The sequence below is a fragment of the Ovis canadensis genome, chromosome 14 (genome assembly GCF_042477335.2).
Source record: "Ovis canadensis isolate MfBH-ARS-UI-01 breed Bighorn chromosome 14, ARS-UI_OviCan_v2, whole genome shotgun sequence".
Classification (NCBI taxonomy): Eukaryota; Metazoa; Chordata; class Mammalia; order Artiodactyla; family Bovidae; genus Ovis; species Ovis canadensis.
Window position 1 is genome coordinate 15,390,307 of NC_091258.1, and position 121,896 is coordinate 15,512,202.

Consider the following 121,896-nt stretch of genomic DNA (forward strand, 5'->3'; position numbering starts at 1 on the left):
GGGCTTCCGCCGAGGGCCTGGAGCTGAGGGTACAGGGGACTGTCATCAACTAGTTTAGGGGAAGCAGAGCCATGAGGAACAATGGCCATTGTCTGGCGCTCTCCTGGAGGACGGCTGGAAAAGGGCGAAGTATTAGAAACTGGCAGCACTTCCTTGATCTGGATGCCTCCCCAGCTCAAGCTGACTCTGCATCCTCCTGTCCTCTCGGCCGGCTGGAGCCACACCAGCAGCAGCACCCCCATCGCACCACCGCGAGAAGACCAAACGGTCCTGCTCCCCTGCTTACCCAGGTGCGAGCTCCCAGCGTCCCCAGATCCTGCGCTGCCCCTAACGGAACTGTGGGGCACTGAGAACTTTTCCACCTCCCCATCCGCTCCTTAAACCAAGGAAGTCCCTGTTTGGGGCTGAAAGTGCATTTCCCTAAGAAACCTCTTTCACTCTACATACACAGGCACACAGGTGAGAACCATTCATCCTGATGGTATAGTCTAGCAACTTCCAGATGAAATTTCCCCTCCATCTGGTAAGTCCTCTTTATCTCAGAGATGACGACGGTGCAGAATAGGGATGCTGGACAAATAATGGCAGGTGCTCCAAAGAGCAGCCTGATTCTGGAACGACTGTGGAAGACACCACAGGCAGGACTGTGCAGCCTAGGGGCTCCCCCAAACTGTGACTGTGGCAGAATTCTCAGTGTCCGGCCCAGATCCCCGAGCTGGGGTGTACACTTGTCCTCCAGCCTTAGGGTGTTGGCTATTAACTGCTCACCCCTACACCCTCTTCCCGGCCTCGGCCGGCCACTATTGCTTTATCTGGAGGTGTCTGGAAAGGTCGGCACCAGCCCCAGAGGCCCTCCGTGGCCACTGGCTGCTCAGCTCTGTGGGAGTGTAGCCGCCTGGCTCCCTTGCCTCTGGGTGTGTGTGGGAGGGCACCTCTGTGACACATTGCACAGTCTAAAGTTCCCTGGGCCCAGGCTGAGATGACACTCCATCAGAGCCCGTGTCTCTCCTTGGCTCACCCCCTGCCCAAGCCTCCATCCCTCATCACCTTATGAATTTCTTCTGAGACCTTTCTCTGCGTAAATCTCCTGCACAACAATCACCCTTTCAAATCCTGCTTCTGGAAAGCTCATCCAATAATACTGTCCTGCCCCATACCGGTCTTAGAGACAGATATGTAAGAAATAAGTTCCACGGTCAAATAAGTGGGAGTAAATGCAAATTCTATTCCCTTTCTAAAGGACTAAAATGCATAGTAAAGGTTCAGAGAGATCTTGCAATAAAGAAACCTGCTTAATTCTGTTAGTACTTACTTTCACACATCCAAGCCAGTCAGATTAAGACTAAGTAGATTGGGAGTGAGAAAGGGATATTAGGAAGAATCATTTGATCAAGAATATTCTAAGACTAAGTCTACTCTGAGGCTGGCTTTGGGGTTTGGGTTCAGTTCAGTTGGAGATTAGAGAGAGGATTTGTTCTGTGTAACCATGGGGAAGCTCCCAGAACAGTAGTCACCCAAGCCCAAGCTTAGACAAGATAAGACTAGGGCCAGCTCGAACCCCAGGGCCTAGGTGTAGAAGCGTCACCCCTCTTGCCCAGCTGGCCTGACTGCTGACTCCGAGCCATGACTCCTGTCCCTCGCTCTATACAAGGGCCGCGTGGGATGACCACCTCCCCTCCTTTCACTGCCAACTGGGAAGAGTACTGTTTGACAAAGGAAAACGTCCGGCTTTTTATCTTAACTGAAGATGTTCCAAAGCGAAATTCTGTCTGGAGATTGGTTTGCCAAAGTTCATCTTTTCTCTTCTCCAAGAGGGTGTGAGGGAAATTATTCTCTATCAACAACATGGGTTGGCAGGTCCACAGTGATGAGGAAAACACGAGATCAATGTGAGCCCAGCAGAACTGGAAGATCAGATGATCACGAAAGGTGCGGGGGAGGCCAGACGGAGCCGATCTCCTCCACTGACTGTCCCTGTCCCTGCCTCAGGCAACGCTGGGATGTGCTGGAGCCAGTGCGTGACCCTGAGCCGTCACAGTCCTCTTTCAAGGCCCTTCGTGTCCTTTCCACTCTGGGCGCTTCCATCTGATTGGAGGAAGTGCATTGCCTGGAGAATGTAGGGTCCAGCTGGAGGAGTGGTGATCCCAAGTGCTGAAGGCCCTCCTTCCAAGGGGCTCAAGGCTTCCCAGAGCATCTGAGTGAGGTAGCTGGCTTTTCCGCCCAACCTCGAAGGCTACCATGAAAACTTCTAACCACTGAACCTCCAACTTGCTAATAAAAAGCCAACACACATTGAAAAGAGGAATCTGAAATGCCTGATGATCTGAGTATATAGTTCCACTTAAGATGATAAAATCACAGATGAAACCTGCTTGAACAAGCCAGTTTAAACTTAATCAATAGTTGAAATGTCTCCAGATATTAAAAAGCCACAGAAACCAGTGGCTTGGATATAGGTCTGGAAAGAAGTAAAATAGGGATTTCCATGGTGGTTCATTGTCTAAGACTCCACTTTCCAATGCAGGGGACTTGGGTTTGATCCCTGGTTGGGGAACTAAGATCCCATATGCCTGCTGAGCCCACACACTCTGGAGCCTGCGTGTCACAACTAGAGAGCCCATGCACTGCAACAAAGACCCAGCGTAGCCAAAATTTAAAAAAAAAGAAACAGAAATAAACCTGATCAGAATACCAGCCTGTGGTCACTGGTGTACTAACACAGTGAGCTTGAGTAGAACCAGAGCCTGAGTTTTGTAGACACTGAGTGATTAATTGCCTACAGTAGCCCTTGCAAAAGCCTGAGACCAGGAAGGTGGGCGTACGGGCGGAAATATCTGTGGTGTGCTCGTGGAAGGCTGTGTGCTTCTGAGTGGACTTGTGGTACAGGCACAAGGCTGCACACTTGAGGGGACTCAGGTGTGACCAGAGTGCCACAGGTACGACCTGATGCAACCGAATAAATAAAGCCACGTGAGTGCAAAGGGCCATCCAGTGTGGAGCCTGAGTCCGTGCGGGTGTCTGAGGAGAACGGTGATGTGGACAAGGAAGGCTCCAAGAGGACCTGTGCGGTGCCTACAGGGCTGTGTGTGCTCAGGACAGCAGGGGGCACGAAAGCAGACAGCCGTCTGTCCCCAGGACTTCCCTGGGGGTCTAAGCGCTGACTCTGCACTTCCACTGCAGGGGCACGGGGGTTTGATCTTTGGCTGGAAAACCAAGATCCCACATGCCTGGAGGCACAAAGAAAGCCGTTTGTTCCCAAGACAATATGCGGTGTGGACAGAGATGTGCCAACACGCGTCCCTGTGTGATACGGGCATAAAAGATGGTATGTCCCTGAGGAGACTTTCTGTGTGGACAGGAAGCCACTTGTACCTTGGAGACTTGTGATGTGGACACAGAGGCTGTGTGTGTCTGAGGAAACTTGTAGTGAGACAAAAAAAGGCTGTGTGTATGAGAGTACTAGTGCTGCAGACAGCAGGACACAGAAGGTGGTGTGCACCCAGCTGGAGCTGCAGTGTACGCACAGGGCACTCTGAGTACCTGAGGAGACCTCTGGTGTGCTCACAGAAAGCTGTTTGCATCCAGCAGACTTTAGTTTTGGGCAAAGTAGGCTGGCATACTGCATTCCATAGGGCTGCAAAGAGTCAGACACAACTGAGCAACTGACTTGGGTACCTCAGAATAGCACGAACACAGCAAGCTGTCTATACCCAAAACGACTTCTGTGTTGGACAAGAAGGCTGTGTGTGTACAGGAGGCAAGGAGGTAGAGTTTCTAAGCATCTGAGGTGACTTGTGGCGTCAACACAGAAGGTTCTGGATACCTGAGACTGTGATATCCATGCTGTGTAACACAGTAAGCTGTGTGAGCCCCAGGGGACTTGTACACCATGCAAGGCTGTGCGTGCCCAAAGGGACAAGTGGTGAGGAGGCCAAAGCTGTGAGGGGCTTATGGTGCTGACGGAGAAGGCTGTGTATGCCCAAGGGGTCTAGTGGTATATACAGGTCTAATAAAAATAATACAGATAATAACAAATGTTGTGAGAAGGTGAAGAACCATTATCTGCTGGCAGGAAAGTAAACCAGTGTAGCCACTTTGGAAAACAGGCTGACAGTTCTTCACAATGTTAAACATGAAGTCACCAGACGACTCACATACTCAGGGAAAATGAAAACATATGTCCACAGAAAAACATCCACCTAAAGGAAATCAGTCCTGAATGCTCAGTGGAAGGACTGATGCTGAAGCTGAAGCTCCAATACTTTGGCCACCTGATGAGAAGAACTGACTCATTCGAAAAGACCCTGATGCTGGGAAAGATTGAAGGCAGGAGGAGAAGGGGAAGACAGAGGATGAGATGGTTGGATGGCCTCACCAACGCGATGGACATGAGTTTGAGCAAGCTCCGGGAGTTGGTGATGGACAGGGAGGCCTGGCGTGCTGCAGTCCATGGGGTCGCAAAGAGTAGGACACGACTGAGTGACTAAACTGAACTGAAATATTCACAGAAGCATCACCCATGATAACCCAAAGCAGAAACAACCCAAATGTCCATCAGCTGATGAATGGATGAATGAAACGCGGTATACCCATATTTGAAACATTATTCAGCCATAAAAAGAAACGGGATTCAGATATGTCCTACAACACAGACAAACCTTGAAAATGTCATGTTAAGTGAAAGAGGCCAATCACAAAAGACTACATGGATCCTATTATACCGAGTGAAGTAAGTCAGAAAGAGGAACACCAATACAGTATACTAATGCACATATATGGAATTTAGAAAGACAGTAACGACAACCCTGTATGCAAGACAGCAGAAGAGACACAGATGTAAAGAACAGACTTTTGGACTCTGTGGGAGAAGGCGAGGGTGGGGTGACTTGAGATAACAGCACTCATGCATATTACCATATGTACAACAGATGACCAGTGCAAGTTAGATGCATGAAGCAAGGCAGTCAAAGCCAGCGCTCTGGGACAACCCAGAGGGATGGGGTGGGGAGGGAGGCGGGAAGAGGGTTCAGGACGGGGGAAACACAGTTATACCCCTGGCTGATTCATGTCGATGTATGGCAGAACCCGCAGCCGTGAAGTAATTAGCCTCCAAGTAAAATTAATTTAGGAAAAAAAAACCCACGACTACATGAAATATATATGAAATGCTCATAATGGGTTAGTCTATAAAGACAGAAGGGCTTCCCTAATACCTCAGCTGGTAAAGAGGCCGCTGCAACGGGTTGGGAAGATCCCCCGGAGAAGGGAAAGGCTACCCATCCCAGTATTCTAGCCTGGAGAATTCCATGGACTATACAGTCCATGGGGTCGCAAAGAGTTGGACACGACTGAGCGACTCTCACTTACCTGCTTAACTTATAAAGACAGAGAGTAAACTGGTGGTTACCAGAAGCGGGGAAACTGGGTGGGTATCTGGAGTCTATTTGTTTCCAAGGGCTGCCATGATAATTACTGCAAACCTGAAGGCTCAAAACAACAGAAATGTACTCTCTTCCGGCTCAGGAGGCCAGAAGTCCAAAACCAAGTGTCGGCAAGTTCTGTCCCCTGTGGGGACTCTGCGGGAAAATCCTTCCACGCTGCTCTCCCGGCTTCTGGCCGCTGCTGGGGGCGCACGGGCGCTCCGGCTTGCGGGGCTCTGTGCCTCAGCTCTGCCCCCAGCTTCACACTGCCGCCTCTCTGCGTCTCTGCGTGATCCTTTTCTCTCTCTTATAAAGACTCATCACTGGCTTTAAAATCCCTAATCCAGAATGATCGTATCTTACAATCCTTACTTTAATGACATCCACAAAGACCCTCATTCCAAATAAAGTCACTTTTTGAGATTCTAAATGGACATATCTTTGTGGCCACAATTCAACCCACACCTGGGGTGCTGGCAATGGGGTACAGGGTTCCTTTGGGAAAAAAAACTAAATGTATGGATATGACAGTTGGACCATAAAGAAAGTTGAGCACTGAAGAATTGATGCTTTTGAACTGTGGTGTTGGAGAAGACTCTTGAGAATCCCTGGGACTACAAGGAGATCCAACCAGTTAGTCCTAAAAGAAATCAGTCCCGAATAAGGACTGATGCTCAAACTGAAGCTCCAATACTTTGGCCCCTGATGTGAAGAACTGACTCATTGGAAAAGACCCTGATGCTGGGAAAGACTAAAGGCAGGAGGAGAAGGGGACGACAGAGGATGAGATAGTTGGATGGCATCACTGACTCAGTGGACAGGGAAACCTGGCATGCTGCGGTCCATGAGGTCACAAAGAGACACAACTGGGCGACTGGACTAAAACACTGAATTCTAAAACTGATTGCGGCGATGGCTGCGCGACTTTAGGAGCACGCTGTAAGCCACTGTATACTTTAAATGGGTGCACTGTGTGGTGTGTCACTTCTGTCTCAGTGACGTGATTATTTTGAAACAAGAGTCACAGAAACTCCCAAGTGGTTGGGACTCTGCACTTTCACTGCCAAGGGCCTGGGTTCACACAGTCGTTGCAGAACAACCGAAAAAAGCGTCAGAGTATGTTAATGCGCCTGCTATTACTCAACTATAAGAAATAAATATGTTTCTCCATAGATCCATGAATGATTCAAACAAACAAAGCATTGCCTTACTCCACACATCTCTAGCACAGTAAGGCTCCTGAAAAATAGAGCTGAATATCCTACTCAAAAAGGGTTTTTGAAAGAGAAAATTGGTTGGTTAGCAATGTCATTTCAAAATCCCCTGGAACTCAAAAGATTATCACAGTAGCAGCTGAGTATGAGTTCCCAATCAAACTGAGTATTAAATCAGTGTAAATTTGTACTGTACTTTTAGAAAGCATTGTTTAGATGTCCTTGAAAGGAGAAAACTTTTCCAGCAATGTTTATCTGCGACTCACTACATGACATAAATACTACGCACATGAGGCCAGATACTGAGATTAAGGTTCAGATATCAGACTATCCCTTACCTTGTCCCAGCCCTTTTCTGCAAAGCCAGGACTTGTCTGGCTGTTGGGTTTTCATAGAGCAGAGCTGTAGGATACTGTCTTCCATGCTTCAAGAATGGAAACAAAAGTTCTGAAGACAGGAGAGCCCACAGAAAGTCTGCACCCTTGAAACTTGCTGATGTCTGAAGAGACTGAGGACCACCTCGGACGCCACTCCGCCTTGACAGCCTCCCTGACACCTTGGGCACAGCTCTCCTTCCTGTGTCCTCCAGTGATACTTGATACATTCCTCTCTGCATAGCCTGCTTCAGGATAAATCATCAATGAATTGGTTAAGTGTAAACCTAATAAAGTATGTTTCAGAGAAAATTATGCGCTGCTGCTGCTGCTGCTAAGTCGCTTCAGTCGTGTCCGACTCTGTGCGACCCCATAGACGGCAGCCCGCCAGGCTCCCCTGTCCCTGGGATTCTCCAGGCAAGAATACTGGAGTGGGTTGCCATTTCCTTCTCCAATGCATGAAAGTGAAAAGGAAAATTATGTGGAGGCCACCAAAGAAAACTTAAATTGTATAGCAGTCATACTGAAAAGATAAGGAGAAACAGGTGACATTAATTTTAATAATATATTTTATTTAACCTAATATGCTTATGAACTGTGGTGTTGGAGAAGACTCTTGAGAGTCCCTTGGACAGCAAGGAGATCAAAGAGTCCATCCTAAAGGAGATCAGTTCTGAATATTCATTGGAAGGACTGTTTCTGAAGCTCCAATACTTTGGCCACCTGATGCAAAGAGCTGACTCATTAGAAAAGACCCTGATGCTGGGAAAGATTGAGAGCGGGAGAAGGGGACGACAGAGGATGAGATGGCTGGATGGCATTACTGACACAACGGACATGAGTATGAGCAAGCTCTGGGAGATGGTGAAGGACAGGGAAGCCTGGTGTGCTGCAGTCAGTCCATGGGGTCGCAAAGAGTCGGACACAACTGAGCGACTGAATAACAGCAACAACAATATATCCCAAATATTATCAAGACAATATGCCATCACCATAGAAAACTTTAATGAGGTTTTCTGTTTGTTTTTTTGGCTTGGCCATTCGCTATGCAGGATCTTAGTTCTCTGACCAGGGGTTGAACCTGCACCTCCCGCAGTGAAACTGCTGAGTTTTTAACCACTTGACTGCCAGGGAATTCCCCCAAACAGCTATTTAACACAAACAAAGGCTGTAAGAAAGGTCTGTTTGAGGAAGAGCTCACCGGACGCATAAGTTTGGGAAAGAGAACTGTGCAGTGTGAGAAGATAAAGCCAGAGATGTGGGTGGGATCCTGATAGTCACACAAAGTCCAAGAAGTCATGGCAGGGAGTCTGGAGTGTGTTCAAAGGGCAGAAGTACAGCGGATTCTGTGACTCTGTCTCTCCCTTTGGCCTTCTTTGTCTCTCTCAAGTAGATAAAGTGAGTAGCACGCAGAGTCCTGAGGGGGCCTCTTGTCTCTCGGGGACCCCTAACTGACACAGTATGAACAGAGTGTAGAACCAAGCTAAGACAATCCAGCTAGGTTTGGGTCAACAAATAATTAATCAAGGAAAGAACAACTTCTTTGAATGCATAAGTTCAGTTCAGTCACTCAGTCGTGTCTGACTCTTTTTGACCCCATGAACCACAGCATACCAGGCTTCCCTGTCCATCACCAACTCCCGGAGCCCACCCAAACCCATGCCCATTGAGTCGGTAATGCCATCCAACCATCTCATCCTCTGTTGTCCCCTTCTCTTCCTGCCCTCAATCTTTCCCAGCATCAGAGTCCTTTCAAATGACTCAGCTCTTCACATCATGTGACCAAAGTATTGGAGTTTCATAAGAGTAATATACAATCAACTGTTTTGATGTGTTGCTATAAAGGTGAACGTTTATATAAAATTTCAACAATTTTCCTGCACTCTAGCTTACAGAGCTCATTTATCCAATTGCATTTTGTGTGAAGTCTAATGTCTACTTGGATGCCTTCTGGAGTATTATGGTGCTGATTAATGAGACTTAATTTTATAAAATACCTCTTGATGACAGCTTGAACCAAATCCTTTCCAGTGCTTTCCTAATGTCTCTTGGCGACTTGTGAAAGGTGAAGAAGCCACACTAATCCTTGCTCTCAATCAAAGTTGCAGGAAACTGGGACAAGATAATTTCCTGCAAGCAGGTCACCATGTGAGCTGAGTAACTGGTGGCCTGGAGGGGCTCAGGGCTGCTGTGTCTGAAAAGCAGCTGTTGAGGAGACTTACAGTGGAATTCACAGGGACCTTCAGAGGAGGCTGCAGATCTAAGCAGAGGGATTTTCTTTCCTAACGATACTTTTAAGAATTTTTAAAAGATTGTTTCAATTAAAATTTTTTCAGTTTTCTTGAAAAAATTCAGAATGACAATTAAAAAAAATTTTTTTAATTTAATTTTCAAGAATGACAGTTATCTCATGCCTTATCTTTGTCAGTTTCCACTTTACAGCATGTACATCTGGCAAGTTACAAAAAGAATTTAAATGGAAAACTATTCCTTCCCACCTCCCTTTCTGTGATTCTTATCCTCATTCCCACTTTTACTCTATCCTTCTTAAGATATGTTGACAGCTTATGGGATTTCATTTATTCACTCAACAAACAGTTAGTAAAGCACTACTCTTATTCTTTGGTTATACGAAACTGTCTGTGTTAGTCATGATTCTTGGTTACAGGCAGCAGAAATCAACTCAACACACAGGAAAAGAATATTCTGGAAGAAGCAGATGGGAGGGAGGAAACCTAGGTATGGGAAATGGACAGGAAATAAGGCAGTGGTGGAGGGCCAGCAAGCAGGAAGACACAACCATTTTCAGCAGAAACCACTGTTCAGGTGCCACCACCACTGAGGACCACTGTCACCATGAACAAGGCCTAACCATCTCACCCTATTTGTGTTGTTAGTTCAAGATTCTGCGTTCCAGGTGGGAGAAGTGATTGGCCAAGCAGGTCCCGTGTCCACGCTCTAGTATCTGGAGAAAAGGAAAGAGTGTTTCTGGTCCTTTTATGCTTTCACAGGGAAGGTAAACTCCACAAAGGCAGCACGAGGGAGAGCTCAATAATAGGAAGGAATGCGGCAGCCGAAAGCAACTACACGCTTCAGTACAGAAGGCACTGACTTTGTCCTTAAGAAGCCCTTAGTCTTGAAGGAAAGACACACAACAAACAGATGAAACCCAACACAGAATAATAAACACAGAGACATGATCAAGAAAAAGTACAGTGCCAAGGCTCGGAGCACAAACTGCAGACAGGTGGTTACATTTTGCTTCTGCGGGGTGTAAGCTGCATGACCTTGAAAAGGTGTTTAACCTCCTGTTGCCTCGTCACTTGCAAAGAAAAGTTAATATTAGTAATCGCTTCAGAGGACTGCTATTAAATAAAGCATGCAAAGCAATCAGCATAGTGCCTGGTACACAGTAACACTTCCGTACATGTTAGCAATGATTATTACTATAAAGGGCAGCTGGGACTCTATTAGAATTGGCAGAAAGTCCATCATTCACTCATATAGAATGCCAAACTATCGGCTCTATCCATTCCAGAAAATGGATTCATTTTAATTTTGTCGTTGGGAGCAGATAGGTAACTTTGCCTAAAACAGGGACATAAATTGTAATCATATCTTTTCATCTTTTCCCCAGTTCCTCATTTAATAGACAGCAAAATGGGTTGGGTAGGGTGGAGACAACTCGTAATATTTGCGTCAGATTCTTGAAAGGTTTAGTAACTTCAGAAACAAAGTTGGGGGCCTCCACACTGGAAGGAAGGTATGCAAAAAGAGCTTTTAACAATGATTATGTTGAGGGAGGAACTGGAACTGCATACACACACCTGAACACGGAACCAGAGGAACCAGAGATCAAATGGCCAACATCTGTTGGATCATCGAAAAAGCAAGAGAATACCAGAAAAACGCCTACTTCTGCTATATTGATTATGCCAAAGCCTTTGACTATGTAGATCACAACAAACTGTGGAAAATTCTTTAAGAGATAGGAATACCAGAACACCTTACCTGCCTCCTGAGAAATCTGTATGCAGGTCAAGAAGCAAGAGTTAGAAAGACATGGAACAACAGACTGGCTCCAAATTGGGCAAAGAGTGCGTCAGGGCAAGGAGTACGTATTGTCACCCTGCTTAATTAACTTACATGCAGAGTACATCATGAGAACTGCAGGGCTGGATGAAGCACAAGCTGAAATTAAGATTGCCAGGAGAAATATCAATAACCTCAGATATGCAGATGACACCACCCTTATGGCAGAAAGTGAAGAGGAACTGAAGAGCCTCTTGATGAAAGTGAAAGAGAAGAGTGAAAAAGCTGGCTTAAAATTCAACATTCAAAAAACTATGATCCTGGCATCCAATCCCATCATTTCATGGCAAACACATGGGGAAACAATGGAAACACTGACAGACTTTTATTTTCTTGGGCTCTAAAATCACTGTAGATGGTAACTGCAGCCATGAAATTAAAAGATACTTGCTCCTTGGAAGAAAAGCTATGACCAACTTAGACAGCATATTAAAAAGCACAGACATTCCTTTGGCAACAAAGGTCCATCCAGTCAAAGCTATGGTTTTTCCAGTAGTCATGTATGGATGTGAGAGTTGGACTATAAAGAAAGCTGAGCATCAAAGAATTGATGCCTTTAAACTGTGGTGTTGGAGAAAACTCTTGAGAGTCCCTTGGACTGCAAGGAGATCCAACCAGTCCATCCTAAAGGAAATCAGTCCTGAATATTCATTGGAAGGAATGATGCTGAAGCTGAAACTACAATTCTTTGGCCACCTGAGGCAAAGAACTGACTCACTGGAAAAAGACTCAGATGCTGGGAAAGATTGAAAGCAGGAGAAGGGGACGACAGAGGATGAGATGGTTGGATGGCATCATCGACTTGGTGGATACGAATTTGAGCAAGCTCCGGGAGTTGGTGATGGACACGGAAGCCTGGCGTGCTGCAGTCCATGGTGTCACAAAGAGTTGGACACGACGGAGTGACGGAACTGAACTGACCTGAATGTGGATGTCCAAAGAGGCTGGCTGAAGTTTCAAAAATATTACCACCTTTCCCTGGCTTTCCACCCACTGTCCTGCCATTAACTAATGTTTTGGGATTAAGTAATGAGTGTTTCTCCTGATGGTTCTGCAGCCTTGTCATTTGATCTCTGCCAAGTCAGAAATTTTGCACCTCTTGGTTTCATTCTCCAAAGCAGTGCTGTCCACTAGAACTTTCTGTGAGGATGGAAATATTCTCTATCTGTCTAACATGTGGCCTCTAATCAGTGAGCATCTGAATGATGGCTAGTATGACTGAGATACCAAATGTTTAATTTTGATTATTTTTAAAGCGATATAGACGATGTGGCTAACAGCTACCACACGGCATGCGTCAACTTGACTGGGCTAAGAGACGCCTGGAGAACTGGTAGAGTATGATTTCTGGGTGTGTCTTTGTAAGAAGGTTAATGGACGAGATCAGCAGTTGAATCAGCATACTGAGTATAAGAGATCATCCATACCAACATGCTGCTGCTGCTACACCTAAGTCGCTTCAGTCGTGTCCGACTCTGTGCGACCCCATAGACAGCAGGCTCCTCTGTCCCTGGGATTCTCCAGGCAAGAACACTGGAGTGAGTTGCCATTTCCTTCACCGACATGAGTGACCAGCAAACAGAACAAAACAAGCAGAGCAAGGGTAAGTGACAGCACTGCCTTTAGGGTTTTAGAGCAAGACCCTGACATCCTCCACTTCTAACTACCCTCCGTTAGAGAAAGAGCTCTTGGCTGCTACTGGGACTTCGGGCAGCCTGAACGCTTGACTGTGGGTCACCAAGTTACCACGTGATTGAGTAGGCCATCATAAAATGGAGGTTATTAATATCTGAGCCCCCATGCCACAATGACGGGTGTGCATAGCAACACTCCCATCATCAAATGTAAGTGATACATAAATCACCTGGCCTAAACAGGTCCTGAAGGCACAAGTACGTAGGTTACATGACAAAGTGGCCCAAATGGCTGTGGTCCCCATCGCTGCTACACCGGCTTGTCTCTCCCAGCCTGTGCTTCATCGTTTCATGGGGAGTCCCCTATGATCAACTGGCAGAGAAAGTACAGACTCAGACCTGGCTTATAGATGGTCCTGTAGATATGTCCACCACCTACAAGTGGACAGTTGCAACACTGTAGCCCCTCTCTGGGACACCCCTGAAAGATGATGGTGAAGGCGAATCCTCCCAGGGGTCAGAACGTCCTGCAGTGTGCCTGGCTGTACATTCAGCCGGGAAGGACAAATGGCCATATTGCAATCCGATACCAACTCATGGACTGCAGCCAATGGTTGGGCTGGATGGTCAAGGACCTAGAAGGAACATGATTGGAAAACTGAGGACAAAGAAATTTAGGGAAAGAGGTATATAGATAGGCCTCTCTGAATGGGCAAAAAGTGTGAAAATATTTGTGTCTCACATGAATTCTCACCAGAGAATGAACTCAGCCAAGGGGAATTTTAATAATCAAGTGAATGGGTTGACCTTTTCTGTGGATACCAGTCAGTCTCTTTACCCTGCTACTCTCGTCATCACTCAGGAGACTCATAAGCAAAGTGGCCACAGTGGTAGGGACAGAGGCTTGTGCACAGGCTTGGGAACATGGGCTTCCGTTCACTGAGCGTGACCTGGCTATGGCCAGTAACTGTCCAGTCTGCCGGAAGCAGAGACTATACTGAGCCCTTGAGATGGAACCATTCTCTGGGGTGCTCAGTCATCTGTTTGGTGGCAGGCTGACCACACTGGACTGTTTCCATCATGGAAGAGGCAGCATCGTGTATTTATCCCAATACAGGGAGACCTCAGAGATACTGTGGGTTTGGTTCCAAACCTCTGCAGCAAGGTGAATATCACAAAAAGTGAGTCGCATGAATTGTTTGGTTTTCCAGTGCAAATAAAAGTCTGTCCACACTATACTATAGTCTTTTAAGTGTGTAACAGCGTTATGCTTTTTAAAAAATATGCATTAGATCCTTTTGTAGTTCATGAGCGTGATGATTGGGTGTTCACGCTGCTGTGTGACATGTGCCTCCCCGCAAACCTTGTTACGACACCGGCACATTACCCGTCTGACGTGAAAAAAAATAAAAAAAATAAAAAATAAAAAATATGCATTAAATGCCTTAATTTTAAAATTAAATGCCTTAATTTAAAAATACCTTATTGCTAAAAAATGCTGTGCATCATCTGACAACACAGGGTTGCTGCAATCTTCAATTTGTAAGAAACCAGTATCTGCAAATCACAACCGAGTGAAGTGCAATAAGACGAGGTGTGCTTATAGATCCTCTAGATACGGATTTGCCTTTCCTGAAGCCACTGCTTCTGTCCATGGACAGAGGATGGTTCCTCCATCACCACAGTACTCTACATGCGCTTCTGATCAAGAACCTCACTTTACAGTAAAAGAAGTCCAGCACTGGGCCCATGTTCACGGAATTTATTAGTCTTATCATGTCTCCACCATCTTGACGCACCTGACTGACAGAACGGTGGCGTGGCCTTTTGAAGAGTCAGTCACAACACATACCAGGTAGCAATACATTGCAGGACTGGGGCAAGGTTCTCCAGAAGGCTAAGCACTTACTACATGCCTGGGATTGTGCCAGACCTGAGATGTGGAGGCAGAAAAAAGCAGACCTTTTCCTGGGGGAGCTTATGGTCTAGGGAGAGAGGCAACTGCAAAATGGGTGGGGCTCCAGTGGGAGGGAACGAAGCGCAGGGAGAGAGGGGTGGAAAGCACCGATCCTGGGGAGCCCGGTACACACATCCATCAGGGTCTTTCTTCTTTTGACTTCAGAAAGCCAGTTTTCCCCCCAGACATTCTTCATTTAAGAACTAAGAAAACTGTCTCCAGGGTTCAGTTTCATTCCTTCATTCTTAGGGTCACCACACATAACCTTACATATTCTTTTAGAACAAAAACGGAAAAGTGAAAGTGTTAGTCACTCAGTTGTGTCCAACTCTTTGCGACCCTGTGGACTACAGCCCGCCAGGCTTCTCTGTCCATGGAATTCTTTAGGCGAGAAAACTGGAGTTGGCTGCTATTTCCATCTCTAGGGGACCTTCACAACTCAGGGATCGAACCTGGGTCTCCCGCATTGCAGGCAAATTCTTTACTGTCTGAGCCACCAGGGAAGCCCAAAAAAATCTTTGTTAGGTTACTCTTGAAAAATATATTTGGCCACCTCTGCCCAGTTCATCCATGCTTCCCACTGAAGGTGGTTAAATATACAAACTTCCAAAAGTTTATACTTTTTAAGGTGGTAAGAGGAGCAACCCCACGTCCAAGGAGTGGTGGCTGCACGGGCACAGGAGGGCCGAGAGGAGCTACTCTACGTTCAAGGTCAGGAGGGGTGGCTGTGAGGAGATACCCCTCATCCAAAGTAAGGAGCAGTGGCTGCGCTTTGCTGGAGCAGCCCTGAAGAGATGCCCGACGTCCAAGGTAAGAGAAACCCAAGTAAGATGGTAGGTGTTGCGAGAGGCATCAGAGGGCAGACACACAAACCATAATCACAGAAAACTAGTCAGTCTGCTCACATGGCACAGCCCTGTCTAACTCAGTGAAACTAAGCCATGCCCTGTGGGGCCACCCAAGACTGGTGGGTCATGGGGGAGAGGTCTGACAGAATGTGGTCCACTGGAGAAGGGAATGGCAAGCCACTTCAGTATTCTTGCCTTGAGAACCCCATGAACAGTATGAAAAGGCAAAATGATAGGATACCAAAAGAGGAACTCCCCAGGTCAGTAGGTGCCCAATATGCTACTGGAGATCACTGGAGAGATAACTCCAGAAAGAAGGAAGGGATGAAGTCAAAGCAAAAACAATATCCAGCTGCGGATGTGACTGGTGATAGGAGCAAGGTCCGATGCTGTAAAGAGCAATATGGCATAGGAACCTGGAATGTTAGGTCCATGAATCAAGGCAAATTGGAAGTAGTCAAACAGGAGATGGCAAGAGTGAACACTGACATTCAAGGAATCAGCGAACTAAGATGGACTGGAATGGGTGAATTTAACTCAGATGACCATTATATCTACTACTGCAGACAGGAATCCCTCAGAAGAAATGGAGTAGCCATCATGGTCAACAAGAGTCTGAAATGCAGTACTTGGATGCAGTCTTAAAAACGACAGAATGATCTCTGTTCACTTTCAAGGCAAACCATTCAATATCATGGTGATCCAAGTCTATGCCCCAACCAGTAACGCTGAAGAAGCTGAAGTTGAGTGGTTCTATGAAGACCTACAAAACCTTTTAGAACTAACACCCAAGTAAGATGTCCTTTTCATTACAGGGGACTGGAATGCAAGAGTAGGAAGTCAAGAAACACCTGGGGTAACAGGCAAATTTGGCCTTGGAATATGGAATGAAGCAGGGCAAAGGCTAATAGAGTTTTGCCAAGAGAACACACTGGTCATAGCAAACACCCTCTTCCAACAACACAAGAGAAGACTCTACCCATGGACATTACCAGATGGTCCACACCAAAATCAGACTGATTATATTCTTTGCAGCCAAAGATGAAGAAGCTCTATACAGTCAGCAAAAACAAGACCGGGAGCTTGTTTTTGGCTCAGATCATGAACTCCTTATCATCAAATTCAGACTTAAATTGAAGAAAGTAGGGAAAACCACTAGACCATTCAGGTATGACCTAAATCAAACTCCTTAATGGCACCCCACTCCAGTACTCTTGCCTGGAAAATCCCATGGACTGAGGAGCCTGGTAGGCTGCAGTCCATGGGGTCGCTAAAAGTCAGACACAACGGAGCGATTTCACTTTCACTTTTCACTTTCATGCATTGGAGAAGGAAACGGCAACCCACTGCAGTGTTCTTGCCTGGAGAATCCCAGGGACGGGGGAGCCTGGTGGGCTGCTGTCTCTGGGGTCGCACAGAGTCGGACACGACTGAAGTGATTTAGCAGTAGCAGTATGATTATACAGTGGAAGTGAGAAATAGATTTAAGGGACTAGATCTGATACATAGAGTGACGGATGAACTATGGACAGAGGTTCGTGACATTGTATAGGAGACAGGGATCAAGACCATCCCCATGGAAAAGAAAGGCAAAAAAGCAAAATGGCTCTCTGAGGAGGCCTTACAAATAGCTGGGAAAAGCAAAGGATAAAAGGAAAGATATACGCATCTGAATGCAGAGTTCCAAAGAATAGAAGGAGAGATAAGAAAGCCTTCCTCAGCGATCAATGCAAAGAAATAGAGGAAAACAACAGAATGGGAAAGACTAGAGATCTCTTCAAGAAAACTAGAGACACCAAGGGAACATTTCATGCAAAGACGGAATCGATAAAGGACAGAAATGGTATGGACCTAACAGAAGCAGAAGATATTAAGAAGAGATGGCAAGAATACACAGAAGAACTGTACAAAAAGATTGCATGACCCAGATAATCATGATAGTGTGATCACTCACCTAGAGCCAGACATCCTGGAATGTGAAGTCAAGTGGGCCTTAGAAAGCATCACTACGAACAAAGCTAGTGGAGGTGATGGAATTCCAGTTGAGCTACTTCAAATCCTGAAAGATGATGCTGTGAAAGTGCTGCACTCAATATGCCAGCAAATTTGGAAAACTCAGCAGTGGCCACAGGACTGCAAAAGGTCAGTTTTCATTCCAATCCCAAAGAAACGTAATGCCAAAGAATGCTCAAATTACCGCACAATTGCACTCATCTGACACGCTAGTAAAGTAATGCTCAAAATTCTCCAGCCAGGTTTCAGCAATATATGACCCAAGAACTCCCTGATGTTCAAGCTGGTTTTAGAAAAGGCAGAGGAACCAGAGATCAAATTGCCAACATCCGCTGGATCATCGAAAAAATAAGAGAGTTCCAGAAAAAACATCTATTTCTGCTTTATTGACTATGCCAAAGCCTTTGACTGTGTGGATCATAAGAAACTGTGGAAAATTCTGAAAGAGATGGGAATACCAGACCACCTGACCTGCCTCTTGAGAAACCTACATGCAGGTCAGGAAGCAACAGTTAAAATTGGACATGGAACAACAGACTGGTTCCAAATAGGAAAAGGAGTACGTCAAGGCTATATATTGTCACCCTGCTTATTTAACTTAAATGCAGAATACATCATGAGAAACGCTGGGCTGGAAGAAGCACAAGCTGGAATCAAGATTGCTGGGAGAAATATCAATCGCCTCAGATATGCAGATGACACCACCCTTATGGCAGAAAGTGAAGAGGAACGAAAAAGCTTCCTGATGAAAGTGAAAGAGGAGAGTGAAAAAGTTGGCAGCTCAACATTCAGAAAACGAAGATCATGGCATCTTGTCCCATCACTTCATGGGAAATAGATGGGGAAACAGTGGAAACAGTGTCAGATTTTATTTTTGGGGGCTCCAAAATCACTATAGATGGTGATTGCAGCCATGAAAATAAAGGACACATACTCTTTGGAAGAAAAGTTATGACCAACCTAGATAGCATATTCAAAAGCTGAGACATTACTTTGCCAACAAAGGTCTGTCTAGTCAAGGCTATGGTTTTTCCAGTGGTCATGTATGGATGTGAGAGTTGGACTGTAAAGAAAGCTGAGCACTGAGGAATTGATGCTTCTGAACTGTGGTGTGGAGAAGACCCTTGAGAGTCCCTTGGACTGCAAGGAGATCCAACCAGTCCATCCTAAAGGAGATCAGTCCTGGGTGTTCTTTGGAAGGACTGATGCTAAAGCTGAAACTCCAATACTTTGGCCACCTCATGTGAAGAGTTGACTCATTGGAAAAGACTCTGATGCTGGGAGGGATTGGGGGCAGGAGGAGAAGGGGACGACAAAGGATGAGATGGCTGGATGGCATCACCAACTCAATGGACATGAGTTTGGGAGAACTCTGGGAGTTGGTGATGGACAAGGAGGCCTGGCGTGCTGCGATTCACGGGGTCGCAGAGAGTCGGACACGACTGAGCGACTGAACTGAACTGAAGGTGGTCAAAAGGTGCAAACTTCTAGTTACAAGATAAATAGGTCCTGAGAATAAAAGGGACAGTACGGTGACTATAGTTAACAATACTGCATTGTGTATTGAAAGTTGCTAAAAAAGTAGATCTGAAAGTTCTCATCACAAGAAAAAAATGTAACTATGTGAGGTGATGGAGGTTAGTTAAACTTATTACAGTAATCATTTCACAGTTTAGCATATATCAAATCATTATGCTGTATACTCAAAACCAAAATAACATTATATATGCTAGTGGTAAAGAACTCAACTGTCAGTGCAGGAGACAAGAGATGTGGGTTTGATCCCTGGTTGGGGAAGATTCCCTGGAGGAGGGTATGGCAACCCACTGCAAGATTCCTGCCTGGAGAGGCCCATGAACGGAAGAGCCTGGTAGGCTACAGTCCATAGGGTCACAAAAGTCAGACATGATTGAAGCCACTTAGAATGCAGGCATGTCAATTAGACCTCAATTTTAGAATTTGAAAAAAAAAAAGAAAACTAGATCATTAATATTTACCCTTCCATTGAACAAGATTGTATGTCACTTACAAAGTCTGGTGGCAAAGTCATGCAGTGAGTATAAAGCAACCAAATATTTACCCTTTAAAATAAATTAGAGAAAAGCAGAGATACAATTAAAGACAAATTTCCTACTAATGAAATGTTAACCTTATTAATAATAACCTTGTTAATTATCTATTTCATATTATAGGAATTACACTAATAATAATATTAACAATGTTGTTAATCATCAACAATAAACACTCAATAAATGCACCCACTTAGAACCTGGATACTGAACCCAGACATTGATCAGCCTTGTCTTGTTTTCTGAGATCTTGACAATTTGTGTAATTTAAAAGAAGGCAGCCTTTAGAAGAAGACAGCCTTTTCCTACAAAGACTCTTTTCTGAATTTATTCTTTTTGAAAAGCATTTCTAGTTAGAACTATCAGAATCCACCAGAACTGACCCATATTATGCCGCACAAGAGTGTTTTGCTTGCTCACAGAGAGGCAATAGTCCAGCATTTGTCCTTAATTGCATTCAAAGATTATAATTTCGTTTACTTTATGGCTTCTCATAGCTGTTGTTGTCATTCAGTTGCTAAGTCATGTCTGACACTTTACACTTCTATGGACGGCAGCACACCAGGCTCCACTGTCCTTCACTCTCCCGGAGTTTGCCCAAATTCATGTCCATTGAGTCAGGGAAGCTACCTAACTATCTCATCCTCTGCCACCCCCTTCTCCTTCTGTCCTCAATCTTTCCCAGCACCAGGGTCTTTTCCAATGAGTTGCTCTTCACATCAGGTGGCCCAAAGTACTGGAGCTTCAGCATGAGTCCTTCCAGTGAATATTCAGGGTTGATTTCCTTTAGGATTGACTGGTTTGATCACCTTGCTGTCCAGGGGACTGTCAAGAGTCTTCTTCAGCACCACAATTTGAAAGCATCAATTCTTCGGCACTTAGCCTTCTTTATGGTTCAACTCTCACATCCAACTCATACATGATTACAGGAAAAACCATAGCTTTGACAATATGGGCTGCTGTTAGCAAAGTGATACGGCTGCTTTTTAATATGGGTCTGGGTTTGTCATAGCTTTCCTTCCAATGAGCAAGCATCTTTTAATTCCATCGCAGCACTCACCATCTGCAGTGATTTTGGAGCCCAAGAAAATAAAATCTGTCACTGCTTCCAGTTTTTCCACTTCTGTTTGCCATGAAGTGATGGGACCAGATGCCATGATCTTAGTTTTTTGAATGTTGAGTTTTAAGCCAGCTTTTTCCCTCCCCTCTTTCACCCTTATCAAAAGTTCTCATAGTCGATTTATTTAAACCTTCTTACATTTAGATAAATAAGTGACTTTAAAAGTACTGGAACATTTGTAAGAGTTATACAGACCTAGAGAAAGAATCGTGAAGATTTATTCCACCCAAGAAAGTAAACCTTGAGTAACTACCATCATTTTTCTAAGACATCCAGAGTCACTTTCACCGTATAAGTACCAACTGCTTAGCTGCACAACCAGTGATCCTGGCTAAAGCTCTAACTTTTGAAAACTTTTCCTTGTTTCAACGTCCTTGGTCATTAATTCCTCCTTTTAAGAGCTGGTCAGGCTATAGTCAAATAGGGTCATTCACCTTCTGTGGCGTTTGGGGCTCTTATGCCCTCTTGGCCTTGCTTCAGTGACCTCATCCTTTATTTTCTGGGTCAGGGAAAAAACTTGCAACAGTGCTTTTAATTTTACTTATTTTTAAAAACATTTATCTTAACATAGTACAAATTTATTATCATGTAAATCTGGAGGTCAGAAGTCCAAGAATGGGTCTTTGTGGCTAAAAATCAAAGTTTTGGCAGAGCTCTATTTATTCTGCAGACTCTAGGGGAGCATCTGTTTCCTTGCCTTTTCCAGCTTCTAGCGGCTGCCTGCCTATCTTGGCTTGTAGTCCCTTCCTCCGTCTGGAAAGCATATCACTCCAACATCTGATTGCAGCTTCACACCTCTTCTCTGTGCTGACCCTACTGCCTCTCTAAGGATTCCTGTGTTTACCTTGGGCTCAACTGGTTAATCCAGAATAATCTATCTAAGATCCTTGATTTAATAACATCTGCAAGTCTCTTTTATCATGGACCATAGACTGAATGTCTGTGTCCCTTCCCCAAATTCATAGGTTGAAATTCCCAATGGGATGGTATTAGGTGATGGGAGTTAAGAAGGTGATTAGGTGATAAGGATGGAAGATTAGGATGTGTATATCTTGGGCGGAGGGTGGGGGCATAATTCAGCCTAACGGTAAGATATTATACTGTACGTTGCCTATAATAATGCTTTACAAATGAATGTGTTGTTGTTTTTGAGTCACTAAGTTTGCAACTATAGGTTGTTAGGTTGGACTCTTTGCAACCCCATGGATGGTAGCCCTCTGTCCATGGGATTTCCCAACCAAGGATACTGGAGTGGGTTGCCATTTCCTTCTCCAGGGGATCTTTCCAACCCAGGGATTAAACCCATGTCTCCTGAATTGGCAGGCAGATTCTTTACCACTGAACTGCCAGGGAAGCCCTTAAAAATGAGTAGAAAATGGAATTTTAGTTCTGGTCTTGATTTTATTAGGTGAGAATTTGTTGCCCAATATGGCATTCAAGTAGCCAGAGCTAACCAACCATGGGAACCTCTGAGGGTTTTCAAAATCCCTCCAGGGTTGAGATGTGTAACTATCACTTGATAGAGCTGGAGACACTGGTTGCTTATGACCTCTCTGCCCTATGAACTAGCCAAGGTATGGCTGGTTTCATACTTTGGGATATTTCCAACTATACTCTCAAGATTACACAACACTCCTCATGACAAAGTCTTAAAAAAAAGAACAGAGTCCATGAGGAAGAGGATGCTTTTACAATCATAAAGATTTAAAAACCCTTTTAAAGTCACCCCTATGAAAATAATAAGTGCCCCAAGCTGAAATGCCTTAATGTAGATTCAATCTCCCATTCTGCCCTTTATTTATTTATTTGTTTATTTTGGCTGTGTGGCTTGTGAGATCTTAGGTCCCTCACTGGAGATCAAACTGAGGCCCTGGCAGTCCTACCCCTGGATGGCCAGGGAATTCCCTTTCATTCTGCCTTCAAATAAGTATATTGAATTTTTAAAGCTAGTTAATATAGAATTAGGTAAGTATATAAAATTATTTTACACTTAGGATTCTCCAGAACAGACTACTGTTTCAAATGCAATAGAAACTGCAAATGTTTCTACAAAACAAGGACAAGTCAGCAACAGAAATGAGGTAGGTGAGCGGAGAGACAGTAGTAATCTCCATCTTTAGATTGGAAATTTGTTGCTTAATAGTGAGGGGAATAATACAGGTTACTTTAAACAATATCTTTACCTGAATGTCTCAAAGCCACCCAATATCCAAGGTCAGTGGATGTCCGCATTTTATATATCTGAGTGAACAATGCCTAAAAAGAGATTTTCTGGGTTCAAGGTATGCAGATGTCACAATCAATTTGTTGTACCACCACTCTTTGTAAATGAGCTCATGTGTTTTCAGTGATCTTTTACCCACAGACATGAAGAAATGGAAGAATAAAAGGTGAGCGGGGGGCAAGAGAGAGTCCGAGACAATTAAGATGAACAGCCAACAACGGCATCCAGGTCACAGAGTGCCTACGCCTGACCTAGTAATGGTGGAAAAGCAGTCCTGAATTACAGTCCTGTCCTCGCAGCTGAAAACTTGAAACAAGTTTCACAAGAAACAAGATGTTTCACAAGCAACATCTGCTTAATTCCTCAGTGGTGGGGACATTCCTGGTGGTCCAGTGACTAACACTCCCGCTCCCAACGCAGGGGACCCAGGTTTGACCCCAGTCAGGAAACTAGATCCCACATGCGGCAAGTAAGAGTTCACGTGCTACAACTCAAGAACCCACCTGTTGCAATGAGGATCGAAGATCCCCAGTGCTCCAACTAAGACTTGGCACAGCCCAATAAATGAATTAATCAGTTAAAAAAAATTCCCAGCGGTTATTTCTTTACCTGAAAAATATCAGTAAGAATGAGATAGATACTTGACCTCGGGACACTTTTCACATTTCATCTGGAGTTCTAAGGTTGACCTGTTAACAAACAAACCATGAAATGGGTGCTGATGAGTGGATATAGAAGCAAAAAAGTGCAGAATCCAATGAGTTCTTAATAGGCAGCAGGAAAGTTGGCTACAGCTCATGTGGGGAGGATGAGAAGTGTTGCCAAATTCCATCTACCTCCATCAGAAAGTAAAGATTCGCGAGGATAAAATTTGATAGATGACCAAGAATGTATGATGCTCTGGATTAACAAATTTATAATTAGCTGCAATTTGAAGATGTGGACTTGAGAGCCAGACACAGGCCTGGGCTTGGCCATTTGGGGTTTGGTGGATTCAAGTTCCCACCCTTGGAAGTTCTGGCTGCCTTTCCTGGCCGGTTGCCCTGAACTACTCTAAGCTGTGGCAGGAAGCTGGCAATGCTTACTCAGATCCCCTTAAGTGGTAAGTGAGTCTGCATGTCTAGAAAGCCATAAGTAATAAACATATAGATGGTGAGAAAGAGTTTTAATACAAAGTGTGTCAAATCTAGTGTGAAAAGCTGTATAACTTTGTGCTTCTTTTTAGAAGCTTTATTCAGTTTTCAGTGCTTTCAACCATTTCAGATAAACTGATATACTAGACAATTTAAAATCTAATTTTAATTGTGATCCTTAGGAAGATTTAACTAATTTAAGCGTGCTGTCAACATTCAAATGCTGAAGAGTTCTGATTTTCTAAAGGTATATGTTTGATTTTTAACATCTAGAAATGCTTTAAAACTCTTACCTTAGTGAATATTTTGATTTATTGGATTTGTAACTTATCTAAATCTTTAGCAAGATTTTATTGTTAGATTTGTAAGGGTCTCTCATAGATGCTTGCAAAATTCTGCCTGAAGGAAAAAGCTTAACTTTCCTACATAAACTGTACAGAAGAGTAAGTTCTTTACAGAATAATACCAGCTTATCAATGCAGAAGGAATAATAGCCCTGGAATAAATATTCTGCAAGCCCTAATAAATTATTCTGGGCAATGATCATTAGCTGCCAAAAGCCATCAGGTAAAAAGCTGAGGGGCTATCTTAACAAGGGATGCATCCAACCACCTATGGTGAGAAATAGTTTTAATATAAACGGTAACATAAATATAGACCCCTGTGTCATTTCTCACACCACAAAAAAGAGAAACAACCAGATCTTACGTGTCTCCTGATAGAAGTACCCAACACTAAATTGAATGTATTCTTGCCAAAAACCCAAGCATAAATGTGGTAACTCTAGATTATGATTGTCAAACTTAGCAAAAAAAATTACAAGATGATAAAATATTGCACAAGTGAGCACTTTCATACTAAAAAATATTGTTTAGTTAAGGGTAAAGCGTCTACCTGAAATGCAGGAGACCCGGGATCGATCCCTGGGTCAGGAAGATCCCTTGGAGAAGGAAATGGCAACCCCCTCCAGTATTCTTGCCTGGAGAATCCCATGGATGGAAGAGCCTGGTAAGCTACAGTCCACAGGGTTGCACAGAGTCCGACACGACTGAGCGACTTCACTTTCCTGTATTTTATCTGGAAACTCGACTCTAAATCTAACTACCAGAATGAATAGAATGAATACAATCGGCAAAATCTAGGATGTAGAAAACTCTCTAGGACATATTTCCTTCTACAGATAATTTGCAAAGAGACAATACTTCATTTGATGACTGGAAGGAAAAACAATTTGTTCTCCCACAGAAAAATCGCAAGGATGAAAAAGGGAGGAAACCTACGGATACTATCAGATTAAGAGGCTTAAGAGACATGGAAATAATTTGAATGATTTGAATAAACATCTGTGACAAAATTTAGGAAATTTGAAAAGTAACTGAATATTTAGGAATCAGTGTTAAAAGTTTTAAGTACTATGGCTAGCTTACACAAGAGAATTTTTATCTTTTAAAGATACATACTGAAGTGTTATTGATGAAACAATATGATGTCTGAGATTGGCATCAAAACAATCCTGTGGCAAGGTGGGAGGGGTAGGTTGTCAAGAATAGAGATAAAAACGGGATCGGTGGGCGTTGACAATTGTGAAAGCTGGTGAGGAGTATGTGAGAGTTCATTATGCTATCCTACCTTTGTGAATATTTGAAAAATTTTAAAATTTTTAAAAGGGAGGGATTTAAGAAAAACTGAGGCATGAACACGTAACAAATAGAAGATTAATTATGATCCAATAAAATATAAATTTGCATGCCTTCACAATAACATGTTGCAGTGTAGGTTCATTTTTTTAAATAAATGCATCACTCTGGCGGGGGACGCTGGTAATGGAGGAGACTACGTGTGTGTGGCGAAGGAGGCACATGGGAACTTTCTGTACGTCCCACTCAACTATGCTGTGAGCTGGAGACTAATAAGAGTCTCTTTTTAAAAAAGTGAGGCTCCCTTTGATTATCACCGCCAGTCTTGGTCTCCCTGCTGTTTCAAGGTAACCACAGTTATTGGCTTGACGTATGTCCTTCCAGAAAGTTCGCTATACATTTATAGATATATACACGTAACACAGAAAATGCATAGCATCATAATGTGTTTTTGTTTGTCTTGTGTTCCTTTCTTGCTGTCATCTGATGATTATATGACCCTTGATTAAAGGTTAAGGGATCATTATGGAAAACATTTTGCTCTGTGGCCCTTTTATATACCATTAGTTACAAAAAAAAAAAAAACTCTTGAGAATAAGAAAAGCTACCAACTTTCTAAGGATTTGATTGAGTAGATAAAAATTGGTTACTTTGAAAGTGGCATTAGGAACTTCCTTGCAAGTCCAGTGGTTAAGATTCCACACTTCCAATGCAGGGGACATAGGTACAACCTCTTGTCAAGGAACTAAGATTCCATATGCTGCACAGTGTACCCAAGAAAAGGATGCGGGCAGGGGTTGGGGGGTGGCGGGGCAGGGGGCAGGCATCAGTCTGACAAAATTTATTATAATTGTGAGTAAGACAGAGGAAAACAGTTCCTTACAGCCAAAGGTTGGTCTGACTCGACTGAGGTCTTGTTGTTCTCTTGGTGAACACAGACAATGTCACATTAACACTGGACAGGGCCACTCTGTGACCACATAGAGCAAGACGGAAACAAAATCACCCAGGAATCGTGTCTGAACACAGATAAAACCTGAACACCACTCAAGCCCCCAAATACCAATCATGACCCTCTCCCAGCCAATATGAGTGATGGCTGCTTCTTTACCAAGTATCGCCTCACTCTGGCCTCTCCTCCCTCTCATTGAGTTTTATTAATGTATCAAATCATAGAATTACCCTTTTGCTTTTGACAGGAACAAAACATCCAACCAAGAGCTAACCTCCACTTCCATGAACTCACATCAAACTCACCTAACCCAAGTGCAAATCCTGTAAGAGGGTCCTTGGAGCAGCCTCTCACCAAGACACCCCAGGACCCAGGGTGAGAAGTCTCCCTCTCTGCAACAGAAACTAATCCCAACGTGTTCACCTACAAGTGTGGTTTTGATGATCTTCAGCTGAACGGTATAGATAGGGGTTTTCTTTAAAACTTTAAACCCAGATATAAGAGAAATAAGCTGTTGCTGTTTAGCACTAAGTCATGTCTGACTCTTTGGGACCCCAAGCGATCCCCATAGCCCGCCAGGCTCCTCTGTCCATGGGGTTTCCCAGGCAGGAATACTGCAGTAGGTCACCATGCTCTTCTCTATAGGATCTTCCCAACCCAAGGACTGAACCTGAGCCCCTGCACTGGCAGGTGGATTCTTCACCACTGAGCCCCCAGAGAAGCCCCAGGACAAATAAATACCAGGAATGTAATGTACAACATGAAAAAGAGTAGGGCCCAGCTGAGCAACTGAACTAAACTGAAGGTTATATATGTAAGTTAGGAGAGTAAATCCTGAGTTCTCATTACAAGAAAAAATATTTTTTCCTATTATTTGATTTTGTATCTAAATGAGATGATACTCAACTTACTGTGATGATAATTTCATGATGTATGTAAGTCAAATCATAAGGCTGGTCACCTTAAACATATAGAGTGCTGTATGTCAATTATATCTCAGTGTAAAACTAGAAAGAAAAAAAAACAACAACCTTTAAAAACAATGAATCCTGGGACTTCCATGGTGGTCCAGTGGCTAAGACTCCGCACTTCCAATGCAGGGGCATGGGTTCAGTCCCTGGTCGGGGACCGAGTCCTACATGCCACAACTAAAGAACCTGTATGCTGCAACTAAGGTCTGAAAGAAAGAGTCGCTCCATTGTGTCCCACTCTGCAATCCCATGGGCTGTAACCCACCAGGCTCCTCTGTCCATGGGATTCTCCAGGCAAGAATAGTGGAGTAGGTTGCCATTTCCTACTCCAGGGAATCTTCCCAACCCATGGTTTGAACCCAAGTCTCCTGCATTGCAGGCAGATTCTTTACCGTCTGAGCCACCAAGGAAGTCCAACTAAGGTGGTGCAGCCAAATAAATAGAAATAAATATTTTTTAAAAAAGAATCACAACTTAAAGACATTTCGTTATTTTTAAAAAATAAAAACAACAGATCCTGCCCCCAAATACATACTCATAGGTCAACTCTCATTAATGACTGCTTCCCACAGTGAGTGGATTTAGTGGTTGCCCCTCCAATCTCCACTTCTCCTTGCTTTTGGTAACCACTACTAATCGCTCTTTTAGGTAAATGCCCCCACTCAGCTTAGGTGGTGCAGCAGTAAAGAATCTGCCTGCCGATGTAGGAGATTCAAGAGATGTGGGTTTGATCCCTGGGTTGGGAAAATCCCCTGGAGAAGGAAATGGCAACCCACTCCAGTATTCTTGCCTAGAGGATCCCATGGACAGAGGAGCCTGGTGGGCTACAGTCCACGGGGTCAGAAAGAGTCAGGCACGAGTGAGCGAGCACGCACGCCCCAGCTTACCTGCTCAACCCCTATCCCCATCTTCTCTTGGGGCCAGGGAGCCTGCGGGGCTGCTGCCAAGCACCTCCCCAAGGCTGGAGGCCCGGGTCCTCACTACACCCCACAGCCCGAAGGCAGAGGGTCTGGGGTGGGAAATGGAATTGTAGTCCACAATTTTAAATGTGTGTATGTGCTTTTTTGGGTTTGTTTTTACAAAATTAGAATACTGCCATAAATATAAGCTCTTGATCATGTCTTTTATACTTAATATATTATCATTATTGGCTCCAAATTGCTCCAAACTTCTTGAATTCAAATTTCAGCTAGCCTGCTTGAGATCAAATCTCTCCTTCCTCTTACTCTTTATAATTGTCTTTCAAGACTATTTGGGAAGAAGAGTCAAGTTTTCTTCAGCAGCATGATCATTTTAAGAACTGTAACGTACGTGATGCCAAAACTCTCTAGGGAAGGACTTTCAAAATCTGAATTTAGTTGTCCCTACCTATTAACAGCACTTCCCTGGTGCCTCAGAGGTTAAAGCGTCTGCCTCCAATGCGGGAGACCTAGGTTCAATCCCTGGGTGGGGAAGATCCCCTGGAGAAGGAAATGGCAACCCACTCGAGTATTCTTGCCTGGAGAATCCCATGGACGGAGGAGCCTGGTGGGCTACAGTCCACGGGGTCACAAAGAGTCGGACACGACCTATTAACAAAGTTATTAACCTTTAAGTTAATTACTTCAGGCCAATTACTGGGAACAAACTTGATATAGCATCTGAATCATGAAACACACCCATAGAATTTACCTAGTAATAAATCTGCTCAATAGAACGCATGCAATGCACACGCCTGTTCTTTGGGTGTGTACCTTTCTGAGCCGTGTAAACATTTTCCCCCAGATATAGCGATTTTGTTTAAAACAAAATTGAGGAACTAGAGTCGTTTGCTCCCGGCTGTCTCCAATACCCAAAATTCTTCTCAGTCAAGCATGGAGCTGCCAACAAAAACTTATCTTCTTATATTTAAAAAAGTTGCTTGTTTTGTTTTTGACAGGGAAGCTTTATAATATTTAACTTGTTTTCTGGTACATTAAAAAGTCAAAGTAACATACAAAAATCAAATAGTCCAAAAAACTAAAAAGTAAAATATTTTTCATTCCAAGCCACTCCGGGCCTATTCTCCAGAGAACATTCTTTCTAATAGTGTATCCTTCCAGATGGGAGGAAAGGACAGTTAAGTGACTTTGGGACAGACATATACACACTGCTATATTTAAAATGGATAGCCAATAAGGACGTACTGCATAGAACATGGAACTCTGTCCAATTATGTGGCAGCTTGCATGGGAGGGGAGTTTGGGAGAGAGTGCTGCTGCTGCTGCTAAGTTGCTTCAGTTCAGCTCAGTTCAGTTCAGTCGCTCAGTCGTGTCTGACTCTTTGCGACCCCATGAATCACAGCATGCCTGGCCTCCTTGTCCATCACCAACTCCCAGAGTTCACTCAGATTCACGTCCATCGAGTCACTGATGCCATCCAGCCATCTCATCCTCTGTCGTCCCCTTCGCCTCCTGCCCCCAATCCTTGCAGCATCAGTCTTTTCCAATGAGTCAACTCTTCGCATGAGGTGGCCAAAGTACTGGAGCTTCAGCTTTAGCATCATTCCTTCCAAAGAACACCCAGGGCTCATCTTTAGAATGGACTGGTTGGATCTCCTTGCAGTCCAAGGGAAGGGACTCTCAAGAGTCTTCTCCAACAACAAGGTTCAAAAGCATCAATTCTGCGGCACTCAGTTTTCTTCACAGTCCAACTCTCACATCCATACATGACCACAGGAAAAACCATAGCCTTGACTAGACGGACCTTTGTTGGCAAGGGAATGTCTCTGCTTTTGAATATGCTATCTAGGTTGGTCATAACTTTCCTCCCAAGGAGTAAGCATCTTTTAATTTCATGGCTGCAAACACCATCTGCAGTGATTTTGGAGCCCCAAAAAATAAAGTCTGACACTATTTCCCCATCTATTTCCCATGAAGTGATGGGACCAGATGCCATGATCTTCGTTATCTGAATGTTGAGCTTTAAGCCAACTTTTTCACTCTCCTCTTTCACTTTCATCATGAAGCTTTTTCGTTCCTCATCACTTTCTGTCATAAGGGCGGTGTCATCTGCATATCTGAGGTGATTGATATTTCTCCCAGCAATCTTGATTCCAGCCTGTGTTTCCTCCAGCCCAGCGTTTCTCATGATGTACTCTGCATTTAAGTTAAATAAGCAGGGTGACAATATACAGCCTTGACATACTCCTTTTCCTATTTGCAACCAGTCTGTTGTTCCATGTCCAATGCTAACTGTTGCTTCCTGACCTGCATACAGATTTCTCAAGAGGCAGATCAGTTGGTCTGGTATTCCCATCTCTTTCAGAATTTTCCACAGTTTCTTGTGATCCACACAGTCAAAGGCTTTGGCATAGTCAATAAAGCAGAAATAGATGGTTTTCTGGAATTCTCTTGTTTTTTCCATGATCCAGCGGATGTTGGCAATTTGATCTCTGGTTCCTCTGCCTTTTCTAAAACCAGCTTGAACATCAGGAAGTTCATCACCAGATCAATACTGAAATCAGATTGATTATATTCTTGGCAGCCAAAGATGGAGAAGATCTATACAGTCAGCAAAAACAACAAGACCAGGAGCTGACTGTGGCTCAGATCATGAACTCCTTATTGCCAAATTCAGACTTAAACTGAAGAAAGTAGGGAAAATCACTAGACCATTCAGCTATGATCTAAATCAATTCCTTATGACTATACAGTGGAAGTGAGAAATAGATATAAGGGCCTAGTTCTAATAGACAGAGTGCCTGATGAACTATGGAATGAGGTTCGTGACATTATACAGGAGACAGGGATCAAGACCATCCCCAAGAAAAAGAGATGCAAAAAAGAAAAATGGCTGTTTGAGGAGGACTTACAAATAGCTGTGAAAAGAAAGAACCAAAAGGCAAAGGAGGAAAGGAAAGATATACCCATTTTTCCAGTGGTGGCATAACATTACACTGTATGAACACATCACAATTTAATCAGTCCCCTATTGATGAGTATTTAGGTTGTCTAATTCCTTTCCACTATAATAAATAACATGAAAATAAATATTCTCATACAAGCATTTTCATGCATTTGTGTAACTGTATCTGTGGAATAAATTTCTAAAAATGACATTGAGTCTAAGGGTTGGAGAGTAAACAGTTTGAAAGCTACTGACAAATTGTTTTCTAATAAGGCTGCACCAATTACCACTCCCATTCATGTTATATAATCCTTCATGCTCTCTCACATGCTAGCCAACATTGGTTTTTTTTCCAACTTTTTTATCTTTGCCAGTCTGATAGGTGGAAAAATATTTTGTGTGTGTGTGTGTATGCCAGTCCACCATGAGTGCGTGGTTCTGCCATTTCTGAACACAGTGACTCAATTAAATAAAATCAAGGTAGTAACAGGGATGGATGCTATTTCAAAAATTTATCCTTATTTCTAAGAGTGATTAATTGGCTTTGTAGCCTACCCTGGAAAGATTAATTATTAATATATACTGAGACTATATATTAAACAGTGCTTGGGAGTTCCTTCCGGACTACTCTTTTATTTTTCAATGTGTTTATTTTTTATTTTACTTTTTGGCCATGCCACATAGCTTGCAGGATATTAGTTCCCCAACCAGGGATTGAACCCGCCCCTCAGCAAGGAGCCCTAACTGCTGGGCCACTTATCTTCTGATGACTCTTTGATCTTAAAATGTCAAACTAAGAATTGAGGGAACTATCAAGGTTACTTAAGAAATTAACTCAATTACTTAGCAATGTCAGCACATGTCGTTTGAAATCACGACAATGATGACAATGCGGATTGTATGTGCACGTAAAACAGGCAGTCTTAAGAAGAGGCTGGTAGAAAAGGGAGTACAGTACATCTTCCAACTGTGTCTTGCGTCTTATGAATAGTTTCGGAGGAAAGTTATTACTCCTGCTGAGAGAAATTTAAAGTTCCTTACTGAAATCATTTAAATAACTTTTATTTTAGATCATCATAATTTTTTTTTTCTTTTTTGTGGCTGCAAAGCACGTGGGATCTTACTTCCCTGACTAGGGATTGAACCCATATCTCCCGCACTGGAACTGTGGAGTCTTAACGAGTGGATGACCAGGGAAGTCCCTAATAACCTCTCTGTTGTAGAAGAGACTTAGAAAAAAACTGCAGAGTCGCCACGGATGGCTCCCATACAGCCCCACAGCTCCCCTGCTTGTTAGCGCCGCACAGTAACACGGTACTCTGTCACTGACGTATTGACTGACACATTAACTAAAATCCATACTTGACTCAGATCGTCATAGTTTTTCCCCAATGTCCTTTTCCTGTTTCAGGCTCATACCCAGAATCCCAAGTTACAGTTATATTTAGTCATCATACCTCCCCGGGCTTCTCTGGGCTGTGACAGGTTTTCAGGTTCCTTGTTTTTGATGACCTTGACAATTTTGAGGAGTCCAGGCCAGGTATTTCATAGGATGTTCCTGAGCTGGCATCTGTCTGACGTTTTTCTCATAAATGAGACCGGGGTTGTGGATTAGGGAGAGGACGGCCATACAGGTAAAATGCCTCACATTATCGTATCACACTGTCAACATGACTCAGCGCTGTCACTGCTGACCTTGATCATCGGAGTGAAAATACATTTATTACCTTTTTGTCTTGGCATAAACAAGGCTACAGAATATAACGAATGGAGTCCTGAGGGTTTCAAAGTAAAGTGTGGCGGGGAGGCTGATTATCAGGGAGCCAGGGGTTCCCCGGTGGCTCAGATAGTAATGAATCCGCCTGCAACGTGAGAGACCTGGGTTCGATCCCTGGGTTGGAAGATCCCCTGGAGGAGGGAATGGCTACGCACTCCAGTATTCTCGCCTGTAGAATCCCCAGGGACAGAGAAGCCCGGTGGTCTACAGTCCATAGGGTTCCCAACAGTCGGACACAACCGAGTGACTGGGCACACACAGCACAGGAGTCCCCTGATTCCTCAGGAGACCCTGCCAGGGGGCAGAAAGAGCTCTGTGCCAGAATGTGTGAACTCTGAAGCAATGCTGGAAATTTAGAGACACGCTGTTCAAAGTAACCCCACTGGGGTAAGTACTGCTACTCACGGTTCACGAGGAAGAAGCCGAGGCGCGGTGCCAAGGATACACGCAAGCTGAGACGCAGTCCACACAGTCTGGCCACAGCGCCCAGGCTCTTACCACTGTGTGTCGTCTCATTTTGACTTGGATTTCCCAGATTACAAGTGAGACACTAAGGCATCTTTCCTTTGGTATATGGCTACTGGACCCCAGGACCTCACTGGGGACAGGTGATACAAAGGAGAAGCCATGAGGAACAGATTCCAGGTGAGACCTCAGAGTCGGAGCTGGTAGAGGTCTGGAAGGATGGCATCCCAAGCCCAGGGCGGGGGGCCCGCTGGAGCCAGCACCTGGGATCATCTCAGGGTGTAATTTAAGCGTGACCCTAGGCAAGGATCACCAGCTTCAGCAAACAAAAATATAAGATCCCCACTTAAATGTGAACCTCAGATGAACAACCTGTATGTTCCAAGTGAAGTTCAAATTCACCTGGGCATCTGTATTTTAACACTCCCCCTGGCTGCACGGCCCCCAAGCCCAATTTCCAGCCCTCTTAGATTCACTGATCACTTCCAGTTGTGGTAGAGTCAGCTGTGACTGAATCAAAACCCCTTACACTGTGACTCTACTGCCATAGGAAGATACATGGAAGCTCTAGAAGGCGGAGGGGTTCAAGAAAAAATAATTGAGAGAGGAGACAATTCTTTGTGTAAGGGAACAGCCCAATGTGCTTCATGTGCAAAATGTCTTTCTAGAGAATTTCACTGCAATTGTCTTCATAAAGCAAATCATAACACTCATTTGCGTCACGTATTTCCGTTACGAGCCTCTTCTGTTAAGGAGAGGGTGGGATGAGTTGAGAGAGCAGCATTGAAACATGCGAAATTAGATAGCCAGTGGAGATTTGCTGCTTGACGCAGGGAGCTCAAATAAGGTGCTCTGTGACAATCTAGAGGGGTGGGATGAGGTGGGAAGGAGGGAAGGGAAGGGAAGGGACATGGGTATACTTATGGCTGATTCATGTTGATGTGTGGCAGAAACCAACATAATATTGTAAAGCAATTATTCTCCAATTAAAAATAAATATCTATTTTTAAAGCTGCAGTGGGAACACAGGTCTTGAGAGTCACAGCTGCCATTCCCACCACTCCAAATTTCCAACCCAGGAAACCCTCATTACAATAAGCATAGTGCACACTACATGTTAAGATCATGAAACAGAAGCAATCACGTCTCATGAACAACTGTGCTTCTACAGAAAGTAGCACGGTGTCTGAACCGAACGGATACTTGTGAAGTGGATGGATGGAAAAACAGAATCAGTCCTGCAAAAAAACTTGTCATTTAAATATTAACGTATTGAGACGTAGTAAACGTTTGCCAACCCAAAGTTGGTCTTTGAGTGAAAGGACACAATGAGGCAGGTAGGGAGAGAGCCATGATGTGTGAGAAACATTCATAGTCGAGGAGGTGATGTGCAGGACTTCAAATAGCTGTTCTTTTCCAATGGCGTAAGTCTGTTCAGTCTCTGGGTCGATGAATCTAGATGAATGGAGACCTTTCTTTCACAACTGGAGAAATGGCGGCTCAGAGGGTAAAGCATCTGCCTGCAATGCAGGAGACCCGGGTTCGATCCCTGGGCCAGGAAGATCCCCTGGAGAAGGAAATGGCAATCTACTCCAGTACTCTTGCCTGGAAAATCCCATGGACAGACAAGCCTAGTAGACTACAGTCCATGGGATCGCAAAGAGTCGGACCGACTGAGCGACTTCACTTCACTTGGTTTAACCTTTATCCACAAACTCATGGGAAGTCTTAGGAAGCTATCAGATTCACCAAATATGGGCCTCTGCTGCCACCTAGTGTTAATTTCTCAGCTTTAAAAAGGTAAAAACAGGAAGCTCTGTTAACTCAAAAAATTTCAGGATTTCCAACTCTATCAAAGCCTTTTGTGGGTAAAAAAAGAGACAGTATATCCTCTATTTGTATTGCAAAAATATTTAAACTCTGTTGCAACTAATGTGTCCAAACTGTTTACAGAAGGAAAACCATTTGATAATGATACAGATTGGCCCAAGCCCCTTAAAGCCAGCAATCTTTTGCTGGGGACTGTTTTTTGGATACCGATATTAGATCCCTTTTCTCCCTTTCTTTCATTTCTGAACTGTATTAGGAAAAGAAGAAGGGAAAAAAAAAACCGAGACAGTTTTGGGGTGCTCCCATCAACGATTCTCTCTAAATTAAGATAGTGGCAGAAGACAGTGATATCTGGCCCCAGGCCTTTAAACTAGGGTTTGTCTCAGTTGGACACAGAAGTATTTAGCAGGGAGGGTGAGTTGGTGGCAGCCAATCTTTCAGTCTTCTGAAAGCACAGAGTGTGTGCGCTTTCCTGCGCGGGAATCCACAGCCAAGAGACCAAAGAGCTGCGCTCAGTGAGGGAAGAGACATCATTTCTGTCTAGCTGTCTTCTCATCCTTTATACTGTATCTGGGCAGCCAAGTAAGGGGAGCACCGAGAGGCTGTCATGTAGGACTCCTCTGGTGGTCCAGTAGCTAAGACCTCACGCTCCCGTGTAAGGGACTGGGATTTCATCTCCGGTCAGGGAACTAGATCCCACATGTTGCAACTAAGCCCCAGTACAGCCAAACAAATGAATAAGTCTTTTTAAAAAATAATTAAAAAGGGAGAGATTGTTAAAAGTTACATTAAGTTAGTGTTAGAAGCTCAGTCGTGTTTGACTCTCTGCGACCCCATGGACTATAGCCTGTCAGGTTCCTGGATCGACAAGAATACTGGAATGGGCTGCCATTTCCTTCTCCCAGGATGTTACTCTAAGAACACACCAGGCACACCAGCACACCAGGCTTCCCTGTCTATCACCAACTCCCGGAGCTTACTCAAACTCATGTTCAATGAGTCGGTGATGCCATCTGACCATCTCATCCTCTGTCGTCCCCTTCTCCTGCCTTCAATCCTTTAGGATGGGCTGGCTGGATCTCCTTGCAGTCCAAGGGACTCTCAAGAATCTTCTCCAACACCACAGTTCAAAAGCATGAATTTTTCAGTGCTCAGCTTTCTTTATAGTCCAACTCTCACATCCATACATGACTACTGCAAAAACCATAGCCTTAACAAGATGGACCCTTGTTGGCAAAGTAATGTCTCTGCTTTTTAATATGCTGTCTAGGTTGCTTATAACTTTCCTTCCAAGGAGTAAGCATCTTTAGTTGTATTTCAAAGTGATGGTCGACTTCACATCCATCATCTATTCTTGAAAGTTTTAAGTGCTTTTCAATCACAAGTCTTATTGGAAAATACTTATAACCACCATAAGGGAAAGGGTCAAAGGACTAAAACTGGAATGAGAAACTATATTCTGACATTAGTTTGAGAAGAGGGGCGACAGGAAAAGATTGTTCTCTGCAAATGACATGATTCCACTGAGGAACATGATAGAACTTTTATCTTCATACAAATTAGCCAAATTACTGCAAATCCCATGGTACCATTACAGCAGCATTGATACAAACAAGTATCAGTGAACAGAAGAGAGTGAACAGGTTCGGATCTTCTCAGCCTCCATGTACCTACTGCACCTAGCTATCCAGCCCACTCTGCAGAGTGGCTGACATCTTACCTCGACTCCGAGCCCGGGGTAAACCCCTGCTTTCACTGCACAGGATCCAGGCTTTGCTTACGTCATGGTCTTTCATATCCAGTAACAGAGAGATGACCTTTACATAAGCCTCATCTAAAAGTGTTCTGAAAATGGTTTGAACAAAACCCTCAGTAAGAAATGAATTTATACTGTGATCCTTTATACACATGTGCAAATGCGTATGTATACACTTGTAACCAAGTTACACAAAACAATGTTTACCCTAACTGGTACTTTCTGATGTCTCTTCTACTTTCACTTTTTTAAAACTGTGGTTTTTATCCACTACATTGATTTCACCATCTATTAATGAGTCCTGACCTGTAGTTACAGTGATGTACAAGACTGTCATATTTTGAGACATGGAGTTATATTTCTTAAGGTAATCATCTGGAATTGTAAAATGCTAAGAAATAAATATAAATTTCAGTAGCAGTATCGAAAAGCATTTCTCTTTCCTGAAGTGAAAGTCACTTAGTCGTGTCCGACTCTTTGCTACCCCATGGACTATACAGTTAATGGAATTCTCCAGGCCAGAAGGAGTGGGTAGCCTTTCCCTTCGCTAGGAGATCTTCCCAACCCAGGGATCGAACCCAGGTCTCCCACACTGCAGGAGGATTCTTTACCAGCTGAGACGCAAGGGAAGCCCAAGAATACTAGAGTGGGTAGCCTATCCCTTCTCCAGCGGATCTTGCCCACCCAGGAATCGAACCGGGGTCTCTTCCACTGCAGGCAGTTTCTTTACCAACTGAGCTATCAGCACTGAGAACGTTCTGAAGAACTGGTGGATGCAGATAAACACGGGTCGAAGCCTGTGGAGCAGCCCAAAAGGAGAATGAAGGCATTTATGGAAACTCGGCCAACCTGCACAGTGGCGACAGGAACCTCTTACAGCAATGCTGCCATGTAATCTGAGTTTGCTCTTGCTAGAAGAAATGATTTTAAAAAACCAAACTCCTCAAGTTGGGAAGAACCTTAAATGTCAAGTTCTATTTTCTCCTCCTGGACGACAGAAGCAAGTCAGCGTTCCTATGAAAATCTGAGCATTGACTTTGGTCCTATCCCAAAGAGTTAATTTCAATTAGAAGTAGAATTAAAAAAAGATTCACTAAAATATCACCTCTTTTTTTCCCCAGATGATTACTAGAATTTTATTAGCCAAGGGAAAGCAGCTGGAAGAGAAACAGCAAACAAAAAAAAATACATCTTAAGGATCCTTAAGTACATATTTATAATTTAAGTATCGTATTTTAAAAGGCCGTAGTCCATCAGTTCATTAAATGCACCAACTTATGTCACAGGTCCATTTGTCAACTGAAGTAACGTCCACTGTCCTTTGGCTCAACAGACTGTCCTTTACATCCGACCCTGATCTCTGTGATTGGCATCAGAAAGGATGCTGTCGGTGGCTTGAGGTCAACATCTGAGAGGTAAACACAGCTCTGGAGGCAGGTGTTTCCACCCGCCCGAGTCCTCTTCCACCGACATCCATGCCAGCAACAAACAGCCAAGAGCTGAGAAGGCAAAGGCTCAGGAACAGCCCACACCATGTCAATCTTTGAGGGGAATGCACCCCAGTCCAGCTGGAGGTGGGCTCTGGAGCCTTGCTTCTGGCAGACAGCCTATCAGCCAGCACCGATGGGCCCTCTAGGACTTCCCACAACGCCCGAGGGCTGTGAGTCAGAAAGTGCTTTCAAGCAGGCAGTGGCACCCACAGCCGGTGGGACACACCTCCTGGGTCCGAAACCACTCCATCATGTGGCTGGTGTGCCCCCCGTGTCCACAGGCCAGGCAGAAGTTGGACGACCCTCGCACAGCCACGTGGCAGATGGCACACTGGAACGTGAAGCCTTTGCAGATGGCACACTGCGTGCCCCGGACCTCACTCCGGCAGTGGCTGCAGTACACGCCAAACTCTGGAGAAGGGTGGAGGTGGCCAAAAAAGAGACACGGTGAGTTTAGCTCTGCACACGAGAACTGGGCATTGTGAGCAATAAAGATGCATTCATTTGGAGGGCTCTGTAGGATCTTATTAAGCCACTGCTGTTCAGTTTTTTTAAATGGCAGAACCCCTGATGGCCTCTCTTATTTCCCTTCCCTAAGGAAATAGAAGCCTTTCACTGGGGCTCCTTTCATCTCAACACCCACAGATATTTGTATCTCCCTCTTCTTTCACCCCTTACAGCAGAGGAAGGGTCCTGGGTTCTTCCTTCTATCAGAACCAGCTCTTCTGCTTCAGATCAACAGGCAGTCATAAAAATGGACCAATAGAGACACTAAGTACACGGTAATTAAGGGAAATATCTCATGGTAGTTCCCAGTTAAGGTAAATCCTGAGATAAACCGGTTTGAAAATCTTGATTAAAAATAGCTATGTTTTCTTAAGCATAACGTAAAAAAATTTTTATTGTAGTTGTTTTACATGTTGTTAGTTTCAGGTGCACAGCAAAGTGATTCAGTTACACACAGATCCATACTCTTCCTGACTCTTTTCTCATATGGGTTATCAGAATATTGAGTAGAGTTCCCTGTGCCATACAGAAGCTCATATTTGTTATCTACCTTATATACAGTAGTGTATGTATATTAATCTCAAGCTCCTGATTTATCCCTCATCCCCATGCTTCCCCTTTGATAACCATAAGTTTGTTTCAATAACTGTGAGTTTGTTTCTGCTTGGTAAATAAGTTCATTTGCATCATTTTTTAAAAATTATGTTCTACATATGAGTGATATTATATGATATGTGTCTTTCTCTTGTCTGACTTACTTCATTTAGTATGATAATCTCTAGGTCCATCCATGATGATACAAAGGTATTATTTCATTCTTTTTATGGCTGAGTAATATTCCAGTGTACACACACACACACACACACCCCATCTTCTTTATCCATTCATCTGTCGATGGACACTTAGGTTGCTCCCATGTCCTGGTTACTGTAAACAGCACTGCTAAGAACACTGGGGTGTTTGCATCTTTTCAAATTAGGATTTTCTCCAGATATATGCCCAGGAATGGGACTGTTGAATCTTATACTAGTTCTATTTTTAGTCTTTTAAGAAACCTCCATATTGTTCCCCACAGCAGCTGCATCAATTTACTTTCTCACCAGCCGTGTAAGAGGGCTCCCTTTTCTCTACACCGTCTCCAACATTTATCATTTTCATGATGGCCATTCTGACTGATGCGAGGTGATACCTCACTGTGGTTTTGATTTGCATTTCTCTAATAATCAGCAATGTTGAGCATCTTTTCATGTGCTTTCTGGCAATCTGTATGTCTCCTTTGGAGAAATATCTATTCAGATCCTCTGTCCATTATTTGATTGGGTTATTAGTTTTTTTAAATGTTGAGCTACAGGAACTCTTTGTAGATTTTGGAGGTTAATCCTTTGTTGGTTGCTTTGTTTGCAAATATTTTCTCCCATTCTGTGGGCTACTTTTTCATTTTATTTACAGTTTCCTGTGCTGTACAAAAGCTTTTAAGTTTAATTAGGTCCTATTTGCTTATTTTTGTTTTCATTACTCTAGGATGTGGATCCAAAAAGATATTGCTACAATCTATGTCTAGAGTGTTATGCCAATGTTTTCCTCTAAAGACTTTTATAGCATCCAGTCTCACATTTAGGTTAAAATCCACTCGAGTTTATTTTTGTGTATGCTGTTACAGAATGTTTTAACTTCATTCTTTTACAGGTAGCTGTCCAGTTTACCCAGCACTACTTATTGAAGAGGCTGTCTTTTCTCCACTGTATATTCTTGCCTTCTTTGCCATAGATTAATTGGCCATGGGCACATGGGTTTATTGCTGAGTTTTCTAATCTATTACATTGATCTATATTTCTATTTTTGCGCCAGAATAAAATACCTAGGAATAAACCTACCCAAGGAGACAAAAGACCTGTTCTCTGAAAACTATAAGACACTCATGAAAGAAATCAAAGATCACACAGATGGAAAGATACAGCATATTCTTGGATTGGAAGAATCAATATTGTCAAAATGACAATACTACCCAAGGCAATCTACACTTTCAATTCAATCCCAATCAAATTACCAATGACATTTTTCACAGAACTAGAACAAAAAATTGTTTAATTTATATGCAAACACAAAAGACCCTGAATAGCCAAAGCAATCCTGAGAAAGAAAAAACAGAACTGGAGGCATCAGACACCCTGATTTGTAATCAAAGGAGTATGGATTAGAGACTTCCTGAACAACTTCAACCCCAAACCAGACTTTAAAGTCTTTCGTCCAGCCCAAGGAACCCAGCACAACCTTTCGAACAGGAGATGTCAAAAGGTCTAGCTGATTGATGACCTGGCACATCAGTCACATATCCCTGTGATTTATTTATTTACCTGAAAACTAACTTAAAAGACAAATTGCAGGAGGCCATCACTGATCTTTCTCCTTTTTCAGAGCCTGTAGATGCTCTGAAAAATATTATAGATGACCCAAACAGCATTTTGTGTCTGTACTTCTTCATGTACATGTACCAAGATAATCCATATTAAAATAATCCTTTTATTCAACATTTAAATCTATGTATTATTTTGGTTTGCCTTTATTTAACTGAAACTATATTCACACGACTTAAAGAATCAAATTATTCTATACATTGTATTATCAAAACCAGCATTCCCACACCCATCACTCCCTAGAGGAAATTCTTCTAACCCATTTAACTATTTCTTCAGTTTTCATCTCCCTATCTCTACACATGTTTATAAAATTATTTCTTTTTTAAAAAATTTATTTATTTTCAATTGAAGGATAATTGCTTTACAATATTGTGTTGGTTGCTGCCATACATCAACAGGAATCAGCCACAGGTATACATATGTCCCTTCCCCAGTTATTTCTTAATTGTCATATTTAAGCACTGTCTACTGACCTTCCCCCAGCGGAAGTTCTTTCACTCCCCAATTGCCCCAACCAGACTCACGGACACCTTGTTCCTCTCCTTCCCCACGCAGCTCTATTATGATTTGGTTGGATTAATATTGCTTTTACATTATTTCTCTAGGCAAGTATTCATCAAGCCAAACCACATACCATGATGACTTCCTTTCTTTCTTGCACATCTTGGTTTTCCTAGAGTTAGTCTTGTTTTTTCATTTGCTTATTGACAATTTATCTGCAAACACCTGAGTCTTTTAGAAATACACTGACTACGGAAATACACTAGGTGTTTTTCTCAGGGGCAGCACTCTGAAGCTCCAGCCTGGACTGGCGCGTCTCCAGGTCTGTCAGGCACATCTCCCTTCATCACCGTCCTGACACCCTGGTTTCCTGGCTTCGCACCTATTCCTCCGCCTTAGACAGGCTGAAGGTTTGCTCTGACCCTTAAAGGGCGAGCTGGGTACAGAACTCTAGGTTAGATGCTAAGGGATTCTACGAGGATCGTTTTTCGAGCCCAGGGAAGGCACTGCTGCACTGTTGTTGTGCAGCTCCAGGATCTTCAGCGGCTTCACTGCTCCCACGAAGCGTGATGCTATTCGTATCCCTATCCTTTGCAGGCGACTCATCTTCTCTCTCTGGATACTTCTAAGATCTACTCTAAATCCCCAGGTCCTTCTTCATTCATATACTAGCTACGTAGCAGCCCCTTTATTGGGAAATATGTCCACCTTTTCTAGACAGTGAACTTCCAGTTTTCTGCTGAGGGAGGGGAAGGGTGAAAACTGCTGTGCAAAATAGAAGTGGGAACCTGGGGACCCTAAAGGCCATCATTCAAGGCTCCTATTTCTGACCTCACCTTCCTGCTACTTGCAGAAGTTCTGGGTACTTGAATTCCTGAAACATCCGGGGGTTCTGCCATGTGTATTGGGCTTCCCTGGTGGCTCAGACGGTAGAGAACCTGCCGGCAATGCAGGAGACCTGAGTTTGATCCTTAGGTCAGGAAGATCCCCTGGAGAAGGAAATGGCGACCTATTCCAGTATTCTTGCCTGGAGAATTCCATGGACAGAGGAGCCTGACAAGCTACAGTCCATGGGATTAGTTACATGGGGTTATCGATGTGTGTTACTGTTTTTCTGCCTGCCAGTTCAGCGTTCAGCTCCCTCTCTGTAAAATCAGCTACCACTAACTATCTGTAACCCAGGTCCCAAATTTTATTGCCAATATTACTTTTCCTTGCACAGCTGTGTCTTTTCATAAAAGCTCTATGTAGACACTTCAGCAGGGTCTGGGGGCCAAAGGAAATCAAACTGTTCAGTCTATTCTTTATATCTCTCTTTTGTATCACTCTTTAGAAAATATCTCTTAACTTCTTTCATATCATAGTCTTGCTTTCCCTCAAAACACACTAGTATCTCATTCAAAGTCTGTTTCTGGTTCTTTCTCCAAGACTCAAGCTCCAACTACTGGTTTCTCTCAAGGCCCAGAATCAGTGGGCTCTCTTATTTGAGAATCCATTCCACCCCACAGTTCCCAGGTAAATGCACTCAGTGCTTACAGCATGAATACCATCAACGTGCTAAATATTCCCACATTCCTAGTTTTAGCCCTAAACTCTCCTTTAAGTTCCAGACTCATATCCAACTGTCTACATCATTTCTACAGTTTGAACTTCAACATTTCCTACTATTCCAAACTGAGTTTTCAATTTTCTTTCAATCTTTTCTAATCTTAGAATATGGCATCGCCATTTCCAGTTCAAGCTGGAAACTTAGGATCATTTAAGCTTTGTCTCTTCCTCAAGCCCACATCCAACTTGTTAGTAAGACATACTGATATTGAGTCTACCCCTGAAATGCATTTTTACTTCATCCACCTCTCTCCACCTCCACTGATAACACCTGAGACCAGGCCGTCCTTCTCGCTCTGACCACCTGAACAGTCTTCCAATGCCCTGTCCGCCCCTACTTCCGCCCTCCTCCCATCCTTTCTTCCTATAACAGCCAACGAAACCCTCTTGCAGTGGAAACTGGAGCTTACCTCTTCTTCCAGCTGTCCGCTGCTGGGTGGAGCTATGCTCCCTCCCTGTTAGTTTGGCCTCACTTCTCCTTTTTTTTGGCCGCACCACACAGCTTGCAAGATTTTAGTTCCCTGACCAGGGATTGAACCCAGACCCACAAGAGTGAAAGCAGGGTCCTGACCACGGGACTGTTAGAGAGTCGTATCACTTACTTCTTAATGTCCTTTGAAACTCATCACTGGGCTTGGAATACAGTCCAAGCTCTTTACCGTGACTTTCAAGCCCCTGACTCTCCTGTGGTCGTTTCACAGCACTCTCCTCGCTCACTGTGCTCCAGCACACTGGTCTTCCTTCGCTTGTTCAAAATAACAGCTATTTCCGCTGTGGGGCTGCTCCTGGGTGGGGTGCCCTTCATGAGACTCTCCTGCTGCACAGGCGGCTCCGTCCTGTCCTGCAGACCTCGGCTCCTCAGAGAGCTTTCCCAAGGCAGCTCAAAATGTCTGCTAAAATTCTCCCTCCCTGCTCCCCTGACCCAACACCCTTTTCGCTTGCTCATAAATACTGATCACAGCTTGTCATTATTTTTCTCCCTTACTGGCCTAGGAGTTGCCACAAAGGACGAGTGTGCTGGCGCCGCGACTAAGAGGAGTCTGATAAACGTCAGCTGAATAACTGAATAAATGTCCCTACTGCCAACCTACATCTGAGGATTGGGCAGACAACTTCTTCCTTTACAGTGAAAATGTAACTGTCTCATGAAACGCCAGGGTTTTCAACAACTTAAAATAGACTCAAAGTACTTCAGAAATTTCCACTTATAAATGAGACACTGGAACTTCCAAGGATTACGTTATGGACACGTTAAATGACAGAACCTTTCAGAGAGTGATGAGAACAGAAAGAAATTCATATCTACCAATGCCTTTGTGAGGATCAGGAGGACAGGAGACAAACTTCAGCACTTCAGCTCGTTTCTCCCTCAGACCCCAACGGTAGAGGATTTCTCCATAGCATTTCTTAAAGTCATCGAATTGCTGGGTATTAGCGGGGTCCAGAAGCCTGGATCAAATTCAGAACACCTCTGTCAGTTCCTTTACGAGAAACAAGTTCGATGCCAAATGGCACTTAATATTCCTCTCTTAGGGTTTCCCTGGTGGCTCAGATGGTAAAGAATCCGCCTGCAGTGCGGGAGACCTGGGTTCGATCCCTGGGTTGGGATTATTCCCTGGAGAAGGGCATGGCAACCCACTCCAGTATTCTTGCCTGCCTGGAAAAACCCCATGGACAGAGCAGTCTGGTGGGCTACAGTCCGTGGGGTCGCAGAGCGTCGGGCACAACTGAGTGACTCAGCACAGCATAGACCTTTCCTAAAAGCAAGAGTCCCAGTGTGGGAAGAATCTAAGCATCACAGAGCTACAGCTCCTGGCTCGGAAGGTCATTACCTTTTATTTTTATCATGCTGATCACGCTCTCGCTCACGAGGATCACTGTAGGTCAGACTCCCAAAGCGGATTTCTTCTGGTGAGGACTCTCCCCAAGGTGAAGATATGTGTTCTGTTTCTCTTCCCACTGAAGAAAATCAAATGGGAAGGGAAGATGGAAATCAGAGAAGGCATGGGAAATAACCTGAAAACTCTCATGATGCACTGTGTCCCATTTACTTCCTGGAAGGAAAATAAGCTAAGCTGAAGATTCTGAGAAGTCCTAGAACTAAACAGAACACTTTCCTATCCTTACCTTTCTGTCTAGGTATTTACTATTAACGTTAACTTGATAATTAGGCACACACACAATGATTAAGCAAATTATAAGAGTGATATAGATTATTAGGCAGGCATTACTTATTTTAAAAAACTCTTTAAATGGCATGAGAAAATGCTCATGAGAAAATAAAAAATAGAACATAAAATCACAAATGTAGAAAGATCTGCCCCCCTCCCCCGCCCCCAACACACACACACACACACAGACTGGAAGGAAATGTCCTGGAATGTTAACAGATCTTATTTATTTCTAGGTGGGGAAATCAACCATTAGTATTTTCTCCACCAACATCTGTTTTCTTCACTGGGCAAACAGTACTTCTGTAATCAACAAAATTAAAATCATTTTTAAAAAGAAATTTTAAAAATCCAGAAAACACATATACATCTACTGGTTAAATAGACCTTTACGTCCAGGTGGGACTGGGCTCAGCGTCACTTCTCCATCCTGAAGGAGGTTCGTGGATAGGGCGGTAACAGGAAGTGGCAGGCGATGGGGAAGGGACTTATGCAGCACAAAGGATAAGGGTTGGGGCTGGCGATGGACGATGGGAAGGCCCACTGCCAGTTTCTCAAGGTCATAGGATGGGAAGTAACCAAGCAAGGCAGAGAGACAGCAGAAACCAGCATGCTCAGACACAAAAGCCCATGTCTCAGCCCTTGCTGACTGTGGTATCTCCACCATACTCAATTTAAAGGTCAATGAGGGGACTTCCCTGGCAGTCCAGGGGTTAGACTTGGCACTTTCACTGCTAGGGCCTGGGTTCAATCCCTGGTTGGGAGACTGAGACCCTGTAAGGTGCACAGTACAGCCAAAAATTAAAAAGTAAATAAATACATAAAGGCAATGAGAAACAAGGGAAAACATGAAGAATATTCATCAGCTGAAGATCACATATTAAATCACACACCACATTGAAAGTATAAAACCTCAGCATGGGCTAAGGCAGTTCCGTACTGACCTATGTTCCAGCCACCAGTGTTGAACCCCGGGTCGGACAAGCTCGAGCAGGAACCTGAGGATGTAAAGCTGGGCTGCAATGAAAGCGGGAACAGCGTGAGAGCGCCACTTCCCATGACGGCTCACCTTTGCAAAAAGCCAGATTCAGACCAGGAAACCCCCAGCTTACGTAGCGACTGTGGGACACCACAAGGTTAGCTGAGCGGCTGGGAAAAGGTCCGAAAGGGTTTGGTATCCCCTGCGGTCGAGACTGGGCTTCGAACACGCTGCAGAGCATGGCCAACGTCTGCACGTCCCGGAGCCGGCAGTAATGAGCCAGTCTGGAGAGAAAGGGGCACGACAGAAGTCGTAAGAAGGCACGGGGGAATGATGCCTGTCGCAACTGCGGCAGGTTGTTCCCATCGGGGAAGGAAGGGAGAGCTGTTTTAAAAACTAACTTTATTGAAGTGTAGTTGATTTACGACATTGTGTTAATTTCTACTATACTGAAAAGTGCTTCAGTTATATATAAATTCTTTTTCATATGCTTTTCCATTATAGTTTATATAAATGGATAAACAACAAGGTCCTTACTGTATAGCACAGTGAACTATATTCAGTATCCTATGATAAACCATAAAAGAAGAGAGAATTCTTGATTCTGCCTCAAAGCCCCCATCAGGAACAAGAACTTTCTACAGATCCAGCAGCTTGATCGACTTGTTTTGGAATAACACATATCAGAGTATCACACATGACCTAGATAACCCATCTGAAAGCTCCTGGTAGGCATCCAGGCCTGGGCTCAGACTTGAATGAAGTTTCTCCAAGAATCAGGGAGACTCAACGCACATCTGAGTGAGGCCTCCCCAACTCCAAGGAGGCATCACACTGCTCTCTGGGGGTTTCCCAGTCCTCCATTCATATAACCTAAGGCTACATGAAAGTGCTCAGAGAAACGGGGAGCAGGTCAGACTCCAGAGGTGGCATTATGAGTCTGAGCTATTAAATAAGAACAACAGGGAACAATTTTATTACCTCTTCGGTCCTCACTTCCCCTTTGCTCCTTTCAGGACCCAGAAGGTAAGGTAGAGATCCTAGGAACTTGGCCTTTGCAATGGAATAGTACTGATACTTTCCTAACAAGCAAAGACTAATAGTTTTAAGGTGTTTTCACACTTTCTCATGAGCCTCCTAGGAAGTGGGTAGAAAACCATCATTATCCTGTGTTACCACGAGGCACTTGAAGAGTGAGCAAGCATCCCAGATCTCGCCTCAAGTAGGTAAAGCGAACCTCCACCTGAAGGCAGGAGCGCTTCTCCATCTCTCTTCAGGACCTGGGCCTCCCTGTCGTGGAGGCTCCAGTGATTTTTCCTGGCTGTAAATAATTTTGCACGTTGTATTTCCTGTTAGTCATACGTTAGTGCAGTAAATCAAACTCAGTATTTTCATAAACTGTCTAGTAGGGTGAACACATTGTGGCCTTCGGAAAACACAAAGCCAACAAGCAATTCTCTAACCTGCTCTCAGGGGCGAGGTTCTACAGTACCTCGACCAACTTTCTACCTCAGGAGCTCTGTGTTCAGACAGATACAACTTCTGGGACAAAGCATAACTCTCTCAAGGATATCTGAGTCTAAAATCCTCGTTAAAAATGACAAATATTGTATAGTTCCTCCTGTTCTAAGAAATCAGTTCTGCAAAGAAGTTACTGCAACTTTAAAAGGAAAGGTCTCGCTTCCTCTTCTCATGCCTCAGGGCTTTGTACTTTAGACAATAACACTGAGAACGTTTACAGACCTAAAAGGGACACCATTCATTTTCCTCACTTTTAGCTCTCAAAACCTACAGGGACTCCAGCAGTTGTCGCCCAAATGGATGTCGAGCCCAGGGTGTTTCCAAATCTGGGTCAGACTTCGGACCAAGGCAAAGATCCGTAGCTACTGCGGCCAGCGACCAAACCTGGACAGATCAAAGAGAAACAGCCACACTCAGACTGGGGCGCAGAGGGCCAGGAACCAGGAAAGAACCGCCCCCCCTACCACCACCTCCATACACAGCCTAAAGCCTCGCTACTCTGGGGGCGGCCAAAGCTGGGAGCTTATTGAAATGCAGAGATTGAGGCTATGCTCCAGACCTACTGAATCAGAATTTGCATTTCTGCAAGATTCTCAGGGGACTTGTATCCCCATCTGAAAAAGCTAGCCTTGAAAACTTTTATGAAGCAGGCTTCAGAGAAAGACACTATACAGTAACTTCCATGGGTTGCCTGTTTAACCAATGACTCACGTGTCTTTTTCTGCTGCTTCATTAGTGAATTGGCAGGGGAAAAAAAAATGCATTCCATATCACACTGAAGATCTGTCCTTTCTCCAAATAATGGAAAACTTTTCATTATGAAAGTTTCAGTATACTCTCTGAAGCTACAGAAAAATAGGCCAAGACCCAGCTTTCTTTTTGTTGACATCAAATGTGAGGAATATCTCCAAATCTGAAATCTCACAGGGCTTGGACTCATCAAGCAGAAACTAAAATCCATAAGGTGTCTATTAAATCTAAGATTTAGCACACCCTAAATACAAATACATTACACCATCAACAGAGCCCCCATCCCCTCCATGCCTAAAAAATGGAATATATTTTTGGAAAAATTTTCTTAGTATTATATGCCCACTAACTGGAAAACACTATTAGACTCTGGTAGAAACTTGAAAGGAAAAAGATACAGACATTCAATCAGGAGTTTAAAACAGAAGAAAAAAAATAAGCAAATGAAAACACTGAAAAACAGGAACAGAAACACATCAGATATGTTAAAAAAAAAAAATCAACTAAATTGTGTGGCTCCAATAACACCCATGAGTATTGGTTCAAATGAAAAACATTCATTTTTACGATCAATGGCCCAGCTGGATGGTTGCTGGAAGAAGTTCAGAGGTTTCTGGAATAAGAAAGGACTTTTACTATTCTGGCTGACAACTTGGGCCCATTATTTCCTCATTTATAATACATGTTTCCTAAGTGCCTTCAACGGATATAGTGGATACTTAGGGTTATTTCTGCAAATCTTTCTTGCAAAGCAGGTGACACACCATCTTCAACACGTGAATAAAGAATAAAAAAAGCTCTCCAAGCATCAGCACTGATGTCGTTCCCAGCCCATGAAGCAAGACCACACCACAGTGATGACTGGAACTGCAAGAACAGCAGCAGTCATTTGCCAATTATGGATGTTTGCATTTATGAGATACAGGTATGGAAATTGTACATAAATTACCTTATTGAGTTCTCATAAGGACCTCAGAAGCAGAAGTATTGTTCCTATTTTACAGTTGAGGAAATGAAGTTCAAAATGATTAGGCAGCTGCCTAGGATCACACAACACGAAAGGTAAAGAGCCCAGATGTGAATCCAGGTGTCTGAGCCCCGGGAAAGAGTCTTTCCACTTCACTCCCCTTGGACTAGCCTGACCTTCCAAATCAACTCTGCCATAAAAGTACTGAAAATTTAAAAGAAAAAGAGAAAAAAAACCCAAAACACTGTAGGAAGTAATTTTTCCTCAGAGAATGTCTTTCTAGAATGTAGACCAATCTTCTCATCAACCCTATGAGGTAATTATTCTTGCGGGTCTCATTTTACAAATACACACAGTGGCTTAGAGAATCTGAAATACTTTGCCCAGGGTTACACCTCGAGGGAGCAGAGCTGGGCTGACACTTCCTGTTAGAAATTCCCCACTAGTTCCAGTACTTTGTTCTGCCTTCTCAATGTTTGTAGAATTTTAGGTGGCTCAGTTCTTAAAGAAAAACATTAAATTCATGACTGTAAGTTTTACTTAAAAGGGTCTGAAGCAGAGACTTGATGGTGTTTAGTAGGAGATAAAGGAAATCTTAAGAGATTTTTCAATCAGATAAAAATCAAGGGAAAGGGTCTTCCATGGCAGTTTGGTGGTTAAGACTCTGCCTTTCAATGCAGGGGGTACTGATTCCATCCTGGTTGTGGAGCTAAGACCCCACATGCCTTGGGGCCAAAAAGCAAAACATAAAACAGAAACAATATTGTAACAAATCCAATGAAGATTTAAAAAATGGTCCACATAAAAAAAAAAGTACTGAAAGGAAAAAAAAACCTTGAAAAAAAAAATCAAGGGAAGGCCTTAGTCCCGGGTCATTTGGAAGGTTACAAGGGAAAAACTAAGCAGACAGGACAACAGCTAGCAGTGTCCACTGCTCAATCTAGTCTGCACACTGGAGAATAAAGGGTGGAACAGAACGCGAACTAGTGGCTGGAAAGGGCTGGATGGAGGAGTGAGCCCTCACAGCGTAATGGAAACGTTCCGAAACTGCTCGTGGCGATGACTGCGAAAAGCTGTGAACAGGCTGAGGCCACTGAATGGTGCATCTTAAATGAGGGAGCTGCAGGGTCTCTAGACTACAGTCTCAATAAAACTATTTAAAAAAATAATGACACTGAGAATTCCCTTGCGGTCCAGCGGTTAGGACTCCGTACTTTCTGTGCTGAGGGCCTGGGTTCGATCCCTGGCGGGAAACTAAGATCACAAGTTGTGCAATGTGGCCAAAAAAAGAAAGGAAAACCAACAACAACAAAAAAGCCCACCAACATAGGTACAACATGCTTAATGCACTAATGTGTTCCTGCAGAAATGAAGCAAATTTAAATTTTATACTATAACCTCATATTTTGGGACTGAACATATCTCCATCTTAAGGACTGCCTTTATAAACCTTGTATGAAATGATGCACTTTTAAAAGTAAAAACGAAACAGAACTGAGGGTGCAAATGGCAAAGATTAAGATATCCAAATTTATTAACTATCACTATGCACTAAAAAAGAGTTGTTATAAAAATACTTAGTAAATGCTTTAAAATTTTCTCAACTAAGCACTAGTAAGAGAAATATCCAAGGAATTTAGAAAGTTGCAATAGCCCTAGAGTTTGGCAAAGAAAATGGGAAAAAATTTACAAAATAAGAGGCACACCTTAAAATGTCACTAAACCACAACCATAAAGTGAATAGAAATTGCTCCAAAAGAAAAATCCAGAATTCCAACAAAAGGGATGGGAAATACCTGGACAAGATCCTTCCTTCCAACAAGCAAGGCAGAAGCAGCATTCTTCTGACAAGTTTCTTGAATATCATTCACATTCAGTCTGAAATGTAAAAGGAATAAAAAAGCCGCTTTCTAACTGACTTCTAAATCAACTATTTCCGGCTTAACAAATAAACTAAAAACTGTCTCTTTAGGTTGTCACTCAAAATGTTTTATTTGTATTGGCCTTAAGCTCCTTTTCTACATAATATGCAGTAAAAGCTTACCTTACCCAACATCACAGCTGATTTTACACTGAGAGTTCAGGCCTGGGGAAGGTGAAATCGCTCACCTCTCTGAAGTCAGGAAAAGAGGCCAGACTCAAAGACCAATTTGCCAGCCAGCTTTCCTGGGGAGTTCCCTAGGCTTAAGGGTTGAATAAAACTTGATTTAAATGTGTGTAATAACAACTGTAGTTTATAACACAAGGGGTAATGTGCTCTGTACAAACAACAAAAGAAATATTTTCTGTTATGCATTCAAGTTCTGGAAGAAGGGGAACCACAGGCCAGCAGCCTCTGTGTGCTTGTCACTCACCTCCCACCTCCCTTCAACCAAAGTGGCTCTGCTATTAAATGTTTTACATACTGAGTGCAGGAGGCAGAATTCTAAGACTGTACCCAAGATTGCTGTCTGTGCCTTGTATAAAGCAGATCTCTCATCTCTTTAAATAGGGGTGAGACCAGTAAATACTGATGGGATATCACTCCCATAACTGTTAAAAGGGAGATTCTCCTGGATGGGCCTGACCTAAACAAACGAGACCTTAGAAGGAAGCTGAAGCATCAGTGAGACACTCTTGCTGGTCTCTGAGAAGATGAAATTCCCTGAATTCTTTGGCTGCAAGGAACTGAATTCTGCTAACAACCTCCATGGGTTTGGAAGAGGACCCTGAGCACTGGCTAAAACTGCCACCCGGCAACTTTGTGACTTTAGTCTGGGGAGATCAGAGAAAGGACCAAGGTAAGCCAAGCCCAGACTCCTGGCCCAGGGGAACTGTGAGATAATGCATGTTACTTAAATACTAGGTCTGTGGTAATTTTGCTATCCAGCAGAAGAAAGCTAATGCACTGGACTTCTCCTAAAACTGCTCTTGAAGAAAAGATTCCAATACCTCAAAAAATAAATAGGGAGCTCCCTGGCAGCCTAAGGTTAGGATTCTGGGCTTTCACTGCAGTGGCCTGGGTTCAATCCCTGGTCAGAGAACCGAGATCCCACAAGCCACAGAGCAGCCAAAAACTAAAACGAACAACTCTGATACTCATGTCTAAGTGAGCAGCACTGCACAGTTGAAACTCTGAACTTACATGTACAGTTCTCCCAATGACTTGTGAACTGGAAGAAGGCAAGCAATATCCTGAATGATCACTTTCCCAGCAGCCTTGATTGGTCGGTTGCCAGAGTCCGATCCTTCACGCTTACTTTTCCATCTCCTTGATTTCTGGGGGAGATGACAAGATATAACTAATGGGACTTTGATGAATGGAAATCTACACTTGCAGAGCACATCATTGCTGGGTCATTGGCAATTTGCAGAGACTTTGCATTACATCATGCCCACAATTAAATGAATCAGCATCTGTAGGAAATAAAAAGGATGACAAAGGGCATTGAGCTCATGGTCCAAAATCCTAACAGTAAAATAAGCACCTACTGCAATGCTATATACATTCTGCAGGTGCTCAAAAATAAATACCTTGAAGCCAAAATTTAAAAAAGAAAGAAAGAACAGCAGGTAAATACGTTAGTATAAGACCACAAAAATGTGGGAGAAGAGCAACTTTTAAGGTTGGGTGCAGTCCTAGGTTCAAAATTCTTGCTTTAAATTAATCAAAGTGTATTTTTTTCCCCCTTTTCAGATAGCTTTAATCAAGCTTGTTGAAATTTAATTCAGACACAGCAGTGTAGGATTTGCAAACCTTCGTCTATGGGAGGTAGACACAGAAACTTAGTGGTTCAAGGAGAACTGCCCTGTTTTTCCTAGCAGATCTGAGTTATTTCTAAAAGCGATCATTTAGAATGTCAAAAATACCTGAGCAGAGGGACCTGGGTAATGAACATGGAAGATCAGGAGCAATTATCCTATTTCCCCAGAGCCTTCCCTACAAAGGCCTGCAGAGAAGTCTGTGTGTGGGAAACGAGAGATGTCTTAGAGAATGAGAATTATGAGAGTGTAGCCCCATCTGGTATCTTCAAAATGACGACCAGCCAAGGGAACAATATTCTATTTTCTTTTATTTCCAGAAGTTAGAAAGGGGGTCAACTAAGTGATTCAACTCAGGAGGGAAGTGACATATTTATTAACGAAGGAGGCAAAAGGAGCTCATGAAAGGGCCTGGTTATATCACCAGGGCAAGGCTTACTGGTCTTATTGCCACATGCCCCCAGCGCGTTTCTGTTTTGCGGTGAATGCAGGCTCTGGTCACTCTCTCTCCGCTCACTTGGTAACTCTGGCCTCAGGACAAGCTCTGGGGTTCCAATCTCACAAGTTTAATCAACAGACAATGAAAAGGTGAGAGTGCAGAGTGTCACCTGGAAAGGTGCAATTTAAAAATCTCTGATTTTTCTAAATGTCCATGAACTCTCGGGCACGTAGGTTAGAGATTACTTAGATGACTCACAGATAAATTCCTTTTCCACCAGTGACTTTGATACAATCCCTCTCCCATAAATCAGTCATGCTCTATACTCAGGCATTTCTAACCACTGATGTCCCATCTAACCCCTAAAGTTGCCCAGTGCATGTAATTTCCTATAGGATCAGTAAGTGGCATGGAACCGGCTAAATCTAGGAAACCTGGAGTCAGTGCACGACAGGTAAAAGCTGACGTTTGGCTGAAGTATCTGAACTCTTCATAGTACTTTGTAAACATATATGCTATCAGTTTGGATACATATATATAAACATATATGCTATCAGCCTCAACCCATTTGGTTTTGGAAGCAGTTCAGTTATTAATGCTATGTGTCCATGCACAAGTCACTATTCTGCAATACAAGAAGCTACAACTATTATTAGCAGGGAGCCCTTCAATTCTTTGTTGGCCCAGCTTGTTTTCTAAAGAATCCTGATGTGGGTGCAAATAAGGGGCGACTGTGCTAATGACCAAAGAGCTTGTCAGGATGGGCTGGAGCCAGGGAGCATTCACTGACTCAAGAGCATGCAGTCACGAGTGCCCTGAGCACTAGGGCTGGTTTTCGGGAGGGATGCTCGATGTCCACCAACCCAGCAGTGACAGGACAAAACAACAAGGTTAACTAGAACGGGTAGGGCGTAAGTCCACAAACTCACTTCACTGTGACTTTTTTCCAGGTTTCTGGGAGTTTAAAAATCCCAAGAAATGACACACCCACAAGATCCCACATAATCAGTTATCTCCAGTGAGATTTAGGGGACTGGATTTTAAGGAAGAAAAAAAACAAAAAATATTTACACTGAACAGTTTCATCTGGAGCCAAATAGGATCCATCTAATTGGGTCTTCTGGGTTGGTCGAAAGGCTTTCCAAGCACTGACTCTGGCTCCTTATTACAAAGAGCAAAGAAGAAGCCCTTCAACAACTGAGAATTCCATGCCAGCTCCATTTAACTGAATAGTGGAAGTCAACGGAGGATTCATGAGGGATGGGGTCTGCAGCGTTCAGACCACACTGAAACAGCCACAGTTTCTTCACTTTTTAAGCAAACCTAATGAAAGCATAGAAATAATTAAGGTCCATGTGCCCAGAGTGATTCACTTGCAAATAGACTCGTTCATGTAAGAATGTTTTCTTAACAAAGAATTAATTTCAGAATGTCAAAATATTTGAGCAGAGGGACCTGAGTGATGGACATGGAAGAAGACCACAAGCAACTGTCCTGTTTCCCCAGAGCCTTCCCTACAACGGACACACAGGACCCGGTACCTGGGAAATGAGAGAGTCCCGGGCTTGACCAATGAGGACCTGAGCTTACTCAAGGCTGCACTCCTAGAGCTGAGATTTGAACACAGGTGTCAGGCTGCTAAGCCCATACTTGTTAACTATTTTTAAAACTATGATTTTAAAACGGGGGGAATTAAGTCCTAAGCTACCTGTTAATACATAAACAGTTTTGGTCCATATAAAAATAGATCCATTTCTGCATATAAGGAGATCAATAACTGATTCTAGTGAGGCCTGTTCAACATACCGTCGTCTAATTATGCACGAGTAAAGACACTTCTCTGCCACGCACTGGGTTGAGCTCTGCAGAGTCAGAGCAGTGTGCTAGAGACGGGCAGAGGCAAACTGCTCCTGAGGCTATCAGGCTTCACACACCAGGCTCAGACAAAGTTGCTGTGTTCCAGGCTGGGCTCACAAGCCTGTACCTCAAACTGTTTAATTTCCTTTTGGGATTTGTTAGGATTGGACGCATCCAGAGAGAAGAAAACTCAGGGTCCAAAGAGATGCTTCAGGGCTCTTCTCCCATTTGCAGTCTTGGATAAAATAGGTAGAAACAGGTCCATGTGAGTCATCAATTAGTCTTTGATGAAAATGCAGAGACAGTGGTCTGGGCAACTTTCTGCAACTACCCATAACTGAATTACAAAAATCACAGTCTGTATTTCCTGGGACTTCCTTATCAATTTCTTGAGAGGCTTCCAGGTGCTTCTCTGTTTGATCTATACTAATGCACAGGGAATGCTTTACATAAGATGCCTTTGAGCCTATAATAGAAGGAGAGTCCCCAACACAGGATCACCCTAATGACAGCTGCCACCGAGAATCAAACTACAGAGACAATAAAGGGACAGCTCTTTCTGTTCATTTAATCCAGCAAAAATAACCAGAAAACATTATTGAAAAATCTTTAAAGGGGAGGTGTCACAAACTTTTTTTGTTTTAATTTTGGGTGGGGTTGATGGTTTTTAAATATGAGCTATCTCCCATTAAGGCTACGAGGCCACTCAGTAATCCTGTCTTGGGCCAGTTATTCTAGGGATTCAAATCCAACAAGGCTGCTTAAATGAAGATGCAGCAGATCTCAAATCAGGTGTCAGGGCCTAGGTCCCTGTTGCTCCCTAACAAGCATGGACAGTGTTTCAGGGTGTTCCCTCCAGCGCTTTGGCAACAAAAGTGGTTCATATCTTATCCACGCCTCCCCATGACTTCTTTGCCCTAGTATCTTGCTGGTGAGTTTAGGATAATCTATCTGGTCTGAGACCCCATCAGGTGATGGCAACCATGATACACTGGGATGAGGTGTGGCTGACCTTTCCAGGTGAGATAAGGGTACTGGGCCCCAAAGCCCCCTAAACCTCCTGCATTGCTCCAGTCCCACTCTGATGGGCTTAAATGTAGATACTTTTCTGTGCAGTAAAATCGGTCCCTCTGGGAGGCAAAGGACTCTGCACTTCTCTTCGGTCATCTCAATGCCCCATCAATAGAAAACACCCCTTCCCCACAGATTTCATGAGCAGGAATCAAGGGAGGAGAGACAAAGCAAGACAGACAAGTTATCACACAATGAGACCGGGATGCTCCTCTGAACAGACCAAGAAGGTGTTCATGGAATTAGAGGAAAGAGGACAGCGAGGACTAGGGTGGGGAGAGGGGGCGAGGAGGGAGGCACTGGTGCAGGGAGCACTGAATGACAACCAACAGCCAGCTTGCGACTGAACCACCAGTGTTACTGCTACAATCGGAGGCAACACTGACGCCAATAAATGGGTTAGATGTAAAACAGCCCAAGAATAAGCCACCAACTGCTTCGCAGCAACCCCGTCAACAGCGCATAATAATCAGCAGAGAGGGACGTGAGTCAAAACGAGTTCCTATTTAAATAGTGGGAGCAGGGACTCCTGGAAAATCAGTGGAAACACAGCAGTCGGGATGGTAGGACAGGCTCTCTGAGGAAAGGTGGCCAGAGAGGCGGCTCCACCTCCAAGGTACTGGGCAGGGTACTGGGCACTTGCTAATCAGGGTTCCTGATTTCAACTGGCTTTTATATGAAAAGGCTACAATCCCCCTATAAGGAAATTTACACGAAAGCCTCAAGACTGCTGCCCTGCACAGCCTGAGGTCACTATGGCACGACTGAAACATGAAGCGGGTGGGAGAGGAAGACAGAAGAGGAGAGAGTCAGCGAGAGGAAAGGAAAAGAAGATGTCCATTGCAGAAGTGCTACTTTCAATGCAAAATGCTGATGGCAAGGAAACAAATTCGTTCCAGGAAATTCCCGAAGGATTGAAATCTAGCTTCAGCGTCACGCCAAGGAAGCAGGTGGGCACTTCCCTCTTTGAACTCGATAAGCAAGACGATAAAAACAGAGACAGAATGGCAGAAGCCTCTCACATCTTCCTCTGCTGCCCCGCCATGCCAAACGTGGGCTTTTGAAAGCTCTATGGAATTATACAAATACTCCAAGTGAAATCAGGTGAACTAAAGGCTTATCATCAGGGTTCTTTCCAAGAAATCTAGCATTTAGCTTTATTTTCAAAGAAGTCTATTCACAATCTTTAGTGATATCAGTATTCAACTATTTGAAACTGATAGAACCAGGAGCAGTCCCTGGGGCCTGACTCCTAAGAGTGAGTAATTGATTATGCTGGTCCTAAAGACCAGCCAGCCTGTCATTTCAGGTTCCTCAAAGCCAGGCAGGTGGCATTTTATTCTTGGGCCTTTGGGCAGAGACAAGATTAGTTAAGAAGAGCATTTGACAGCGCACAGTACCGGGAAGTCGTTAATTGCTTGTATGGACCAACGTCGCCGGGCAGAGCGAGGAGACATCTGTGCGTGAAAACGTTACACCCAGGAGGAGGGAAGAAAAACACCGAGAAAGTTAAAAGGGAAAAAATATAGAATAAAATGAAAGCTTCCCACACATCTGATGGATTCAAAGGTACCATAATATACTGCAAATTCCGGCTGGGAACAACTGGAAAACCTGAACCTTAGCACAGCAGTACTTGAAGCCCTCAACCACCCCCCAACCCATCACACTTCACACACAGCTTCAATGTCATCGTCCTTTAGTCCGAAACATGTTTCAAGATATCAGGAGGCTGATGTCCACACAGCTCTGACAGAGGAACTACAATGGAGACCTGTGGTTCTCCTAAAAGAATCAAGATCGTAAGAAACAGGTGGAGAACTCTGCTTCCCCTTCAAGAGCACATGTATGCGCGAGAAGATTCTCGTTCCTAAACAGGAAGAAGTTCCTCAACAGACTCAACACTGAACTGGTTTTGGTGTGGCTGGGGCCCGCCGGGGAGACTGGAGTTTCAGTCTTGGGACTCCAGGACCATCCTCAGAGGGGTGCCACGAGGAAGCGAGAGCCTGTGGGAAAGGAAGGCTCCTGCTAACAACTCAAGCATCAGGGAGAAACTGGGAGCACACAACACTGTTTCAGGAAATCAGAAATTATTCTATTAACCAGGACCTCCTCAGTTGTTTACCTTAAAGCTATTTTAGTGACATCAACTGAAGCAAATGTAGGAGGCTGCAAATTTTTTTGAATGTTTACAGGGCAATGCCTAATGTTTATCTTAGGTTCTGGACCTTCTGATTTACTCTAAGAATAAACAGTAATTCATCAGCTATTAATAGATGGTCCAGTTACCAAATGAAAGGTAGTATCTCTCTGTGCTTACTAACTTCTTATGAAATTTAATGTGTCCTATTTTTTAAACTTCTCTCACATTTAAAAAAAATTTTAAGAGTGAACACTGGAATTCCATCTGGAGAACCTCTGGGTGATAAAACAAGAGGACCTAAGTAGGGAAGGTTAAAAACACACAAAAATAAGTGAAATGAATACTAGTCCCCAACAGCTTTAAGAGATTTTTTTTTTCCTTCAGTCTCCAAAATACTCTATAATTCCTTCAATGCTTTACTTTAATGCATTATATTCCTTTCTTTTATTCTTACTCATTTAAAGTTCTTGGGTGTAGAGATCTAAACAAGAATAAAAGTATGTATGAGATAAAATTTGGGCTAAAAATGAAGACAAGCACAGAGAAATTTAGTAAACTGGGATAATTTCCAGGACGAAAGTAATAAAAGTGATATGATTTGACATTTGAAACTAGACACTGAGAATCATAAAATACTCCTTGACAGATAAAACCATTATTGTTCTCTGTGAGGACGATAAGATGGTCTATGCATGATACTGTGGCATATTTAATACCTTTAATGCCTCCCCTATGCCCCATGTAAATAGGATGGATGTGAACAAGCTTCAAAGGAGAATTTATGAATTTATTTCAGATTCATCACAAAACAACTGCCTGACCAGTTATTACTAACTGATTTTAACTTACTAAGTGGAACCGCATGAAACCTTTTCTTAAGGTCAAAAATGTTTAAATATCAGCAACTTCCTAATAATTACTATATGTCATCCACTAAAATGTGCCTTCCTCCCCCAGGGCTTCTAGAGTTCCCAGAATAGTCCGTTTCTTGGCCTGTATGATTGTTAATTCACTGAAATATATACCAATGATTTGCAAACTTTCTGTACATGTTCTACATCAATACAGTAGTTTCATATGAAATTATAATAAAACTATTTCTCCCTATTTCATTTGGCCACTGTCTGAAATATAATTCAGAGACCACTTACTACGTCATCCTAGAGGACTACAATGGCCCATTTTCTAGGGAGAAGTAGCACACTGGGAATCACCCCAATCTGAAATGTCCCAATCCAGATCCTGTCTGATAAGAGGTGATTCATTATCTACGGGCCTTTATTCCCGCTTCATGATTACAGCTTTTGTCGTAAAAGAGGCCAGACCATCAAAAACATATATGTAGGCTTTACAAATGCTTCTGCATTAGGGGAGGCCCCTTCTTGGAACTGGAGTTATCTTGATGAAACACCTTTACATACTATCTCGGGTCGAAAGTGCTGGTCCATCTGCGCTGCCCAGTTTGAACCCGAGCATGAGTAGTGCATGGTGTGATTTGAAAGGGAATTCAGAACTGCCTTTTTGACCAAAAGATCTCCTCAACCTGGCTCTGACGCTAAAGAAAATTCCCACACTTATCCAATTGTGAGTTTGGCTATTACATCAATGATAAAATGCCTTAGTTCCAATCTATTTATTAAAGCATCTCACCAGTTACCTGCTAGCTTGCAGAAAAAGAAAAAAAATTTCTTTGAACAAAGCACCTGGGAAGATAAACGTGCTCTAAGAAGGTCCGTGAACAGTTGTGGGGGCTGGGTTGTGGGGGGAGGGTGGAGAACTCCATCAGCGATGCAAAGAAAGGGGACTATGCAGTTGGCCAGAGAGGCAACAAAAAATCATTTTCCCTATTCGACTGAAGGTTTTGCCCAATTCTAGTAATGTCCTAAGGCATCAGTTCCTGCCACTCATTTGTCACATACAACCCTAAGACCTGACCAAGTGAGAGACAGCCAACTATCTTGCAAACCAAGAAGGTGAGACACTACATTGCAATTGAAGTGAAGACACCTCTAACACTTGCTGGAAATTAGGGTTTTATTCTAAATAATTCAAAAAACATAAATTTTAATTCTAGTCAATCTATCATTTCTCAATTAGCAGGAGAGAACAACAAAGTATTACTAAAGACTGAGTTTGTGAGTAACTCAGTGGTAACCAATTAATACATCATGTCACCTAAAAGCTGGTTTAAGCCAGACTCAACCTAACAACACAGAAGTCCCCAGAGTCATTCCCACGCTCTGCTGACATTCTCTACACTCTCGTCACCAAAGGTTTCTGACAGCTTAACAGCTACTTTAGGGACGATGAGTTCCTTAAGAAGTCAGGAACAAAAAGAGACAGTTCCAGGTGATTTTTGTATAAAGTGGTCCATTCAAATGGGTACTTCAGCGCAGACATACTACAAGTATAAAATCTCTTAGAGGTCAACTTTAACACTTCCCACAACTATGAAGTTCCAAATATATTAGGATACCAGGCCTACTGAAGCATCCCAAAATTTGCTAACAAACATCAGAATACCCAAAAAGACCTGAAGCTACGACATTCTGAGAGGATGGGAATCAACTTCATGAACGGGGATCACAAAGGCAAGGTTAAAGGGAGGGAAGAATATGGATTATAACAACCAGTCACCCAATTTCCCACACCCATACAATTTACAGTAGCTAAAACCAACTCAAAGGAAGAAAGCAATGGTCCTTCTCTAACACACTAAGTATGAAAGGGAAAGACTATAGGGGGATCACTAATTTATTAATAGGTGGTGCGCATGGTAGGAAGGGAGGCCAAGAACAAGAGTCTAGGGACGGGATAAGTCTCCAAGGCCACGGCTCAGCCACTTACCCGCTCCTTGTAGTAGAAGGAGCTGATGGAGACCTGCTCCTTCTCATTGCGTGTGGGGCTCCCACTGTACAGACGGAGGTTCCCAGGGGCCTCTGTGCGGATCTTCATGGGTGCAATCAAGCCAGTGTGATAGGCAGACAAGGCCGAGAGAGATCTGCAGTTGAAAAGGCAAGGTTATCCGTACTGGCTTCTTCAATCTTTTCATGGTTCTAAGTGATACCACTCTTAGCACTTGATGACATCAGAAGGAAAAGATGGATATAACAGGGTGGGGATGATAGAAACTCCAAAAAGGAGCCAAATAGCAATTTTAGAACTGAAAAATGCTTTATCTGCAGAAGCAGAGAATGTTTCTATGACTATATGCACAGAAAAGTCCAAGAAATCTGTAAATTACTTAAACTAGTAAGTGTATTTAAATACAAGGTCAATCTACAATAATCTATAGTATTTCTTTATATCAAATATTTGGAAAATAAACATTTTTAAAATTTTGATGCATTTACAATAGCATCAAAACACATTAAATGCCTAGGGACACACTTAAAGATGTAGATTGAAAATAAAACTATTGCTGAGAGAAATTAAATAAGACTGAAAACAAGATAGAAATACATTGTGTTAACAAACCACAAGATTTCATGTTGTTAAAATGTTGATTTTCTCCAAATTAATCTACAGAATTAACGCAATTTCAAGCAGAACATGAGCAGATTCTTTTTTGTAGAAACCAGTAACCTGATTCCTATTTTTATAGAAATTATACAATCCTATACAAGAATAATAAAGTTAGGGGACCTAAGTACCAGATTTGAAGACTTACTATACAAACCTACATCGACAGGGTAGTGTTGGCATAAGGAGAAACCAACAAATCAAAGAGAAAATACAGTCCAGAAATAGATTCAAAACATATGGTCAATTGATTTTCAACAAACGTATCAATGTAAACTTGACAAAAGCAAAAGGTCTTCCATAAATGGTGCTCTATATATGTATAAAACAACTATCTACCTCTACTGAAGACAAAAAAAACCCCTTTGACTCCCTCCCACCTCACATCATACACAAAAATTAATTCGAGATTAACTACAGACCTTAAATAAGGAATTTAAATCTATAAATTTTTAAGAGGGAACACACAATATTTCTATGACCTTGGGGTAGGCAGACATTTTTTTTTAGACAAGACACAGAAGCACCAACCCTAACACTTAAAGAGCGATAAACAACAGCAGTAAAATTAAACGCTGCTAATACATGAAAATCATTAAAGAGGGAGAAAGACAAGTCACAGATTAGGAGAAAATCAATATATATATACCCAGCAAAGGATTTGCAATCAGAATGGATAAAGAACTACCACAAACAGATGATAAAAAACATAATCTAAAATAACTAGACAAAATACCAGAACAGGCACATCACAAAAGAAGACAACCAAGTGGTCAACTCGCACACGGAAGTTGTTCACCATCACTATTTTGGCTTCCCAGGTGTTCGGTGGTAAAGAATCTGCCTCCAATGCAGGAGAAATGGGTTTGATTCCTGGGTTGGGAAGATCCCCTGGAGAAGGAAATGGCAACCCACTCTAGTATTCTTGCCTAGAAAATCCCATGGACAGAGGAGCCTGGTGGGCTACAGTCCATAGCGTCGTAAAGCATCAGACACAGCTTGGCAGCTAAACAACAACAACGAACCATTATGTTAGTGAAATGCAAGTCCATGTGCCCGATGCACAGGGAGGTCAAGCAACATCAAAATGTCGGAGTCTGGAACAGAGAAAGATTTGCTGAGGGTCCTGCAAGGAGATGGATGGCTGGTCCCTTAAAAGCCCCAAACTCCCCGAGAGTTCTCAGCAAAACCCTTTTACAGGAAAAGTGAGGGAGGGGAGGGGTCAGTTGGGGCAAACTTCTTGGTGTTAGATCCTGTGTTCTTGAGGTCAGGTAACAACATTCCTGTAAATCTCAACTGCTGCTGCTGCTGCTGCTAAGTCGCTTTAGTCGTGTCCGATTCTGTGCAACCCCACAGATGGCAGCCCACCAGGCTCCCCCGTCCCTGGGATTCTCCAGGCAAGAACACTGGAGTGGGTTGCCATTTCCTTCTCCAATGCAGGAAAGTGAAAAGTGAAAGTGAAGTCGCTCAGTGGTGTCTGACTCTTAGGGACCTCATGGACTGCAGCCCACCAGGCTCCTCTGTCCATGGGATTTTCCAGGCAAGAGGACTGGAGTGGGGTGCCATGCCTTCTCCTAGACAAACATTATTCTCTGTTCCGACAAGAAAGGTCACAGTCTCTCGGCAAAACTTTCACTCTCTGAGGTCCAGGTCCTGGCTAAGAGGAGGTATATTCAGTCGGTGGCTCCCTCAGGGCCAGGTCCCCAGCTGTCATTGCTGAGGGAGTCTGGTGCCCAGGACCCAACCGGCCCTCAGGCTCCTCAGGCCGCCCAAATGGTGGGAACCAGGTTACGCGGACTGTGGCTGACATTAGGTCCCAGAGGCAGGAATGGCGGAGAGGTTCACTGCCACCTCAAGGCCTGGGCCAGAGGCCAGTGGGTGAGCCGAAGGGCTCTGGGGAGAAGACTCGGATCTGCCTCTTACGTCACTTGGCCCGATGACCACCACTCCGCTGACTATAGGCTGAATGAACCAACTGATAGTCGCTCACTAACAGTTGGTCACTTGGGGCAGGGGCCCACTGTGCCCCAACCAATGGCTGAGCAGGACCACCAACGGTCACTCACGGACAGTTGGTCACTCGGGGGAGGGGCCCACTGCACACCAACCAATGGCTGAGCAGGACCACCAACGGTCACTCACGGACAGTTGGTTGCTTGGGGAGAGGCCCACTGTGCACCAACCAATGGCTGAGCAGGACCACCAACGGTCACTCACGGACAGTTGGTTGCTTGGGGAGAGGCCCACTGTGCACCAACCAATGGCTGAGCAGGACCACCAACGGTCACTCACGGACAGTTGGTTGCTTGGGGAGAGGCCCACTGTGCACCAACCAATGGCTGAGCAGGACCACCAACGGTCACTCACGGACAGTTGGTTGCTTGGGGAGAGGCCCACTGCGCACCAACCAATGGCTGAGCAGGACCACCAATGGTCACTCACGGACAGTTGGTTGCTTGGGGAGAGGCCCAATAAGGTACCAACCGACGAATGAGCAGCACGACTGCTCAGGGCCCACAGGAACCTTCACAAGGTAACCTAGGAGGGGGTTACAGCTTGCACCAAGGCAGCATATTAAGAACTGCCACTCTACTACGATGAGTCATTATCATGGAAACACAAGTTAAAGGTACAATGAGACACTACTGCACACCACCACAATGGCTAAAGTTGAAAAGGCTGAAAACACCAAGTTTGGGAGAGGATGTGAAGAGCCAGAATCCTGAAACACTGCTTGAAGAGTATAAAATGGCACAACACTGCCATTTGGCAATTAAACAGGCACGTATCCTACAACCTAGAGATCTACTTCTTGGATAGAGAAATTATTACACATGGACATTAAAAGACCTGTATGTGTAGGTCTACATACAATAAAAATAAAAACTGGAAATAATCCAAATGTCCATCAACAGAAGTATAAATAAATTATACTACTGTCATACAATGGGACTACTGATACACACAATAATGTGGAAATCAATTTTAAAAACATTAAGTTGAGCAAGAGAAGCCAGACATAAAGTACTATATGCTGCATGATTCTACACAGATGAAGTTCACACACAGGCAAAACTAAACTTCACTGATGGAAGCAGAAGAGGCGCTTCCTCTAGGTAAAGGGACGAGGGAACTTTTGGGGAGAGGTGAGGGCAATGCTGTATATTGATCTAGATGCTGGTCATCAAGGCACAGACTTCACATTTGTGTACCCTAAATTATACCTCAGCAAAAAACTGTCAGTAGGAAAAAACATTCTAATTGGAACATTTTCCTGCTGACCCAAAGTTCAGATACAGATATTTGTGGTTTCCCTTTAAGAGTAGGTGATTGTTTTCTAGTCCAACCTTTGGAATAATGAACCTGGTGTCATGAAGGGGCTTCTCTGGCATTTAACTCCCAGTTCTTGTGGGGCCAGTTTCTCATCTGCCTGAGTTACTGCAGAGACAGGCAAACTCCCAAGACAGCAGTAGCATCTGCTCATGAACTTTCTTTCTTGTTAGCTTAGCTATTTATTATTAAGTTTGCTAATTATATCATATACAATATAACCAGGTGTTTGTAGCAAGAGTGTTTCCAAGTTATTCTGGCCATCAGACTGCAGAACCAAAAGACTTAGGCATAATATTTAAGTTAAGAAACCACTAGTATGGGGGTGGTTGTAAATGTATGGGGTCAGGGGTATGTGTTCTCTACATTCAACTTTGCTATGAACCTAAAACTGCTCTAAAAGATAAAGTGTATTAATTAAGAAAAAAATTTACAATATGATACAGTCATTCAGCTCTGAAGTATATATGTAAGAAAAATGAAAAAATACATATCCACACAAATATCTGTACAGAATGTTCATAGCAGCATTATTTGTAATGGTCAAACAGTGGAAACAATGCCAATGTCTGCTGACTGGTCTGAATGAATAAAAAAATATGGTATATACACATGTGATGGAATATTATTTGGCAATAAAAAGAAATAACTGTACAGGCTATAACATGTATGACCCTTACAAATATACTAAGTGAAAAGAGTCAGTAAAAAAGGAACACACATATAATGCCATATACATGAACTGTCCAGAATTAGGCAAATTTATAGAGAGAAAGTAGGTAAGTGTTTGCCCAGGGCTAAAGGAATGGGGGACTTGGGAACTAGGGTGACCCCCTAAGGAATTCAAAGTTTCTTTCTGGTATAATTACAAGGTTACAGATTGATTTTAGGGATGGCTGGCTGCACATCCACTGCACATGTGTGGTAATGTTAAGAATGATCAGTTGGTGTTGAAAGAAAAATGTGAGTGTTAGTTGCTCAGTCATGTACAATTCTTTGCGACCCAATGGACTATATCCACCAGGCTTCTCCGTCCACAGAATTCTCCAGGCAAGAATACTGGAGTGAGTAACCACTCACTCCCTTCTTCAGGGGATCTTCCCAACCCAGGGATTGACCCAGATCTCCTGCATTGCAGGCAGATTCTTTACCATCTGAGCCACCAGACGGTACACCTTACCCTATTAGTGTTATGGGACTATAAATAATCTCTTTTGCTATTTTTCTAGTTTTATTTAACGTTCAGATAATACTTTAGCACATTAAGGGGGGACAGCACATTAAAACAGCACTTGCCTTGTTTTGACAAACACACTTTTATCAAGCAATTCCTCCCAGTAGTAACTTAATAGTAGAAATCTCAGCTTAGGTGCAGTTTAATGAACCTTAATCTTTTGGGAATAAATTTTATAATGAGCACTTGCTCATAACTAACACAAACTGTCCAAAAGCAAATTCCCACATGTCTGCTCACTTCTGGCCCATGAATGTAGCTTATGCCTGCATCTCCCACTCACCTTGGAGTAGGCTCAGTAGGAGAGACTGCTCGGTGCATCGTCATGGGCCTTGTGAAATACACCAGATACCCTGTCAAAGGAGACATCACACATGCACATCAAGGTCACTGAGCTGATCGTGGGAAATCTTAAGACGGTACTGGTTAATCTTTTTTCTACTTCAACACACCTGAAGGATAAGACACAGTATTTTAAGTTGCAGGGGCTCATGACTGCAGCCGTACTTAAGACAAAGATCAGAATCTCCAGGATCGGGACTTTCCTAGTGGTCCAGTGGTTAGAATCTGCCTTCCAATGCAGGGGATGTGGGTGGTTGGGGACCTAAGATCCCACAGGCCTTGGGGCAACTAAGCCCAAGCACCACAGCCAGAGCACCAGTGCGCTGCAACGAAACCCAGTGCAGCGCCCCCTAAAAGAATCTCTAGGATCCAGGAGAGACAAGGATGTATGTGGTTTGGAAAAGTTTTCACAGGTGTTTTGTATTTCCTACATACATTCTCAATATTCTGAGTCAAGACTCAAATTCACACTTATCAGAATGAAAAAAGTTAAGACCATAATTCTGCTAAACATTCTTAGAATATGTCTGTAAATGCCAATCCAGCTCAGATAACACTATGATGGAAATCTTTTGAGTTCTCAGGAAATTAAGAAAAATTTTCTGATGGAAATTTTTATAGAGACATTCTTTGTCTCAAATCTAGAATCAGAGAACCAAAAAAAACCTACCTGCCCCACAGAACCTGGCCCCCGATGTTCTGGGAAAGGGAATATTGGCATCCTGGTAGGACCCGTAGGCGGTGGTCACCCGGGCGAATGTTGGTAGGGGCGGCGTGACGGAGTTCGGGAGTGCGAAGGGGTTGCTGGAAGCACTGTCTTCTTGGTTCTGAAATTTTAAAGTCAAAGAGACTAAAACCCATAATCGGTCTTCAAGATGAATTACAAAATAGGATGCATTATTACATGATCAGGGAGCCCAGGACTTTAGGAAGGAGAAAGGAAACAAAAGCCCCAGGCAGAGATAGGCAACAAGGATCCCACCACAAAAGACTCCAGGCAGGAGACGAGCTGGCGCAGGCAGGGCTCCAAACAGCTCTGGTTGCGTTTCACTTTTTGCAGGGAAGTGTCTTTCAGGATCTAGAAAAGGCACAAAACACAGTCAAGAAGAGCAACAAACTTCCTCCTGATTTGCTTTTATTGTGAGAAGCGCTGGAAGCAGTGACGATGCTCGGTGACCAGAGTGTGGCTGTGTCCGAGGCTGCCAACACAACATGCTGCTTTCCACCTGTCCAAGAGGCTCAGAGAGAAGACTCCTTTGTGAATGCTCTTCCAGAAGCCCTTTCCTTTGCCAGGGCACGCACACACGCTGGCTTTGAGATGGCACATTTCTTGTATTAGAATGACCATTCTTCCTTAACAGTGAATTCTACTCCTTGGTTCTCCCCCAGCCCTCCCATGGAGGATTTCTCATTCCTCCATGAGAAATCTCAGTACCACTTGGAAGTAACATCCTCCAGTCTGAACTGAAAACGGCTCAAAGTGATACATACACGACAGAGGGAATAGATTCCATCTTCTTTGTTTCATTTCAGCTGCACTTGCAGCTGTGGGATTTAGTTCCCCAACCAGGGACTGAACCCAGGCCCTTGGCAGTGATAGCATGGAGTCCTAACCATTTGATTGCCAACGAATTCCCAGATGTCACTTTAGTGAAAACTGGAAAGTACCTTTTTTTTGATCCTTTAAAAATATAAAATCTGACATTTTAAAGTACATGCTATAGGTATCAGAGAAGGCAATGGCAACCCACTCCAGTACTCTTGCCTGGAAAATCCCATGGACAGAGGAGCCTGGTAGGCTGCAGTCCATGGGGTCTCAAAGAGTCAGACACGACTGAGTGACTTTGCTTTCACTTTTCACTTTCATGCACTGGAGAAGGCAATGGCAACCCACTCCAGTATTCTTGCCTGGAGAATCCCAGGGACGGGGGAGCCTGGTGGGCTGCCGTCTATGGTATCGCACAGAAGTGGACACGACTAAAGCGACTTAGCAGCAGCAGCTATGGGTATAAACTGGCATACACATACTGAAGACAGGCATGCCAATTGGACCTGGGCTGTCTAACACGGAAGTCATTACCCACATGGGGCTACTAAGCACATGAAGTGTGCTCGGCCAGTCTGGACCAAGATGTGTCGTAAACATAAAACTTACACCAAAAGCTGCAGGCTTAGGATAAGAAAGGGAAAAAAAGAGAAAGCTATCTCAATAATGTTTATATTGCTTACATGTTGATATGATAACACTTTGGATATTCTAGATTAAATAAAAATATTACTGAAATTAATCTACCTATTACTTTTTTTTAGGATGGCTACTAGAAAATTGAAAATTCCATGCAGTCTACATTTCATTTCTATTGGATACCACTGAACTAGACCTTTAAAGCACTTCCTTATCCTATCATTTTTATACCAATAGAAAAATCTCTTTTTTATATGTTCAAATGAGGCAACAAAATGTTCAGATTACCAGGACAAGATGTCAAATACCACAAAACCTGAGTAATTAGCATTTCAGAGACTCTTACGAAGCTTAAAGTTTCCTGGTTACCTATCATACCCCAAGAAGATGGAACAATCAAGTGAGTCTAATACAAACTAGGCAAAAATGAACAGCAATCAGGTCAAGCTGGTGCCATTAGGACATTTTCACTGATTTCCCATATGATGCCGCTCAGATGGAAGAAGGCATATCATCCTAGCTTGAGGGCCATTTTTATGAGGATTCCGCCTGATCGGCTCTGTGTGAACTGACATATCAAGTTTCCGAACCTATCCAGGTCAAGAGGAAACGCCAGGCTGTTAGGGGAAGCCCACCCTGGCCAGGCACCGTAGTAACCACTTGCATGAGCTGCTTTATGACAGGAGGCCCTGAGAAGGAGCACAGAAGAAATAAGCCACCAGCAACCGGAAGAGTGCGGGAAAGGTCAAAAGGAGACACCAGGTGTCCGACCACCTCCCAGAATCCTTCTCGCTGCATCCGTCTTGGCTGAACAAGGCAGGCACCACCAGGAAGGCTCTGAGCCAGAATGGCTGGCTAAAGACAATCCGGAAACCCATCACCATAAAACCAAGACTGCAAGTCATGTAGCAGAGCAGTTCTCCTGGGTTCCCTTACCCTCCTGCTCTCCTCCCGGGCGCCCTTCCGAATAAAATCTCTTGCTTTGTCAGCGCGTGTCTCCTCAGACAATTCATTTCCAAGTGCTAGACAAGAGCCCAGTTTCAGGCCCTGGAAGGGGTGCCCCCTACTGCAACAAGACTATTCCCCTTCATTCAGGCACCACAGTCATAACATACACCCCACCTAACTTGTCCCAACTTGTCCAGCAAGCCAGCCTCACTCTTAAGTGACAACATCTCTTCTTATGGAACAGATTTTTTTAATGACCTTAAGTATTTTTTTTTTCTGATTAGAAATTATCTTGTAGCTTCAGAATATATTTTGCCTATAGTTTCCAAATAAATGAAGTTGTACTGTATTAAGCTGGGATCTCATAGCTTTAATGAGATCTGTGAGCAGATTATATGCAATTACAGAACTGCCTATTATTTACATGCACTATTTCTGAAGTTACATGCAACATCTGTGCCAGTTTTTCTGCAAAAGGGTCTATGATTTCCATTAGACTTTCAAAGGGGGGTAGGTCCCTGACCCAAAGAGATTAAGAAACAACACTCGGGATTTTCTACACAAAAAGAATACAACTGTTAAAACTCATATGAGGAAGGACAGATGACGTCCAAATCTTAACAGCGGTGTTTTCATTCAGCTTTACTACTCAACTCAGACCCTGAGGGCGCCAGGGAGAGCCTGCACACACAGAGGCCCACCTTGAGCAGCTTCGCTTTCATGGTGGACGTGATGGTGGTGGGGTTGATGAACTGGAAGGAGGGGGCGGCGTGGTTTGGGTACTGCGCGGGGAACTTCACCAGCATCTTGACGCGGTGGCTGCTGCAGTGCGCCGACACTGTGCAGCTCCTGTCTGCTGCGTCCATCTGCGGGGGGCCGATCAAGAGCTGCTTTAGAGAGGAACCGCAAGGGGTCTTCAGAGGCAGACAGGCGCGAATAAGGTAGCAGAATGCTCTAGGTTGCTGGTAACAGAGCCAAGGGAGAGAGTCTCCCAAGACAAATAATAGCGCAGGTGTGGACAACTCTTTTTCAAAATGGGTTTTCAATTTTAGCACTGGCTTAATAAGCTCAAAGTGTTCTGACTTAGAAAAGCTTGATCTCGAAGCTGTGAGATAGGCTGAAGCTTGTTATATCTATTTGGAGATGGGAAAACAAAGCAGGAAGATGTTAAAAACCTCACTCAAGTTAAAAGCACTCCTGGGAAAATCCATACAGACTGAAAAAAGATGAGTGTCTATCAGCCAGGCGCTGGGGAGAAAGGAAACAGGAAGATGCTGCGAAGGGATGTAGGATTTCTTTGGTGATGATGAAAAACGCTCTGAAAGTAGCAGTGGTGATGATTTGTAAATCATGGGTTTGTAAATGTACTAAGAACCATTAAATTATACACTTTAAAAGGGTGAGTTGTGCGGTATGTGATTTTATTCTGTTTTATTTTATATTCTTTTATGGCTGTGCCTCACAGCATGTGGGATCTTAGTCCCCCAATCGGGGATCGCACCTGTGCCCACCACAGCAGAAGCACGGAATCTTAACCACTGGACCACCAGGGAAGTCCCTTCCGGTAATTTTTAAAAAGCAGTCCTGGGAAAGGAACCAAACTCTCCTTCTTGGACTAGATCACTGGGCAGCCCAGCTGTTCTCAGCTGGGACAGAGGGAACAAAACTGAGTTGACGGAGATAACCAGTCCACCAGAGAGGCCATTACCCCTTTCAATTTCTTGTAGTGCCAACTAGAGACGGCAGCTGGGGGACAGTGAAAAGAGCCACACGTGCGGGGAGCCTGGAGACTGGGATTCAAACACCTGCTCAGCTCGGACAAGTTACTCCATTTCTTAGTGTCTCTATTTCCTCGTCTGTAAAGTGGGGATAAGACCACTTAATTCAGAGCTGCTTTAAAGGCCAAAGGAGACAACTAAGTGCGCAGACCCAGGCCTACTGTTAATGGAATCTGGGCAAAAGCAAAACTCATCAAGTTTAAAACTCCTTCACAGAGACTCAGTTCTCTGAAGCCAAGTGTTTCAATACCCGCCCTAAAGGAAAAAGGTAAGCCTCTCCAAGTTAAATGAACAAAGAGGCTGGGTCACCTTCTTTCTATGAATCTAAACCACCAAGGAAATAACCAACTGCTAAAGCAAGCACAAAGAACCTTGGAGAATAAGGAGGTTGGCTTTCAAACTCAGCCCTGCCATTAACTTCACCAGCAGCCTCCGCCAAAACACTAAACCTTCCCAGATCTGAGCACCTTCACATAGGGTCAAATAAGTGCTGGAGCATCTAAGGAGATTTTAAGACATACGAGCATCCGTTTATCCCTTAGTTCATCTTATGAGAGCACAATAGCGTAAAGGGGAAAAAAACTTGTATTTATTAAAACATTTCTTTCTTTAAAATAGATGGGACTGGCTTCCCTGGTGGCGCAAAGTGGTAAAGACTCCACCTGCCAATGAAGCAGACGCAAGAAACGAGGGTTCATTCTCTGGGTTGGGAAGATCCCCTGGACTAGGAAATGGCAACCCACTCCAGTATTCTTGCCTGGAAAATTCCATGGGGTTGCTAAGGGTCGGACACAACTGAACAACTAACAGTTGTTAGTTAACAGTTAATTATTTCTTTACAAAACCGAAACAAGAAAGCAAGGACACAGACTTCCCTGTTAAAGCAGAAAAGCCATTTGCTAGCCCAAATCATGGCTGAAACAGTCCCCTCGGCCACCAACCGCAAGCATGAGAGACAGAAAACCCGAGCACCTCCACGTTCACATTGCGAATCTGCACGTTGATCAGAGAGAACTCCTGCTGCAGAGTCTGAGGCAGGCCCAGCTGCTCTGATTTCTTCTCCTCCAAGAGACTGCTTGGGGGGTCTTCCTTTAAGACTAGCGGAAAAGACAGGGTCACTTGTTGGAAAACATTTCTGAAATGCATTCAGAGGGCAGTTCTGGGGTATCTACCACAACTCAGAGATGCAGAGAGGGGCACCATACCTAGAACATCAGTGTGACCAATTACCTTCTTCCTCCCCATGGCTGGAGTTGTGCTGGTGATCTGTGTCCTGGGTGTGAAGGATCTTCTCAGGTTCCGGGAGAAGGGCAATGCTCTCAATGAATTCATCAACACCATCTAAGATGTCATTTGCACAAAGCTGCAAAGGAGAGAAATGTTAGCCCCAAACCAATACAATCAAAATGGGTTTTGCCCATACCCTACTCTCCCTGGTTAAACACACGGGAAAACAGACTATTATTCTACCCCAGAAAATGTTTTATCAGGTTCATAGCTTTTGAAAATCTCAGAAAACCTTTTAAACTTCAAGCTTTGATGGAGTTATCAAGCCAGCCAAGAGCAAAAATATAACTTAAAAGCATTTGGAGCATATGGCACTTTCTGGAGGAAAAAAATTTAAACAGCAGTAAGATGATCATGTTTCACCAAAATGCTCAAGAGTGACTTGGTCCTAAGCAGTTTAGCAAATCTGTCTCGGCATTTTCTATCCACTGTGCACAGAGCGCTGTGTGGGATGGAATATAAGTGAGACATCATTCCCACCTTCAAGGAACTTTGCCACTGGAGGAGAAGACAGAACCCTGTAACGGGGCAGGGCAAAGTGAGGGCCAAGAAAGCAGTTTGCACCTGGGACCATGGTGCCTCACGTAAGCACAGATACAGTTCATGGGGCACAGACTGGAAAGGGCTTCACACAACAGGTGTTGCTGATGAATGTGGAGGACTCTGCCCTGTGCCAGGGTAGATTCCCTAGCCCATTGGTGAGAGAAAGAAAGGATGCCCCCAGGCCACCTTCTCAGTACTCTAACCCACACTATCTTAGACCAGGGCAAGAGGGAAAAAAGACATTCACAGGCTTTGCATCCTTGAAGTTCTGACACTGCCGCTGGCTCCTGAAGACCTCAAAGCCTCAGTGCAGTAAACCCGAGCCAGTCGGCCAGCCAGCCAGTGCGTATTAAGCATCTATCACGCATCCTCTAACTTCTGCAACTAGCAGATCTTCTAAGCTTCTGGCATATCGCGTTAACATTCTTCCACAACAACACGGAATACATACCCTTTGCATCTGGGAATCCACCCGCCACATTCTCAAGGTCTGATCCCGTGACCACGTAACCAGTTGGTAGTCCTTGGACCCTGGAAATCACCAGATAAGAATCCTGACGTTTTCCTGGATTCAACATCACATTTGTTCCAGGTTCAGATGGAGGGAGATTCATTCATTCATTCATTTGTCCATGTAACAAATATTTATGGAACACCTCCTATATGCCAGGCACTGTTCTAAGTACTAGGACTACAATATGAACCAAGAATCTGTCTTTACAGATCTCACATTCAAATGGTGGAAACAGACAACCACACAACAGCATGCCCGGTGGTGATAGAGTTGTTAAAAAACACTGTGGGATAACTGGATAGAGACTGACAGGGGAACCATTTTTAGACAGGACTTCTCATAGGAAGTCACATTTGAGCAGAACCTTAAACGAAGTGAAATAAAAGCCGGCAAATTAGCAGGTGAAGAGTGATGCTAGAATTTAAGGTCTCACTGAACTTTCACCTCCACAAATGTTCTATCTTTTCTGTTCCAGAGGAGCGGGGAATGAATAGGCTGTTTGTAAAACATACTGCTTTAAATGCATCATGACATCTTACTGTTTAAAAGAATTTTTTGGTAAATTGTTATTTACCAAATCTCTTGTATTTGTTAAAACATTTCTTTCTTTAGAATAGATGGGAATGGCTTCCCTGGTGGCGCAAGTGGTAAAGAATCCACCTGCCAATACAGCGGATACAAGAGACGGGGGTTCGATCCCTGGGTTGGGAAGATTTTACACGTCTCGTAATAAAAGGAATAATCGATCTTTATTAGTCTTAACTGAATTTATATTTCCACACAACAGGGCTAGTCAAAGGGAAATTACTCTTACAAGGTTCAAGGTGGTTTCTAAAAGAGCTTTATGGAAGATCAGGACATTTCAGGGTGATTCTGTAGTATCCAGAATCTTCTTTATGGTTTAATCTTCAGAAAGTAAACAACCTGGAAATAATTTCATCTGACGCCCTCATTTTATGCATGGGGAAACAGAGGCAACAGAGACTCTGGGATCGGGGGAAGGGATGGTTAGGGAGTTTGGGATGGACATGTACACACTGCTATATTTAAGACGAATGACCGACAAGGACCTGCTGTATAGCACAGGGAATTCTGCTCAAATCCAGCCTGGATGGGAGAGGGGTTTAATGGAGAATAGATACGTGTATATGCATGGTTGAGTCCCTTTGCTGTCCACCTGAATCTGTCACACTTAGCCAGGTATACTTCAACACAAAAATAAAAGTTTACCAAAAAACGTCCCTTCTCTTTGTCACTGCCTTCAGCCAAGCCTTCACTCAACGTTTTAATACATTCCTGTGCACAACAAGCAAGACAGCAAGTATTTTGAGCTACCGCCTGTCGTAAGTCCCACCATCCAGCCCATGTCCACAGCAACAATTTTCTGACTCTACAGCCAGCCTCTTTTCTCTTCTGGGGGGCAAGCCACAGGGCACGTGGGATCTTAGTTCCCTGACCAGGGATTGAACTCGCACCGCCTGCTTTGGAAGCACAGTCTTCTATGGTCTGGAGCACCAGGGAAGTCCCCTCCAGCCTCTTTTCATGTCTCTGATAGTGAAGAAAAGTTATGCCTCATTCCTTTCTAAACCCAATTCCTCTACTTGGGCCTTTGGCCCTATTCCCTCCCATTTTCAAAAGACCTCTGCTTTCCTATATACTCCCTTTTTTCATCTTCTCCTTGCCTTCAAATCAAGAGGGAAGCAGCCTCTGCCCTTGCCTCTGAAGGCAACCTCATTCACAAAACCAGTTCCCGCTGCCTCTGTTTCTGCTGTCTCATAATCAGGCTTCCCTCCTCAATCTGCTTTCGGAACTGTTCTCTTAACGATCATATGGCTTCCTATTTATACCTACTTACACAATTAAGCGCTTCTCTTATGCTGCGTGGAGATCCTTCAGCAAAACCTGAAACCAATGACCTCCGCTTCCTTCACAAAGCATCCTTCTCCGTGGACCACAACATCCTGATTCTCTTCCTACCTCTGAGAGGTCCTTCCCCACAGTGAAAACCAACATCAAAGTCTGAGGTGGGCCAATAAAAAATGACTAAGAGGACACGGCAGCAAAAATGAAATGGAACATCATTAGGTTGAGAAAGAAAGAAAATATAAGAATGCATGAAGGATGATTATATTTATAAAAGGTTCAAAAACAAATAAACCTAAACTATTTTTAGGGATGCAGGAATGGGTAGTAAAACTATAAACAAGATAACAGAAGTCATATTGTAAATGTTAGGACAGTGTTTACCTCTAGGGAAGGGAAAGAATTGTGATCAGGAAGCTTCTGATTTCTAGCAATGTTCTCTCTCTTGACCTTGGTGGTAGTTACTCAGATTTTCACTTTATAAACTGTACATATTTTATGTAATTTTGTACATGATGTATCTCACAATATAGGGAGTTTAGAAAAAAAAAAACACCCTATAACTTGTACTCAAAATTTCACTACTGGCTAGAACAGCCCTAATTTATACAATTCACCCTGCCAGCTCACAGATGACAGAGACAACTGAAAATGGGCTGTTAAAATACTTTTGACTGCAATCCAAAACTATAGGCCAACCTCTCCCTGTCAAATCATGGGGAAACTCTGTCGTCTCTTTTCTATGGCAAAGTGCAAGAGAATGTGTTGAAAGCTGAAGTCAAGCATGGAAACTGATGGGATAGAGACCAAGCAGCCTCACGTTTCTAGAAGCAGGAGAGATTATAGAAATGAAGATGGGAAAATCAAGAGGATCATCGAAAGAGTCCTTACAAAAACAATCCTGGAAGAGGCTTGTGAGGGTCACAAACGTGGGATAAGATGTCTGGTCTAATCCCAGGCCCACTAAAGACCTCTCCTGGACTCTGGACAAGTCACACCACTCCACTGCCTGGGGCTTTCCTTCTGTGATACAGAAAGGCCACGAATTTTACTTGTGGTCTGGAGAACGTTTAGAGAGCGTGGCAGTAAGATCTCAAGACAAGGGAGGCTGCAGCTGAACTCACCAAGTCGAGAGTAACTGCTCACTGGCCGTTACTGCTTCTACCCAGAAGAGAGTGCATCACTTCTGTCCATGTCTCAGGAGCCAAGTGGGTTACATGGCCAAACCTGTCTTCAAGGGGATGGGAGGTGAAACAGCCCTCTGTGTTTGTGAAGAGAACTGGGAATATGTGGTGGGTGGTACTGATGACGACTTTGCATCACCCTCATCAACACAGAGGGAAGGTGCAAGAGCCAGGGTTTTCAGAGTGTCGTGACCCTGGAGTTTTTCAGCTCTGGAAGTGACCCGACAGCAAAGCTACCAACCTCTTAGAAGCCCCTTCCAGGCAGGAGAGAGACTGCACAGAACACAAGAGAAGAAGACGGGCCTGGGGTGGAACCGCAGCCGCACACCCTATCACCCATCTACAATTAGGGGCAGGGGAACCCTGACTCCCGCTCGAAGCCAGCCCTGTTTCCACATCCTCCCCTTCGATCATGCAGCCCACCCTGACGGGAGCTGGAGGAAACTGGCCAGCGGTCCCCCACCCACCTTCCTTCTGTTTCCTCCACTGGAACTCCAGCACCACGTCATCGTGGCCCACGAAGGTATGGACTGGGGTGTTCAAGTCAAAGACATTCCACAAGAGCAGGCTGTTCTCCCTGCGCAGCTGGGGAGCCATCACCGTCACCAACCCGTTGCTGAAAGGCTGCGGCGAGAAAGGGAAGAGCAGGCATCATTCCAGGGGGCATCCGCTGAGTCCTGAGTTACCCAGCTGGGAGTTCTCGCCTAACTTAAACAAATGACCCACCTGGGGAACATTTTTCCAAATACCGTAAGCTAATGTCTACTTTTCGTTTGCTTTTCTTCTCTTTTCTTTCTTTACTGAAGGGAAGGACCACAGCAAGTAAAAGATAAAGTTAAGCCAAATAACTGGAGAAGAATGTTTTTTAATGTAAAATAAGCAAATGGCTCTGGAGGCTGCACCCTGGAACATACTGTTTCATACCCTAGCTCCTCTCACAAGACCCCCTGAGAGTTACTGAGTGCTTTCCTGGAATGAGGGTACAAGGCACACTGCAGGTGACTCGGGACAGCAAACAGCCCTGCCCTGTGGAAATGTACCAGAAGCACTCCTTCCCATGGCCCCCGAGACCACAGCCTTTCAAAAGAATTGAGTGTCCATGGCGCGGTCGTGTCCAGCTCTTTGCAACCCCATGGACTGTAGCCCACCAGGCTCCTCTGTCCATGGAATTCTCCAGGCAAGAATACTGGAGTGGGTTGCCATTCCCTTCTCCAGGGGATCTTCCTGACCCAGGAATCGAACCCTGGTCTCTTGCATTGCAGATGGATTCTTTGCCATCAGAGCCACCAGGGAAACCCATTTCAAAGGAAAACCTTTCCATTTCAGGACTAACACATCCCACTTATCAACACCAATCTGTGCAGTAGCTAAGAAGCCCACTTGGTTGATAAGCAGACTCTGTTCTCTAAGGAATAAACCGCAGCCACCTAAAAGAGCATGTTTACCCTTGCCTGTTCTCCTGGCAGCACTCTGAACTTTTCTGTTTATTTTTTAAAGCAAACGTATTAATCCAGAGAAGTATTTCAATTCACAAGAACAACGTCTGACTTCTTCCCAAGTGCTCCCAGATGTGAAGGCCAGTTAATACCCCAATGGCCTTCTGCACTCCACGACGCCCCAGGAACAGCCTGATGTATAAAGGAACCTTTACTCACCCTTGGGCTCCCTTTCAAGCTGACACTGAAGGAAATATATCATCTCTGATCAGCAGCAGTCAATGTGGCAAAACAGACGGAAGTTTGATAAGAGCCTACCCACTATATCTGCACCATTTTATGGTTGACACTTTTTCATACGGGGCTGTTTTTCAAAGAGAGAGCACACTGTACTGGTAGTAATACCACCGAACTGGACACTAAAGAATAGTGAGATTTACCACGATTTCAAAAAAGAGCAAGGAATATTAAAAACTATTCATATTTGACACAGGAGCAAGTTATTACTCAAAAAACATCAAGCGGCTTGTCCAAGGCCACACAAATATCAAACGGCTCATTGCAGCACTATTCACAAAAGCCAAGATAGAGAAACAACCTACTGTCCATCAATGGATAAAAACACGGAACCTACACAATGGAATATCACCCAGCCATGAAAAAGAAGGAGATCCTGCCATCTGTCACGGCACAGGTAGACCCTGAGGGCATTATGCTAAGTTAGATGAGTCAGAAAGAGAAGGACAGATACTCCACGGTGTTATTTATGTGCAGAATCTAAAAAGCAGAACTCAGAGAGATGGAGAGTAGAATGGTGGCTACAGGGGCTGGGAAGTGGAAGAAACGGGGAGATGCTGGTCAAAAGGTACAAGATGAGCTCTGGGGATCTAATGTACAGCGTGATGATTATGGTCAGTAATACCACATGGTATACTTGAGAGGTGCAAGAGAATATGACCTTAAATGTTCTTATCACAAAAACGAAGGGGTAATTATGCTAAGTGATGGAAGTGTTAATAAATGCTATAATGGTACAGCATTTATAGGAGTATAAATGCTATACTGCAGTATATTACACATAGTGGCATTATAGCGATAACTGTCTGGCAATACACAAATGTAACATGTCAACACGCTGCATAACTTGAACTTTCATCATGTGATATGTCAATTATATCTCAATAAAGCTGGAAAAAAATTAAATGGGATTGCTGGGCCCTAAACCCAGATCTTCTGGATCTAAAGCCAGAGTTCCTTCCAGCACAATTCACTGACCTCCAGCCTCTCAGCCCTCCAGCTCACCCTCCTCTTCGCCCTTACTGACCACCTTTACTCTGCCCAGCACCCAGCCCAGCTAGTCCATCGACGCTGGTACAGAGTCTCACCCAACGTTCCAAGGCAAAGTTTTAAACAGGTAACAGCTTTTACGCCGTCATTACCACCTTTGTCCCACCCCTAAACCAAGTCAGAAGGAGAAAACCACCTCACAAAGAAAATAAAAGAAAACGTGGCCGGCCCCTCACGTGCGGAACACCGAGATAATATTTCCAAGCGAGAGGAAGGGCAGCTCACTCACAGTGTATCTGGCCTTCCAGACAGGCACCTGGCAAGGAAGAATGTTGAGGTATTTCCGAGGCTGGCGGTAATCCCAGAACTGGAAGAAAGAAGCAGGATAATCTGTGAAATAAATGCCATTAAAACAACAAAAACAAACCTCAACTACTGAAAAAGCATAGCCTTTGAATTCCTTGCTTTCTGTCCTCTTAGACAGATTCAGCAGTGCCTCTGAGTCAGCCCCCAGGGCCATGCTCCTATGACAGAGATGCAAAGAAAACGCCCCTTTCACACTTAGAAACATTACAGGTGAAACACAGACTTCATGAGGGTCAGTCCTCGAGGCAGATCACTGCCAGTGTGCCTATTAAACCCCCTTCCCAGTTGGAAGGTAAAAGCGACTTTTTCATCCTGCATCACTATATACCACTGAGAGGAATTTAACTATGGGGTTGGCAAAAAAAAAAGTTTATTCAAGTTTTTCTATGACATCTTATGGAAAAACCTGAACAAACTTTTAGGCCAACCCAATACTAATGGGCTTCCCTGGTGGCTCAGACGGTAAAGATTCTGCCTGCCATGCAGGAGACCCAGATTCAGTCCCTGGGTTGGGAAGATTCCCTGGAGAAGGGAATGGCAACCCACTCCAGTCTCCTTGCCTGGAGAATCCCATGGACAGAGGAGCCTGGCAGGCTGCAGTCTACGGGGTCGCAAAGAGGCGGACACGACTGAGTGACTAGCACCATGCTAACAGGAGCTGAAATGTAGTGGCCGCTGACTGCTTATCAGTTGAGGGAGCAAGAACAGCTCTCCCGCGGCCATGCGAGAAAGCCAAAAAGTTTAAATAGAAATGACATCTGAACAATATTATTTTGAATATGGGACTTAATTTTGGCAAAAAGTGTTGTCAGAAGAAACAAGAATCACCTCCTACCATCCCGTTCTAATCCCATCCTCTCCAACCCCCTTTTTTCCTTTTTGGCCTAGCTCTAACCCTCAATTCAACAGTTTTACTGTTTACAATCTACAAAGTGAAGTGAAACTCATTCAGTGGTATCTTGTTCCAGTAGACTCCTTAGAATGTACAACAAAAAAAAACAATAAAAATTCATATAAATTAGAAACTAATAAACTGTCAGGTAAACTAAGTAAATGATTATGTAGGAAAAAAATGGCATGCATTCAGCCTTAACAACAAAATACTAAAAACAGTGATTATTATTACAAGCACTTCTAAATTGCTTCACTTTTTTATAATTATGTTATTTATACACATTCAGTAAAAAACTGTCTTTCTACCAGGATATACGGAAAAAATAAAATAACTATGCCAAAAATCTCATTTAATTCCTAAGCTAAAGGCAAATAGAAGGGGGAAGCTTTGAAACAGTGACAGATTATTTCCCTGAGAAATCACTGTGGACAGTGACTGCAGTCATGAAATTAAAATATGCTTGCTCCTTGGAAGGAAGCTACGATAAATCTAAGACAGTGTATTAAAAAGCAGAAACATCACAAAAGTCTCTACAATCAAAGCTATGGTTTTTCTAGTAGTTATGTGTTGATGTGAGAGTAGGACTATAAAGAAAGCTGAGCACCAAAGAATTGATGCTTTTGAATTGTGGTGCTGGAGAAGACTCTTGAGAGTCCCTTGTACTGCACAGAGATCCAACCAGTCCATCCTAAAGGAAATCAACCCTGAATATTCACTGCAAGGACTGATGCTGAAGCTGAAGCTCCAATACTTTGGCCATCTGATGCAAAGAGTCGACTCATTGGTAAAGACCCTGATGCTGGGATGAGATTGAGGGCAGGAGGAGAAGGGGGTGACAGAGGATGAGATGGCTGGATACCATCACTGACTCAACGGACTTGAGTTTGAGCAAACTCCAGGAGATAGTGAAGGACAGGGAAGCCTGGTGTCCTGTAGTCCATGGGTCCCAAAGAGTCAGTCGGACACAACTGAGTGACTGAACAACAAGCCAACTAGTAAGGAACAAGGACTGTGTTTCACATGTGGAAAGTGGCCTGTTATCTGCTTTATTACCCCTGGCATCCCAGCCTCAGGGGTAATAAAGCTGTCAGTGAATACTGACAAATTTGGAGACCTCAAAGAAAGAGGAGGATGGTTTCTTGCTCCTGAACTTGGGAAACAAGCTGATCAGGTTATGGGGACAAAAACTTAAGGCCAGAACAAACAAAGAGAAAAACTACTCTGGGCACATAAATGTAAATTACAAGTCTAGGGGATTTAGAAACCTCCAGACGGAAGTTAACTTTTAAGGCTGAGTGTATGATTCTAGCTTTGCTAACCATACCAAAAAGCTGTACATGCCTGTGTAAAGTGAAGAATTACATTGGTGAAGCCAATCACAAAATTGCTAAGCAAACATCTGCGGTCAAATCTTTGTCCTTCCAGGCAGAGACCTGACCACAAGGAGAAACTCCATGCCCCGCATCCTTTCAAACAAGGGTGCATATCACATTCCAAAGCCAGAGAACAAGCAAGAAACACTGCACTCTGAGAGAAACTGAGAATAACAGGCTTATTGACATAACGTAAATCCTTGAGCATTTCCTGCAAGTTAGAGTAGCGTCCCCAACCTTTTCGGCAACAGGGACCAGTTTCGTAGAAGACGACTTTTCCGTGGACCTGGGGATGGTGGTTTTGGAATGATTCAAGTGCATTACATTTGTTGTGCACTTTATTATTATTACATCGGCTCCACCTCAAATCATCAGGCATTAGATCCCAGAGGCTGGGGCCCCCTGAGTTAGAGAATCTCTAATGAAATAACTCCGTCCCTGACTTGTGCAATGCGGATGACCAAAAACATCCTAACTTTTGCAGATATGATAATCACATGTGAAAACTGCTGTTTTTCCACCCAGACTAATGGTCAACTTGGTAACTTTAATGACTGTGTGGGTTTTTCTCCTTTACTTGGGTATCTGTTGTGTTATTTTGATGAGCCAGTCCTTCAGAAATGGGACTTCCTGGTCGCATTTTGCAGAGTAAACTTCTAGTCCTTTCTAAATGTTTTTGTCTCTGACTTCCTTTCACAAACAGAAAGAAGACCCACCAAACAAACACAGGCGCCAAGTCAGACACGTGCTACTTCACCACTCCCCTGGTCCCCATCCCCAGTGAACCTGCCCGGCTCCCCAGGAAGCACACGTGCCCCTGAAACACACGCCAGGCTAACCAGCGGCAGCTTTCCTCCTGAAGGAAATGCTCGCGGCCCCCTGATGCCCCCAGACATGCTCCCCACCCTGCCCCAGCAGCGCCGCTCACCTTGACGGAGTTGTCTTGACTGGAGGTAGCAAGGATGTGCTCGCTGTCCGGGTGCCAGTCCAGGCCGTGGATCTTAGAGAGGTGGGCCGCGAGATACTCCACAGCCGTGCTGGGTTTCTGCAACAGGACCATCAGCCAGAGGCGGCACTTTACAAAGAGCTCAGCGCGTCCGCCTGAGCTGGACACAGCCTATCCCAGTCTGCTGGGTGGGGATACAAATATACCCCCAGAGGAACTCCCTGCTGGCCCAGGGTTAGGGCTCCACGCAGCCACGGCAGGGAGGAGGGGTTCAAACCCTGGTCAGGGAACTAAGATCCCACATGCAGCACAGCACAGTCAAAAGAAACAATTCTCAGAGGCCGTCTCTGCTCTTAAGAAACTCCATTTTGTTTTGTCTAAAACAAACAAAACAAGACTTCGCCAGCTCTCCCTCACGCATGCTCAGAACACCAGCCTGTGAGCCTAACCATCTTCTGCTCCCGGCACAGGCACACCTTAAAGAAGGCAGTGGGTGCGGCTCCTCTTTGGGACCACGGTCTGTGATTCCGGCTCCCCTTCTCACAATCACCCACAGAGTGGGACTGTGACATACAAACAGATCCACCCCAATCCTGCAGTAAAACCATCAACCTTTTTTGTTTAACTGAAGTATAGTTGATGTACAATATTATACAATAACCTCAGATATGCAGATGACACCACCCTTATGGCAGAATGTGAAGAGGAGCTAAAAAGCCTCCTGATGAAAGTGAAAGAGGAGAGCGAAAAAGTTGGCTTAAAGCTCAACATTCAGAAAACGAAGATCATGGCGTCTGGTCCCATTACTTCATGGGAAATAGATGGGGAAACAGTGGAAACAGTGTCAGACTTTATTCTGGGGGGCTCCAAAATCACTGCAGATGGTGACTGCAGCCATGAAATTAAAAGACGCTTACTCCTTGGAAGGAAAGTTAGGACCAACCTAGACAGCATATTGAAAAGCAGAGACATTACTTTGCCAACAAAGGTCCATCTAGTCAAGGCTATGGTTTTTCCAGTGGTCATGTATGGATGTGAGTTGGACTGTGAAGAAGGCTGAGCGCCGAAGAATTGATGCTTTTGAACTGTGGTGTTGGAGAAGACTCTTGAGAGTCCCTTGGACTGCAAGGAGATCCAACCAGTCCATTCTGAAGGAGATCAGCCTTGGGTGTTCTTTGGAAGGACTGATGCTAAAGCTGAAGCTCAATACTTTGGCCACCTCATGCAAAGAGTTGACTCATTGGAAAAGTCTCTGATGCTGGGAGGGATTGGGGGCAGGAGGAGAAGGGGATGACAGAGGATGAGATGGCTGGATGGCATCACCGACTCGATGGACGTGAGTCTGAGTGACCTCCGGGAGTTGGTGATGGACAGGGAGGCCTGGCGTGCTGCGATTCATGGGGTCACAAAGAGTCGGACACGACTGAGCGACTGAACTGACTGACTTATACAAGTTACAGGTATACAATATAGTGATGCACAATTTTTAAAGATTATAGTCCATTTTCAGCTATTATAAAATATTGACTATATTTTCCATGTTGTAGTAACACAGTATTATAGCTTACTTTATACGTAACAGTTTGCATCTCTTAATTCCTGCCCCTAAATTGCCCCTCCCCTCCTTCCCTCTCTCAGTGGTAACCACTAGCTTGTCATAGAGAATAAACTCTATCTGAAAACCACCAAGCTTACAGTGATCAAGCCCTAAGACTCCCAAAGAGAATGCGTACACATCACGAAAGAAAACAATACATGATTACCAAGTACATACAAAACAAATTCAGAAGGAAGCTTCAGAAATATACATTAAAACATTAAAAAAATTTTTAAGCAATCAAATTAGGAGATACTTGGAAATAATATTCAACATACTGAGGCAGCATTTGTCACTGCTGGTATACATATGAAATAGTATAATCTTTTCTAGGGAAAAGAAATTTGACAATTTTCATCAAAATGCTTAAAATTTTTCCTTTCTTAAGGGACTATTCTAATTTCACACAAAGTTTTAGGTACAAAAGATGTTCATCTTGTGCTATGTGGAACACCTAGGAAACCAGGAACATAATGAATGATATGATAAGGGGGAAGTAATTAAATGTTAGAATCAATTATTGTACAGCTATCTGATACAATATCATGCAGCCACTGAAGTTATACTTAGAAAAAGCTTATTATAACAGAGAATGTGAATTTATTTTAATGTTAAATGAAAAAAGTATGCATAACTATGTGTAAGATATGATAAACCGTGTCTTTAAAAGAGCACAAGGAAAATACCAAAACGTTAGCATGTGACTCTAGGCAATAGGACACAGATGGTTTTTATGTGCTCTTTTGTATTATTTCCTGTCATCAGCAATAGTCTATAAGGTTAAGAGTACAATCTCCAGAACCAGCCTCCCTGAGTTTAAATCTTGGCAACAAACTGTGCCTTAATTTACTCAGCTGCAGAATGGGGGTAATAATTGTAACCATTTTAAAGGCTATTTATAAAGAAAAATGAATCAATACACATAAAGTTCTTAGAACAATGCCTGCGCATAATAAACACTAAGAAATAGCAGTGTTACCAAGCATTCATGAGTCTGAGTGAAAACCCAACATCACCACTGATCCTGCACTTTTTGAAGCCTGAGATGCTTGCTGCCAACAGTCCTGCTTTGATACTAGAAAAGTGCCAGAGAAGTGAAATTACAACGAACAAGTTTTACAATCCATATGAACAGAAATCCTAAGTATTAATAGACAAAAAAAAAAAAGCTAAATCTCTTAAAACAAAATAGGTAACAGACTCGCTGAGGAAAGTCAGGCTTATGAGTGGACCAGAAAGAAGCCTATAAAAGAACAGCTCAGCAGTATCTTACAAGATAAGGAACATAGCCACTGTTTTGGAAAACCAGTCCTGGACTCATGGCTAAATACCACATTGTTTATTTTGCCTATGGTTCTGAAAACAGTCTAAGGCAAATAAATATGCATGTACTACAAATTAATCAAACATTTTATTTAAACTAGTTTTTATATTCAAATATTAGTTTTGTTGTTGTTCAGTCGCTAAGTCGTATCTGACTCTTTGCGACCCCACGGACTGTAGCCAGGCTCCTCTGTCCAGGGGATTTCCCAGGCAAAAATCCTGGAGTGGGTTGCCATTTCCTCCTCCAGGGGATCTTCCTGACCCAGGGATTGAACCTGCATCTCCAGCATTACAGGCAGATTCTTTACCACTGAGCCACCAGGGAACTCCTTAAATGTTATATCAGCAACAGACATGAATAAAGCTAATTGCCAATTGAAGAAATGAAGAGGGGTGAAGCATGGCTGTTAGCAGACTGAAGCAGAGAGACAGATATAAAAGTGACATAAAGAAGACGCACCATCCTTCTCCTTCTAAAATCACCTCGTCACTGAAGAGCCGTCCAAGGCGAGGGCTTTGACTAGCACACCACCTCCCCAGCAAGTCCTAGCACCCAACCCCGCAGCCTCCCCGTCTCTGCTTCACTCCCCTGTCCTCTCCCACGATCTGACTTTATTCCCTGCCGGCAGGGGAAGGGAGCAGGGCAGCAAAAAGCAATGCTGAGACAGGATGCCCAGCATCCCAGCTGGGACAGCCGCAGAACAAGTTTCGGGAAAACTGACAGTCGATCCTCCCCACAAAGGCAGGAGCTCTAGCCTCCCGTTTCACAGAGCAGGAAACTGAACCTCCATACCCGATCGCGTGCAAATCGACTGCCTTCTGCATCCTTACATCTGCGGGGGGGCCCTCTCCCTGACGCCGGCATGACAGGCTTGCCAGGACAACAGATGCCCAGGGCGCTTCACCCCTTTCCTGCCTCTCAGGGCTGTGGGCTGCTGCAGGGAGATTACACGGCCTGCAGGCCCTCTTTTGAGGCTGACAGGACTGGGAGACTTCTTTTTTAATTTTTGGCCACACCACTGTAGCCTGTGGGATCTTAGTTCCCTGACCAGGGACTAAACCTGTGTCCCCTGCAGTGGAAGCACAGAGTCTTAACCACTGGACTGCCAGGGAAGTCCCAACAGCTAAAAAAAAAAATTAAATCTCTTAAAACAAAATAGATAACAAGGGAAGTCAGGGTTATGAGTGGACCAGAGAGAAGCCTATAAAGGAACAGCTCAGCAGTGCATGTTTACGAGATAAGGGACATAGCTACTGTTTTGGAAAACCGGTCCTGGATTCATGGCTAAATACCACATTGTTTATTTTGCCTATGGTTCTGAAAACAGTCTAAGGCAAATAAATACGCATGTACTATAAATTATTCAAAAATTCTATTTAAACAATTTTTTATATTCAAATATTACTTTGAGAATATTTGGGCATACTGATTACCTGGCCCAGTGATTCAGATTCTGGATGGTGTATGTTCTAAAACAATGGATTTTCCCTCTGCAATCTGGGGCAGGGATAAGAAGCCCGATGACCATTCTAGAATGGTGTCTGGTTCCCCAGGCTTGACCTCCTCAGTGATACAACCACTATTACCACCTTTATTCCAAAGACAAGGAAACTGAGGCTTGGAGAAGTTTGTGGTTCACCTGATATAATCAGGAAGTAGCAAAATGGGACTGTAGCTTAGGTCAGGCCAAGTTCATTTTCTTAACCTGTGATCATAATGCCTCACTCCCCTATGTTCTTCAACACCAGTTTGGTCGGGAAGCAAATGTCACTTTGTACTAGGTTCTTAACACGGCAATTAACTATGCTGCCCAAGCTACCCTGGACAAGTCCTGCTGCTCACATCCTCTGGATACCCTCCTGGGGGAAAAAGAGATCACTTACCCGCTTGTCCCATATCCGTACATCTCCGTCATGACTGGTGGCAAGGCAATTAGCGTTTTTCTTATTCCATTTGACCTGTGAGGCACCCGCTGCAAAGCAAAATCAGGGGAAGAAAGCTGTTGCCCTCAACGCCTTCGGAACAGAGTGGAGCTTATCCAGGGGAGCTGGATAATGAGTTCCGGATGAATAAGAACAGAACTCTTCAAGCTTCTCTGACTGCATCAGCTCCACAGTGAGAGAGAAAATGAAGCCAAAAAAATAAATGAATTGACACATGGGAACAGGATCAGAGTCACCTAATTGAGGAAATAATCTCATGAGGGGAAAAAAAAAAAACTTCAGGCTACCTCTGAGTAGAATCAATAGGGAAATGTAGTTCCTTTTTTTCCACTTACTTATATATATTCACTTTAAATTTTTATTTTTATTTTTTTGGCTATGCTGGGGGCTTCCCAGGTGTCGCTAGTGGTAAAGAACCCACCTCCCAATGCAGGAGACCTCAGAGATGTGGATTCAATCCCTGGGTCAGGAAGATCCCCTGGAGGAGGAAATGGCAAGCCATTCCAATTTTCTTGCCTGGAGAATCCCACGGACAGAAGAGCCTGGAGGTTTATGGTCCATAGGGTCGAAGAGAGTCAGACACAATTGAAGCAACTTAGCACAAGCTTCGGACAAGGCAATAGTGACCCACTCCAGTACTCTTGCCTGGAAAATCCCATGGACGGAGGAGCCTGGTGGGCTGCAGTCCATGGGGTCGCTGAGTCGGACACGACTGAGCGACTTCACTTTCACTTTTGACTTTCATGCACTGGAGAAGGAAATGGCAAACCACTCCAGTGTTCTTGCCTGGAGGATCCTGGTGGGCTGCCGTCTATGGGGTCACGCAGAGTCGGACACAACTGAAGCGACGCAGCAGCAGCAGCAGCACAAGCTTGGGTCTCCGTTGCCACGCGGGCGTCTCCCGGCAGTGGCTTCCCTTACTGCACAGTAGAGGCGCTGGGACGCCCAGGCTCCAGGAGTTGTAGTACAGGGGCTACAGGGGCCCGGAAGTTGTGGCTCCTGGGCCGGAGCGCACAGGCTCAATAGTTGCAATGCAAAGGCTTACTTGCTCCATGACATACAGAATCTTCCCAGACCAGGGATCAAACCTGTGTCTCCTGGGTTGGCAGGCAGATTCCTTACCACTGAGCCACCAGGGAAGCCCAGGAAATGTAGCTGCTTAAGCGGTTCAGCCCAGCTCTGCTGGACGGTAACTGACTCATCACACAACCCACCCTTCATCCTCTCCAACGCCAAGCTTGCGATCACAAGAGCCTCAGATCAAAGCCTGCACCTTCCCACTCTGTTTTTGTTTGGGGAGGAGGGGCAGTCTTGGAAGAACACAGCCTCCAGCTCAAGCTCAGCTGAAGAATGAGCCCCAGTTTACCCAATTCTGCCCTCAGGAAAGTTACGTGCTCCCCACCAGTTCTCCTGTCTCCCCATCAGCAAGTACACGTGGCCCCGCGTGGGGACAGGAACTCAGTCCTCTGCCAATGCACACAGGGAGCAATAATGGCAAAAGAGCTCCTTCAGTGAGGGGCTGGTGCTGGAAGATGCCAGAAGGGGCTGAGACAGGTGGAAAACTGGGGCACGGCAGCACTGCTGGCTGGCTCTTCAAGAGTCACAGTAATTACGCTAGACCAGAACATGATGGCTCTCCACCTCTTCTTGCTGTTGCTCAGGCAACACATGACATTTCTGCTTTGACACCCTCTCTCCTCGGGTGGGTGTTTATTACTTGATACCACAGTGGATCCAGGGCTTTAGAGGGCAACCTGACCCAAGAATCTGGAAAGGATGAGAGAGAAAGCAAGGGCTTGGTACCCAACCGGAAACAGAGCAAGGCCCAGACTTTAGCCTTGCTTGGCTTTGGTGAGAGTATTTGCTGGTTTGCTTCTCTGTTTGTTGTGTTTTTCCCCCGAGACACAGGGCACCTTATGTCACCTAAGAATGAATGGTGGACACCCCTGAAGTTGGAGGAAGGTAGTGCATTACTCAAGAGACCCAGTTTCTTTGCAAGAAAGCTAGAGGAGGAAGTGTAAGAAAAGACGGCTCCATTTCTATGTGAGAGTTACTGAAGAGTTCGAAGACACAAGGAAAAAAAATTTTTTTCTATTCTTTTAATGTTGTGCCTATATGAAACAATGAATGTTCATTAAATTTATTGTGATCATTATTTGGTAAGTCAAATCATTATGCTCGATATCTTAAATTTATACACTTCTGTGTGTCAACTATATCTCAATAAAACTGGAAGAAAAGAAAGTAAGAAAAATTTTTAAAAGGAAGAAAAAAAAATAAAAACAAGTTTCAAGAAAATATACCTTTCCCAGTAGGTGGTCTATCAGAACATGAAGCCTCCCAAAGGATTCTGGGAACCTCCTAATTCAACCTGTAGGATCATGACATCAAGATCAAATGAAAGCCCCAGAGTTCTCAGAATCAGAGATGGCTCCGGAGGACACACAGACGTGCTCTGACTGACTCTCTGCCCCGTGGTAGAAACAATTCACTCACAGAGAGATCAGGACCACAGACTCTGGGGAACAGCAGCCTCCGGCTCCACCTCTCAGGGAATGTTAGCCAGAGTGCCTTTAGTAAAGGTCCACAAGCTCCGCGTTCACTTCTTTCTCCCCAGGGCAGCTCTGCCACCACTGAGAAGCCTCACTGAGGTACAAAAAGGAAAGACATCTCCTACCTCTGCTTCTTAAGAAGCACTTAGAAAAGAGAGCAATTGGAATAACCTTCCTTTTCAGAGATCCTCTACAATCCAATTAAGTTAGGAACCCGTCAGGAGAACTAGCGAATTCAGGGATAAGTGACTGAACATTCACAGACCCCTGGTACTCTCTTTCAGCTGGATGCCCTCTGCGACCACATCTGTGGGTCATTATATGCCACAGATCAGAAGTATGTGCATGGGGGCAGGGGCCAGATCAATTAAACTGTTAAGCACAGAGGCACAGGCGCTTGAGTCCTACATCTATGGAACAAACCCTCACAGAGCATCTCCTCAGAGCAGGCACTTAGGTTGACCCTGGTCTGCAGCCCTGAACAACATGGTCCCTAACCTCACAGAGCAAACCAACCAACTGCTTAATCCATTTGTGATGTTTAATGCCTTCAAATGATGAGGGGGGATGCAGGGGAAAAAAAGAATCATGCAATCATTTTGGAGTAAACATCAAATGTAAACTGAAATGACCCAAGAAGATTCAAAATAAGGAGGATTTAAGAGACAGATAACATGATCTGTTTTGATCAAGGACATCAAATTAGAATCCTGATAACTGGGCTTCATCGTAGGGGGAAAGGTAAAACATTTCTATGCCCAAGTTCAACCCTCAGGAAGTGGTGAGAATCTTCTGTAACAAGCCCAGTGCAGAAATGCAAGAGCAGTCAGCTCCAAAAAGGTGATGGAAACAGGCAGATGAGAAGGCAACTTCCAAGTTTCAGGGTGTCCATATTAAATGATCCTGTCGGGACACAATCAGCACTGTGCGGAAACTGCAGGACAAACTACCTGTTTTCCTCAATAAAGAAACTGCAGGAAAGGAAAACCAACCAAACAAAGGGAAGGGAGAAGAAACCTACCAACTGAAAGAGATGAGAAATATATCAACCACTTTACCAACACCAGCTTTATTTGGATTCTGATTCAAAAATTTTGTAAAAGGAGAACAAAAAGACCAAATAACATCTACGGAAACTACTGAGAAAATTTGCATATGCTTAAATATTTGAGGATATTAAAGAACTACTGTTAATATTTTTAGGTGTGCTAATGGTATTGTGGTTATGTGTTTTTTAAAGGGGCCCCCTGTTGTTGGCTTCCCTGGTAGGTCAGAGGGTAAAGCGTCTGCCTGCAATGCAGGAGACCTGGGTTCGATCCCTGGGTCCGGAAGATCCCCTGGAGAAAGAAATGGCAACCCACTCCAGGATTCTTGCCTGGAGAATCCCATGGACAGAGGAGCCTGGTGGGCTACAGTCCACGGGGTCGCAAAGAGTCGGACACGACTGAGCGACTTCACTTTCACTTTCCTGTTGTAAAAAACACTTACTGAAATATTTGTTGATGACATGACATGACACCTGGGATTTGCTTCAAAAGTAATCCCAAAGGGGAGGGGGTAGAGGTGAAAGACGACCAAAGGCTGTCTGTGCACTGACAGCTGTTCCAGCTGGATGACAAACACAAGCAATTCATTCTCTTCTTGCTTCACAAGTTTTGAAAGTTCCCACGATAAAAAGTTTGAAAAGCAATGTGGCGCCTGCCCTTGAACTCTGACATAAGTTCCTGACCACATTCTATAGTCCCGGCTCTAGTAGAGAGCAGCAGGGTCAAGGTCCAGGCAGCTTGGACAGAGCATGGGATGCAGGGCACGGGGAGGAGGGAGACGGGTCGGTGCAAGCGGGGCGGTGGGAGGAGGGGAATGAAGGCCACCGGGGAGGGAGGTGGGCAGTCACTCACCTACAGCAGACAGCGCGACAGTGGGCTTCCGTGTGTCTCTGAAACGCGAGAGCCAGAAGTCAAACGCCCATCCGCCCGCCACCACCCACCTGGGGCCTCTCTCCCTCTGCTTGCATTTCTTCAGTTGCCTTTCAGCGGGTGCTGGGGCTTCACTGCGAACCTTAATAAGTGGTGTAAAGAAAATCCTGTCCCCCTTCTCAACCTCTTCAACTGAGGCAGAATCTGAACTTCAAATCATATAGCTGTCTCCACAGAGCACAAATTATAGTATTCAATAGCACGGCCTAAGTGACTGAAGTGAACATGCAGGGAGCCAAAAGGCCCCTTCCTGGGTCATTCCTCCTAAGGAACAAGGGGACAGTTGTAGAGACGCAAGAACCTTCCAACAGCACAGCCAGGATGCCGTGAAAAACTACTCTGGATGTCCCCAACAGCCCAGAGGTGGAAGCCACTCAAGGGTCCACTGCCAAGGGAACACATAAGCCAATGACGGTCTATAGAGACAATGGATTGTCACCAGGCCTTAAAAAGGAAGGAAAGGGGGGCTTCTCCAACGGTCCGGTGGTTGAGACTCTTGCCTTCCGATGCAGGGGGCGTGGGTTTGATCCCTGGTCAGGGAACTAAGATCCCACATGCTACACCAAAGGGATGAAGGAAAACCAAGGAAGATCCTGCCACATGCTACGCTGCACCTTGAGAACATTATATTAAGTGAAATGAGTCAGTCACAAAAGGATGGACACTGTGTGATTCCACTTACACATGGTACCTGGAATAGTCAAATTCACAGCAAGTACAGCTGCCAGGGGCTGAAAGCAGCAGGAACTGGGGGGGCGGGGGGGGTGGTGTTTAATGGGTACAGAGTTTCAGCTTTGCAGGATGAAAAACTTCTGGAGCTTCATTGCACAACAATGTGAATATACTTGACACAACCAATCTGCACAGTTAAAAACGATTAAGATAGTAAATTTCGTTTTGTGGTTTTTTACTACAGTTTAAAAAAAAAAACAAACTATTCCTGGATACAGCGGGAGACTCAAATGGTCCATGGTTCACTGCAAATGGTCAGTGGGCAGCCGCGCAGGGCTGGGAGGACCAGACAAGGCACAGCTGCAGCCCTGGCTTATTGAGAAGGCAAATCAGTTCAGTGTCTTTCCATTTTTAAATTATGAAAACAACCATTTCATATAAACGAGGGATCCTTGCCCCAGAGCTCCCGGGGGACTGCTTGTTTGCTAAGAGCCCCTCTTGGTCCACTTCCCCTGGATTTTCTGCTCCCTCTCCCTCCTCTGGCGCTGCCTTCAGACCCATCACCTCAGAGGTGCGGACCTGCACGGGACACTGGTGAAGTCACCTGTGCACACCTTTACTCCCTGAGAATCCCTTCCGCTGGACTGTCTGCTCTAGCAAACCTCCACACCTGGCCTGTCCTCTGCCTACAGTTCACCTCTCAGTGTAAAGTGTCACAAAATCACTGTCATTTGGGACAGTGGTGGGGGAGAGGGTGTCCTGTCCCGGGAACCCCCCAGGCCACGCAGCCCCTAGCTAGGGGTTACAGGGAAGGGAACCTACTCTGCAAAGAGAAAGGGGAACAGCCGTGTACTAAGAACTCAGACTCCGAGACTGGGCACTCCTCCACGCTTAGCTCCATGGGGAGCTGGCCTACACGCTGGCTCTCGGCCCCCTTTCCGGGGGCGGTGGAGCAGCACCAAGAGCTGAGCAGCTGTCTGAGGGCACTGCCCACTGCAGACCTATGTGTGTGCCCAGCGAAATGCCCCCACCGTCACCCGCGTTCCCGTTGCCAGAACCTGGGTTTCTTTGCCAACCGGACTTTCCCGGGCTGCTGGAGCCCGTTTTGCAAACCTCTGTGATGGGCCTGAACTGCCAGGGAACCAGGCTCCTGTGGACAGCCTTCATCCAGGGACCGAGAGCAGACGGCAGCCCGCTTCCTCGGCCCCAGGTGGGTCACCTCTGGGGAGAGAGTGGGGCACTGGAACCCAGTGTCCCCCGGAGGCTCCACCGGTTCACTGCAGTGCCCAGGAGGATGACGCGCCCTCTCGCTCACCTTCCTGAGCCAGTCTCCCCCCGCCCCCCACTAGCAGTTCTGTCCCCTCCTAAATAAGGCTCCTGCAGGGCCTCCCTATCTCAGGGTCTGCAGCGAGGGGGCCAAGGTCCCGTAGCAGCTGAGTGCTTATGCCCTTTCACTGTTCTTACTTGATATCCCAAATGTAGATGTAGGTGTCCACTGAGCTGGTAACCAGGAGATCAGGCTCAAACACTGCCCAGTCCAAGTCACTGGAAACACAAGGAGGAAAGAAGACAGCAATGACGAGAAAGCACTGAGTGACGTTCCAGAGCACGACCAGATTTCACCTCTGGTGGCTTCGAAAAGTCACCCTGAAGGGGCCCCTGAACATGGTCTAGGCTGGGTATCTGGGTATTTAGGCTGGGTATCTCCCAAGTCCCTTGGGAAAGAAGACTTAACTGAGCTCTGAAGGGAACCTTCAGGTCCTTCCCTGGTTCCTCCCTGCTCCCCCAAGAGAAACGGAGCACTTCAACTTAAAACACGCACACACACAAATGCACAGACACACGTGTGTGCCCGAAAGACAAAACAAAGGGGGGGAAAAGCATAGAATTTCTGACTTACTGCCTTTTAAGTCAGACTTAACCACAGAGACCCTGAGTAAACCCCACATCTTCAAAGCAGTGGCAAAGTACCATGTCGCCACGCAGCTTCCACGGAGGGCAAGAAGCCTCTGGCGCTCCCTACCAACGTCGTCCCTCCTCAAAAGGCACTTACTACACACAGTTAACACAGCCTGGCGTCCGGCCTTCCCCACCACCTCCCTTGCCACCTTCACCGCTTCCTGCTGCTGCTTCCCACAACAAAAATGTCCCCATCCAGAGACAGTGACCCAAGGGACGTCCCAGGAGCCAGCTGGAAGGCCCTCAGGGAGAAGAAACTGCACACCTGGGTAACGGACTGTGAGGCGGGAGCCCCCGAGGTGCCCACGCGGCTGGGCACAGAGCTGAGAGCTGGGCCCCGAGGTCTCACGCGCCCGGGCACCGCTGACCGTGAGCCCCGGGGAGCTCCTCAGGCGTAGCTGCATCTCCTCCTGCGGCAAAGGAGCACTGCCCTCCACTCTGGAGCAGGCTGTGCCCATCTAGGTTTCTCCCAGGATCAGGGTTAACAGCTACAGGGATGCGGGTTCCCAAATCCCAGCTGTTCCTCGCCATGAAAGCCGTCACTTCAGGACTGCTAAGGACCCAGCAGACACCCAGGGTCAACGCAAACCCAGAGGGTCAAGCCCGGAGGGGGATGGTGTCTTCGCTTCATTCCCCCGAGATGGGACCAAACGAAAGAGGCCCGGAGCGGCGGAGGGCGGTGCCTACCTGATGACGCGCGTGTGGCCTTGTAAGGTCGTGCCAACCTCCCCACTGCCATCTTTCCACTTATAAAGGTCGACCCTTTGGTTGCTCTGGAAAGAAACAAGGGGAACGCCATCTTAAACGTCACTGCTGAACTGAAGCTACAGATACGCTCCTGAGCACGAGAGCTATGGGTCATGGAGCCCTCCTCCACTGTCAGAGGAACCACCCCCTGCTCTGAAGACCACACACCCATCTCCCCAGTCGCTGTCAAACTCCAGGTTCTCGGCTCATCCTTCCCGTCGTCAAACGCCGGGAGGCCACCTACCACACTCTGAAAAAACGCCTGCATAAGAAAGAAAACAGAACCACCACCGAAAAGGGTGTCCCGGAAGGCAAAACCATACAAGACTCCTTGACACGTGAACTTCTTTAAGGTTAAGCAGAAAGACACAGGGCAAATGGGCCAGAAGGAACCGCAACTACAATAAGAAAAAGGAAGAAAAGAAAAAGCTTCCATCAAACTACATTTCACTTAAAAAACAACAGGCCAGCAAATGCTCCCCAAATATCATGAGTTCATGAAACATACTGAGAGTAGATCAAGATTACTAATACACTAACTACTATTGGTAATCTAATCATTTCTGAAGACTGGTTTTCATTTTAGCTCAGAGACACTTGTACAGAGCTCTGAGGTTTTTACCCAGAAATGCCAGTTTCCAATTCTAAACAGGTAACGGTCTTGTCAAAAGGTTAGAATTCAGAATGCTTCCAGTAGGAACAGGAGTGAAAAGAAAGGTCTTCCTGATCTTATAATAACATTCCCTGCCATTTCCAGGGTCTACTGGGGCCAGTTTATGGAACAGGAACTTTAAGAAACCTACCCTCTGCTTTTTCTTATCACGCTGCACACTAGATGTCATCACCCACATCACAGATGAGGCAACTAAGACTCCAAAAGTTGGGTGGGTGCTCAAGAAAAAACAGTGAGCATTAAAACTGGGACCTGACCTCAGATTTCCTAACTCCAAAGTGCTTTCTCCTGTAACTGCCTTCCAACCAAGACCAATGAAGGAAAGAAAAAGAAAAAAAAGAGTGAAACTGAACTTCATCAAAATGAAATGTCACAAACAACATTATCAAGGAATTAAAAAGATAGTCTACAGAACTGGAAAATATACCTGCAGATCTGATCACTGATAAAGGTCTACAGTCCTACAACTAAATAGCAAAGAAAGACAAATAACCCAATTCAAAAACAGGCAAAGGACTTGAGCAGACAAATCTCCAAAACATGATATGAAAATGGCCAACCAACACACAAAAGCATGTGCAGCGCCATTAGTCATGGGGGAAATGCAAATTAAAACCACGACACCTACTCAGAGGACTAGAATTTTTAAATTACAAAAACAGGAAATAACAAATTTTGGTGAGGCTCTGGAGAAGCTGGAATCCTTGTGCAGTGCTGAAGGGACTGCCAAACGATCCAGCCACTGTAACAGATGGATGGTTCCACAAAAAGTAAACACAGACTTACCAAGTGGCCCTCCCACCACCCCTAGGAATATACCCAAGAGAAGAGAAAATGGGTACTCAAAAGAGTACAGGCACACACATGTGCTTATCAGCACTACTCCTTACAGCCAGACCAAATGTCCACTGGTGGACAGGCCGACAACATGTGATGTATCCATACCAAGGAATATTATTCAGCCATAAAAAAGGCAAAGAAGTACTGATACATGCTACAACATGGACAAAGAAGCCAGACACACAAGGTCATGGATCGTTTGACTGCATTTATATAAAATGTCCAGAAGAGCTCAATCCAGAGACAGAACACAGAGAGGTCACCAGGGGCTGTGGGTGGAGGGAGGAACTGCTTAATTGTCGTGGGGCTTCCTGCGGAGCAATGGAAATGTTTAGGAATGAGACAGAGGTGGTAATTATATAACACAGTGAATGTAGTAAAGGACACTGAACTGTTCACTTTAAATGACTGAAAAAAATCAACAAGGCTCTGTCTTGCCCCTAAACGCAAGAGTGTCAGTCTACTTGGGTCGAGCACTAAGGGTTCAGCCTAAACCTGTGGTTCCCAATCAGGAGAGATTTTGCTTCCCAGGGGACACCTGACAATGTCCAGAGACATTTGTGGTTGTCGCGATGGGGGTAGGGGGATGCTGCTGAGATCTAGTCGGGGAGGGGCCGGGGTGCTGCTGGTTTCCTGCAAAGCCCAGGACAGACCCCGCCACGAAGAAGGACCCAGCCTGACCCTTCAACAGTCCTGGGAACCACTGCCAATCTAGTCGCCGTCCCTTGTTAAAGGCAGATTCTATTTTGGAAGCGACAGGGAAGAGCTGCTTTTTGTTCCTTCTAAAGCTGACAACACTGCTCTTCTTTCTTTTGTAAGATGCTTTCCTCTCACAGACTGTCATTCCTGATAAGAACAGACCCAGACGGCACAGCGAATGGTCACATTCCCTGGAGGATGAGGACTCCTTCAAACACTGCCCTCGCTGCCCAGTGCAAAGGGAGCCAGAGGTTTAGATCTCTAATCGTCCTAGGAGAACAAATCCTGATAAAAATTCTGGCCAGGGATACTAGAAATGATCTAAGCCCAGGTCTTTTTTGAGTCTGGAATCCCTTGGAAAATCTAATAATTTGTATGCATCTTTTCCCTGGAAGAATTCATATATAAATAGGTACATAAAATTTCACGGGGTTAAACAAATCTAACGAATCCTAGTCAAGAAAAGGATCCCTTCCTTTGAGTGGAAAGGTGCCTGGAATCTTCTGATCACTCTGAAAGCAACAACAATCCCCCTCAGACCAGCTCACCAGGTCCCTCCTTAGAAGGTCTTTCTGAGTCCCTGGCTAGTTATACTCCTGAAATGAAAACGGGTTCTTATCATAAACAGACTGGATTCAATCCTTAGAAATATTGATGGGCCCCTGGATTCTTTTCATATATAACTTAAGTCTGTAATTTGCTTCCATCTTCCTTTAAGAAGCATGCACACCTCTTTCCCGTTTGAGAAAGGTGAATTACATTCTCTTCTCTACATAGAACACAGACCTACCAGCCCAGATCTCACATTTAAAAGACTTTTCCAGTACTCGTTACATGAGCTCACCGAGGCTGCAAAATAGTGCGCGAAGCTGTCATGAGGATTCCACTGCACAGCTCCAATGTCCCACTTGCTCTGGCGTGAGATCTTCCGGTGACCTTCAAAGGGGGCATCTAGACTGACGATGTATAGGAATCGGCGGCTAGGAAAACAACATCAACACTTTAACAACAGAACAGCATTGGCATGAAGATAGAAAAGCACATTTGGAATGACATACAGTACTCAAAAAAACATCCCCAGATGCACATGACGTTTACTGACTCTGAAAGGCATACAAGTGACCAGAGCAACTCGTGGCTGCTGTACCCCTGCAAGGTCTGTCTCTAGAGATGGCCCTCCCTCCTGTATCCCCTGAATCCTGACCCCTCCACCAGATTCAGCGCCTCAGGCTTTCCTATTCCCCCAGCTAGGATCACAGCTGATTCCACAAGACCCCCACTACACAGTCTGCATTTCGACTACAGCACCTATCTCCATAGCAGAACTGCTCTTGTAAAGGCTCCTGTCCCACAGCAGCTGAACGTTTCGGGGTATGGACCACGTCTTGAGTATTTCTGTATTCCCTCGTCGGTAGGCAGTGCTTTGCATTCAGTAAGTGTGGGTAAAACCAAACACATCACTATCACTTAGCCAAACGTTCTGTAGAAAACCTCAGATTCCCATGCAAGTTGATGACCTGGTGACAGGAACCAAATCCACACTATTGGAAGGGGGAGGAGGGACCAAAACATAATGATGATGGAAACAATAATCATATTAAGTGCCAATAATGTTCACAGTGCCAATCAAAAAGAAGGATCTGAAAATGGGGAAATTTGTTCACCTATTTTTCTTCTAAGGGAAAAAATCCTTGGTGGGTGGGCCAACCTCTCAGCAGCCATCAGCAGCTCTTTGCTGGGGAGTGCTCTGAGTGCCCAGGGTATCAGTGACGACAGGTGAGCGAGACAACGAAGACAAAGATGAATTGTCCCTGCTCAGAAGAGACAGGAATTGAAAAATAAAAGTGGCAGATTGAACTCTAGCAGAAGCCCTAGGAGGGATAGGTTAAGAGACAAGGAAAGCACAGGTTAAAACACAAATTCAGAGAGTCTGTGGGGCTTCTGAGAAAGCTGGTGCAGAACAAAGGCCTAGAACCTCTGACCTCTTCCTAAGGAATCACTTGATCGTACGGGCCAGCATCTTCTCATTAGAATGAAAACAGGGCAAAGGCCTGACACTATACAAATGACGCGGGTATCAACAGGAGAACCCAGAGACAGCACGGGGAAAATGAAGACTAGCAGAAGGTGGGTACCTCCGGATAAACATGCCTGACTGAACACACTGGTTGCCTTCATTCCCCCACTGAAGATCCACTAGAATAAAGGTGAAAATATAAAAGAGAGAAATCCACAAAAACACAGAAAATGAGAGGAAAGATGGAAAGCAGGCAGAAAAATGGTAACTGATCTAGAGGAAAGGCAGCCAGCACCCAAGGGCCTGCAGGGTGAGGTGATTCACACTGTAGAATCCAGGCTGGCAGGGGCTGGAGGGGGAGCGAAACTACTTCAGAGGAGCCGGGGCTGGGGTGGGAGGGGTGGGCGGGAGGTGCTGCGCCCAGAACCGGGCAGGAAGCGGGGGTGGGACCCTCGGGCCTCCTCCCCAGCACAGCACTCACCACGTGTGGCTTTCAGTCTCCAGTGATGCTGTCAGCAGGATTCTTCTCAGGGGAAATGACCAGCCCAGGAAAGAACAAAGCAAACAAACAAAAAATGAAACCAAAGCCCTGAAGATGATGTCCAGCTGAGCTATTTAAGATCCTGAAAGATGATGCTGTGAAAGCGCTGCACTCAATATGCCAGCAAATTTAGAAAACTCAGCAGTGGCCAAAGGACTGGAAAAGGTCAGTTTTCATTCCAATCCCAAAGAAGGGCAATGCCAAAGAATGCCCAAACTATCGCACAACTGCGCTCTTCTCACATGCTAGCAAGGTAATGCTCAAAGCCCTTCAAGCTAGGCTTCAACAGTATGTGAACTGAGAACTTCCAGACACCTTGGAACACTCCAACAAAAGGGCCAGGTTTCCAACTGCTTTCTCACTACAGTGAGCGCCACCATCACACACGTAACCAGAGACTGCACTTACTCTCTAGTATTAACACAGCGCCCATGAGCATCAGTCACGGCAGGAAACTGGAAAGACAGAGACCAAAGCAACCAAAAGGGTAAAGAAAGGAAGCGGGCAGCACAGAGGAAAGAAGGGAGCCGACACTCATCAGCCTCAGAGACACAGAAGAAGACAAGCCAAAGAACAGAGAACAGGAGCTCTGAGAAATTAAAATGACCGTTGACATTTTTAAATCTGATAGAAGGGTTGGAAGTTAAAGTTGACAAAAACTCCAAGAATGCAGGACTTTGCTTGTGGTCCAGTGGGTAAGACTCTGCACTTCCCACACAAGGGACAGGGGTTCAAATCCCTGGTTGGGGAACTAAGATCTCACATGCTGTATGGTGTGGCCAAAAAAATAAACAAATACACTCTCAAAATGCAAAATAAAAAGACCAAAAGATCAGAAGAGAATCCATTCAGGATATCCAACAAGCCCTAAGAGGAGCTCCAGAAAGAATGGGGAAAATTATCAAAGACAGAATGCAGGAAATTTCCTCCAAACTAAAAGACACAGATTTCCAGACTGAAAGGGCCCTCCATGTTACTAAAAATTATTCTGTATTTTACTCTGTTGATCACATGAGTGCATATATTTGTAAATTTATTCGAGCTGGACACTTAAGGCTATCCCTTACTATACATATTTCAAAGCTCAATATAAGAAAATGAAATGGTGAACTTTAAGATCATGTTGAAAACCAGTATGGACGTATACATGTCTAAGAACACACCAAAACAGAAACATCTGCATGATGTCCTGTTACATGATCCCGTTTTCTCCTAGAATGCTACGAAGGACAATACCCACAGCAGTCAATACTGAGAAGCCTAACGTTTAAGATACAGTTATTCCAGGGCACCTGTAAGTATCTTATGGGCTGTTAATATGGCTGCTGTGCTGTGCTCAGTTGTCAGTCATGTCCAACTCCTTGCTACCCTTTGAACTGTAACCCACAAGGCTCCTCTGTCCATGGGGTTTTCCAGGTAAGAACACTGGAGTGGGTTTCCATTTCCTTCTCCAGTTAAAATGGCTACATAATGCCAAGTATATATTATTTTTCATTTTGTTTATATAAAGCAGGTAATAATGTCAGAAAGGGGAGGTGGGTCCCTCTAAGTGCCCAGGAAAATGAATGAAAAGACATACCCAATCAGTCATGGTGAAAATTTCACACACATAAGAGGTAAAGGTAACACTAGGGATAAAGATAAGATTTCTCCAAAGATAAAAAATAGGTCACATACAGAGTCCAGAATCAAAATAACATAGGACCTCTTGCTAATAACACTGAGAAAAAGAACCCCGAATATGATTCAACACAATGGTTATATGACTATATTGGCAGGAGGGGCCAGGTGTTTCTATAAGGGACTCACAGACCAAATAAAGGTGCTCAATACTCATCTTCTATTGTAAGAAGTCAGCTTGAATATTTATGATAGATAAACCAAGATGCAGCAGTATATGCAGTGTGTGCGTATTAGTCACTTAATTAAGTCCAACTCTTTGCGATCCCACGGACTGTAACTTGCCAGGCTCCTCTGCCCATGGAATTCTACAGGCAAGAATGCTGGAGTGGGTTGCCATCTCCTTCCCCAATATGTAGTATACCACTTGGAAAACTGGAGGCAATCCAAAAAAAACAATAGCTAAAAAGTCTCAAGTGGACGGAGGACATTATACCAACCAACCCAACAAGAAGGTGTAACAACTGCTAAGTACACACGCACTGAACACAGGAGCGCCTAAACACACACAGGAAATGCAACAGACATAAAAGGGGAGATGCACAGTAATACAACAATAGTGGGGGGCATTAATATTCCGCCTTCATCGATGGGCTTGCCAGCATTTAACGTTTTCAGACTTTCAAATCTCAGACATTCCAGTGGATGTTCAGTGGTATCTCATTACTCCCAGTGACCAGAGACATTCACCATCTTTTATGTTGGCCATTGATACTTTTTCTTTCATGAAATGTCTATTCGAATCTTTGGCTATTTTAAAAATTAGGTTGAAACAGACATTCATATATTATCAATGCAGTGTCAAATAAATTATTTTTCAAATAAAAAAAAGTCTCAAGTGGTTGCCTCTGGGAGAGAGATTAGGGTGGGGAAAGGGTGAGGTGGAATTCTGCTGACAATACAAGCTTTATAATGCTACTTGACCTTTTAAACATGTATAGGCATTTCCTTCATTAAAAAAAAAAAAAAAGGTTTAAAAACTGATTAGGAGCAACTTCTCTGGTCCAGTGGTTAAGACTCTGTGCTTCCAAAGCTGAGGGTGCAGGTTCAATCCCTGGTCAGGAAACTAAGATCCCACATGCTCCATGGCACAGCCAAAAAATAAAAAATAAATTTTTTTATAAAAAATAAAAATAAAATATAAAAATAAAAAATTTAAAATAACTGATTCAGAAATTAATAATATACACCAAAACCACTAAATTGTACATTGAAATCAGTGAACTGTACGGGTATGTGAATTATAGCTCAATAAAGTTCCTTTTTTTTTAAAAGTGAGGGAGGGAGGGGAGAAAAGGACGTAGCAAATTTTCCTCATCTATGCATTCAGTGTGGTACAAGAAAGTGGTATCTGGAGAGAGGGGGTCAGAAGGAAAAGGAAAAGGGAAACTTACTTTCCATGATACGTCCTTTTGAGTTACTTAATGTTTGCAATGGTCTTATTTAAAAGTAAATTAAAACATGACTTCAAAATTAATGAATAGAACACAACTTCATTTTATAAATGGGTCCACAAACCACAAATTAATGAAAATACAGCTGAATCTGAGAGGCAGCAATCTAGAGCAACATGAAAGGGAAAGGGGGACCCTGACCATTAAATGCTATCATACCGGTACAATGTTAGGGTGATTAGCAAACGCAGGGATGGACTTCACTTGCCAAAATCATAATTTTGAGCCAGAAGAGACTACAGAGATTACGTAATTCAATTTCTTCATGAGGAAATCCGATTTCTTTATGAGCAAACTGAAGTCCAAGGAGGCCAACTGAATAAACATCGGGAGCTCATAATCAATGGAACCCAGATCCCCTCAAACCTAGGAACCAACTACCTGTTAGATTGTACCAGACAGCATCCTTTCAAAGAGTCCGCTCATTAAACAGAAAATGGCGATTTCAAGACCACACTGCCAGTAACGAACTAACATCTCAGAGCAATTTTATCGCTCACCTGTTAGGGCAGACATGCAAATAGTCCCAGTGAGGACCGCTGAGGTCACTAGGAGAGCGGAACTAAACCCAGTGCCTGTAATCCTTGCATTAAAGAAGCGCTGTCCAATTTCCCAGAAGCCTCTGGATTTGCAACTCACTCCCGGAAACCACGGCAGGCGAACTCCGCCAGCTCACTTACCCGGAAAGCACTGCATGCTGCCCCACGCAGTCCACGGACATGGCGGTCGCCTGGGAGAGAGAAGAGGCGTTCAGTCCTGCCAGCGAGACCAGCCCAGGCGGCACCTGCAGGGCTTCCTCTTCCCGTGGCCCAGGCAGTTCCCTACAGTGGCCTCTTTAACCCCCTTCTAGTTCTCATCCGAATCTCACGTTCATCTTCCACAACAGGGCAGCTGCGATCTATTCCGCCAGGGATACACACAACCAAGCGGGTAGAGTCTAAATTGAGGAATCAAGTCCTGGAATCGTCGGAAAATCCAACTAGTTCACAGCAAACTGAGCTACTAAGAGCTCCTTCCGAACACACACACACACACACACACACACACACACACACACACACACACACACACACATACACACACACACACACACACACTCCACCCCTTTCCAAAGGACATGGACTTCTCCAAGCTAAATGGCAGTTGAACATTTTCAAACACCACTTCTGCTGACTCTACAGCCATATTCTTGAGATGCTCAGTTCCTATTTAATCTGAGATTTCCAGCACATTTTACTGGTTTCCATTTCCAGGTCTCCCAACTTCTAGGGAGCACCAGCTTTTCAGGAGCCGATGTCCAATTTCCAAAAGACCACACTGAATCAAGGAGATTTGCATACAGGCCAGAACATGAGAGTAATTTTAATCATGGCAGCTACAGCCCTAAATTCTCTTACTTGGACAAATTCAAGTCCTGTTGCATTCCCAGGGCATTATCTGAAACAGTGTGTGCTGTTGTTTGCTTATTAAGTGCTCTAAGCTCTTTCCAAGAGATAGTCCAGAGAGAATGCATTTTGTACATCCTGCTACACTCACAAATCACAAATGGTAAACAGAAATTCTCTTCCTCACTTTCATTGGTCTTCTTAATGGGTTTCTCACTCATATACCCCCAAGAAACTTGTAATATTAGGGACAAGATGTCAGAGTGTTTTCATGGAGGCTGAGAAGGGGATTATTACGCATTCTTCATTTCACTGGAGTCGTGAGCAGAGAAATGCCAAGCTGCAAAGACAGGCTCTGAAATGAAATGCCATTTCCAGAACTCTTCTGGACAATTTATACACTAAGGACATGAAAGAGGGCAAGATGGTACCTGCAACCAGGAGTAGTGCCATCTTTCTAGAGGGTGTGTGGTAGCAAGAATCCTAGGCTGGCTCCAAGATTCTGGGCCCTTGCTATTCACACACATTCTCCCCGTTAGTCTAGGTACTAATCTAGTAAAAGCACTTTGAGGTGTATTAAGGACCCACATCAGTTCACCCTAAGATAAAAGAGACCTGAAACAACCCCAATAACCCAAATGCCCATCAGCTGATAAATGGACAAACAGAGCATGGGATACACACACAGTGGCATACATGCTACAGTGTGAATGAGCCTTGAAAACATTACACTAAGTGAAATAAATCAGAAAAAAAAGGATAAATACTGCATAAGTCCACTTATATGAGGTGTCCAGAGAGTACAACAGAGGCAGCCAGGGACTAGGGGGCTGGGAGTGAGGGGATTCGGCTTAGTGAGTACATAGTTTCCATCTGGGATGATGAAACAGTCATTGGAGGAGCAGACAGAGCTAGAGAGACCTCCACATCAGCCCTTTAAAGGCAGGTCCAGAGGTCAGAGCCAGAGGAAGTCAGAGATTTGGAGGGTGAGGGATTTAACACGGAGAAGACTCTGCTGCAGGCTATGAAGATGGGCAGACCACATGGCAGAAGCCGAGAGTGATCCCTAAATAACAATTGGCAAAAACCAGGGACCTCAGCCCCATAACCCCCAGGAACTGAATTCTTCCAACCACCTGAATGAGCTTGTTAGCAGATTCTTCCCTAAGTCATCTGGGGAGCTCCCAGATGAGGACACAGTAAAGTGATGGCTGGCTTTCAGCCTATGAGACACCAAACAGAGAAAGCAGCCTGGACTTCTGACCTACAGAGTATGTGTGTGTGCACGCCTGCACACACACGTAAGCTCAGTCATGTCCAACTCTTTGTGACTTACAGTACTGTAAGCTAACAAATGGATGCCACTTCAAACTGCTAAATTTGTGGTACAGAGACAATAAAGGATAATTCGGTAATAATACCAAAAAAAAAAAGTCATGTCCTCTGACTCAGTAATTTCACCTCCAGAATTTATTCAAAATACAGCAAAACTTTTATACCCAAAGTTGTTGGATTCATGTTATCTATAAGTAAATTACAGATATCTATACAATGGAATCTTCCAGAAGCATTAAGGGCTGCCACAGAAAAATGCAAGCACCTAGCCTACAATTAGAAAATCATAACTCACCATATCTCCTCGTCAGAGTAAGTTATTTTTTAAGAAGTAAAACAAAAAAAAACCCCACAACAAGGAGAGAGGACTCCCACCAGCCTGTGAATAGGGCTTGCTGTAAAGTAAGCCGCACGAGTAAAGGCTTGCACTTTACTTACAGAGGGAAAGTGATATTTCATTCCCTACTATGAACTAAAATTTAAATCAGCTATTTAGCCTGAATAACACTGAAAAAAAGTATATGAAAATGTTTTGATGGTAGAGATTTTTATGAGATTTTTATTCCTCTAAATGAGCCTACATTCTTATATTATTTATGTGCAGTATTTTACAATAAAAAGCCCTACTATCTTTTCAAGGCCCCCTTCTAAGCCTCTTCTCTTTCCACTCTGCTCACAGCCTGGGCCTGACATTAAAGGTCACTTGAGACCGCTCTTCTGCTCCTTCTTCCACCCATCTCACGCCTCTCCCTCCCAACTCCATCCCAACACTCCAGCCATTCGCTCCAGGAATTCTTCAGAATTCCCTCCAGGTCCTCACACTCAGGCAAGCACTCTCTCCTCTTCTGGCCTCACACCAGCTGCTTCCTCTGCCTTGAAGACCCTTCTCTCCAGTCTTCACCTGGCCCATCCCTTCCTGTTCTGGCTCTTTTAATTTATTCCAATCCGCTTGCACACAGCCAGTGCCCCACCTATGCTATCACAGTACCCAAGGCTCACCTTTATAAGGCACTTATGCTTTGTTTTTGCTTTGGGCTGTCACCTATCATGCGGGATCTTAGCTCCCTGACCAGGGATCGAACCCGTGCCCCCTGCAGTGGAAGCACGGAGTCCTAACCACTGGACTGCCGGAAAGTCCCTACACAGCACTTACCATACTTTACAGTAAGGATCTACTTACTGATAGGTCTCCACCATCACACTGCAATTTCTTGAAGGTAAAAATCAATCTGCTAGCACAATGCCTGGTTCATGGTATATACTCCATAAATGCTAGCTACTATAGACAACACAGGTCTTATAAAAGCTTTTGCTATACAAAAACTTGTACATAAGTGTCCATGGCAGCATTATTCATAATAGCCAAAAAGTGGAAACAACCCCAACGTCCAACAACTGATGAACGGATAAATAAAATCTGGTACATCTATACAATGGCATGTCACAAAGGCCATATATTGTATAATTCCATTTGTATGAAATCCTCAGAATAGGCAAATCTATACAAACAGAAATTAGATTAGCCGCTGCTGCCTAGAGCTGGGGTATCAGGGTACTGGGGGGCTGATGGCTAAAGGGTACAGGGTTTCTTCTTAGGGTGACAAAGATGTTCTAAAAATTACTGTGGTCAAAAAAATTTAAAAAAAAACTGCTGTGGTCAGAGTTACACACTTTGTGAATATACTAGAACCGACTGAATTGTATACATTTAAAACAGGTAAATCGTATGATATGTGAAAAATATTTCAATAAAACTGTTACCCAAAAAATGCTATGGTAAAACACTTTCATCTTTTAAAAAATAACAGGTATGAGACTTTATAATAGTCAAATGACACTGAATTTGGAAATTAATTGCATTACACATCCACTTTGGGTTTACAGTTAAATTTAGGTACAATCACAGGTTGTGTTAGAGAGTTGATCTCTCGGAAGAATCTGTAATACAGATTCATAGGATTATCTGTCTTGATTGGATACAAAGGAAAGCCTCCCTAGAGGCCTCTGCTACCTGCAGCACAAAAGCTAGGGTTGGTTTCTTTAAAGGGACTAGGAAAGAAAGCAGCTCTTCCTCTTTAGATCCCAGCTGAATTACAAAGAGCTGTCCAAAAACAGAAATGTTTTGCTTGCCATCCTTCTAAATGATGCAAAGTGGAAACATTCAGTCAATGCAAATCAGAGCTAGGTCAGTTCCCCTAAGATCAGGATGTCAGGTGCCTGAGCACAGACTGTGATGTATGCATTACCAGACTCCATAGAATAATCCCACAAACTGAAACCCACTGATAGAAAAGGATCAGAGCATTTAACATGACAAGATCCCATCGCTTTAAATTAGAGCTGTTACACTGTTGCCAAGCCTCCTTTCAAACCACCCTGCCTAAGGCTCACGAGAGGTTATCTATCAGATGTCTGCTTACACACTGAGCACAATGAGCCTTTCTTGGAAGTCTCCCTCTTTATCTATTATTTCTTACTGGTGTATAATCGCTTCACAATGTTGTGTTGTGATAGCCATCACTGCACAACAAAGTGAATCAGCTATTATGTATGTGCCTGTGGGCTAGGTTGCGTCAGTCTTGTCCGACTCTGCAACTTTATGGACGGTAGCCCGCCAGGCTCCTCTGTCCATGGGAATCTCCAGGCAAGAATACTGGAGTGGGCTGCCAGGCACTCCTGCAGGGGATCTTCTCAACCCACGGATGGAACAGGAGTCTCCTGCACTGCAGGCAGATTCTTTACCCAATGAGACACCTGGGAAGCCCCGGCTATATGTACACATATAGACATATACATGGGAGAAGGAAATGGCAACCCATTCCAGTATTCTTGCCTGAAGAATTCTGTGGACAGAGGAGCCTGGTGGGCTGCTGTCCATGGGGTCGCACAGAGTCGGACACGACTGAAGCGACTTAGCAGCAGCAGCATACATATATATCTTCTCCCTCTTGGACTTCCTCCCACCACCACCCCCATCCCATCCATCTAAGTCATCACAAAGCACTAAGCTGAGCTCCTTGTGCCTTACAGCAGTTCCCACTAGCTATCTATTTTACCCATTAGTGTACACAAGTTAATTTCTAATCTCCCAATGCATCCCACCCTCCCCTTCCCCTGTGTCCCCATGTCCACTTGACATGTGTCTCTATTCCTGCCCTCAACGTAGATGTATCTGTACCACTTTTCAAGATTCCACATATATGCATTAATGTACAATGTTTGTTTTTCTCTGCCTTACTTCACTCTGTATGAGACTCTAGATCCATCCAAGTCTCTACACATGACCCAACTGCATTCCTTTTTATGGCTGAGCAATATTTTGTGGTATAGATGTACCATGAATTCTCAACCCCTTCATCTGTTGTTGGACACTTAGGTTGTTGAAGTGAAGTCTCTCCCTTTAAAATGAGAACATCCTCACTTCCCCAAAAACTCAAATAGTACGAACTGGTTTCACAAGGAAAGTCACCTAAACTTTCTGAGTCTCAGGTTCCTTATTTGTAAAATAAGAGGAGAGATGTGATGACTCCCAAAGGTCCTCTTAGTTCCATGAGTCTGACCAAGATTGCTACTTCCTCAGGCAATTTTTCTAATATCAACATTGTAATGAACATGCATCAAGCATTTAATGGACACTGACCCCTGCTAAGGGCTCTGTGTAATTATCTCATTTTCAGTACAGTTCAGTTGCTCAGTCGTGTCGGACTCTCTGCGACCCCATGAATCGCAGCACGCCAGGCCTCCCTGTCCATCACCATCTTCCGGAGTTCATTCAGGCTCACATCCATCGAGTCAGTGATGCCATCCAGCCATCTCATCCTCGGTCGTCCCCTTCTCCTCCTGCCCCCAATCCCTCCCAGCATCAGAGTCTTACCAATGAGTCAACTCTTCACATGAGGTGGCCAAAGTACTGGAGCTTCAGCTTTAGCATCGTTCCTTCCAAAGAAATCCCAGGGTTGATCTCCTTCAGAATGCACTGGTTGGATCTCCTTGCAGTCCAAGGGACTCTCAAGAGTCTTCTCCAACACCACAGTTCAAAAGCATCAATTCTTCGGCGCTCAGCTTTCTTCACAGTCCAACTCTCACATCCATACATCACCACAGGAAAAACCATAGCCTTGACTAGACGGACCTTAGTCGGTAAAGTAATGTCTCTGCTTTTGAATATGCTGTCTAGGTTGGTCATAACTTTCCTTCCAAGCAGTGAGCGTCTTTTAATTTCATGGCTGCAGTCACCATCTGCAGTGATTTTGGAGCCCAAAAAATAAAGTCTGACACTGTTTCCACTGTTTCCCCATCTACTTCCCATGAAGTGATGGGGCCGGATGCCATGATCTTCGTTTTCTGAATGTTGAGCTTTAAACCAACATTTTCTGCTCTCCTCTTTCACTTTCATCAAGAGGCTTTTTAGCTCCTCTTCACTTTCTGCCATAAGGGTGGTGTCATCTGCATATCTGAGGTTATTGATATTTCTCCTGGCAATCTTGATTCCAGGTTGTGTTTCTTCCAGTCCAGCGTTCCTCATGATGTACTCTGCATAGAAGTTAAATAAGCAGGGTGACAATATACAGCCTTGACATACTCCTTTTCCTATTTGGAACCAGTCTGTTGTTCCATGTCCAGTTCTAACTATTGCTTCCTGACCTGCATACAGATTTCTCAAGAGGAAGGTCAGGTGGTCTGGTATTCCCATCTCTTTCAGAATTTTCCACAGTTTATTGTGATCCACACAGTCAAAGGCTTTGGCATAGTCAATAAAGCAGAAATAGATGATTTTCTGGAACTCTCTTGCTTTTTCCATGATCCAGTGGATGTTGGCAATTTGATCTCTGGTTCCTCTGCCTTTTCTAAAACCAGCTTGAACATCAGGAAGTTCACAGTTCACGTATTGCTGAAGCCTGGCTTGGAGAATTTTGAGCATTACTTTACTAGCATGTGAGATGAGTGCAATTGTACGGTAGTTTGAGCATTCTTTGGCATTGCCTTTCTTTGGGATTGGAATGAAAACTGACCTTTTCCAGCCCTGTGGCCACTGCTGAGTTTTCCAAATTTGCTGACATATTGAGTGCAGCACTTTCACAGCATCATCTTTCAGGATTTGGAACAGCTCAACTGGAATTCCATCACCTCCACTAGCTTTGTTCATAGTGATGCTTTCTAAGGCCCACTTGACTTCACATTCCAAGATGTCTGGCTCTACATTAGTGATCACATCATCATAATTATCTGGGTAGTGAAGATCTTTTTTGCCCAGTTCTTCTGTGTATTCTTGCCACGTCTTCTTAACATCTTCTGCTTCTGTTAGGTCCATACCACTTCTGTCCTTTATCAAGCCCATCTTTGCATGAACTGTTCCCTTGGTATCTCTAATTTTCTTGAAGAGATCTCTAGTCTTTCCCATTCTGTTGTTTTCCTCTATTTCTTTGCATTGATCACTGAAGAAGGCTTTCTTATCTCTTCTTGACAGAATGTGGTCCACTGGAGAAGGGAATGGCAAGCCACTTCAGTATTCTTGCCTTGAGAACCCCATGAACAGTATGAAAAGCCAAAATGATAGGATACCAACAGAGGAACTCCCCAGGTCATTAGGTGCCCAATATGCTACTGGAGATCAGTGGAGAAATAACTCCAGAAAGAATGAAGGGATGGAGCCAAAGCAAAAACAATACCCAGTTGTGGATGTGGCTGGTAACAGAAGTAAGATCCGATGCTGTAAAGAGTAATATTGCATAGGAACCTGGAATGTCAGGTCCATGAATCAAGGCAAATTGGAAGTGGTCAAACAGGAGATGGCAAGGGTGAACATCGACATTCTAGGAATCAGTGAACTAAAATGGACTGGAATGGGTAAATTTAACTCAGATGACCATTATATCTACTACTGCGGGCAGGAATCCCTCAGAAGAAATGGAGTAGCCATCATGGTCAACAAAAGAGTCCAAAATGCAGTACTTGGATGCGATCTCAAAAATGACAGAATGATCTCTGTTCATCTCCAAGGCAAACCATTCAATATCACAGTTACCCAAGTCTATGCCCCAACCAGTAACGCTGAAGAAGCTGAAGTTGAATGGTTTTATGAAGACCTACAAGGCCTTTTAGAACTAACACCCAAATAAGATGTCCTTTTCATTATAAGGGACTGGAATGCAAAAGTAGGAAGTCAAGAAACACCTGGAGTAACAGGCAAATTTGGCCTTGGAATGCGGAATGAAGCAGGGCAAAGACTAACAGAGTTTTGCCAAGAAAATGCACTGGTCATAGCAAACACCCTCTTCCAACAACACAAGAGAAGACTCTACACACGGACATCACCAGATGGTCAACACCGAAATCAGATTGATTATATTCTTTGCAGCCAAAGATGGAGAAGCTCTATACAGTCAACAAAAACAAGACCAGGAGCTGACTGTGGCTCAGATCATGAACTCCTTATTACCAAATTCAGACTCAAATTGAAGAAAGTAGGGAAAACTGCTAGACCATTCAGGTATGACCTAAATCAAATCCCTTATGATTATACAGTGGAATTGAGAAATAGACTTAAGGGCCTAGATCTGATAGATAGAGTGCCTGATGAACTATGGAATGAGGTTCATGACACTGTACAGGAGACAGGGATCAAGACCATCCCCATGGAAAAGAAATGCAAAAAAGCAAAATGGCTGTCTGGGGAGTCCTTACAAATAGCTGTGAAAAGAAGAGAGGCGAAAAGCAAAGGAGAAAAGGAAAGATATAAGCATCTGAATTATCTCATTTAATCCACAAGGAACTGGGTAGTTGGAGAAAAGAGTTACCAGCAGGCATGAGAGTGCTAACCTTACAAAGGCTGGCTTACAAGGCTGACTCCTGACTGATATCTCGGACCTGAGGCGGTGGTGTTGGGGTGGGGGTCTCATATTCCCTAATTGATAAGAAGAGCTTGCTGTGTCTAAACTGTACATACAAACAACATGGTTTAGGCAGAGCCACTGTTGTGCTTCAGAGAATGCAGAATTTTGGTCTGTGCTAGCCAGAAGGTTCCTACATGACCAGCTCCAAAGAAAAACCTTGGCCACTGTGTCCCAAGAGAGCTTCCCTGGTAGACATCATTACATGGGTGTCAAAATTCGATGCTGGAGGAATTATGCATGTCCTGAGCGACCCCATGGGGAGATGACTGAAAAACTCATGCCCTGTTTCCTCCAGGCTTCACGCTTCTTCCCTGAGATGTTGCTTTGTGTCTTTTGCTCCGATAAATCATAACTGCAAATACAAATGTGAATCCTCCCAGTAAAACTTGGGACTGGTCTGGGGAATCCTGGACACAGGTAGGTACTATTAACTGCAGTTTAGTGAATGAAGAAAGTGAAGCCTAGAAAGGGAGTAAGTTGCCTAAGATCACACAGCAAATAAATGGCCTAACCTGGATCCTAACGCCGAGCCTCTAGCTCCAAACCCTCTCTGCTCTACTATGCTCTTCCCTCTTCCCTCACAGCATTTTAAACTATTTATTTACTTATTTTTGGCCGGGCTAGGCCTTCACTGCTGCGGGCGGGCTTTCTCTAGTTGCGGTGGGCAGGGACTCCTCTCAGCCGCCGCGCTCAGTCTTCTCATCATGGTAGCTCCTCTTGCTGTGGAACACAGTCTCTAGGGCGGGCTTCAGTAGTCACAGCGCACAGGCTCAGCAGTTGTGACTTGCAGGCTCTGGAGCACAGGCTCAATAGCTGTTGCACACAGGCTTAGCTGCTCCACAGCATGTGGAATCTTCCCAGACCATGGATAGAATCCATGTCCCCTGCACTGGCCGGCAGACTCCTATCCACTGCATTTTTATATCAAGTTTTCTAGAAAACAACCTGCAGCATTCACATCATAATAGTCACTTCCACCAAAACTAGTCCTACCATTTCCCTCCATCCCTGTAGTTCTCAAAAAGGAAATCTAAAAAGGGAAAGTGAAGTTGCTCAGTTGTGTCCGACTCTTTGCGACCCCACAGACTGAGACTGTAGTCTACCAAGCTCCTCCGTCCATGGGATTTTCCAGGCAAGAATACTGGAGTGGGTTGCCATTTCCTTCTCCAGGGGATCTTCCCAAGCCAGGGATTTAACCTGGGTCTCCCACACTATAGGCAGACGCTTTACCGTCTGGAGCCACGAGGGAAGTCCCCTAGAATCTCGAAAAGCAGGGATTGCTCGACATAAATGTATTGTCTGTAAATTATTCATAATTTTCTCCTTAGCTAAAGAATTTGCTGAATTCTTTTTTGTTTGTTTTTTTTTAGAGCGAAAACCAGTCGTCAAGTCTTCATCTGTCTAGAACAGTTTTAGTAATACTGAGACTAATAAGTCATCAACCACCAGGGGCAGCAGAGAGCATGCTTTCTCCTGAGATGCCTCCTAAATTTTAAAGTAGCAAGAAAAGAAAAAAAATGAAAAATTATGAAGAAAATCTGTATGAACCTAGGATATGGATTTTTCTTAAGACTGAAAATGTACAATCCATAAATTCAATTGCACTAAGCTTAAACTTCTGTCCATCTAAAAATATCATTAGAACAATGAAAAGGCAAGCCACAACCTGGAAGAACATATTTGCAACTTACATAACTAAATACAGGATTAAAATTCAGAAACATGTTTACAATGTTTAAAAGAAAGAGACAACTCAGTTTTAAAAAAGGGGTATAAGACATAAACAAGCATTTGACAGGGGAAAAAAATGTGAAAAGATATTCATCTTCACTGTAATCAGGGAAATATAAACTCCCAAATAATGGGCCATTTCATATGCACTAGATAAGTGAAAATCAGATGTAGAGATGAAAGCATTATGTGGGTGGGGATTTTTTTGCTTGTTTTGTTCTCTGATTATCAGTCCACTCAAGCTGCTATAACAAAATCGGAGAAGGCGATGGCACCCCACTGCAGTACTCTTGCCTGGAAAATCCCATGGATGGAGGAGCCTGGTGGGCTGCAGTCCATGGGGTCGCTGAGTCGGACACAACTGAGCGACTTCACTTTCACTTTTCACTTTCATGAAGGAAATGGCAACCCACTCCAGTGTTCTTGCCTGGAGAATCCCAGGGACGGGGAGCCTGGTGGGCTGCCGTCTCTGGGGTCGCACAGAGTCGGACACGACTGAAGCGTCTTAGCGTAGCATAGCACAGCATAACAAAACACCACAGACAGCAAATTTTTTTTTTTAATGCTGCTGGCTCTTCGTTGTTTTGCCCGGGATTCTCACTGCAGTGGCTTCTCTTGTAGCCAAGCGCAGGCCCTAGGGCACGCTGGCTTCAGCGGTTGTGGTGCACAGGCTTAGTTGCTCCAAGGCACCTGGAATCTTCAGGGACCAGCGATTGAATCACATCCCCTGCATCGGCAGGCAGATTCTCATCCACTACACCACCCGGAAAGTTCAAAAGGGTGAATTTTTATTGAACATTAAATGTACCTTAATAAGTCTGTACTTCTTTTAAATCACTTTGCGTGGAGAGTGGACTGGAAGGGGGCAAGAAGCTGGGGTGCAGGGAAAGTGTGAGCATTTTGCAAATGCCCAAGTGGAGACATTAAGGAGACAGCTGCTATGAGTCTGCCCTTCTTACCTTCGTCACAAAAGTCATGCTCTTTGGTATTTTTGTACTTAACTGTTGAATTAAGAGATCCTTACCTTCACAGTCCACCAACTCCCCCTCTTTGAGAGTAGAAACTAATCTCTATCTTCCTAGTTCCCTGAACTGCACCTTCCCATACCAGAGCCACTAGCCACAAGGGGCTATTTAATGGCAATTAATTAAAATCTAATTAAATTTTAAAATATGACATCTCCGTCACACTAGACCCATTTAAATTGTTGAAGAGCCATATGCCCGTCATCTCAGAAAGTTCTAGTGGATAGTGTTCCTCTAGAAAACTATCACTAAGTTTTCTTAGTGTTCACACTCATTGATCTCATTGATTCTAGCGACTACTTCAGAGTGGATGCCAAGCAGCACAGGTTCCTCACTAGTAATCGGTGAAAGTAACATCTGTTTTATACAGTAAACAACACATATAAAATGTAAAAAGAGTTTCACCTTTCAGACTAGGGTTTTTCTCTGAAAAATCTACAAACTTGGCTGCATCCAGTCTCAGCTGCTGCATGCTGGCTCTCCACTGGCTTTGGGTTGTGGCACGCAGCTTTAGTCACCCCATGACATGTGGGATCCCAGTTCCCAGACCAGGGATTGAACCCATGTCCCCCGAATTATAAGGCAGATTCTTAACCAGTGGACCACCAGTAAAGTCCTTAAGAGCTTTAGATCTTTTTTATGATTTTTTAAAGTGGTGGAATGTTTGGAAAGGTTTATTGTTCTGCTCTTCAGAAAAGCAATATTAAGAGTTTTAACTTTTTCTTTTCTACATTAATGAAATAGTTAATCAAATGGGTCCCAGTAGGTCCCTATCCCTCCCAAAGACCACCAAATCAATCACAAAACCATGCTAATTCACAAGAAGACACACCCTTCCAGATGAACAGAAAAATCAAATAGAAAAACAGAAACTCCCTAAAGGCAGTTAGATTACTCAATTCTTTGTTCTCTGACTATGACAACTGCTGTTTAGGTTTAATTATTCAATACAACTTCATAGCATCCTAATATCTGTGTCAGCACCCTCTCTGCAGGTCTTTCCAATTACATCTCTGCAGAGAAGTAGGGGTGAGACTAGCTGGGTTTCTGTGAAAATTAAAGGGTTTGCAGATTAGTAGCTTCCAAATTAGCAGGCTCAGAGGTAGGACACATGACTTTGTTCTTAGTTCCCAGAGAAAGCAATTAACAAGAAGGGTAACAGGAATACGGTTCTTTTTCCCTGGGAGTCTGGCACCTTCCTTCCTTCCAGAGACATCATGCTGACAGTGCAAAGTGCTTTTAGGATACCTTAATCCAAATTGGTTGCTCAAATTCCCCACGGTTGCTGTGTATCAAGGGCACCACAGAGCAAACTGGTGGGAGGTTCTCCACTCCTTCATCTTCAGGGCAAAAGAAGGAGGGGGTTTTAGAAAGAAGGAACCACATCATCCCCTTATCATAAATCCAGATTCCCCTTCAGTAAAGATCACCTTGGCACCAAGACAGTGCCTGGCACAGCATGCACCTAGCAAAAGTTCAGTGAACCTTTACTGAAGAAGTGAGTGCATGAAAGCCAGGCACAGAGAAGGTATTCAATAAATATGTGTGCGATGAATGAAGAGAAACACCAAGACAGTGTCCTAGGTGCTGGGTCGGGGGGCATGATATTTCTCGTGGAATGACTGTATAATGAACTCATACAGTATGAAGCAGGGCAGTGTAATGAGCCCAACAAGGCCCTGGGGCCAGATGCCTGCACTCAAATCCCAGTGGGATCACATAATGAGAAGCCGTAGCCAAGTCATTCGGAATCAGCCAAATGGGGAACAGCTTTCCCAGTGGGGAAAAAAAAGGAGTAATATCTACTTACCTTGATTTTTCACACATTATTAAAACCAAATGTAGATAAATCACTTAGCACAAGGCTCGGCATATGGAAGAAATGAAATAGAAAGCTGGTAAAAATTTCTAGTAAGTTGGAGCTTTCCTTTATATTCACCATGTGTCCAGCGCTGTGCCACACATTTTAAATGTATGACCTCATAAAATTCTCAAACCAACCCTACCAGGTAGGCACGATTCATACCTCTTACAGGTAAGAAAACATGAGCAGAGGGTGAGGACAGGCTAAGAGCTGAGGCGGGATGCGAACCCGGGTTAATACATGCAGTGCATACTTCTATTCGCTGTAGGATGTTTTCCACTATTCTAGAATCAGGGAACACTTAGAAGCTTAGACGCTGAAACAGACACTTTGCATGCAGTTTTGCTGTTGTTGTTTTTAATCGAATCCACTCCAAAGTCCCGTGAGGCTGGGAAATCCATGCATCTGAGGCTCAGAGAAGTTCTGTGACAAGCCCAAAATCACCAGGGGCAGGGACTGCAAACACCCCCTCGCTCACCACCCTGGTCCTGGGAAGCCTCCGCTCAGCGATCACAAACTCGCAATCTCTGCACTTAGATGTCCCCAGGCAGACCCCACTCCCTGTATCCACGAGGGGAACCCCGAAACTTCGCCAATGGCAGCCCCAGCCACCCCCAACGGTCATCCAAGCTCCCCTCACCCGCTCGGGTCTGACAGCACCTGGCCACCCTCTTGCCCACCACCGCAGCCGGGCCAGGGGTCGCCCCGACGCCCCCGAGAGAGACTCGGCCGCGTGGGGGAGGGGAACCAGGAAGGGCGCATGCTCGGAAGGCCCCACTCGCCCCCCAGCTCACCTGGGAATCGCGGAATTCCACCACCACGTTCTCGCTGCTCCATCGCGCCGCCATCGCCCGCGCCCAGCCGCGGGGGCCGCAGGACTACCCGCTCCCACCCCACTGTACTCGCGTTCCCGGGCTCAGTAAGCCACACGCAGCCCACAGGTCCGCCCTGCCACGCCCCGCCCGCCTGGCCACACGCCATTGGCTCACACACCACTGGGTACGCCCCCTCTCCTCGGTTCCTCCAATTGCGGTACCGTGTCGGCACCGAGACGGGCACGCCCCCTCTTCCGTCACTCGGCTCCAGCCACCCTAGCTTTTCGGGCGGTGAAGACATGCCCCCTGCCGCAACCTCTGCCGGGAGTTGTAGTCCAAGGTTGAGCCGCAACTGGAGCAGAGCTTGCAGGTTAGGGTTCAGCGCAGGGGAGGGAGATATTCTCCTCTGGCCGGGGTCCTTGGCAAGGCCCAGGCCGTGGATAACCAAAGCTGGAAATTCACTTCAGTTCAGTTCAGTCGCTCAGTCGTGTCCGACTCTTTGCAACCCCATGAATCGCAGCACGCCAGGCCTCCCTGTCCATCACAAACTCCCGGAGTTTACCCAAACTCATGTCCCTCCAGTCGGTGATGCCATCCAGCCATTTCATCCTCTGTCGTTCTTCCCCTTCTCCTCCTGCCCCCAATCCCTCCCAGCATCAGGGTCTTTTCCAATGAGACAACTCTTCTCATGAGGTGGCCAAAGGATTGGAGTTTCAGCTTCAACATCAGTCCTTCCAATGAACACCCAGGACTGATCTCCCTTAGGCTTGACAGGTTGGATCTCCTTGCAGTCCAAGGGACTCTCAAGAGTCTTCTCCAACACCACAGTTCAAAAGCATCAATTCTTCGGTGCTCAGCCTTCTTCACAGTCCAACTCTCACATCCATACATGACTACTGGAAAAACCATAGCCTTGACTAGACGGACCTTTCTTGGCAAAGTAACGTCTCTGCTTTTGAATATTCTATCTAGGTTGGTCCTAACTTTCCTTCCAAGGAGTAAGCATCTTTTAATTTCATGGCTGCAGTCACCATCTGCAGTGATTTTGGAGCCAAAAAAATAAAGTCTGACACTGTTACCACTGTTTCCCATCTATTGCCCATGAAGTGATGGGACCAGATGCCATGATCTTTGTTTTCTGAATGTTGAGCTTTAAGCCAACTTTTTCACTCTCCTCTTTCACTTTCATCAAGAGGCTTTTTAGTTCCTCTTCACTTTCTGCCATAAGGGTGGTGTCATCTGCATATCTGAGGTTATTGATATTTCTCCCGGCAATCATTAGTGCAGACCAATGGTTACCAGACCCAGCTGCAGAGAAAGACTGAGGGAGCAGGGGAAGGGGGCGACGAAGGATGAGATGGTTGGGAGGCATCATCAACACAAAGGACATGAGTTTGAGGAAACAAAGATAATGAAATACAGGGGAGCCTGGCGTGCTGCCATCCATGGGGTCGCAAAGAGTCCAAAGAGAGACATACAACTTAGCCACTGAATAGTGACAATGGTTACTTCTTCCCCAGAGGCCTGCCACAAAGGCATTGAAAAGTGCCAACACACAAGTCGTTTCTGGAGTTGGTAGCTGTTGCCTTCTCCAGGGAATCTTCCCAACCCAAGGATTGAACCCAG

At 44.4% G+C, this 121,896-nt stretch overlaps 1 protein-coding gene and 1 non-coding gene across 7 annotated transcripts; one reads left to right on the forward strand and one right to left on the reverse strand.

Moving 5' to 3' along the window:
- The first annotated feature begins 14,026 nt into the window (after nucleotides 1-14,026).
- On the forward strand, nucleotides 14,027-14,131 carry LOC138419860 (small nucleolar RNA U13). The gene has a single exon (XR_011249115.1). It is a non-coding gene; the product is annotated as a small nucleolar RNA U13 (small nucleolar RNA).
- Nucleotides 14,132-38,461: 24,330 nt separating this feature from the next.
- WDR59 (WD repeat domain 59) lies at nucleotides 38,462-120,419 on the reverse strand. Of its 6 annotated transcripts, XM_069549586.1 has the most exons (27): nucleotides 120,250-120,419; nucleotides 105,903-105,952; nucleotides 100,375-100,510; nucleotides 97,259-97,344; nucleotides 96,077-96,157; nucleotides 93,863-93,900; nucleotides 89,353-89,441; nucleotides 84,531-84,647; nucleotides 81,258-81,335; nucleotides 78,713-78,869; nucleotides 75,136-75,215; nucleotides 74,085-74,217; nucleotides 73,827-73,951; nucleotides 71,778-71,942; nucleotides 68,926-69,021; nucleotides 68,614-68,770; nucleotides 67,885-67,954; nucleotides 62,363-62,516; nucleotides 58,773-58,829; nucleotides 53,389-53,522; nucleotides 52,061-52,142; nucleotides 48,819-48,931; nucleotides 47,160-47,310; nucleotides 46,992-47,064; nucleotides 45,709-45,835; nucleotides 45,183-45,325; nucleotides 38,462-39,254 (listed from the first exon to the last, which is right to left on the reverse strand). In XM_069549586.1, exons 1-27 carry the CDS (start codon nucleotides 120,301-120,303, stop codon nucleotides 39,019-39,021), a joined length of 2,982 nt encoding a protein of 993 aa, XP_069405687.1. In that variant the 5' UTR covers nucleotides 120,304-120,419; the 3' UTR covers nucleotides 38,462-39,018. The 6 variants fall into 6 exon arrangements, 5 of the variants coding, with proteins under 5 accessions (XP_069405687.1, XP_069405688.1, XP_069405690.1 ...); XR_011248512.1 differs by lacking the exon at nucleotides 58,773-58,829 and having other exon boundaries at nucleotides 53,389-53,660; XM_069549587.1 differs by lacking the exon at nucleotides 58,773-58,829.
- Nucleotides 120,420-121,896: the final 1,477 nt, after the last annotated feature.

What these genes read in the sequence shown, in the direction of transcription:
- WDR59 (XM_069549586.1), bottom strand. Translation starts at nt 120,303, where the DNA reads ATGGCGGCGCGATGGAGCAGCGAGAACGTGGTGGTGGAATTCCGCGAT. An exon ending in ATCTACATTTGGGATATCAA is followed by an intron (nt 93,901 to 96,076) that starts GTAAGAACAGTG and finishes CTCGCGTTTCAG; the next exon opens with AGACACACGGAAGCCCACTG. An exon ending in TGGATTCCCAGATGCAAAGG is followed by an intron (nt 74,218 to 75,135) that starts GTATGTATTCCG and finishes TCTCCTTTGCAG; the next exon opens with CTTTGTGCAAATGACATCTT.